At 40.2% G+C, this 110,312-nt stretch overlaps 3 protein-coding genes across 18 annotated transcripts; all 3 read left to right on the top strand.

Moving 5' to 3' along the window:
• Positions 1 to 6,344: 6,344 nt before the first annotated feature.
• LOC110949149 (bile salt-activated lipase-like) lies at positions 6,345 to 10,319 on the top strand. The gene is given in 17 exon segments (XM_051938585.1): positions 6,345 to 6,502; positions 6,754 to 6,901; positions 7,127 to 7,246; positions 7,315 to 7,512; positions 7,611 to 7,741; positions 7,846 to 7,933; positions 7,936 to 7,952; positions 8,039 to 8,153; positions 8,336 to 8,522; positions 9,149 to 9,324; positions 9,327 to 9,356; positions 9,822 to 9,950; positions 9,953 to 9,984; positions 9,986 to 10,026; positions 10,138 to 10,190; positions 10,193 to 10,291; positions 10,294 to 10,319. Coding segments are annotated over 17 exon segments (1,656 nt in total). The 5' UTR covers positions 6,345 to 6,436.
• A 14,839-nt stretch (positions 10,320 to 25,158) lies between these two features.
• On the top strand, positions 25,159 to 46,522 carry zgc:92275 (cholesterol 7-desaturase nvd). The gene is made up of 7 exons (XM_051938730.1): positions 25,159 to 25,695; positions 31,747 to 31,935; positions 33,064 to 33,242; positions 33,496 to 33,621; positions 34,361 to 34,480; positions 36,255 to 36,431; positions 41,612 to 46,522. Exons 1-7 carry the CDS (start codon positions 25,290 to 25,292, stop codon positions 41,771 to 41,773), a joined length of 1,359 nt encoding a protein of 452 aa, XP_051794690.1. The 5' UTR covers positions 25,159 to 25,289; the 3' UTR covers positions 41,774 to 46,522.
• A 15,324-nt stretch (positions 46,523 to 61,846) lies between these two features.
• On the top strand, positions 61,847 to 106,999 carry grin1a (glutamate receptor, ionotropic, N-methyl D-aspartate 1a). 16 transcript variants are annotated; one of them, XM_051938797.1, is made up of 23 exons: positions 61,847 to 62,584; positions 68,500 to 68,634; positions 72,109 to 72,285; positions 78,080 to 78,142; positions 78,978 to 79,075; positions 82,820 to 82,941; positions 83,906 to 84,080; positions 84,511 to 84,655; positions 87,587 to 87,673; positions 88,003 to 88,147; positions 88,441 to 88,571; positions 91,911 to 92,075; positions 93,874 to 93,992; positions 94,359 to 94,471; positions 94,980 to 95,128; positions 95,240 to 95,397; positions 95,980 to 96,141; positions 96,456 to 96,565; positions 96,933 to 97,078; positions 97,334 to 97,384; positions 101,357 to 101,383; positions 102,080 to 102,190; positions 105,266 to 106,999. In XM_051938797.1, exons 1-23 carry the CDS (start codon positions 62,336 to 62,338, stop codon positions 105,332 to 105,334), a joined length of 2,907 nt encoding a protein of 968 aa, XP_051794757.1. In that variant the 5' UTR covers positions 61,847 to 62,335; the 3' UTR covers positions 105,335 to 106,999. The 16 variants fall into 16 exon arrangements, with proteins under 16 accessions (XP_051794757.1, XP_022046718.1, XP_051794762.1 ...); XM_022191026.2 differs by having other exon boundaries at positions 61,848 to 62,584; positions 88,003 to 88,138; positions 88,444 to 88,571; XM_051938802.1 differs by lacking the exon at positions 102,080 to 102,190 and having other exon boundaries at positions 61,848 to 62,584.
• Positions 107,000 to 110,312: the final 3,313 nt, after the last annotated feature.

A 110,312-nucleotide genomic window follows, 5' to 3' on the forward strand; every position in this document is an offset into this window, starting at 1 on the left:
TGCTGGGTGCATTGCCCAAGTTGCTTTGAGAGAGACCGCGAAGCTGTCGGAGTTTGCCCACCTCAAGGAAGAGTGCCGGGTGCTTGAGGAGGACACATATGTGGACGACATACTCACTTCTCATAACAACTTGGAGCAGCTGAAACATATTACCGCTAATGTTGGGAGAATCTTAGAAGCAGGTGGCTTCCACTTGAAACCGTGGGTGTACTCTGGTCAAAGTGGGAGGGACCCAGGGGAGCAAAAGGAAGCTCCTTCCACAATCTTCCTGCTTCCAAATCAACTCACAGAGAAGGATAACAAGGCACTGGGCATGGGCTATACTCCAGTGACTGACGAACTCCACCTGATGCTATCCGTGAACTTCTCGAGGAAGCGGAGGAAAATGAGACTTGGGAACAATCTGTCAAAAGAGGAGGTGAGGTGGCAAGCCCCAAAGGCACTCACGCGGAGAGAGCTTCTTAGTCAAGTTGCCGGGCTTTTTGATCCTCTTGGGCTTGTAACCCCCATTAAACAGAAGGGGGCCATACTTGTAAGACGGGCTTTTCAAGAAGCCAAGGGAGCGGGCAGCCAAGCTGAGAACACTTGGGATACACTGCTCTCAGAATCGCTAAGGGAAGACGCGATCAGCCTCTTGGAGGACTATGTCGAGCTTGGCCAGCTAAGATTTCCCAGAGCATTGACACCACCTGAGCCAGTTTCTAAACCTTGGGGCGTCACGTTCTCTGATGGCAGTGAACACTCCTACGGAGCGGTGTTATATCTGAGGTGGAGCTGCCATGAGAACGTGGTGGTTCGTTTGGTGGAGTCAAAAGCCAAGCTGACTCCTTTGGACCACAAGGGAGATGCGGTCAAGGCTGAAGTTTGTGGAGCTGTGTTTGCTGCCAGGTTGAAAAGGTACTTTGAGAAAAGCTGTCGGATGAGTGTGGAGAGATGGTGCCACCTGGTCGACAGTCAAACGGTCCTGGGGGCAATCCAGCGAGAGAGCTATGGGTACCAGACCTTTTTTGCCAACCGAGTTGGAGAAATACAGAGTAGCACAAATATCCAAGACTGGTGGTGGATACCGGGGCCCCTAAACATAGCTGACATTATCACGAGAGGAGCAAGACCCGAAGAGTTGAGCCAAGAGTCAGAGTGGCAAACAGGGCCCAAGTTTCTCTACCTCCCAGAAAGTGAATGGCCGGTGAAGTCAGCAAAAGACGTTGCAGCAGCTGCAAGAGAGAAAGTAATTAAGCTTCAAAAGAAAGTGTTCGTTGCTGCGCTGACCTGATCCAAAGCTAAAGTCATTGGAGCAAACCCAAGTGACCCTAACCTGAACTGCACAGACCCCCTACAGCGACAGCAGTAAAGGATCTGTTCGATATAAGAAGGTTCAGCGAGTTGAGGAAGCTGCTAAAAACTGTTGCTTTGGTCTGGAGGGCAGCAAAGGCTTTCCTTCGTGCCAAAGCCAAAGGAGTAAAGTGGGAGGCGGTCCAGCTAGCCGGAATCTGTATGGCTAATGAGCTAGAAGATGCCTTCCGAGACCTGTGTCTGGCTGCTCAAGAGGGTGCAACTTTCTCTAATACCACCCTGGACAGGCTTGTTGTGTACAAGAATGGAGCTAGCGGGCTATTGGTCTGTGGGGGAAGGATACAGCACTTCAAAGAAGACCAGAGTGCTGTTCCTCTTTTACCAGTTGAGTCCTGGCTTGGACTTCTCCTGGCACGGCAAAGTCATCAAGTGGGGCATGAGGGAGCAGATGGAACCTTGCTAAGGATGAGGACTAAGGCTTGGGTTGTACGAGGCAGAAGACTTGCCCAAAAAGTTGTCAACCAGTGTATCAGCTGTCGGAAAGCAAAGGCAAGAGTGTGCCAGCAAGTGATGGGCGACTTGCCAATTGAGCGTACAACACCTGCTGCTCCATTTCAATTCACTGCAGTGGACATGTTCGGCCCATATGTGGTGAAGGACGACATCAAGAAGAGAGTCACATCCAAGGTCTGGGGAGTGGTTTTCAGTTGTCTTGCAAGCAGGGCGATCCATGTGGAACTGGTCAGTAGCATGTCATCTGAAAGCTTCCTCATGTGCTATCAGAGGTTTGCCGCTCTAAGAGGACACCCGCAAAAAGTGTGGTCCGACCCCGGCACTAACTTTGTTGGAGCAAAACCAGTTCTGGAGGAACTGTATGACTTTCTTCGCACTCAGAACACGCAGGGGCTGGAAGACTATGCTGTGAGCAAGGGCACGAGTTGGGTTTGGAAAGTCTTACCTGCGGATTCACCACATTGGAATGGCGCCGCAGAAGCTGCCGTAAAGATTGTGAAGAGGGCTCTTCAAACATTGAACACGACACTCAACCTCACCTTCAGCGAGTTCCTCATAGCACTTCAGCTCGCAGCAAACCTGGCAAATGAGCGACCAATCAACGCAAGAGTCCAGAGTCAAGAGGATCGGATCCAGGTTGTGACACCAAATTCTCTCCTGCTGGGTAGGGCATCGCAAGGAGGGGACTTCAGGACCTTCAATTTCGAGAGGTACCCCTTCAAGCAGCTCCAGGAGATACAGGTTCAGGTCGATCACTTCTGGAGGTCTTGGAGCCAACTAGCTGGTCCGAACCTATTCATTAGGAATAAGTGGCACACCTCAGAGAGGAACGTCTCAGTCGGCGACATCGTTTGGCTGTGCGACCAGAACGCCCTCCGCGGTCAGTTTCGGTTGGGGAGGGTTGTCGCAGCAACTCCAGACCGCAAGGGTGTTGTGCGGGATGTGGATGTACTCATTGTGCCTGGATACCATCCGCCCCTGATGCACCAGGCAGCTCCGAGGAATCCAGCGGTGAAGGTCATCGGCACGGTTCTTCACAGGGATGTGAGGCGCCTAATTGTTCTGCTGCCTGTCGAAGAACAAGGACTTTAACTTATGCACTAGCGCGTTGGACTGTGCGACCTTCCATGTGCAAGTACACGAAGCTCGAGTGGGAGGTGTTGCGCCAGTCAGCTGCCTGTGTGCTGAGGTGGAACTTTCGTCCGCTGCTGCGCACGATAGTCGGATCCATTTAAAGGTCGGATTCATTCATTCTCGAAGATGAACTGTTTGACAAGTGAGTAACCGGGAGGGTGAGCGCACAGGAAACTCACTCTACCTAACTTTAAGTAACTGCGTGGTGTGTTCAACCTGTGAAGAGGCAGCTGGTGAGTGACTGTTCTATTTTTAGATCTTGGGTTGCGCTGTGCCGCTGCTTTCGGACGTTGAGCGCTAGCATTTAGCATTCAATTGCATTCTGTTTATGCTCTGTGCGGGCTGTGCGTAGTAGTTGTGTATTGATTCCGTGTCTACATGGTGTGGGGATAAAATGTGCAATGATTTGGGCTGTGCTCTGGTTGGCTACAGAACTCTCTTAGTTAATATTACTGTTGATTGGTAATTAGAAATTTACTCCAGTTTAAAACTTGCTGCTGTATTTATTGAGCAATGTGCAATATATTTATTGGGCATCTGTGCAATTGATGATTTGTTCTGTTCAGTGGCTATGTATTATGAATTGGTTTGGTGAAGGCATTTTTTTCATATGCATTTTAGAGTAATTAGGTAAATGAATTAATACTATTTAAATGAGCAATTGAGTTGATTAGTTTCAATTAATTTGGAATTGAGATCTGCTAAAATCAATTAACCATTTATTTATTTATTCACTTACCTGCTGGTTATTTTATTCACTGTAAATTGTATATTCATACTGGTGTTCAATGTGTGTTTTTTCTAAAGGTTTTTACCTGACTGACTTGTGGCATTCAAACTAAACCAAAATAAACTGAAAAGTTGGAAAAGTTAAAGGATGTTGTCTGAGTAAAATCTGATGCTGACCCAGCCCGGTCTCACGGGGATTCGTGAAACTGTCACGTCAGTTTTTGTTTCGGTTTCGTGCGCACCAACACGATGTCGTCATGTTTTTCGTGCCGCTCACCACGAGCGAAACCCGCTGTGGTAATCACATCTGAAAGTGGTTTATACCGGCTGATTCATGACGATCTAAGCTGTCCATCGGCGTTTGCGGCCGCCACTGCGGCTGCCGCTGCGGCCGCCGGACATTCTTTAAATTCCTATGCAAATTAGGCGGATTCATGACGATCTAAGTTGTCCATCGGCGTTTGTGGCCGCCGCCGCGGCCGCCATTGCGGCCGCCGGACATCCAGCCGGAACAGCGGCCGGATCACATCTGAAAGTGGTTTATACCGGCGGATTCATGACGATTTAAGCTGTCCATCGGCGTTTGCGGCCGCCGCCGCGGCCGCTGCTGTGGCCGGATGTCTGGCGGCCGCAATGGCGGCCGCGGTGGCGGCCGCAAACGCCGATGGACAACTTAGATCGTCATGAATCCGCCTAATTTGCATAGGAATTTAAAGAATGTCCGGCGGCCGCAGTGGCGGCCGCAAACGCCGATGGACAGCTTAGATCGTCATGAATCCGCCGGTATAAACCACTTTCAGATGTGATTACCACAGCGGGTTTCGCTCGTGGTGAGCGGCACGAAAAACATGACGACATCGTGTTGGTGCGCACGAAACCGAAACAAAAACTGACGTGACAGTTTCACGAATCCCCGTGAGACCGTGTTGGCTGACCACAGTGATTGAGCATATACCTTCAAGCGTGGCGCGCAGGAAAAGTTTAAGGGATACGCTTGACAATGTCACCATTTTGGCATGTCCAAATACCAAAAATTGGAACCTTGGCTTATATTTGTCTAACAAAAAAATTAACTGATGTCAGAGGCCAAAAAGGTTCATGAAATGTTGACGACGCTGTATTTTTAGCAAGAAATATGGATACATCAATATATAGAGGAAATTTTAGGTGGTTGAAATCCATCCATTTTTGGGGAGCCAATAACTGACAATTTGGTCTCTGTTGCAGCCAATCATTTGTATCTGTTGGTAGCAATTTTAATGTACAGACCTTTATAGAACATAGCTTTGGATCCCAAAGAACAAACCTCTGAACAAAATGGGAGATGGTGCAACAACATATTTCCTGAGTTGATCTGTCACAGACAGAACACTAGTGTTTATCAAAATACAATGCCTCATTACATAATTCATGTTAGCATATTGTTGTGACATAACTTACGAAATGCCATACGACAGGAAGAAAATCCCAAATCAATTTCAAACAAGACTTTCAGATGTTGTTATCATTGCTACAATGTGTGATTTCAATGTGTTTATTTAACCCAAGACAAATAATTGAGGAAGTTCAGAGAGCATGACTGGCTGGCCGAGCTGCCAGGGCTATGGCTAGCTGCTGAGCTAATCTAGCTAATGAAGTAGCCACTGTGTCCTGCATTCCTCCTGAGTGTTTTTTTCCCCCTCATTTGTCCATACAAGGAACAAGGATTTAGAATATTTTGTGAGCTAAGGTAAAAATAACAAATTTAAAAGTCAGCAAAACCCAGCTGTCTTGAAGTTTTGCCCAACAGGAATCAACAAGAAGTTAGTCAAATTTATGGAGAGAGCGACTTAAACACTTACCGTTTATACCGTTTGTATAAATTCACCACAAAATCATATGATGTGCAGATTGGGGCTGGCAAATTTCCTACTCACCATTTAACCTTCTATGCATGTCTTTGGACTGTAGGAGGAAAGAAAGAGCTCCTGGTGTAAACTCACACACTACAGAAAGAACAGCTGACCAGAAAGTTCGAACATGTGATTTTCTTATGTTGAGAAATAAGTTGTCATGAGTTTTCCACAATAATTAATACTGCCACAAGTTTGCTACTAACCTCAAATTTGCAGCAACACAACCGAAGATTTCTTGCAACTGTGAGCCTTGGTTAGGCAGGATATGTAGTTAAATACATATATAACATATTTCTTAATTAGGTACAGTTTTATCATAAAACACAGATTGAAATTTTCTGAAAATTACAGCTCAATAGCAGAAGAATATTTTTTGACATGCAATAATGTCACTTTAATCCAGTAAAAATAGTACTAATGGTTGGCCACAATGAAGGCCACCAAAGATTAATTTTATAACAGGTGAGTGTGACTTGGAGCACAGTTGGACAGCTGTGTAAACTCGGTAAAGATTGGCCTCCTGACAAAGGCTCAAGTTGGGAAAAAAATACTTTAAAAAAATCACTTTGGAAACCTTACTTTTCACTTACTCCTTTTTTGTGAAGACCAATACATGTCTTTGTAGTCTGATTTCTGACTTTCATTTAAAATAGAAATCAGCCTTCATTTTTCTTTGATCACTGCCTGTGTCAATTCTGTTCAATCAGTGGTTGAGGTCATCCTAGGTAAGCAAAGAGGAAAGAGTCAAAATGGTTAAATATTACACATGATGCAACAATGGGATAAGAGACCCACTTGCTGCACACTGGTTTAGGGGAGGGTTCTCCTTTATAAAAGTTCGGCTAAAAACCTACCTGGTTGTCACTTTAGTCATGATGGCGATTGTGGGGATTTTGGTTGCTGTTGCTGTGTTTCTGGAGTCGGTCTCTGCGACCTCTGTAAGTACCACACACATTATCATGTTTGTAGATATGTGTTTAGTACCTCAAAAATAATATTCAGTTTATTGAAAAAATATTTTATGTTTGTACCTACAATTCAGCTACTGTTTTTAATGAAATCAGAATTTGTCTTGACAGTTTTGCTGTCAGACAATTGAACATTCAAAATTAGATTTCATGAATGTTGCGAGAAAAACATTGCTATCTCATGCCCCTATTTCCTATTTTTCTGTAATTCATTTCTGTAGCTTGGAGTGGTTTACACAGAGGGAGGAATGGTGGAGGGTGAAAATGTTCGTATTAGCTATGGCAATTACATGGATATCTTTAGAGGAGTTCCCTTTGCTGACATCCCTGGAAGGTTCGAGAAACCGAAGCGTCACCCTGGCTGGGATGGTGGGTAGAACCAGTGTCCTTCCAATCTACTTGATTTTGGCCCGTAACTCCCAGCTTCCCTTTCTAAATAAATGTAATGATTGAAAAGTATTTGTCCTCAACCTGTTGACCTATATTTGAACATCAGCTAAAATCCTTAACGATACAATATTCTATTTATTAAAAGCATTGTTTATCTCTGTAAAATAATAATAATAATAAAATAACTTTTCGGTCTCTGGTCAGGTATTTTGAAGGCCAAAGAGTTTGCGCCGAGATGCCTTCAGGTGGACTTTCTCATGATTAACACCATGGGCAATGAGGACTGTCTCTATCTGAATATCTGGGTTCCTCATGGCCGCTCAGGTAAGGACTGATGGTAGCTTGACAAGTGTCTGAAATACAACACTACAGCTGTCTCTTTTATCCTTTAGTGTCCACTGGTCTGCCTGTCATGGTCTGGATCTTTGGAGGAGGCTTCCTGGTCGGAGGTTCAATGGGTGCTAACTTCCTTGATAACTATCTGTACAGCGGGGAGGAGATTGCAGAAAGAGGAGATGTTATTGTTGTGACAGTGGGGTATCGTGTGGGAACTCTGGGCTTCCTGAGCACTGGAGACTCTAGTATACCTGGTAGGTGTCTGGTAGATGTTTACATTACCAACTTCAAAAATATTTGCATGATATGATTAATTCTTTCCATGAACTGATTTATGTTTGATTCTGGTCAGGAAATTATGGTCTGTGGGACCAGCAGGCTGCCATCGCCTGGGTTCACAGAAACATCCGCTCATTTGGAGGAGACCCTGACAACATCACCATCTTTGGAGAGTCTGCAGGTGGAGCTAGTGTCAGCTTCCAGGTGAGAGCCTGTTTTTTTTCTAGGCGTCTAGCTCACTGTGTGATAAGGTGGATAGATTGTCAACGCGAGGATGTATTCAAACATTTATATTTGTCAATCTATAGACTTTAACTCCCCACAACAAAGGACTGATCAAGAGAGCCATCTCCCAGAGTGGTGTCGCCCTTTGTCCTTGGGGTGTCAACAGAAACCCCGCAGGTTCGCTGAGGAGGTACATTGCAGTTTCTCTGACAAGGTAACACTTTTTAAATAATTAACAGGAATAGTAATTAAAGATGATCTGAACACTTTCCCCAGATTGCATTAAAAGTCAACTGCCCTACCGATGACAGAATGGCTGCTTGTTTGAAGATGACTGATCCTGTGCAACTAACATTGGCTGGTTCCATTGACATATCCGGCTCTCCTGATTGTAAGGACTCCTCTGCGCACTACAACTTTACATTCTCATTTTTTACATTGTGTCAAACATTGAGTATGACATTGAATTTCTTTCAGACCACAGTGAAGAAAACTTTAATGATTAGTAAAAGTAAACCTGATATTGTATTACATAAATAACACATTCTGTGATTGATTGTCTGTACTTGTCAGCTCCCATTTTATTCAAACTGCTCCTGTCTCCTGTGATCGATGGCGACTTCTTACCGGATGAGCCTTCCAACTTGTTCCACAATGCAGCCGACATTGACTACATTGCTGGACTCAACGACATGGACGGACATATCTTCACTGGTGTAGATGTTCCATCAATCAACTCTGACTTGGTGGACACGCCAATGTGAGTTCAAGCCGTTTGATTGATGAGAAACAATATTTGCAAAATGTTCTTACTTAAAGCATAGAAAACTTTGATTAGAAATCTATTCAATTGAAATTAGTTTCATTCATGTAGCGCTAACTGAGCATATTTCATCACAATGCACTTCACATAGCAAGGCAAAGACATAACAAAATTTATATGGACAAACACAACAAATGTCCCGTCTCTTCTGGATTCACTTTGACTATACACCTCTCAACAGTGGAGTTGGGAAACTCCTTTTAACCAGGAGGGAAAACCTTTGCCAGAATCAAGCTCAGGGAGGGCGGCCTCTGCCTCAACCAGTTAGGGTGTGAGGATAGTGCCAAGAGAAAACATCACCATACGGAGAACAGCACAACACATAAGAGGGCAATTAACACTTGGCTTATTAGGGAGGCCAGTAACTGCATATCAGAGGATTGTTTGAGCTATTGGTAGTTTTGCCACGGTCGCCTTGGGGCTTTTTCTAGGAATCAGGCATATGGGTTCTGTAAAGCTTCTCGAGACAATTTGACTGTAATTGGTGCTATATAAATAAAATTGAATTGAATTGAAGGTGTTTTATCAAAGCTCAGTGCAAAACTCTCTCTTTTTTTTTGCAGTGACGATGTGAAGAGACTGTTGGCTTCCTACACTAGAGAGAAGGGTGCAGCTGGTTTGAATGAGGCTTACTCCACATACACCTCAACCTGGGGAAGTAAACCCGACAGGGAGACCATCAAGAAAACTGTTGTGGAAATTGGAACAGACTACATTTTCCTTGCTCCTACGCAGGCTGCCCTTACCTTCATGCTGCTAATGCTGGGTGAGAATAAAATCTTATTCTTATGATGTCCCTGTCACTTTATTTACAAGCGCTTTTGTTTTACATGCATAACTTTTCTTTAACTGCATGATGGTCCAATGTAGTAGAACAAACAACTTTTAATGAGGCTATAAACTTGTTTTTCAGATAGTATATGAAATTGTTCAAGATTCATGACCATTTTTCTTTATCTGCAAGGTGAAAGAAATCCAAGTTAATTCTTTTGGGGGGTTATTTAATCTTTCGTGTGGAACATTGGTTACCTGTCTTTAAACATGACATTAACAGCAATGGAGCAGTCAAGACTAATGGTGACACTGATTGACAACAGGGTCCTGCATATGAGAATGTGAATGGGCACTTATTGGGATTTTCTAAGATTTACTTAGGTTTTAGTATTTCAGAGTACACCCAGTCATTGGTGTAGTCTTCATCACAAACCTGTTTTTTCACCATCTCTTTAAAGAACTGACGCACGTACTCCTACGTCATGTCCGAGCCCAACCGTTTGGGCGGCGTCATCATGCCCTATCTAGCTGGATGGGCGGCTGACCACGCTGATGACCTGCAGTACGTGTTCGGAAAGCCTTTTGCCACACCGCTGGGTACTGGCCTAGCCATCGTGACCTCTCTGGGCTACATTGATTGCCTACTGACTAACTTTGCCAAAACTGGGTATAATTCTGCAGACAACAAACATGGCAGTATCACACAAACCTGAATCACTGATATAGAAAACGATAACTGCATAATTTATTTTGACCTGTTCTCTGGTTTTGTTGACAGAGATCCCAACAAAGGAGGCCTGAAAGTCCCTGCTACCTGGCCCCAGTTCACCGCGATGGACACAAGTATCTGGAAATCCGTAATAATATGAATGCAAACTTTGTAAGACAACAGCTGAAGCTGCGTTATGTGAATTTCTGGTCCAATGTCTTTCCAGCCTTCCTACAGTCTACTCAGAATAAAAAGCCTGTGATATTAACTATGCATCTGCATTTCAATATCATGTCAGAATTGCTTATGGCAATAAAATTCATGACAGCAACAAATGTTATTTGTTGTCTTTCTTTTTTAAGCATTTAAATTACTGCTACGGCTTCTATAATGGCACTTGTGGATTGCTGAGTTTTTTCTGACCTAGCTAGCAGACCTACTGGGGCCATAGCTAGCTGGCTAAAGTTGGTTAGCTGCTGAGCTAAATTAGCCAACTAAGCAGCCATTGTTCGTCCTGCTTCATCTTGGGTTTTATTTTCTACTGTTTGTCAAGAATAGAATAGAATAGGGTTTGTTGCCATTTGTACTAGTACATTACAGTACAGGTATATTGGGAATTCTTTGTACGTTTGTCAAAATTAGCTTTGTAAAAAAAATTAAATAAAAAAAAACAGATGAAGAGTTCCAGCAATAGCAGCAGCAAAAGAGAAACTATATGCATTATAAAAATAAAAAGGTACACATTTTAAGGAGCACTCTGTATTTATAAAAATGAACATATAAATATCCCGAGAGGGTTTGCACAAATTATATGGTGTTCCAGAATTAATATTTGCACATGTCAGTTTGTTTAAAGTGACTATAGTCATATTTCACATGAGTAATGCACTGATGTACATGGTGGTGGCGTTTGGTGACCTGCTAAAGGGGAATGATTGGCTTCAGAGATAATAAGTAAAGAAAGTAAAATGAAGTGTTCAACAGATGAAGTGAAAAGAGGGCACCCCTATGGTGATTTTATTTATTTTATTTGGTGCTACCATTACTTTATTTGATTTAATCACTCCTGTGATTTCATTACAGTTTCACTTACCTCGAGCGCTATTTCCAATCCAGCCGATTAGAGGGCCGTGTATCGTGCTGCGTAAAGAGTCGTGTTTTTTGGCACACAGAGAAAGAATAAACCTTTCCTGTGTGAACCTAATGGCCCATAGACATAATAAAGAGTAGGACGCCGTTCGGGGTGCTGCGCAGCGATAAATACGGCCGCCATCTTGGTCCGGTCACCCGCTCCACTCAGCGCTGTTTGACAGCGCATCCATCTTAACTCTGATATTAACTGATTTCACTGATATTAAGATAATAAGCTCGATATTAAGCTCGACTGTAGACAGGTATTTTGCAAACACTGTATAACACACACACACACACTAATATATGTTAGAGAAGCAGATAATTGGCAATAAAGTGAATTATTTTAATAATTTGAAGAGACAATATATGATTACGCCATATATACATATATAAACAAAATACTGACTACTGAACACATTAGTCAGTTTTCTGATATATTAATTATATTGATACTCCATGCATGATTTATATATGTAGTATGATTTTCTCTGATATATAACTTTATCTATTATAGCCTATATATATGTGAATGATGTTGATACTCCATCTATGATTTATATATATTCATTTTCTCTGATATATAACTTCTATCTATTGTTTTATATAGAAATATGTGTTCATTAGTCAGTATTTTGTTTATATATGTATATATAGCGTAATCATATATTGTCTCTTCAAATTATTAAAATAATTGACTTTACTGCCATTATCTGCTTCTCTAACATATACTAGTGTGTGTGTGTTAACAGGTTTGCAAATACCTGTCTACAGTCGAGCTTAATATCAGAATACTCTATTACTATATTATATTATCTATTATTCCCACTATAGATATTAAAATACGTTGAACCATTTGTCCTGTATCATAGCTACATGTGTGACGTTGCAACAAAAAAATATAAAAAAAACCGCGTGAAAATCAGTTTAATATTTAGAGTTAAGATGGATTAAATGCGCTGTCAAACAGCGCCGAGTGGAGCGGCTGACCGGACCAAGATGGCGGCCCCACCGCTCGTCAGCCCCAATAGGCAGTAGCGTCGATGCGGCAGCTACTCTTTAATATACGTCCATGCAACGCCAGCTCAATGTGTGTGCCTCCTCTATTCTTTTTCACAGGTCAGTAAACATGCTTATAATGAGTATACATTGCAGACTTGAAGAGTAGAAAATGTCATGACTAATGGGACTAAAACAGCGTGTAATGTTTGCATCCAAACCAAGTACAGATTTTTTTTGTATGACAGCAAACTAGTTGCAAGGGTGTTTCTCCATTCACTGTACCAGGGTAATGAATGAAAAAATACTCATACATCAGGTGAGATCTTAAACCTCACATTTCAGACATGAGTGTTACTGATGACTTCATCCTGGAGGTGATAACAAAGATTTGTTGAGTGAGGATACAGAGAAGCAAAACAGGTTTGGGTCAGACACTCAAACAAAAAGCGATCAGTGTCAGTGCTGAACAGCAGGATAGGGTCAGGCAGAATGCAGTTCAGATGCAGAAGAAGTCCAAGCTAATCACGCTGCAATACAGAAGCTTGACAGCGCAACTGCGCCACTCCTTGTCCAAGAGTTTAGAGAAAGCTTGTCACAACCAATAGTTAATTCAGCCACAGAGAACATAGATACTCCTTCACCACAACTAAAACAGTCAGCCAAGTCAGAGGTTAAAGGGAAATGCCACCAGTGTGTCTCTCATGGAAACGACAACTGCACACACTGTTTCCGGTGTGGAAAAGACGGACACAAAGCTATTGGCTGCCTGCAGAGAACAATCCCATCAGGAACTGGGTGAGGTCACTGGGGAGGGACCACCAGTGACCAAGACAGAGTGCAGTGTCCCACATCACAGAAAGCCACATTCCAAAGAGAGAACCCTCAAACAAAACAATGTGTTAAAGGGGAAACATGTTGCACAGTTGATTGGTGGTAGGTACATGGTAACTTGTAACTTGGATGGGGTAGTACTCCAGATGCTATTGGACAGTGGGGCACAGGTTAGTATAGTGGAGAAGTCTTGGGTGCAGAAGCCTTGCCAAATAGTAAGAATCCAAACCCCTTGAAAGACTACTTCCAGACCACCCACTCAACGTTATTGTGGCTAATAGGACAGATGTACCATTTGATGGGTGAATAGAGTTCTTGTTGAGATAACAAGTCACAAATATGGTTCAGTGGTCCCTATGTCTCAATGCTCGTCAGTCAAGAAAATGTTAGCAGCCTATTGCTAGATTTCATGCAGAACAGTGACCAAACTGATAACATGAACTTGGTGGACTTACTGTCGGAGACCTTGAAAATCCAGAAGAGCGATGCTGAAAGTCTTGTCTCTTTCATTCACACAATGCCTTCCCAGGAAGATTCTGAAAGCCCAGTGGGGAGAGTTGGAAAGAAGGGACTCACTGTCCACAGCAGCTAAATCTGTGAGGTTAAATGTCGCATTGGAGCTTTCCCTGGAGGAGGACCAATGCTATTGAGCCAGGTGTAGATTGCATATTACAGATGAGTTAGAGCTGCTTCCTGTTCTTGTTGACGTGCCTGCTGGTGCCTCTAAAATAGTGAGAATCCCAGTCTAGAATTTAACAAAGCATGACATCTTTCTACCTCCAAAGACAATCCTTGGACTCATTGAGGAAATTTCTGACAGTAAACCTGCAAATATTCTCTCCACTCCTCAGAATCCAGCAGACCCACACGGTGATTCTCTCCTGTGCTCTACCTATTGAAGCCCGACTGATGAAGGACAAAGTGAGGTGAATGGAACTCAGAGAGCTGCCTCCTCACAACAGAAATGGCATCCAAATGTCAATCTTGACTATCTGTCCGAGCACAAACAGGAAGTGGTAAAACAGATGCTCTATGAAGAATCAGACGTGTTTGCTCGTGAGGAAGGAGACATTGGATGTATTCCTGGCTTACAGTTGAAAATCAACACGACAGACAACACTCCTGTTCAGAAAAGCTACAATTCTATTCCAAGACCACTGTATAAAGAGGTAAAGGAGTATATTCAAAACCTCTTAGACGGGATGGATCTCTAAGTCAGTGTCGGCTTATTCCTCACCAGTTGTGTGTGTGCGCAAAAAAGACCACAGTCTGGGCCTGTGTGTTGACTTTCGTGAGCTCAATCGCAAGACAATTCCTGATCGTCATCCACTGCCATGGATCTCGGATCTACTGGACAGCCTGGCAGACAATTCATGGTTCTCGATCTTGGACCAAGGGAGTGCATACCATCAGGGTTTGTGAGTGGGGAGTCAAGACCTTTGACAGTGTTTAGCATTCCCTGGGGACTCTATGAATGGGTCAGAATGTCCTTTGGGGTGACAAATGCACCAGCCACATTCCAGAGGTCTATGGAGGGAGAACTCGAAGGCATTAGGGATGAGTTTTGTGTGCCATATTTAGATGATGTCTTGTGTTATTCAAAATCTTTTGCAGTACACGTGGACCATCTCAGTCGAGTGCTCCACCGGATGCGACAACATGGCATTAAGCTTCGTCCAGCCAAATGTGAATTCTTTAAGAGGCAAATCCGATACATTGGGCGGATGGTGTCAGGGGAAGGGATACAGATCAACCAAAGGATTTGGAAGTGGTCATTGCCCTGAAGGATAAGAAACCCTGCACCGTCGGATAGGTCCGGACACTGCTAGGATTTCTTAGTTATTAGAGGTCCTTTATTCAAGACTTTTCACAACTGGCAAGACCCTTGTTTGAACTCCTCCAGAGCCCAGCTGGCACAAGCCATGCCACCAAATCCCAGACCCGCAAGGGAAGAGGTCAAGCAAAAAACAGTGACAAGGGTCAACTTCCCTCTTGCAACTTCCCTCTTGCACACTCATAACTTTGACTATTGTGCATCAGAATGGGGTATCCAGGTTTGTGGAGGTGCTGACGAACCCTCCAACCTTGGCTTAACCAAATTTTGATAACCCATTTGTGCTACACACGGATGCTTCGAATGAAGGCCTGAAAGCCGTATTGTTTTTTTCTTGATTTCTTTTAGTGTTTCTTAAAGCCAGAAAGTTGCCATTTTAAATTACTTTAGTTTTGTGGTATGTCTGTGATCTGCTTGTTTTCTATAAAATTAAACAATTGAATGAACATCCTGAAAGACTGGCGATTCCATAATTTTTTGCCAGGGGTTGTAGATCCATATGCCAACAATAGGAGTGAAATTCAGGATCATTTATTTTGAAAACAAACACTAATCATTTTACTATCTGAACAAACACAGCAGTCGCCCAGTTGAGGTGTATTTCTTTATCTTAACTCATGCTGTGGGTTTTTCCTGATCTGAGAAGCTGCCCACCTGTTTCTGCAAGTCAACACCAGAATTGGCTTCATTACCAACTTCACAAGGACCGCCAGGCTCAGTTTTTTTCATTCTGTCTTCAGTGTGTGTATATCAACACTGTTTCCACTGTGTTTGCCAAATTTGGTGATAGGATCTTTGTGACAACAGAAATGAAGGTTCAGCAAGGACTTATTCTTACCTCAAATGTCAATGAAGAAGAACGACTTTCTTATTGCAAGTCTCGTCCAAGGTTTATCTAGTAGTAGTGGAGTATTTCCCTCCTTTTCAAATTGTCTGTCTGAACACTGGTCAATATAATTTGACCTTTGTAACAAGAATTTGTATGAAATGTCTCCTAAATGTCAAAGGGAAAACATAATTCCACCAAGTAATGTCAAATAATAACAATAAATTGTAAACTAAGTCACTGCATAAGTATTCACCCCCTTCAAGCCAGTGTTTAGTAGATGCAACTTTATCAACGATTACAGCATTGGACCTTTGTGGATAGATTTTAATCAACACTGTACATCTGGAAACTGCAGTTTTGCTCCGTTCTTCTTTGCAAGGTGAAGGTTACTGAGGGGTTTTGAGTGTACAGCTCTTTTATTAAGTCCAGCCACAAATTCTCAGTAGAATTTAGGTCTGGGTTCTGACTTGGTCACTCCAAAACGTTCACCTTGCTGCCTTTAAATCATTTCTGTATGTTTTGATTGTAGTCTTTGGGTCACTGTGTTGCAGGAAAACAAGTCTTTTCCAAATAGAAGTCGTGGTTCTCTTGTGGACTGTATCAGGTTGTCCTCCAGGATGTCACTATACTTTGCTACTTTAATTTTACCTTCTACCGTTACCTTTCAGTCCCCGCTGCTGACAAGCATCCCCCATCATGATCTTTCCACCACCATGCTTCTTGCCATGGTGCTGCCACCACCATGCTTCTTCACATCATAATGCTGCCAGCACCATGCTTCACATCATTATACTGCCACCACCATGCTTATAATAATAATAATAATAGTAATAATAATAATAAAAATAACTTTATTTGCATAGCACCGTTTAGAAGAATATTCACAAAGTGCTTTGACAGGTAGAGCATAGTGATAAAAGAGAAATAAAAGAGAATTTTACAGGAAAGCGAGTCTATATGGGTTTTAAGAAGTGATTTAAAAGAATCTACTGATTCGGCGAGCCTTATCTCCTCAGGCAGGTCGTTCCAAAGTCGAGGGGCACTGATGGAGAAAACCCGGTCACCCATGGATTTAAGTCTCCACTTTGGAACAACTAGGAGGGACCCACCCGAGAATCTAAGGCTGCATGAGGGGACATTCGGAGTTAGCATGTCTAAAATATAGCCAGGGGCAAGGCCCTGGCAAGCTTTAAAAGTGATCAGCAAAATCCTAAAATCAATTCTAAAACAGACAGAGAGCATACCATGATGCTGCCACCACCGCGCTTCATATCATAATGCTGCCACCACCGTGCTTCACAGTGTGGATGGTGTGTTTGTGATGATGTGCAGTGTTTTGTCTCCATCATCTAGCGTCCAGTCTGATGGTCAAAAAACTCAATTTTGGACCCAACAGACTAAACAATTTTCTTCTGCATGACTTCAGAATCTTCCTTTTGTCTTCTGACACACTCAAATTGAGATTTGGTAAGAAGTTTTTCAACACTGTCTTTCTTTTTGCCAATTTTCCACAAAGCTTTGACTGTTAAAAAACAGACAATAGTTGTTGTATGCACAGTCTCTTTTACACATGTGGACAAAATTGTTGGTACCCCTCAGTTAAAGAAGGAAAAACCCACAATTCTCACTGAAATCACTTGAAACTCACAAAAGTAACAATAAATAAAAATTTATTGAAAATTAAATAATCAAAAACAGCCATTACTTTTGAATTGTTGATTAACATAATTATTTAAAAAAACAAACTAATGAAACAGGCCTGGACAAAAATGATGGTACCTCTATAAAAGATTGAAAACTATTTGACCAGAGTGACATGATTAACTCAGGTGTGTCATTTAATTGACATCACAGGTGTTTCCAAACTCATAATCAGTCAGTCTGCCTATTTAAAGGGAGACAAGTAGTCACCCTGCTGTTTGGTGAAAAGGTGTGTACCACACTGAACATGGACAACAGAAAGCGAAGGAGAGAATTGTCCCAGGACATCCGAAAAAAAAATGATAGACAAACATCTTAAAGGTAAAGGCTATAAGACCATCTCTAAACAGCTTGAAGTTCCTGTGACAACAGTGGCTCATATTATTCAGAAGTTCAAGACCCACGGGACAGTAGCCAACCTCCCTGGACGTGGCCGCAAGAGGAAAATTGATGACAAATTGAAGAGACGGATCGTTGGAATTGTATCCAAAGAGCCCAGAGCAACCTCCAAAGAAATTAAAGGTGAACTCCAAGGCCAAGGTACATCAGTGTCAGATCGCACCATTCGTCGTTGTTTGAGCCAAAGTGGACTTCATGGGAGACGACCAAGGAGGACACCACTGCTGAAAAAAACTCATAAAAAAGCCAGACTGGAATTTGCAAAAATGCATGTTGACAAGCCACAAAGCTTCTGGGAGAATGTCCTTTGGACAGATGAGACCAAACTGGAGCTTTTTGGTAAGGCACATCAACTCTATGTTCATAGACTCAAAAACCAAGCATACGAAGAAAAGAGCACTGTCCCTACGGTGAAACATGGAGGAAGCTCAGTAATGTTTTGGGGCTGCTTTGCTGCATCTGGCACAGGGTGTCTTGAAAGTGTGCAAGGTACGATGAAATCTGAAGACTATCAAGGCATTCTGGAGAGAAATGTGCTGCCTAGTGTCAGAAAGCTTGGTCTCAGTCGCAGGTCATGGGTCTTCCAACAGGACAACCATCCAAAACACACAGCCAAAAACACCCAAGAATGGCTGAGAGAAAAGCGTTGGACTATTCTAAAGTGGCCTTCTATGAGCCCAGATCTGAATCCCATTGAACATATGTGGAAGGAGCTGAAACATGCCATTTGGAGAAGACACCCATCAAACCTGAGACAACTGGAGCTGTTTGCTCATGAGGAGTGGGCCAAAATACCTGTTGACAGCTGCAGAACGCTCATTGACAAATACAGAAATCGTTTAATTGCAGTGATTGCCTCAAAAGGTTGTGCAACAAAATATTAAGTTATGGGTACCATCATTTTTGTCCAGCCCTATTTCATGAGTTTGTTTTTTTAAATAATTATGTTAATCAACAATTCAAAAGTGATGGCTGATTTTGATTATTTAATTTTCAATAAATTTTTATTTATTGTTACTTTTGTGAGTTTCAAGTGATTTCAGTGAGAATTGTGGGTTTTTCCTTCTTTAACTGAGGGGTACCAACAATTTTGTCCACGTGTGTATCTCAGCTGCTGAAGAGTGTAAGTACTTTAAAGGAGTCATAGGTGTCTTGGTGGCTTCCCTTAATCATCACGCATCTTGTATGGTCATTCCATTTTTGTACTGTCCTGTCAATGTAAATCAAGTGGAATGGTGCAATGGAAAATCATTTCTCCATGTAGACAAAGCAGTCTAAGTGTTCTCTTGTCTTCATGGTGTAGTTCTATCCAAGAATTCACCAGTGACTGGACCATTTGACAACCATTTGAGACACATTCATTGCACTCACATGATCTCCATTCCACTAATTGTGTAACATTTGTAAATTCTTGTCCAAAAAGCCTAATTACTTCGACTCTAATTCAATGTCAAAAAAGCCCCTCTGAAAGTGGGGTGAGCAATTTTTATCGGCTCTCTTTATTGTGGCATTTCATCTTAGGGTGTTTGTTGTATAAAAAAATGTTCACATTACCTGGTTTCTACTGAGGAATGTCTGTGTCGTCATATCTTGGTTGTCAGTATCTCTAAGCTGACTGTTCCACCAGGCTGTTTCCCATCAGAGGTCAAAGGTTTTGCATATCAAGTCGTGGTCAGTTAACCCACAGGTGTAAGTGACATATCATCCTCGAAAGCAGCCGTGTTTGCTTCGTTTATTTATCCTCTTGTATGTAAGCACCTGGAGAAGAACTCGCTGGTTTCCTGAAAGTGATGAAACTGAGAATTTGGTTTGGCATTGCTCCCTGTCTCTGGGAACAGCCTGAGCAGCTTCTGTGAGAAACAGCCAAAACGGGACTCCAAGTATATCTAATTTACAAAGTACTCGTGATGATTTTGGGTTACAGTGTGCATGCATGTGATCATTGTTAAAAGGCTGTTTACCTTCACTTGTGAACCTTGTGAACATTATAACTGCAAATTATCAGATGGAAATTTCTCACATTCACAACACTGTCAAAGGAAAGGACAGGTTGACCTTTCTGCAAGATTGTCTAATCATTCCACAAACACATTGTTCAGTGTATGCACTTCGATGTTTCTGTCATTTAAAAAAAAACCTTTTGATCTTCTGGATTATTTGTTGTTTTTAACAGTTGTCATGTCTGTTTTATGCTTTTAACGTGAAAGTGCCTCAAGCTGTGGTGGTGAAAGATGGTTGCTTGCCAAACCTATAACCTTTGCAGAAACCCAGACCTCATACTGCCTCCAGTGGTGTGTTCAAAAACAGTCAGACTAAACAGAGCTAAACATCTAAATGCATTTTAGAATATTTTTAGGTGATTTTTAATACAGGAAGTGAAATTTTTGTCACACAATTTACAAATAGAAATTAATTCACATACAAATACATATTTTTAATACAAACAATATATCGTTTGGCCTGTTTTTTTCTTTAATTAAGATGAAATTTGATTTGTTTTCGATTTTTTACTAAATATTGTTTGTAATTTAACTCAAGAAAACCTGTTAAACTGTAAAGTAACAGTTAAAGAAACATCATTTACCATATTTCAGTATTTAACATACATCATTTTTCTTTTGGCAGTAAATATCTGTAAAATAATTTTTCCAAATTTTTAAATGTAGCATAAAATAGTAACTTTACAGTCAAATGTTGTAATGGAGAAAAACTCAAAATGTGTCCTCAGTGACTTAAAGCTTGTCCAGAATGACCATGTCCCTGAATACAATACTTTAAATGGTTGGATATCCATAAAAGAATCACGTGTAGCTGAATTAAATGCAGCAGCCAATTGTAATTTTTTGGTCACACAAATTACTATTTGTAAAAATGCCGATTTTTGATTTGATTTATCGTTTTGACCTTTCTCAAATTTCTTGAAACTTGAAATAAATTATTTGTACAAATTCTGATTTTTGATGCAGATGTTATGTATAAAAAATCAGTCAACATACATTTTCCCACAGTTTTTCTTTCTTTTATTTAACCCCTTAGAAGGATTTGTTTTGTTTTGTTTTTTAGCCCCAGGCATACTAAAGGAAAGATTTTATGGTTGATGGTTACTAAATGGGTCAATCCATCTGAATTCACCATTTTTAAATTTCTTTTAAAGTTCATGCCTGACCATCTTGTATTTTTCAGATTTTTCTTTCCGTTTCCTGAGAAAGCATGGCATCTCTTTCCACTTTTATGCGGACGATAGTCAGTTATATGTGCCTCTAAAAAAGAAAAATGCCTTCTCACTCAAACCACTTCTGGCATGTCTTTAGGACATCAAAGAATGGATGGCCTTGAACTTTTTAAATTTTAATGAAAAAAAGACATAAGTAGGGCTGCACAGTGAGTTAGTGGTTAGCACTTTCGCCTTGCAGCAAGAAGATCCCCGGTTCAAATCCAGGCCTGGCCCTGGGATCTTTCTGCATGGAGTTTGCATGTTCTCCCTGTGCATGCGTGGGTTTTCTCTGGGTACTCCGGCTTCCTCCTACAGTCCAAAAACATGCTGAGGTTAACTGGTTACTCTAAATTGTCCGTAGGTGTGATTGTTTGTCTGTATATGTAGCCCTGTGACAGACTGACGACCTGTCCAGGGTGTCCCCTGCCTTTGCCCGAGTCAGCTGGGATAGGCTCCAGCACCCCCCGTGACCCTAGAGAGGATAAAGCGGTGTATAGAGAATGGATGGATGTTCCTTTTCTCTGCCCTCGCCTTGTTGTCGTGTTTTTCTCCTTGTTTGCCACCCTGAAGTTTACCTGCCTTCAGGTTTGTGTGTTTTGTTTTGTGTCTTGTCTGCTTCCCCTTAAGTGCTCCTGTGTGTTACCTGCCTGATTTGCTCCTAAAGCTCCATGTGCTCACCTGGTTGGTGCTTTTTGGATTATTTATTTCGAAATTGCCTGCTTTCTGGGTTGTTGTTTTTTTTGCCCGTATCATACTTGGATCAGCAGCTGCCCTTTGTCTGTTCACCTCTGTTGATGTCCAAATTTATTGCTTATGTTTTTTTGTATCTTTTTGGAGTCAAAACCATCCTGCTGTTGGTAAATATTTGCCCTTGGATTATTACCTGAACATCCCCCAGACTGTTGCAGGAACTTTGCAGGAGTAAGACTGTTGATGTGTATGTGCAATCTGTTACACACCGTGCAAACATAAAACTCTGATGACTTTACACACCTCTACTACTAAATTAATCTAAGTGTTTTTTCCTCTATTTATTTTCACAGAGGAGCCAACAAAGGAGACCTGAAGGTACCTGTGACCTGACTTGAATTCTCCAGCAGAGGGCACCAGAGGACTCCTGGACCGCAGTGCTGAGATGAATGAATCTGTCACGGAGTGGAAAATGATGCTGCCTTCAACTCACCTTTGGATGACGATCCTGCAGCTTCCTGTTTTGTGGTCAGTGACACGTTTTTTGTTTAAATAAGATGCCACAAACTACACGTGGCTTTTTGTGATTCAACCTGACTATCTGTGTGTGTTTGATATCATCAGTCGTGGATGTGTGAAGAAAAAATCAGGAACTTTAAATCCACATCTGGATATTCTCGCAAACATTTATTCATTCATTAAAAACGTCACAACCAGCAGCTTCAGAGGAGGGAGGATGAGAGACGTACTGAAGCTACTTCCAGCTCAATTATAAGAAAATATGAAAACTTTCAATGTGAAAACTTTAGTCCAGTTTGTAGTTTCATACCTGGTTTAAATGATTAAAAGCCAAAAGCGTTCACTGAACTTTAAACAACTTAAAAATGTGTTCATTGGCAGAAATAAACTGTAAAATCAGTGAAAAATGACACAGAATATCTGCAGAATAACATTTTCAGCTGCTTTAAATCCAGTGAAAGTATAATTTTATAGCCACACAGTGTACATGAACAAATTACTGTTAAAAATGGAAAAAAATTGAAAAAAGAAAATGCTTTAATGTGCAATGTGAGCTGTTTTTGTTTAGAAGTGAACATGGAATTTATTTTTTCCATGAATTTCCTTACTAATTTAATGTTCAGCAAAATTCAACTATTGCCAACAAATATTTGTCTAATTTTTGCTCCTTTAGATACAACAAAAAAGGTAAATTTTACAGACTTAAAACAACTCAGTGTCATAAATGATTTGAAAACTGAGTTTCACATTTCTGTATTTAGGATTTTTAAGCGCGTCGTAGATGGAAGACCACAAGAGGGCGTATGATGCCCATGATTCTCTGAGACTTCATTATGCTGGTTGTCATTGTGACCTAAATCTGTGCAATTAGGAGGAAGGAGAAAAGTCCTCAAAGTTTAGATCACATTTGTCCCTCACAGTTGAAACATTAAAGAAAGGAATTCATATTTACTCCAATACGAATTATGAGTTTGGACAACCACTGAGGAAAATGTAAATATTTCCACACATTGCATTACAATGAATGCTGCCACCTGGTGTTCGGTTTTGTTTTATTTTTTTTTCTTTTTAAAAATTACATTTCTATCCTGCATTGATTCATCGTGTTTTTACTGTTTTATGTGGTTTTTACTTTTTAAATTTGTTTGTTTGTTATTGTTTGCTTACTGGAATGCTTGTGAAAACTGCTGCAAAAACAAATTGCCCTTCAACAAATAATACAAATAATAAAGTTGAGTTGAGTTTCAGGAAAGACACAAATTGGTGCATTAAAAAAGTATTTAAGACACAGAATTTTATGGGAGAAAATTCCCCCAAATACCCCAAACCCTCAATGTATCAGGTTCAAATGAATCCTATGCCCCTGCCTAAACTGGGGTGGGGTGGGGGGGTGGGGGGCTCCGAGTCAGCTGGGATAGACTCCAGCTGACTCGGGTGAAGGCAGGGGACACCCTGGACAGGTCGCCAGTCTGTCACAGGGCTACATATACAGACAAACAGTCACACTCACATTCACACCTACGGGCAATTTAGAGCATATTTTTGGACTGTGGGAGGAAGCCGGAGTACCCGGAGAAAACCCACGCATGCACAAGAACATGCAAACTCCATGCAGAAAGATCCCAGGCCCAGCCCGGGATTTTTGGTTTTGCCACTGTATATGGATGAACCTTTTTTTCATTGACATGTAAATAAATTTTGTGTGATTTTTTTTGCTTGTTTTACTGTTAGTAATAAAAAGAAATACAAAACCTGAGAAAATAACATACAGCATTTTTCCTTTGGCAGCAACTATCTGCAAAATGTTTCTCCCTGTTTTTTAAATAAAGCATAAATTAGGATGCATTGACAGTTAAATGTAGTAAAAATCTGAGAGAAATTACTTAAAACTGAGATTAACTCAATAATATATCCTCATCCTGATTTAAAACTCCAAAATGACTCCGAATTGTCCAAAGGTCTCTGAATAAAACTCTTTAAATCGTTGAACATCAATAAAATAGTTACATAACTGAATATTTATAGTTTTGGTTTTTCAAAAATGACTTGAAACTTGAAATGAATTATTTGTACAAATTCAGATTCTTGATGTGGATATTTTGTGAAGTTTTGGCCAATAAAAATCAGTTAAAAAACTTCTTCTCACAGTTTTTTCTCCTTTTCTTTAAACTAATGTGCTGCTGAAAGGCATGACCTAAAACTTCTCCAAAGTTTCTTTTATTTTATGGGTGTAAACATGTAAATTTGTACATTTTCCCAGCACATTTTTGGTATAGCACCTTCTATTATTATTGGTTATGGTTCACTGTATATAACAATATTTATTTGGTCATTCGTTCACTGTTTTTTGATAATGGCTTATTGCTTCTGTTTAAACAGGAAGTCACGTGATGCGGGAGTTTTTTGTTAAAAGCTAGGCCACAGCCATTCATTCATTGAATGGTGTGTTGGAGCAGCAGTACCCAGGCTGTGGCCTGCATACAGTTTTCCTCTTGGCTCATGGATCCATTTTGACCCCGTGTGACCTTTTTGCCTTTTGATCCATGGAGACAATAAACTTTTGAAAGATACTTGATACTCTGTACCTTTCAAGGGGGCAACATATATTTTCTGTGATTTTAAAAAAGTTTTAACTGTAATTTAAAACAAGGGAATCTGTGAAAAAAAAAACAGTAATGCATTTATTGTTAACTAAGTTCAGTTTAAAACAGCTAAAATAATAAAAACAGCATTCACTTTTGTCCAGTGTAGCCCAAAGGAGACGTTTTCGTTTGGATCCCATAGATCCCATAGATATTTAAAGCAATAATCTCCTTCCAGTTGTGTAGCAACAGTTTGGAGAGGATCCACCTCATAAAGACAAAGCCAAGTTCTTGATCTTGAACCAGTTCAGAGTGTCTGAACTCCTTGCCTGCTCCGGGTGTGGCTGTTGTAAAGTTGTTTGCTCTCCAAAGCGCCCTGTGCGTAACTCTGCCCCGTTGTAAACCAACCTGATTCTGCGCAAGCGAGCTGCAAGTGGACATTTACTGCAGTCTGACGGACACCAGAGAGCCGCAGGTCAGACATACATCATGTCCAGTCTGAAGGCGGTTACTGCCATCGGCCTGGGGGTCGGAGCCCTGCTGATCACGCAGCCCAGAGACCCGCTGGAGGCAGGACGCAGCGCGGAGTCGACATGGAGCGAATCGGGTCTGCAGGGAGCTTCAGCCCGGGCTGTCCTCTGCATCCTCGCCGCAGTTGCCCTCCTCGCCTTGCGCTGGCTCTACTGGCTGCTCTTCAGTCCGCTGGAGCTGCTGAGGGCGCCGGAGGATGTTGGATACATCACCGAGGACGGTCGCACCAGAGCGCAGGCGGCCAACGAGGTGCGTCGCAGGAGGAAAGTCGGGGATCTGCCTCCGGTTTACCCAAACGGCTGGTACCGAGTGCTGGACTCGCACATGCTGGAGAGGGGCGAGGTCAAAAATGTCTATATTCTAGGTATGACACACACGGGGCTGGTTGGATTATCACTACTTTAAACAGAGGAAACATCTGCACTATCGCCAAAGTTGGGCCTGTTTGGTGCGTAAATGGTTCAGTCTGGACAAACATGGTGAACTGTTAACCTGCATAAATAAAGCACCCATTTAGATAATTTTGAAAAAGATGTTCTTTATTTGACTGCTAGAGTTTGACAAACTTTTAAAAATCTCGGAAGATGGATAAGGAAGTTGTAACTTGAGTCGGTCAGCTGTGTACATGAGCTGTAGAAAGCATCAGTTAGCACTAAAAACTCATTTATAACCCTTAAACTGGATGTTTCATGAAGACAGGCGAGCTTAGAAGCCATGCTGGAAAAGGAGTATCGGAATTGTTATTTGCAGCAGGTCATAGGAGTCTTTTCATTTCAGAGAAAGTTTTCTTGGGCAGTAACACAATGCTGCTTCTACAGCTACTCTGGACTTTACCAGGTCATTGGGTTGAAATGGTAAAATCCAGTCAGATGAGGTTTGAGCCAAAGCATGGACCTGTAGCTTTGAGTCATTTCTCGATATGAATTATCTAATTTGAGACGTTGAAAAACAGACTTTGAACTGGATGGTGGAGTTGAAGGGTTTTATTGCAGGAAATCTGAGTAGCCAAGAGTGTCTTTACTGAAAGAACCCCATCAAGGATGGATTTAGTGACAAAACAACCCCCAAAATTCACTTTTTACTCATTAATTTGGTCTGTAAAACTTTATTAACTGAAAGAAGGCCTGATTGATTTGGGGTAATAGCAGTTTTTATGACATTATGACATATTATACTGCAGTGTAATTTATTTTATAGTCAAGCTACGTGATTAATTATGTAGAACATTTAAAGCAACAGTGCTTTCCAGCAGAAAGATAAGAGTTTCATTATGAATTAATTGAACATATTTAAATATTGGGACTCTACGATGTTATTTATGGTGTTAAGTTAAATATTTAAGGATTCAACTCTTCTAAAACCCATATAGGACTCCATTTTACCTGATGGTTATGAATTTTAAGGTTAAAGAAGCATTTCAATCGAAGGACACCAGGGATCCAAAAATAGAAAAGTATGGCCTGAAATGAAACTATTATAACCTCATAGCTGCACGATATAATCAGGTTGCATGCCTCTTTTTTTCAGGTACCAGGATCCATTTATACTGCAGTGATATCAGATAAATAATGATCATAAAGACAATAGGGGGAAAAATCTAAAAGACAATTTTGTTGGCTCCTGAAAATAATTCTCACAGTCTGATAAAATAGAAAAGACCAAAGCATATTTCTTAGAAAATCTTTCCATTTATTTTTATCCAAAGCATTACTGTATTTGTATCTCAGAGCAGTTTCTGTCTGCAGTGCCACTGATGGCCTCATGTCCACAAAGCAAACATTTGCAATGCAATAAAAAGCAGCACAAGCACAGAAATGATTGACTCTTCTCAGCTGTAATTCTTGAAAACAGTTTCAGTGAGATCAACCTCCCTAGACTGCCAATACCACTTCCAGTATTTCCATGATTTTTACTTGAAAACGGTGTCAGTACCGCTGCAGGCAGAGGGCAACATCCCTCCTACTACATCTCCACGGTGTGTCCTTTCCAAGGTCTCGTCTGTGGAAGCGTTCACACCTCCTGCAACCTTTGAAGGCTGTCGAACATCACGCAACATGACCTGCAGAGAGAAGGACAAAATGTGCAGGAAATGGCGTCTATCAGTGCAGAGGAACACGAAATGATCGATCATCTCTACCCGTGTGTTCGGCGTTCTCTGTTTTCACGTGAGACGAAGAAATTTCTAACGTTGTTTTACACTTCCCTGCACAGTTCCACCAGACTCTGCTGTGCAAATGCCCTCTTTTCCATCCATTCTACATTGTGAGGCATTTTTTGGAGGGGATTTTTTTTGTCCACATCTCCCTGCTAGTCTCACAGGCAGCGAATTGGTGCTAATGGAGAGTGCTAAGGGCTCCGGGCGACAATAAAATGTATGAATGTGGCTGATTGCACAGGGAGCATCACAGGACACAGTTTATGTCTGGAGGGGATGAAAAAGTCCATTGTGTAGCTTTGCTTTAAATCAAACTAAGCCTAAATCAGCACTGTGTTGGTTTTGCCTTCACTTCCTTGGTCATCCCAGTGTTCCATCTGGTGACAAAGATGGTCAATAATCAACATAAAATCTAATATTCACTTTTGGTTTAAAACTTCTCATTTAATAAGTAGCTTAATTTATTTTAAGTGGGTTGTGGAGGTCAGAAGAAGCCCAATGCCCTTTTTTTTTTTGGCATTAATGCAGCCATGCAATCTGTCACCCATATAGACTGCTGCAGATAATATAAACAATTTCCTGCTGAATTTCCAAAATGTAATCCAATCAGACTCCTGCAAACTGTCTTAACTTGCAAAGATGCATTAACTGGTGCCAATCTTAAATATTACAAGAAAATATTGAATAGCATGAGCAAAATCCTCGAATTATAGTGCTCAAAGCCCGTTGCATTCTCAAAAAGATCTAGACTTGCAGGTTGAATATGTAGATGAACCTGAAATTACAATGAAGTACCACAAAAACACACAATTCTAATGGAAAACATTAAAGATCGTCAAAAAGAAAAGTGAAAATCTGCAAGACAAAGCCATATTCATGCATTTTCTTGACACTGTCCCCAGTTTATATACAGAAAAATGATACAAAATTCTTCTTTTTTGTCCAATCTTATTCTGAGTGGCATCAAAAATAGTCATTCTATGAGTAGCTGTGTCAGCAGAAGCCTGACTGATACTTGAAACTGTTGGTTTAAGACACAGGCTGGCTCGACAAAACGGTAATTCTCAGGTGCACAGGACAATAAATGTCACTTAAAGAAGCACCACGGACTATGATGGTGTTTTTGATTGTACATTTTTAGTTCTTTAGGTTTTATTGGCCTAGTGGTGACCTTTGGCAGCTCATCCGTCTTAGGAGCTCTCTAAGTTAGGACTGTTTCCAAGGTAGGAGCTCATGTTACGAAGGGTTTTTTTGTATTTGAAGAATGTATATACATTTCAAACACAATGGTAAAGTCTTTGTTGGTGCATCAGGGTGCTTGGTAACATTTTGTTTAGGAACAAAGCAGTTTATTCAACCTGCTTGTTTGATTTGAAGGTGTCATGGAGGCTGATGTTGTGGTTACACATACATGGCAGTAATTGTCTTCATTAATGTGTTCGTTGACACTTTTTTGTGTCCATAAAGGGTGATAAATGCACATTATTAGAATTTCTCGATGCTAAAAAGTTCCTCTCTAAAAGGTTAAATGGTTTTCTAACCTTCACCAGTCCATCAATTGTCATGATTTATCACTAACGATCAGTTTTGATGTGGACACACCAGCCAACCTCTGTGATTTAGCGTTTACAGTGAGCTGACAGTAAATCCATCTAGGTTTCTCGATGATCAATAATATGACGGCATCAGCTCAGAAGCTTTCAAATGTCACATGAACATCTCTGCGCTGTTTGATATGCAGCAGTGTATTTCATGCTGATTTATCTCTGGTTTAATCGTGTGTTTCTGGTTTTGAATGCTTTTGTCTTAATGTCGGCTGCGACTGTTTGATCGCTTCACGGAGTTTCTTTTGAAACTGAGTTGAAAAAGGTTTCAAAGGGCGTGTTGGGCTTTCATGTTTCTGTCACGTCGCCTGCAACAAATCACCAAACAGACTGCGTGAAAAGGTTTAATACCTGTGAAAGATGCACAGCAGTGAAAAGAGTAACACGTGGGCTGCTGTCTGTAATCACTCTCTCATTGAAGAGTGTGTTCTCCATCCGTACAGAGGAACATTTCCATCAACCATCACTCCTGTGCTCTAATGCTACATTGTGTTAGCTAATGGTGTTGAAAGGCTCATTGATGATTAGAAAACCCTTGTGCAGTTATGTTAGCACGTGAATGAAAGTGTGAGTTTTCATGGAAAACATGAGATTTTCTAGTTTACCCCAAATTTTTGAATGGTAGATTAGTTGGAATTAATGGTCGTGTTTAAGCTATTTCCTCAGTCAGACGTTTTATCTTTCACAGCTCAAGGTGACACCTTCAGATTGCTAGTTTTGTGCAATCAACAATCCCAAAGACATAATTTACAATTGTGGTAGAGTAAGCCAGCAAATCCTCATACTTGACCAACTCAAACCCAAGTTTTCCCTAATAAATAACTCAAAAATATTTCGTCAGGATTGTGTTTTGTGTTCTAATGAATGAGTCTATCTACTATCTTTTCCCAGAGCTTTCAGTTGGGTGGGTTGTCATAGAGATTCATCTGTTGACAGAAGCTAAACCTGAAAGTGATAACAGTGACTGAGCTCAGGTGTCTCCATGACAGACGGTGAAACACTATCAGTGTTTTGTGCAAAGATCTGTTTCCTTCAGATTCACAGTGATATTGTGGAGCATTTTAAATGATCTTAGTTATAAATCTGTAAATGTTGAACATCTGTCTGTTGGTACCACTGTGGCAGGTTGTTAGAGCTCCTACTGACTTTAAATGTGATGCAGAACAGTGTATGAATGAATGAATGAGGAATTCACCAATGACTGCCATGTTGGCAAACTTTTTTTTTTTTTTCATGGGCTGTTTTTCTTTAGAAAACATGATTACGTATCCATCTGTGAGGGTCACTATAGAGCAGATATATCTCCTTCTTCCTCCCCCTGCAGTCCCTGTCAGGTCAACTTCTCCCTGTAGTGTTGACCCAAATCAGAACTTGGCCTCCACTCAGTTTCTGCATCATGCTATGAATTACTGCAGCGTCGCCCTCCTTACTTCCCTCCAGTCATCCATTTACACCACATATTAAATTCTGCTGGGTGGGTCTTTACCAATGTGCAATGCTGTGTCACCCTTCATTTGGACGAGTCTTATTTTGGATTTCTCAGAAGGTTAGACTACACTGGGAGAACTGGCTCAGCAGGTAGCTTGTGCTAATCTGGGCGCTAAGTGAGTACTGCCAGAATTTAACCAGCCAGATACAGAAAGTACAGTAGGTGTGCATTTCCCAGTCTGAACTCTGTCTGCACCTGCTTCATACGTTGTGGTTTCCTAGAGGAACAACTGCAGGAACTTCAATTAGACCACGAGTGTAGACAGATGAGTAAGTGGTTATTTTAGGCTTGTGCTGCCCATTAATCACAAAAGACAAGCAGCAGGATAAAGGTTATAAAGGCACTGAAATTGATTTTCAAGTCAGTATACGTAAGATTTTAACATTTTGGATGTTGGTGCCCCCACTGGTGCTATTATAAAAAGGTTCTCTAAATAGAAATTGTGATTTAAAACTGCTAGCAAACTGCAAACTCTGCAATTTAGAATATGCATTACTGTATATATATGTGAGCAAGAATTATACAGCACGTCAAATCAAATCTCATAATCTGTCAAAAAAATCAACAACTAAAATCATTTTCACTGTAATTGCCTCATTTCCTACAAACTAATTTTAAACCATCAAACATTTTAAAAGAGGCTAAACTCAGGAAAAAACTTAGGATAATGAAATAATATCAACTTTAAAAAATACCCGCATTAGAAAAAATGAATTTTTGCACAGTAGTAACACTCTTCTGTAGAAATATTTCAGATTTCATTTGTGCTTTTCCATTACCAAGCAAGTTTAGCACAGTACAGTGATAGTTAGCAAGTCCAGACTATGTTTTTGTCAATGTCTGACTTCATAATTCTCTAATTTTCTCATGTATTGTCCAAGACACATGTTCAGAGGAATATGTTTGTAACTATGTTGCATGGGCTGTATGTCTGTTGTTTCTTCCTCATGTTCTGTACAACTAATGTACAGTGGTGATGTGCATCCTGCATTAATATACGCTGATTTTTGTGTAATTGTGTAAAGTGTGAGGTGAATCCAGATTTTAGCTGTTTCTTTAACAACCAAAATTCTTACATTCAAAGCTCTCGTCTGCTGTCTTCAGTACTGGAAGCTCATTTGAGACCAGCTTTTAAAAACCTGTCTCTACTGTAATTGATGTCATTAGGTGAGCAGCTGGCGGTGTTTCGGGGCCAGGATGGGAAAGCCTATGTCCTGGACGCCTACTGCCCTCACCTGGGTGCCAACCTGGCTGTGGGAGGACGGGTGTTTGGAGGCTGCATCGAATGCCCATTTCACGGATGGCAGTTTCAGGGCAGTGATGGCAAATGTGTGAAGGTTCCCTATTCAGATAAAGGTATGAACTGAACGCGATGTCTACAAAAACAATGTCACAGACAAAATCACTTACATTATTGCTGTAGGCAGTTTACAGGCAGTTGACCATTTGAGCCATTTGTGTTTCCATTGCAGTTCATCTGACAACTTCCAATGTTACTCAAAGTGCATCAATACAACAACAAATAGGAGTTACTGGACATATTTCCATTTCTATGAACATCTAGGAAATGGAACAATGAAGGCACACTTTACCTTGTCTAAAAGGGCAGAAAAAATTGCGCTTTCCAAGTTTACCCAATCAACATTTGTCTTCTTCGAGTATGAAACTCAACTCCAGATGTACAAATCCAACTACAGATTGCTGTTACTAGATGGAATTCCATTTCTATGACCATGTAGGAAATAGAACAGTGATGGGTTCATGTTATCCGATACAGCAAATTCCACATTGTTGATGGCAATGTCGTTGAAAGGGCAGAAAAAATGGTGCTGTCCAAGTTTAACCAATGGGCATCAAGCCATGCACTGCAGCTTTTCAGAAGTTCTTAACCTGAAGTTGATTTTTTTAATCTCCTGATAGAGCTTCCACATGGTTGGTTCTTGAACATGCACAAATGTTCAGGTCGCCCCACAACGTCCTGCAAGTTCCTGCAGTGGAAAACAGCCTCATCATCTCAATGCAAATGCTGGGCAAAATAAGCTCTTATTCACATTATTCATTATCTAGTGAATACTACAAATGATTGTACTCTTTGCTGCTTTTTCTTTTAATAATAATAAAATTTTTAAAAAAATAAATAAATAAAAGCCTTGCTTGAGATCCAGAACAGCTGCAGTATTCATTGAACTCCCAGGCGAACATTAATATTTAAAGCAAATTTTATGCAAATTAGTTTAGCACCAAAGAGACAGCTGACAGAGCGTGAGGTTCAGCCTCTGGGGAGCATGAACATGCTTAGTTAGCGACTTTAGCTAATATAATTATTAGTTAAATGGTAGCAAATTTACAGTTCAACAGTCCAGCATTCTTTGTTGGTTCAATGTTAAGAGGCTTGGTGTTGAGAGTACAGTGGACAATAAAATACCACAGTACAACCTGGATAAATAAACTGTGATTCAGATCTAGATTTGATTTGTTCCTCAGTTCCAGAGGTTGCCAAGGTGCGCTCTTGGCCCAGTTGTGAGGTCAACAAGCAGATCCTGATCTGGTTCCACTGCGATGGAGAAGAACCTCAGTGGAACCTCCCAGAACAGCAGGAGATCACAAGAGGGGAGTGGGTGTACCGAGGGAGAACCGAGCACTTCATCAACTCTCACATACAGGTGGGTGCATAATGTGTGTTGTTGTGAACGCAGCATGAAGTCACTACAGGAGATGAAAACCATTTTCTGAGTTGTTTGTGATGAGTTGTTTAGTACAGAGGAAGCTTCCCTCTGAGCATTAGCGCCCTTTAACTGTTTACTTTGAATCCTCAGAATGTCTGCTTTCTGCATATACATGTACTGTAAATACAGCTCATACTTACTTTCCAGTACAGTTACGAAAATGCATACTGGTTTCTCTTTTTCCATGTAGGAGATTCCTGAAAATGCAGCAGACGTGGCTCACCTGGCTCAGCTGCACACTCCAGGCATGATCAGCGGAGCAGATCTGCGATACACCAACAGCAAAACCTGGCAGTTTTTGAAACACGACTGGAAGGTATCATTTAAAGTTTCAGCCAAATCTGTGCTAAGTTTGAACGCTGTGAACAACCATTTTACCAGACAGACAGGCATACACCAATCAGCCACAACACCATGACCACTGACGGGTGAAGTGGATAACATCGATCATTATTGGTTCTATGTGATGTTCAGTTGTAAACCCTTGGATTTTGACATCCATGTTGATGAGACTGAGACACCCAATTAAACATCCCAGAACAAACACACTCTTTCATGCAAATGGAAATCCTTAAAGTCATTGGCCTACCCCTGCAGGAAAATGCACCCCCACCACATCCAAAAACGTCAAACAATCGGGAACATCTGAAGGAACATGACAGTCACCCAAGATGTTGATTTGACCTCCAAACTTGCTAGACCCCATTCTGATAAAACATCAACAGGATGCAGTGGAACAAATTTGATTCCCAGGTTCCCCACAACACAACGCAGAGCACCCAAACCCTATAGGACACCCTGAAAGGTTCCTCTAGTCTAGGCCCAATCGTTCAGAGCATTTTTGACAACGTAAGGGGGACCAATTAGGCAAATGGTGATAAAGTCATGCCTGATGGGTGTATGTCCCCCAGCTAAAAGGAGATCTTCTGGTCCACCCATTTGGCTATGAGCAAAATATCTCAACAAACATTGGATGATTTTGGAGAGATTTAGCTTTAATAACCATGTATGTCCATATTTGAATGCCTGTATGTTTTCTCTGTTGTCTGTTTAAGGCTCAGTGGATACCAGAGTCGGAGCCCAACAAACATTGTTCCCAGATGCTGGTGAAACATGCGCTTACTATCTTTGGATACCACTGCTCTCTGCTGGATGTTGACGTCGTGGCCAGACAGGTACAGAAATGTTCAAACTGACAGGAAAATCAACAAATTAATGTATGAGTTCATTAATTTTAAGAGGTTTCACACAAATTAATGAGTGCCAGAACTGGGTTTCTTCAAATGGCTGGTAAATGTAGATAAAAGGTGAACACCGACAAGATCCTTCAAGGCCTTCTAATGGTGCAACAACAGCAGTTTACAAAGACAGAGCAGAGCCTAAAGGAGTGTGTTGTAATGAAACAGGTAATTAAAAACCCGAAAATTTCCAGTCTATCCAGCCTGGTCGGTCTCCCTGTAGGGAGGAAATGCTGTTTGCTCATGCAACAGCACCTCAGCATTGTGTAATTGAGCAAATACTGCAGCATGTACCATTTCAATCTTGCCTGAAGTTGAATGTGGTGAATAAATGTATCCTGAAGCTGCAGATCTCATCATGCTAACTAGTTGCAGAGGGACAGAAATGTTGCAGGCAGTGATGTGGTTCATAGAATGCAGGCAGGAATCCGTATTAAGTAGCTTTATTGGGCTTAATGATGCATGTGATGCAATTTTCAAAACAACTGGGATTTACAAGCCACATTTAATGATATGAAAAGCAAATCCAATCAATTTAATGGCTGCACTGCAGATATTTGTGATTTTCAGCTCTTTCTAGTCATGAAGAACATTTCAGATGACGACGTTATCAGTTTTTTTTTGACAAATTTAATAATTTTATCCATGACTGTGTATGGAGATTTTCATTACAGACGTCTACAGGTCAGATATCTGTAATGTGAAGTCCTGATATCTTTAGCTGAGTTATGACTATTTTCACATACCTACAGTGTAATTCAGACCAGACTATCTTTAATTCCCCTCAATTCGACAAATCTACATTGTCCTTTTGCGGTGTCTTGAATTAAGTCGGAACTAGACAGAATGACATTGTCGGTATCACAAACTGTAATTTTGCCTTGTCACAATGTAATTGTAGATATCGTGAATTAGAGTTTTGATTCGGCAAAATTATGTGGCAGATATCTGTAGTTATGCCAGATGCTGTGGTGAATAGGGTGGATTTCCAAACATCTTTTTCGCTCTGTAGCCAAAACCACATATGACAAACTATACAGAATGAAGCTGAAATTTACCCAAATCCATAAAGACAGAAGTTCTCGTTCAGCTTTTGCAGAAATTTGCTGAATACCTCTTTCTATTTCTAACAATCCTATCTTGCTAACACTGTTCAGATGCTGTGCTGGGCTGATATCCAATAGGAAGCCTCATATGAGCAGCATCATGGGCAACAATTTGAATCAGTTCTAATATTTGAGATGTCTACGACTACTATTTTGACTAATCCAATCTGAACTACAGATATCTTTAATTGCCATTTTGATTAGTCAGAAGGATATACAGTCATCCCTCGCCATATCGCGGTTCACTTTTTGTGGTCTCACTTTTAAACTGCATTTATCTAATTTTGTATTGTGGATTTTTCTCTATATTGCAGAATTTTGCTGTATATAGGTATTTTTACTATATTTTTTTATTATTTTTGAGGTAAAATAAACATTTTCTCGCCTAAGAAATTAAAAACAACATAAAAAATATTTTAAAATTATTGTTTAAATGTATTAAAAGAGTATTCAGTCACAATAAAAAGTATAGCTTACAGGTGATGGCTTGCATTATTTCTGAATATTTCCATATATGAGGAATGGGTTTGCGATTATAATGTTTCTGTGTATCAGGTGAGTCCAGGTTTGTGTACCTGCAGTTTAACCACGGTTTTCTGTTTCAGGTGGGTCCAGGTGTGGTGTACCTGCAGTTCAAACATGGGTTTCTGGGCCGAGGTGTGATCATGCACTGTGTGACTCCAGTGGAGCCTCTGCTGCAGTGCGTCTCTCACACCATCTTCTATCAGTCCAACATCCCGCCGCTGGTGCCCAAATTCATCCTCAAAGTTGAGAGCATTCAGGTGCAGTGGAACCTTCCATTCTTCAATCACACAGTCTTTATAAATATAAATATTCCGTCTCAAATCTTCAAATTTTTAGCACAATTTCTGCTCAACCATCTCTGAAATGCCTATAGACTAAACTATAGGTATTTATTCATATTTGTGAAATTGGATCAAATACTTTCCGAGGTAGCATTTCTTTAAAAATTGGTCAGTTGACTCATGAGCACCATATTTTTTGCAAGGAATTGAAATTTATATTTAAGAATATCCCAGCAAACAGTTAAGTGAAAAGCCTGAAATTTCAGCTATTTTTCATCAAGTCATTGATTCAGAATCTACAACGCCAGACAAGTATTTTAGACTCTATGATCATAGGTGTGTTGAAATATACTGACAGTCAATAGAAACTTTGAGGTAGAAATGTACCCAGAATTCTACTTGTATGGGGTTGTAATTATTCATTGTGGATTTACTGATGATCTAGTGCCCTGGTAGTTGAGATAATGATGAGTTGTCATTTTGTCATGATTCATTGCACATGGGTTGGTCACTTTGCAAAAGTGAACCAAATACACACCAAGCAATACTCAGTGAGTATCTGCACAATTTGAGAATGGGTTTTGAAGGCCTATATAAAGGCCCAAAAAAGGCCACCATTGTTAGTCCAGTGAACAGCATCATGCCGCGTCTATCACATGAACAACGTCTCCGGGCACTGGGTATGGTGGAGGCCGGTTTGAGCTACAGTGATGTAACCAGGCGTATGGGCTGTTCCCAACCTACAATCAGAAGCCTGGTCCAAAGCATGCGCCGACGGATTGCTGCCTGCATCGAAGCAAATGGAGGCCATATTCGGTATTGACTGTTGTGACTTTGTGTTTGGCAGGTGCCGTTTTCTTTTGTGAAATTCTTTATTTTGAAATCATTCTTGAAACTTTAGATTTTTGTTTCTGTATGCCAACATGCTAAACAAATGATTCATATGAAGAAAATCCAGTTTCGGGCTTCAACAAAATAAAAATTATGTTGAAAAATATGGTCTCAAAGTTTCTATTGACTGTCAGTCTACTATCTTTGAGCTCATGTTAAGAAAAATATTAATAATTCAGAAGGTAACTAGTGATATTAAAAATACCAAACAAAACATATAGAACACTTTATAATATGGCATGTTTCATTACAAAAATGAAGACAAAATGTCATTTTTGTTGAATTTTCTTAACTGATTGATTTGATTATTCAGTTGTTGCATATTGCAAATTCTAAACCAATGACATGAGAAATAACTGAAAATTTCAGGCTTATTGTCATTCAAACTGTCCCAAATTTCATTGTGTGGAAAAGTAACTGCAGAAAGTGGTGCAACTTTTCAAAATATTATCTTAGAATGCACTTGATTTATCAATCTAATATTTCAAAGATACCATTTTCATTATCCATAATTCATGAGAAAAGAGTTTCAAGCAAATCAGAGATGGCTGAGCAGAAGTTCTCATATGATCAGAGATGGAATAACCCAATTGTTTGAGTCTAATCTTATTTTTATTATTAGCAAAATGTCAGATCACTTCATATATGGATTTTCACACTCTTTTAGCTCACAGCTAAGCTGTTGGCATATTCATCATGTGGTTCAGCCTCCATCAACCTGGTTTCCATCAGCAGCAAGCCGCTATATTTTCGGGTCTTTATGAATTGAAACTGTCCCCCCCCCCCCCCGAGTTTGTGTTACGATCCAAGCTCTACAGTCGGCAGGATGAAACAAAATAACCAGATGTTATTTGGCTCAGGTACAGGAATTTATTGCTCAGTAGATAATAAAAGTGATAACAAAGAACACGAGTGGTGGATGTTCCCAAATCAAAGCTCAGAATATAACAAACTGAAGGCTATCCAAGTTTGTAAAACTATCTAAACACAAGCAAAGTAATTAAATTCCCTAGCCAAAACTTAAAACACAGAAGCAACACCCACAAGTAACAGAAACGAATACAAAGTGCACAAAATGAAATAAGCAAGACTTGGTGCCTCTGAACACACAGTTCACAAAAGTCAAAATACCAAACAGCTTCTTCACTAAGATGGCAGACTGCAGGCAGCCAACAACTATGCCGGTGGACACTACACCATCGGCAAAGAGATCATCGATCTGGTTCTGGACAGGATTTGCAAACCGGCTGACCAGTGCACTGGTCTTCAGGGCTTCCTGGTGTTCCACAGCTTTGGTGGAGGCACCGGCTCTGGTTTCACCTCCCTGCTGATGGAGCGTCTGTCTGTCCAAGCTGGAGTTCTCCATCTACCCAGCTCCCAAGGTGTCCACTGCTGTGGTGGAGCCATGCAACTCCACCCTGACCCCCCCACACCACCCTGGAGCACTCCGACTGTGCCTTCATGGTGGATAACAAGGCCATCTATGATATCTGTTGTAGGAACCTTGTAATCGAGCGTCCCATGTACACCAACCTGAACAGACTGATCAATCAGATAGTTTTCTCAATTACTCCTCTCCTCCACTGAGTCTGGGGGCTCCAAACTGAATTAGCAACCACCAACAGAAGCTCGAAATTGTTCATAGCCAGCCCTCAGTGACTACGAACCGACAGACCACACACGATGCACAACTTACAGAGGCACCAGGGCGAACTGGTCACAAACACCATCCACCATGACTGAGAGTCTTGGTTACAGATATACTGGTGTGTGGTGATTGCTGCAGTCTCCTGGGAGGAGCCGTTTTGTTGGTGGACCAATCAGATGTATCAGGAGGCAGGAAGAGGCCTGGAGTGCAGATCTTCTGCTCCAGACTGAGATGAGTGGCAGCTGGGGTTGGAAAGAGACTCCCAAGCCATCCACACCTGGGCTCACACATACACACGTGGACAAAATTGTTGGTACCCCTCAGTTAAAGAAGGAAAAACCCACAATTCTCACTGAAATCACTTGAAACTCACAAAAGTAACAATAAATAAAAATTTATTGAAAATTAAATAATCAAAAACAGCCATTACTTTTGAATTGTTGATTAACATAATTATTTAAAAAAACAAACTAATGAAACAGGCCTGGACAAAAATGATGGTACCTCTATAAAAGATTGAAAACTATTTGACCAGAGTGACATGATTAACTCAGGTGTGTCATTTAATTGACATCACAGGTGTTTCCAAACTCATAATCAGTCAGTCTGCCTATTTAAAGGGAGACAAGTAGTCACCCTGCTGTTTGGTGAAAAGGTGTGTATCACACTGAACATGGACAACAGAAAGCGAAGGAGAGAATTGTCCCAGGACATCCGAAAAAAAAATGATAGACAAACATCTTAAAGGTAAAGGCTATAAGACCATCTCTAAACAGCTTGAAGTTCCTGTGACAACAGTGGCTCATATTATTCAGAAGTTCAAGACCCACGGGACAGTAGCCAACCTCCCTGGACGTGGCCGCAAGAGGAAAATTGATGACAAATTGAAGAGACGGATCGTTGGAATTGTATCCAAAGAGCCCAGAGCAACCTCCAAAGAAATTAAAGGTGAACTCCAAGGTCAAGGTACATCAGTGTCAGATCGCACCATTCGTCGTTGTTTGAGCCAAAGTGGACTTCATGGGAGACGACCAAGGAGGACACCACTGCTGAAAAAAACTCATAAAAAAGCCAGACTGGAATTTGCAAAAATGCATGTTGACAAGCCACAAAGCTTCTGGGAGAATGTCCTTTGGACAGATGAGACCAAACTGGAGCTTTTTGGTAAGGCACATCAACTCTATGTTCATAGACTCAAAAACCAAGCATACGAAGAAAAGAACACTGTCCCTACGGTGAAACATGGAGGAGGCTCAGTAATGTTTTGGGGCTGCTTTGCTGCATCTGGCACAGGGTGTCTTGAAAGTGTGCAAGGTACGATGAAATCTGAAGACTATCAAGGCATTCTGGAGAGAAATGTGCTGCCTAGTGTCAGAAAGCTTGGTCTCAGTCGCAGGTCATGGGTCTTCCAACAGGACAACCATCCAAAACACACAGCCAAAAACACCCAAGAATGGCTGAGAGAAAAGCGTTGGACTATTCTAAAGTGGCCTTCTATGAGCCCAGATCTGAATCCCATTGAATATATGTGGAAGGAGCTGAAACATGCCATTTGGAGAAGACACCCATCAAACCTGAGACAACTGGAGCTGTTTGCTCATGAGGAGTGGGCCAAAATACCTGTTGACAGCTGCAGAACGCTCATTGACAAATACAGAAATCGTTTAATTGCAGTGATTGCCTCAAAAGGTTGTGCAACAAAATATTAAGTTATGGGTACCATCATTTTTGTCCAGCCCTATTTCATTAGTTTGTTTTTTAAAATAATTATGTTAATCAACAATTCAAAAGTGATGGCTGATTTTGATTATTTAATTTTCAATAAATTTTTATGTATTGTTACTTTTGTGAGTTTCAAGTGATTTCAGTGAGAATTGTGGGTTTTTCCTTCTTTAACTGAGGGGTACCAACAATTTTGTCCACGTGTGTATAATCTCCCCATACAAATGCTTAGAACGAATCCACCCAAATAACAAGATGGCACACAGTTACTTGTGGCCGTACCATTATGACTCAGCATTTATCTTATTTGGAGAGATTACTGTGGGCATTTACGTCCCACTCTGACTTTGGTTTAATTCTGGCTTCTCATTGCCATCAGAAGTGACACCACACAGTCACAGAAAAGGTGTAAATAGTCCTCATTAAACGTGATAATTAACTGTGTGGTGAAGAAACGCAGTCGCAGCCGTGAAACTAAAAGAGGTAACGCGTGACCTGAAAATACAAGGAGGAAACTTAGTGCCTAAAGGCTGGAGTTAAACAGTTTGATTGGACAGAAAACTAAGATGTTTTGCCTCTTTAAAGAATATATTCACATTTTAGAGGAGAGTTCGAGAGTTTTTACTGAAATGCCAAGTCTGTGCTGCTGCTGAGGAGTGACATTTAATCAACAACACTTCACACAGAACCTCCTGCTGAGGAATTAGAATAATTCAGTGCAGTGAGGCAGAAACAAAGTCATTATTATTTAATGTTTAGTCTGGCTGAGGAGGAAATCTGTTCAAATCGTGTTCAGCTGAAGTCCGTCTGATTGTAGGAAGAGTGGATGAGGTTTCTTAGCATAAATCAATATAGCTTTTCAGAATTTACACTGGTTTTCCCGTTTTGTGTGCAGTTTGAGCGTGACGTGATGATCTGGAACAACAAGAAGTACATCTCTAAACCTCTTCTCGTGAAGGAGGATTCGGCCATCCAGAAGCACCGACGCTGGTTCAGTCAGTTCTACAGCGAAAACAGTCCTCGGCTGCAGTACCAACGCGACACTTTAGACTTTTGACCTCCCTGAACAGAGGCTGGAGACTTTAAACAGAACATAGGCTGACCTTTAATGTCAGAGGAAGAAGTCCACGATTGATTTTTGTTCCGTCACATGTAGGAAATTAAAGGAGGAAAAGGGAAGCTTAGGTTCTTCATGTAGTGAGACTGTGTTCTTTTGAAACCAAGCATTTTAAGTCATTTAAACTTCTTTTTTGGCCCTGTAAAAGTCAATAACATGACTTCCCAGCCTTGTTTACAGTAGAAAAGTGCCTGAGTGAGTGGATTTAGCCCATAAATGTGAAATTTTGATGAAGAAATGCCTTGTTGTAACACTGATGCCAGCTTAATCTGCACAATTTAGATAATTAAATCATGTCTTGTGATTCAGTGACCTTTTCACCAGGAATGTGAATGTTTTTTTCTGTCTGTAATGTTAGATTGGGGTTAATATGAACTACCTTCCTCTATTTGAAGTATGTGTCACAATACAATGATTAAGAGCCACTTTCATTCCAGCGTTGACATTATCTGTGTTAGAAAATCTTAATCTGGCCTCCAGGTTTAGATCTTTAATGTGTAATCACCTTGGGCTTGGCCTCAGCTGCAGGTGTGTTTGTTTTTTGATTGATATCTCCAGTTATTCAGCTGTCAGCTGATTGTCGTAGATACAGCACAGTGCAATGATAACTTAAAGGGCCACTCCACCACTTTTAAACTTGAGTCTTAGTTTGTCAGTTTCAATGGCATTGGCATGAATTTTAATAAGTTTAAACTGCTGCTAGCTTGTAGAGAAACTGCTGTGCAAAGATTTCAGGCTCTAAAAATCAACCAAGGGTGCTTTAAAAAATAATGGCATTGACAGTTTTTAGTTCATTAACCAACTTCATGTCTTTAGTTGTGCATAAACATGGACAAACCCTCCGTGATTTCACACATAGGTTCCCTAAAGAGCAATTTTGAAGCTCAATGTAGTGGCTTTCAGCCTTAACACAATTTAAATGGGTGAGTTGTATAATCGTTCACCTTCTATATGGTTGTCATGAACACCAAAATTAGCTAAAAAGACCAAAATAGTCTTTTGTACCAGGCTGTAAACACTTTTATTTCTGCCGTAAAGTTGGTCATTTTAACATGAAGGTCAATGGGAGTTGACCTACTTTTGAGGTCAGCCTCGAGTGGCCAGTTGAGGAATTGTTGATGTAATCCTGTGGATGCAGTTTTCCATCTTGGAGGGTGCTGCTAGAGCATTAAAAAAAAGACAATAGCTTTGGAAGAATCAATATTTTGTGTGAACACCATGAACCTTTAAAATAATTCTTGTTGAAACACTTACAGACAGCTTCATATACCTGTCATGTTGGTTATTTAAGCATCTCTGGTCAGTTCTTCTGTGGATTCATGCTGTTTTAGTGTCTTGTCTTTCAATGCTAATGATCTCAGCATCCCCGGGCTCTAAAGGCTCTAAGCGACCTAAATCTGCTCCTGATGTACTGAGTCTTGTTCTGCTTATGGTTAAACGTACTTCTTTATGATGACTCTAGCCATATGATGTATGGGTTGACACACATCATCAAATTTTTACGACAGTTTCGTCAGGACCTTCTCTAATTTGCTTGAATGTTTTATAGCATGAAATATGAATATTTATAAAGATATACATTTTTGCCTGGTATATAAAACACTTTTTTTTTTTTTTACAAACGCGAGAATACTAGAATGTATGTATTTCTTTTTTCAAATTACCCATTGACGCACAGTTTGCACATTTAAGTCTCAGGTTATATTTGGATGATAATGTCTCGGGAACTATTGAAGAGAAAAGCCTGAGATTTTTACAGTTATTTTTTAATCATACCATTGATTCAGAATCTGCAATATCAGTTGCAGTTTATTTCCAGTAGATGGAAATAAAATGAAGCCCATCTTTGAGCACAAATTAACAAAGAAATTGATGATGCAAAAGGTAATTAGTGATCATTTCTGAAGTGTATGTAGCTGAACAAACAAAACACATGGAATTCTTTTTAATATGAAATGCTTGGTCACACAAATTAAAATAAAGTTGCTTTCATTGAATTTTCAAAACTTATTGAGTAGCCATGTCAAATTTTACCACTAAATAAAGGAGATGGCGTGTAGTCAGGTTTTAGACCATTTTAACTCTTTAAATTGACTCTAAGTATAAAAATTTGATTCGGAGTTACGTTATGGATGTGATTAGATTGAACCAAAACTGTTAATGGCTGGAAATTAAACACTGGTGCAGCTTTAATTGACTCTTTCCACCTAAATGTAGTGAAGTGATCTTTTGCTAATGTGAAAATGTTGATTGTGTCCACTGTAGGTACAGTACCTTTCAAAAGTTTGGGGTCTCTTAGAAATGCCCTTATTTCTTTTTTTCAATGAAGATAACATTAAATAGGCCCTTCAGAAAAACGCAGGCTAAAATCCTTGATTATGCGGGCTAAAATCCTTGATTATGCGGGCTAAAATCCTTGTTTATGCAAATAAATATGTGGGGTTTTTATGCCATTTTATGCGGGGAAATTGCGGTAAGTTGCAAAGTATGCGAACAGTTGTGAAATATGCAAAAAGATGCGAAATATGTAAGAACTGGGGGAAAAAGGTGATTCTTCTCCTACATCCTGTTACTAGACTACCACTAAGTTGTTGTTTGAGTCCTTTGTGTTCAGCAAACCTTTTGCTGTGCTTTGTCGTGGAGAAGTGCTGCAACACGGTTGATTTTCTTCGGTGCTCCAGGACGATGTTGCACGGGGTGCAAAAAAGTTTCCCCCACTTTCGTGTAGTAAATCTGGGTACTGTTTTGCCCGATCTCTGACTGAAATATTCGTAGGTAAATGTGATCTTTGAGCATTCGCCATTCTTGTTTTTCGTCTCTGAGCACCGCACAGTGTTGCCAACTCCTCAGTAAGGAAAGTCGCTGTTGGCTGTCCTAAAAGTCGGTAGAAATCGCTAAATGACGTCATCGCCTAATTTGCATATTTCCCAGTTTGCATGTAATTGTAATCAACGTTGTAGGAGAGAGGAATAACGTTGTGGAAGAGACCAAAAAGTGAGTATAAAACACCCAAAATATGTTTTTGTACTAGAGGCTAAATGCTGTGGTTTATTTTAGTATGACAGTGAAGAAACATTTTCATTTATATCCCGCTACATAAGTCTGGATGGGATCTGTAGTGACTTTGCGCATGCGCGATTCATCTGCCGTCTGGCCGCGGAGTGATGTGTCCTCTAATCAGACACTGGGACTGCTGTGGGGTTACTGGACTAACAGCCTGTGCTTTGGGAGGGGGAGAAGCTCACAGCAGCATCTGCTGCTCGTTGAGGACAGTAACTGCAGAATGATCCAAGTTTTCCTGTCAGTCTCCAAAACTGCAGAAAAAGTTGCTAGATTTGTGGCTAGTCGCTTTTGACAAAAAAAGTCGCTAGGATGCTTTGGAAAGTCGCTACATTTAGCGAGAAAGTCGCTAAGTTGGCAACACTGCGCCACGCTCCGCATCAGCTCGTGCTTCTAGTGTGTGTCTGAATGTGCGATGTCAAGCCAGGCGTCACATAAAAACTCACTCACAACTCCATTTATATTGGTTATAGTTTTCTCATTTTATGCGGAAATTGTGAAATCAAGCGGGACCCGCATATTTCTCTTTTTTCGTGGAAATGTGAGATTCTTGCGGGAATTATGCGCAATTATGCGTTTTGCGGGGATTATGCGGCCTTTGGGAAATAATTGACCCCCGCATAATCAGCGGCATTTTGGTGATTAATGCGGGAATTCATGCTATCGCATAATCGCGGTTTTCTGGAGGGTCTAATTAAATTAATGAGAAATCCAGTCTAGACATTGTTAATGTGGTAAATGACTATTCTAGCTGTAAACGTCTGATTTTTACTGGAATATCTCCATAGGGGTACAGAGGAACATTTCCAGCAACCATCACTCCTGTGTTCTAATGCTACATTGTGTTAGCTAATGGTGTTGAAAGGCTCCTTGATGACTAGAAAACCCTTGTGCAGTTATGTTAGCACATGAATAAAAGTGTGAGTTTACAGGGAAAACATGAAATTGCCTGGGTGACCCCAAACTTTGAAACGGTTGTGTATGTGTATGTGTATGACCCAACATGTTGGACTAATGTTTTAACAGAAATAATCAGTTCACATGTTTATGTCAGTCAGATATTATAGTAACAAATGATGAAGTGAAGACACTGAGGCTGAAATAAAAATGGCTAATTTTTGCAGGTGACAATAAATCCACCTTGTGCATTAATTTGTAAGGATTGAGGGATTCATTGGATCACAGTTGCCCTTAATACACTCAGTAATTTGTTATCCTTTTTATTGCTTGATTGGGAGACAGAAATACACAGTTGAAACATTTCTTTTTGTTTATTCTGGCTGCACCTTGTTGACATGTTCCTGATGTAATGGCTGATGACTGCGTGCTGCGAGGCCTTATTAACGCTGCTTGGAGATGTGACAACGTTACAAAGGCGACGACGTCGAGACGTCTGCTGTTGCTCTTTCATTTCTGTTGTTGTCAGGTGTGGTCCTCGCTGCGAGAAGACGCATTTCAAAACAAAACAAAACCAGCAACGTCAAATACTGCGCAGTACTTCTTATGAATACCGTATGAGCCTCGTCTCCTTTGTTCCTTCTCAATATTAAAATGTATTTTTGTAACTGGCTAATTTACAGATGTAATGTTTATTTAAATATGCAGAATAAATAAATCTGTCTCCTCGGCTCCAAAGTGCTCGTTCATGCATTCCTGAACTGGCAAAAGCTTTCCATTGCACTGAATATGTTAACATGTTAAATTGGGCGTAATAGTGAAATGCTCACTGTACTAGTTGGCCAGCGGCGCTTCTCTGAAGCTCACGTTATTGCTTCATACGTCTTATCTGTGAATATGCTTCTCTTATCTCAGTTTGCGGTGGGGGAAAACTGTGTCACCTTTGTTATGCGGAGGCATTACATCAACAATTGGTCCAGGAAGAAAGTGGAATCAGGAAACTTGTGTTCGGACTGTGTTGCTTGTAAAAACAGAAGAATCTTTTTGCTATGAAGGATGGCTGAAGCAACGTTGTTTCAACCTGAGGAGGAAGGTGTTGCTACTGTGGAAGAAAATGTGCCGCCAGCTAGAGTGGAAGCTAATCTCACTGCTACAAACAAAACAAAGGGAGCAGAACAGCGAGGGGATGACAGCCACTTGGTCACACAGCCTCTGCTTCAACACCAGGACAGCCATGACGAGAGTCGCCGAGCAGACGTGCAAACAGCGACAGATGGGGCCGACCGAGTGACATCTGTTCCACAAGAGCTGGAATTGGCTGGCAGGGATCAGGCCGGCTGCAGTGGAAGTGTCAGGAGTTTGTGCAGTGACAGCAGTCGCCACGAATGCCCCATCTGCAACGAGCTGTTCGACTCGCACGGCGATCACCGCCTCACCTTGCTCAACTGCGACCATGCTTTGTGCCACCAATGCACCACCGACATCATGAGCCGGGCCAAAGACGCCAGCCGGCTCCGGTGCCCCTTCTGTCGACAGAACACTCCGTTTCCTCAGTGGGAGATCCGGCGGCTGCAGGAGGAGTCGTACTCCGACAGCGTCTACCAGCCAGCGGAGGCCCTCGTCGTCGGTCCAGGCCCTGAACTTCAGGTCGCTCCAGCTTCGCCGTTGTGCTGCTTGACTCTGGAGAGGCAGCTGGAGGCTCAAACAGACAGAAACATTTGTGGCTGCTGCATGTATCCGTCCTACCTGGTCAGAGGCCTCAGAGTAGTTCGACTGCACTCGCTGTGTTTCTCCTTATCACTCATCCTGCTGCTCTTCCTGGTGCTGCTCATCTACTTTCTCTACATGATTGTTCCTGTGATGACGCTGTCGATACTCTTTAATAATAAGGGCTGAGCACGGTGGTGGAACATACATTCACTCAAGTACCTGCACATTCTTGTACTGAATATTTCCATTTTATGCTGCTTTATACTTCCACTCCCACATTTATTTAGTTAAAATTTGACACAATGGATAATTTAACACTTTTATAAGAACAACGCATAGTTTCTAACTGCTTGCTCCACTGAACACTGATTTTTCTCCATAACTTTTCTCTATAACTTGATTTAATTACAATTAATGTTTAAATGATCCAGTTAAAAGTATGTTTACTTAATTCCTGCACATGTGAGATTTAAAATACTTGTATTTTCAATGAATATTTGCAATTTTATGCTGCTTTTTGCTGCTAATCCCACATTTATTTAGTTACTTTCAATGAGCAAATACGACACAATGGAAATCAGAACAAGCTTTTACAATACAGTACAGCACATAGTTAAAGATTAAACCAGTTTCCGACCTTTTTGGCTTCTTAGCAAAAACACGGTGACGTCAGCTTCCCATTTGTTGTTAACAGCTCCACCAAATACTTATTTTTCTCCGTATCTTCTCTCTAACTCTGATTTAATTTCAATTCATCTTCAAATGATCTGATATTTCAGCAAAAATCAAAGATCAGGGGAGAAACTGATGACAGATTTATATTTCAGAACTTTGTTTTTGCCTTTTTTTTGCCTGATAATGCTCAAATTTATCTGGTGTTCCTGCATTTAAAACTGAGTATAAACAAGCTCCACATGTAGGAGCTGCAACCGTAACACTCACTAATAATAATCTAATGATGCCTTATAGAATAATATACTGTATATAATAATATATCAGAGGAACCAAAGCAGAGAAGAACTTTTATTTTAATACTTTAACTACATTTTGCTGCTAATGCCTATGTTTTCTTTACTGAACTAGCATTTTTCTTCCATGTTTGTCACTTTTAATTGAATATTTTTACCTTTTTGTATAGGTATTTTTCCTGAGTGAAGAATCTGAATATTTCTTCCACTTCTGCATAAGCTTATCATATGAGTGAGCTGTTTATAGCTGCGAATAATTGTTTTCTCATGTCTTCTAATGTCAGATTTGAAATGGTCATCTGCATTTTGGCACATTCAGAGTCCGGGCTTCAGTTGTTTAATTAACCTCGTTTATTATCTTTCAGTTCGGATCACATGGTCAGTCCAAACTCACCTTTGGACTCGTCTAGCAGTCCTTTACTGTAAATATTACCGCTGGAAAAAGTCCAACTTAGAGTGAGCAAAAGGAAAACTGGCTCCTGAATGCTGATTTGGAGGAGCACATGAGGTTTCAAAACTGTAAAAGTTAATTGTACAGACTTTTTAAAACATCTCTCAAATTAAAGGGATCCAATTGTGTTATTAGTCTGTCAACCTCTGGCTCTGGTTTCCTGTAAGGACTGACACAGCTTTGTAGGATTTGGTGCTCCAGATAATGGAGGTTTGACTTTGGATCAAAACTCCTCACATCTTTCTGGGCCTCTTATTGACCTACTTCTCATCAGAGATGCTCTGAGCTGCTCTTGCTGCATATTCTTAGCAACAAAAACCCAGCTTGATCTGCTTTCATAGAGCACATGAAGGAAACTTGGCCCTACAATCTGAGCCTTTATATCCAAAGTCTACACTCAAAGAGGAGAAGACAGCAGTGATGAAAGCTGGAACTAAGACTCCTCTGGACTTATTTCATTCTTTTTTCTTTTTTTGTGTGTTCTGTTAGCGACGTACTTTCACTCTCTTAACTTTGTTACGATATGCTTCTGTGGATAAATTACTTATTTGCTTGGTTTTTGAAGGAGAACAGTGGAGAAAAACATCCCTTTTGCAGCAACCTACTTTACTGTTTTATTTTTCAGCCACAATTTCTAACATTTCTCTAAAAATGATGGACAAATGTTATGTATTTTGTTGACCTCTGCACTTACTGTACACCAAAACATGAACCAAAATATTTCCCACATTGTTCAAACCATTGTCTTAAACCTGCATTCTTTTAATGGCCAGCAGAGGGCGACTTCTGATTGTATAGAAGTCGATGAAGAAATAACTCCACTTCTCACCTGCTCTGTTACCTTATTTAACATTTTCTTAATGGATTTATGGTCTTAATCACTAGTTGAATGTCTTCTCTAATGCTTAATGATGTTTATTTTGTAAATTTTGGTACCAATCAGAGTAAAATAGATGACAAATCAAGTTCTCTGTCATTCATCCCTTATTCTTTATGACTTGGGTAAAAAAGAGCAAGGTGATGATGACTATATATCAAATTCAAGGCTGCAATCATCCTGTGTAAACAGTCTGTAGGATCACTTTGGAGTTTATTCTTGGGGCATAATAGGTATTATTACAACATCAAAATGTCTAAAAACGACTGAACTGATGCTATATTTTGTATTTTGGGTTCACCTGTGTAATAACATCATACCAAATATTTCCTCCAATGTTAAAACCAATACCTTAAACTTGCATTCTTCTTAATAGCCAGCAGGGGGCGACTCCTGGACTTGTAAACAAGATCTAATTGTATAGAAGTCTATGAGGAAATGACTCTACTTCTCACCTGATCTGTTACCTTAATAAATATTTTCCTCATCACTTTATGGTCTTAATCACTAGTTGAATGTCTTCTTTAATGCAGCATGATGTTCATTTTGTACATTTTGGGACCATTCAAAGTAAAACAAACAAAAAATCAGGTTCTCTGTCATTCATCCCTTATTCTTTATGACTTGGTGAAAAACGAGCAAGACGATGACGACTAAATATCAGATTTAAGGCTGCAATCGTCCTGTGTATACAGTCTATAGGATCACTTTGGAGTTTATTCTTAAGGTATAATAGTTTGTACAACTTAAAATATAGGGAAGAGTCTGTTGTGCTGCGCTGCGCTGCCATCTTGGATTTTCAGGTTTTCTTGTAATTGGTGAGTTTCATTCAACTTTATGAATCTGAAATCTCCTAACAAGATGCATTTTGCAGTATTTTATGAATACAATTACGTGATATCATGAAACTGCATTTAAAATGCCACTTCTGACACATTTCACACACCATTTCTACCTTTCTCATGCTTTTCCTGTCAGTTTACAGCATTTAAAAACATGTGAGATGGTTAAGGTGTGCAATGAAAAACTAAATGCAATAAAATACATTCCACAAACACGCTTTTTATGATACCAGGCTGCAGCCTAGTTGTAAACAAGATCTGATTGTATAGTCTGAGGAAATGACCCCACTTCTCACCTGATGTGTTATTTTAATAAACACTTTTCTAATGAATTTATGGTCTCTATCGCTAGTTTCATGTTTTCTTCAATGCTGCACGATGCTTATTTTGTAAATTATGGTTCAATTTACATTGAAATATGCAACAAAAAAGGTTCTCTGTCATCCATCCCTCGTTCTTTACACCTGGCTTCAAAAGTGCAAGCGACGATGGCCGATTACCAAACTCAAGGTTACGTCCATCTTTTATCTACTGTCTACAGACTTGTTTTATAGTATATTTTTATAAGGTACTGTATGTAACATTTCTGCATTGCCATATCTAAAACCAACTCAATTACTATCATATCTTAGATCATTCCTACATCATTTTATTTTAAGTAACAACCCATTTTATTTTATTCACCTGTCAATACTGCCCTTTACCAGCCATGGCAGCGGAAATGATACCTGGAACAGGAAGAAATAAGTAAGTATGTATTGAAGTATTGATGTATGTATTGATGCATGGCTCTGCTCACTATTTTAGCATAATTAATGACAGCACTGAGCTACTCCACAATTGAATTTGCCACATAATGTTAGACAAAGTAGCTTTATGAGTAGACATCTAATGGTAAGTTAGCAATTAACATCACGTTAGCTGTACTTACTTAAAACATTTTATTAAAATAAATGAAATATCTTGATTATACATGCCTAAACCCAACATGAAATAAACCTGAATATGATTTCTGCGTGAATTTAGTTTAGTTAATTAGGATTCCTGTTAGCTACAGCATTGCAGCAACTGTTCTTCATGAGATCCACACAGTCAGATATGAGTCCTGACAGGTCATTTAAGGCCTTATGAGTTAATGAGTAACTTCAGCATGAAACAATGTAGACTAGATTTTAGTTTTTCTGATTTGCTTTTTAAAACAAAATCAGTAATTACGTAGAAAATGTTTGTGTTGGCTAATATTGCTCATCTACTTGATTTAGTATACTTACAAAATACATTTTTTTGATGGTTTCCAAGACTTTAGGCACCCTAAGTCATTGCCTGGCTAGTTGTAAATTCGAACTCCTACAATTCTAGACTTTATTTAGCAGACACTTTTATGCACAGTGACGCACATCTGAGAGTAGATACAACACAAGCAAGGATCTAGTCGGGAGAAAGCAACCTGGGTAAGCGCAAAGGTTACAGCCAAACCCCATATCTCAGATAAATAAAAAATACATCACGCTCATGAATTACCAAACATAAAGACATGTTAACACCTTTTTCTGTTTCAACATAGTTGGGTCTCTAAAAGGATGTCACATAAAAAAGTGAAAGAATCAATCAGTGTCCATGTTGTGTTGTTTTGTATGACTAAACAAGACCGCTGTGGTGTTTTTAAATCTTCAATAACAACACATGCCCTGGTTCTTCCTTCAGATCGAATCCTAATTCTCTCCAGACTGGCTGGACTGTCTCAATTACAGAAGCACAGATTTGGAGCTGGCAGGATTCTCCAATGTGCAGCGAAGCATTGATCCATATTGATCAGTCCTGCAGCCTCCCACTGAGCTCTGCAGCCTGTCAGGACTGAAGCTGGACTCTAAAATCCGGAAGAATCTTTGTGTTTTCCGCGCCATGAATACCTCAACATCAGGACAAGCAAGCACAAGGCAGGCCTCATGTATGTATAATTTATGCAAGGACTTCACACTACAAGAGAAGCACATTAGACAGGCAGGCATCCATCTGCAGATGAATCATTGAGGTGATCCGTTCCCGAGGCCTCATCAGCTCCGTTTGTGTCAAAGCGCTGACAGAGAACGACCTGTTTTGCTTCTTGCTTCAGTCACATAATGTGGTCTCCATGTAACAAGCGTCCAACGGCCACGGACACATCCTCCCTGCAAAACGCTGCTCCGTGCATTAAACTGACCCGCACATATAATTCATGGTCATCTTCTTCACACCACTCAGAGCGAGTGTTGTTCTGGAAAATACTCTCTGAAGCAAAGGACCAACACGAGGCTGAAGACACGCAGCTCCAAGACAAACGCGCTGCTGTCACGCTAAGCGCTAAAGCATGTAGGAGTTCAAGTGTGACATGCTCTGTCTGTTCTCTTCCCACTTTGTTTCATACACGGGTGACTCATCGATTAAAGGCACTTTTGGCCGTTTTAAAATTATAAAGACGTAAAGGGAAAAGAGGTTGAGTCAGGCTTGATATCCTTTAGGCCCTTTTTTTGAGAGCTGCCATCTGATTAACATCATATGCACAGGCTGTATTGTTTTAAGGAAGTTAGCTTGAGCTAGCTCTGTGAAAAGGTTGGTTCTCAGTGTGTTATTGTGCATTCAGCTTGAACTAAGAAGTCAGTCATTTTGAGCTCCGAGTCAAAACCCCTTATCATGAGATTTCAAAGTCAAGTTGGAAAGTTGGACGAAACTCTCCAATCATCAAGAACACTTCAAAATCCAAGACGGCAGTGCAGCACAACAAGCTATTCCGTATTTGATAAGTTGTACAAAGAGTAATGTCTAATTTTTGAATGTGTCGTAACAGTATATGGGCACAAACTGGTATCATAAAAAAGTGTTTGCATTTAGCGTTTCATCTCACATGTTTTTAAATGCAGTAAAATGAAATGAAATGCATGCAAAATGTGCCAGAAGTGGCATTTCATATGCAATTCCATTATACCACATAGCTGTATTCATAAAATACTGTAATATGCAGCATTATGAACTAGTCTGGCTAACAATGTCTAACCAAAAAACAAATGCCTTCCTGTTGGGGACCATCTTGGTTTTTCCAGCTTTTTGAACTTGGGTCAGCGCAGGCCAAGCATCATCCAAGCTCTGACTTTAAGAGGTAAATAGAGCATAATGCTAGCTGTCCACACACTGCTCCTATAAATGTTAAACACACACAGCCTACAGTTAAAAACCTTTGTTAACATCTCAATATGGTGTTTTTGGTCAAGTCAGAGCAATGTTTGAGTGTTTCCACCTTGAAACTGCAGCATAGCACCAACAGCCTCAAAAACACGGATTCGGATGGATTTAGGTTTGTCATATCTAACAAACCTAAGATTTCTGCATCATTCTTTTTCTTTAAAACTGGTTTATGGTTCAAACATCCATCCATCCATTCTCTATACACCGCTTTATCCGCACTAGGGTCGCGGGGGGTGCTGGAGTCTATCCCAGCTGACTCGGGCGAAGACAGGGGACACCCTGGACAGGTCGCCAGTCTGTCGCAGGGCTGGTTCAAACATGTACGCTTCAATTTCCCCACCAGTGCAGTTTGTCATTGTGTATTATAGAGTAGTTTTGCAGTGTTTGAGAGAACAACCTTCAAAATATATAACTTTGATACACAGAGCCGAGTTTTAAGGGGTTTAATCAGTGAACTTACACCGTTAGCACCATTGTTTCTAAAGAACCATTATTTCAATTAGTGTAAGCTGCACCTTTATGGCTTTACGATGTGCAATCTGAACAATTGGCAAGTGTACAGCTTTCACAGTTCCAATTAGTTGAACTTTGATCACTGCATGGTGTGATAATCACCAGTAGAAAGCAGCCAGTACAAATTATATAACACAAGTTCCTAATGAGGCCTCGGGAGGGAAGTCCGATCCTGGAAACAGGTTTCTATCCAAGTAGGCCTCTTGGGTGCCTGTTAAAGTCGATACATAGTCAGTGGTTTTATTAGTTTGATAACTCCTTGATTGGCAATTAGTGCAAACGTTGGTTTACGTGCATTTCTGAATAGCTCTACAGGCCTTTTGAAGTTTCTTAAGAATGGTTAATTTCATTTCATTTCATTTATTTATTTATCAGAACAGTGTACAATGACATTAAGCTCAAGAGCAAAGATGTTTGTACCAGACTGTAGCGTTTCAAGCTAATTTCCATCTGTAGTCCTTAGGGAAAGGGACGGGGGCCAAGGTGCAAATACACATAAAATACCTTTGACTATTTTCAAATAGTCCCATTCATAGAGTTGCAGAATTAATTATTAATTAATTGGCTCCATGATGTAGTGTTTTGTGATTCCTTCCAAGCGAACCCAACAGTAGCCGGTCTAAAAGTGCCACCTGTTTCATTTTCACTGAAATGAAACAGAACTTTTGACTTAGAATTTCAGAATGACAGATTTTCAGCAAATCTGGGCAATTTTCAAGACATTTTGAATCTGTCTGCACAAGTTATAACTTATCTTGGACATTTTTTGAGGCATTTCAGATATGTTTTATACAATTTTGTACAATTATGAGGCATTCTGTGCACATTTTTGATCATCTTGGACTGCCCTCAACTCCCTCTGGACAATCCTCAACATACTCTCAGCAATCTCTTCATCATTTGGAACAGAGAGAGTCATTGTGGACAATTTTCATCTCAAATGTGAAAATTTCATTTTCACTTGGAACAAATTTTTATCATTAAATCAATTTTTTGGGACTAACTTCTAACTTCATAACTCTAATACTCAGCAATGGCTTTTTAGGGGTTTAATGAACGACTGGAGAAGAACTTTAAAGACACACTTAAAGACAAAGATTATCATTTGGAGGTAGTGGAATAGAGTCGCTGTTAGCTTTTGTTTGCCATTCAAAGCGCTTTACAGACACAAGCAACCAAGCCTCCACAAAATGCAGCTCCTATAATTTGGAAACTGCATTTTCAAATCATTAAATTCTGAAATATTGTTAATTTTTGATCTTTGGCATGATGGAAACGGCTGTCAGCTTGAAAAAGAGAAGAAGAAGTGTTGCTTCCGCTAATGGATGTAAAATCATCAGTCTCAGAATTAAGTTTCGTTTAAAGTGTTATAGAGCTCCGGACGTCACGTGACTCCGTTTGTTTACGCCGCCATGTTGGCAGGAAACTCCGCTTCAAAATGAATGGGGCTGGTAGAAAATTTACGCCATCTGAGTTTACTTTTCATTTTAAATCAGACGATATTATAAAATATACAAACAAACTGGACAAACTAAACATATCCGATCCATATCATGCCCCCGGTTCTTATTTAAGAATCTTGAGGCGGTCGGAGCGGACCTTTTACCGGACCTGCGGTACCCTGACATCTACAATTACCTGATAAATTTTCCTTCATCCTACTCCGGTGAATCTCTTAAAGCGTATAAAAGCCTTGAAGGGTATAAATGGACACAGGCTAACTTTGTCACCGGGATTCAGATCTGGAGTCTTCCTGCGAAGGATATCGCTGTCGTCACTGGGAGGGTAAGTGTAACTTTGTCCTATTAAATTCGCATGAGCAGCGAGCAGAAATTACGCCATCAGATATAAAGCTTAGGAAACAGATTCTGTACCTGATACAAAGTGGTCGCTACATCAGTGAAATCCATTGCCTGCGGGTTCCCACCGCTCCGTTTTCTTCTGCTCGCTTCTTGCGCGTTTTATGGCAGTGATCCACCTCTGTCGTCTTTCAGGATCTTTGGGAATCCGATAAAATGCTCTCCCCTTTGCTCGTCCTCGGCTGTTCTGGCATCCCGGGGCGCAACAACTGTCCACCATATCTCTGATGTCGACGCTGAAGAACGTTTAGGAGTTAGCTGGCAGTAGTTTAAACAGCGCGCCTTCCTGCCAGTATGGCGGTGTTTTGATTTCGACTGTTGCATGCCGGGATTGTGTGACGTCATCTCCCAGAGCTCTATTGTTTACTTTCAGTTTTCACACAATTTCTGAATAAGTTTAAGACATTAGACATTAAACGTGAGAGAAATGTCATGATTTGGGTTGAAAAACAAGAATTTCACTACATTTTTGAAGAGTCTCCTTCATTTTCTGGGTTACCATGGGGACAAGTCCATGTAGTATTTGATTGGTTGGCTGAACAGGTGAAGCAGTAAACCACGTACAAATAAACAGAATGGTTTTCTCTCAAAATGTATTTGATAATGCAGTTTAGTTCTACAGGAACATGATTTTGAGTTGCTGTAAGAGCTTGTGCAGTGGTACTACAGCTAAATTCAGCTAGCTAGGTAAGCTAAGTTAACAGCAGAATGGAGGTTAATGTGGAACTTTAACAATATTAAACACTACTATTTAATGGTATGTTCACTTGTTGGGAAAATGTAGATATACGTTGGCATTTTGTGTTATTGTTGCTTATATTATACCTTATATGTTGCATGTGGAGGCTACAGAGCACACCTTTAAACTCTCTTTGTGCATATAGTGCAACATTTAAATACATTTTGCTTAAATGTTTGACCTAAACCATGTATTTTGCATTAAATTATGCAAAGTTAAGTCTGGGCCAATACAAGAACTTGAACAGTGGTACTACAGCTAAACTAAGCTAGCTAGGTAAGCTAAGTTAGCAACAGAATGGAGGTTAATGGGGAATTTTAACAATAATGTATTTGGGAAATGTGTTGGGAAAATGTAGGTATATGTTGACATTTTGTGTTATTTTTTAATATATTACACCTTATATGTTCCATGTGGAGGCTACAGAAAGCACCTTAAATTGTTTTGGTGCATAAATTGTATCATTTCAACACATTTTGCTTAAATATTTGACTGAAACAACACATTTTCCATTAAAATATGCAAAGTAAAATGACAAATGTTTTAGTATATTAACCTTAACAACAAACAGACATGCACACAAACCCACATCCACACACAATCTACCTTCTTGTATCCCTGTGGAAGTGTGTGGGTGGAGTATGACTCTGTATTACTTGTGTGTAGGTGGAAAGTGTGAACTAAAGAGTGTGTCAGTGTGCGTGTGTGTGTGGATTGTATACTCGAGTTTTTAAAAGCCAGCGATGATCTTTGTGTGACTGCAGCCGCCTGAGCTGATTTTTGTGCGTCAGTCTGACTGAGCTGGAGAAGCTTCACAGGTTTCAGTCACTCCAGCAGCAAATAAACCGGCTTATTATATAATAGCTGCAGAGCACGTTGGTCCAGCTTCACTGGTGTGTGAATGAGGGGGCTGGAAGAGAAGCTCAGCTAATAAGCAGCTTCACACCGGCCAGTAAGTTCAACACAAAGCGGCAGTGGCAGTGGAGGGTAAATCATAAAAGGCTCTGGTGGTGTTTTTTCAACCTTTTTTTTAGAGATTTGTCGCTGACAGGGACTTTCTGGCATTTCACAGGCAGTGTTATTTGCTATTCCAGGATTTCTGTTGATTCACTTCCACAGTGGAAATAGATCTGTCCAGGCTGCACTCCACAGAAACAACATCTACCGAAATCCTGGCTTCAGTTTCTCAGGAATTTATACTAATTCTCTGTTTCTCTGAGGTTTTAAATCGTAGATGCTGCAGCAGTTATTCTCACTTTGTTTGCTTGCTGCCTTCAGGGATTTGTTTTTCATCTGCTTCCAGGTTTATTTGTGAAAATCAAGTCTTTTTTTAAATAAAAATCTTGTTAACATGTGCATATGTAGTTTTTAAAAGCTTAAAAACGTGTCAGGAGTGAAATAAGAATCACAATCAGCTCCCATTTTGAACATGTCTGGCATTGTTTACTGCAGACTACACTGTAAAAATTACCTTTAATTTACTGTTGCTGTTGTTGTAGGACGGATCTTCCCTGTTTTGTTACCACTAATAACTACTAAAATCACAGAAAGAATTCATGTTACATTTTAACTATAAATAAATAAATACGCTCAAACTGCAAATATTATCTAGTGTTATTTCTTTTTCAATGTTTACAAACAATAAAAGTACATTGTACTGTATTTAAATGTGAAAAAAATCACACAAATATTTGTTGTTATTAAGAAGAACATTTTTTGTACATAAAAGACTGAAATGAAAGACTGAAAATTTGTCCTGGAAATATCTTTTTAAGACTGTAAAAATCACAGAAAAGGGTATTCATTTACATGTATGCTGTTAAAAACACTAAACAAAAAACAATCAAACAACAACAACAAAAAACAAAACAGGCAAAAAACAAAAAACAGGCCAAACCTTACACAATGCCCAAATCAAAAATCTGCATTTTTACAATTGATGATTCCTTCTTCTGCAATATTTGACCATAAAATCGTGTAAAAATGAAAGATTTTGCAGATATTTTAAGTTATATGGGAGAAACTGTGAATATATTAAAGACTGAAAAATACAAGTCTAAATTGTTTTTAATCTGTTTCCTTATTTTATTAAATTACAGATAGTATCTGGCAAATTGACCAAAAAATATTTTCATTTACACATAGACTGTGAAAAAACAGTGCAAAACTTTACATAATATCCACATCAAAAATCTCTAATTTAACAACTGATGATTCATTCTTTTGCAATATTCCACCATAAAATTGCATCTTACTTTTATTTCAAATTGCCAAAAAATACAAGATTTTACTGATATTTGGGAGAAATTTTGTATACATTAAGGACTAAATATGATTTTACTTTACAGATTTTGCCTGTTTTGTTAAATTACAGATAATGGCGAGTAAAATCACAGAAAACAGCATTAATGTTCTTGTTCACGGTGAAAAAAAATTACAAAAAACATGGCAAAACTACAAATAGTGTCTACAGCAAAACTCTATTGGATGTCAGGTTGATGATATTTCTAAAATAAACAAATGTTATATATATCCTTATTTTACAGATTTATTTTTGACATTATTTGTAAGAACAATTATGCACATTCAGGACTGAAAAATACTACTATAAATAATTTTAAAACTGTAATTTCCCAGATTATTATTTTTTTGTTTTGTTTTAGTTACAGATAAATATTAATTAAAATCCCAGAAAAACAAGTGTTAGTTGAGATGTGTTTAGAACCTGCATGTTCATTTATTTCCTCTAATCTCCACCAGGAGGCGACGAGTAGCAGCTCAGTTGTGGAACCTCCAACTTCATAAATAAAGGTTCAGGTAGGAACTTCCTGGTTTTTGTCTGCAGACAGCTGAGTGAGTGGCTGAAGGTATTTGACATGCATCTTCTGAATTACCTCTGCCTTACCTAATGTAAGTAACCAAATGGTTTTAATTCCATTAAGGTTTGTGGAACTTTAACTTGCTCATACCTCCTACAATTTGAAGGCTGATTTATTTGGGCAGCAATACTAAAAAATATGCATTTTCTTTGTGTAACACCATGGCAATCATCAAGACATATTTTTACAGGAGTAACGTCATCAACCCTCATTCCTTGTCGCTTCCTGGTGGTTTGTGGAACCTTAAATCCACAACACAGGGTCCTTAAACGCTCCACACAGCGACCTAAAACGGCCGATTCAGACACTGATGGTATTAAGCTGGATGATAAACCCACTGATGAAGGGCAGGATCCTTCCACTGAGTATACGGAAGAATCTGAAGGTATGGTAGACCTAATCAAGCTCAACATGGAAGAACCTTTTCTCATCTCACTCTGAACCATTCCTACTTTCCTCTTATTTACCATCAGCAGGTTTTTCTCTCACAGCAAGAGGATTCATTACTCAGAATTCACTCTAGTCTCCCTGCAGGCTTCCAAACTAGACCAGCCCTCAGTAGATGGCAGAACCACGCCCAGATATCTGAACGGACATACACACATACATACTTACCCAGCCAGCCAGATACCGAAGCGAATGCAGTAACCCCGCTGACGTGTAAGTCAGGCGTGGTTAATTAGTCCCAATTCCGTCAACTTTTTCTGGCACACGTGCTGCTAGATTTACATGGCTTTTAACAGTATTTTTCGATGGCAATTTTGCCGATTAAAAACAGTCGTTTTGTTGTAAAAGAACTATTACCTTCTGCTTTAGCCTTTTATTTTATGATTAACAAGCAAATTAAAGCATTTCCTTCTGTGATTTCACGAGTAATCTGTCGTGTAACGAAATCAAAATGGGGAAATCTGTAAAATATCTGTAGACTTGTCAAGAAACCAGAAATAAAACTTCATTTTTACAGTGTTCTTAATGTCATCACACTGTTAGACATTTTCTTTCCTTTAAGTTCTGAATTAAAACTTGTCTGAGTGGAGCTGAAGCTCACAGCCAGCAGCTGATGAATGCTGATTCCTTCATCTTGTGATTAATTTATCAGCTGCTGCTGCTTCACTGTTGTGTGATTTAAAATTCAGCGCTGTTCAAACACTGGCCTCGTTTCAAAACACCTTTTACAAAGGCAGGAATCTCTGATATTAATCCTCATAATGGACGCATCGGGAATACAAAACGTCCTCAGGGAGGGATTTTTAAATAGTATCTGAGTATTAATAACAAAAATAAAACCATAAGCTGCTGTTTGACCAGAGGATTCTCTCAAACTAAACGTCTTTTCGTGCTTTTTGGTGCTTTTTGTTGTACTGATTTCTTTGCTCGCTCCCTGCTGCGATGAATAAACTCACTGTCAGCTCCTTTTTGTGCGCGCACCCGTGTGTGTTGTAAAAAAGCTTGTTTCCAAGGTAACCAGGAGGTTGATTCTGCTCGTTTCTCTGGTTTTTACTATTATTATTATTTTATTTTGCAGAGATGTTCCCAACAGTCAGAGAAGATGAAAGCTGCATCTCTCCTCACTGCGCCTCTCATGATTAAAGACGCTTCATCCTCTGGAGAGGCAGATGGATGGAAGCTGACATCCGGCTGATTAATGTGCAAATCAGACTCCCCCGTCCAGTTTGGAGCAGAATAACTCACACTAGATCAACTCTGACCTGGAAGGCCGGATGAAAACGCCTCCTGCTGCCCCACATCTGCTCATCAAAATCACCAAAAACACCCCAAATGTGGATCAATTCTGCATCTTTGCAGCTCAAAACCACATGTTCCCTCAAATATCCTCCAATTAACGCCCGGTTCTGATTTACACGATGATTCTGACAGTTTATTTTCACAGGATCAGCTTCTTCTCTGCATCAGAAAAAAAAACCGCCAACGCGCAAAACCAGGAGTAAAGCGGGGGGAGGGAGGGGAGCTGATACGACGGGAGCGCGCATTAACCACCACTACCGCGGCGCGCATGCACAGCTGTCAGCACCAAGGACAGCAGCCGCTTCAGCCCCGGAGCGAGCAGCAGCCCGGCGACGCATCGGTGAGGATCAGTCCGAGCAGAGCGCACGGAGCAGCGGCTGGAGAGACAGCGATACCCGGCCCGGAGAGCTGGAAGCCTGCAAGGGTTCTAGAGAGATTGTTTCATCCCGCAGAGAGGAAGCATAAAAAAGAAAAAGGAAAGAAAAGGTGGACAATGCGGGTCGGATCTTGGTTTCCAGCCTGCTCCTAACATGCACATTCCTCCGCATTGCACATAACCACCTATTTTCCGTCCCCTCCCTCCCTCCCCGCTCTCAACCGCCCACCTGGAACCTCGTCTGCAGTCGTGCTTTCCGCTGGCTGAGCCGTGCCGCTGTCCAGAAGCTGGTCGAGCCGAGCCGCCACCGGGGGGAAAAGGGAGCGGGCTGCGCGGTGCTGTTTGGTGGAGGTGCTGGTCCACACGATGCGTCTCCTCCTGCTGGCGGTGCTCCTGTCGTGCTCCTGCGCTCGGGCCGGCTGCGAGCCCAAGATCGTGAACATCGGGGCCGTGCTGAGCCAGAAGAGGTACGAGCAGGTCTTCAAAGATGCCGTGACCCAGGCCAACCAGGTCTACGGCCGGGACAAGTTCAAGCTGACCGCCATCTCCGTAACGCACAAACTCAACGCCATCCAGATGGCTCTGTCCGTGTGCGAGGACCTCATCTCCAGTCAGGTGAGCAGAAACACTCCGTTTACACACAGCTGCACCGAAATGTGAAGATAGATTTAGGCTGGAGGTGTTTTATATGAATCTGGTGTCGAAAGTTGCAGAAAAACACTCTTTTTGGCGCAGTTTAACCACAACTGCACCTAGATGTAAAGACAGTTTGCTGTTGGATTCTGCATGAAGGTGTTTCTGCTTGCAGTTAAACCCCCTACATGTCAGAATCAGATGTGCACCTAAATTTGCATTTTTTATTCAGAAATTGTGATTAAATGGCCCCTAAATTTGCAATATTTGAATGCACATTTAGTGAACTTGAACCAGAATGTAAAGAAAATTTGTGGTTGGACTCTGCATGACGGTAGAGCAATCTGCTTCTTGGAAGTAGCAGGAAAAGCCTCCTACATGTCAGAAATACTGATGCATTTTCTCATAAACTGCACATTTAACTGCAACTAAAACGCACCTAGACGTAAAGACAGTTTACTGTTGGAGTCCACATGAAGGTGTTGCTGTTGCAGAAAAACCTTCCTCCATGTCAGAACCAGATGTGTTTCTCTAAATATGAGCCAAGATTTAGGTGCAGTTGCAGGTAAATTGCGGCTAAATGTGCAATTTATGTAAATAAATCGCATTCTAGGTGCAAATTTACTCACAATTGCACATAAATGTAAAGATAGTTTACCATTGAACTGTGCATGACGGTGTTTCAGAGCAATGTGTTCATTGGAAGTTGCAGAAAAAAACCTCCATTTCAGAAACACTGATGTGTTTTCTCATATTGCGCGTTTTGGTGCAATTTTACCACAACTGCATGTCAGTCTAAAGACAGTTTGCTGCTGGGTTCTGAATGAAGGTGTTGCTGCTTGCAGTAAAACCTCCTACATGTCAGAATCAGATGGGTTTTCTGACACATGAGCCAAGATTTAGGTGCAATTGCAGGTCAACTACACCTAAATGTAGAGTTTTTCATTCATAAATTGTGGTTAAATGGCCCCTAAAATTGCAATTTATGACTGCATATTGCACATTTAGTGAACTTTAACCAGAATCTATATGTAAAGATAGTTTGCCTTTGGACTCCGCATGACAACGTTTTAGAGCAATCTGCTCCTTGGAAGTTGCAGGAATAACCTTCAACATTTCAGGAAAAACAGGTGTGTTTTCTCATAAACTGCACATTTTTGAGCTAGATGTAACGACAGTTTGCTGTTGGCTTCTGCATGGAGGTGTTGTTTCTTGGAGTAAAATCTCCTATATGTCAGAATCAGATGTGTTTTCTTACATGTGAACCAAGATCTAGGTGCAAATGTGGGTAAATTGCATCCAAATGTGCAAGTGCTAAATATAAATTGAACATTTAGGTAATTTTTTCCCCCAAATTTCCACACAAATGTAAAGATAGTTTGCTGATGGAGTCTTCATGAAGGTGGTTTAGAGAAATTTCTGCTCCTTGGAAGTTGCTGCTTGCAGAAAAAAAAACTCCTACGTCTCAGAATCAGATGCGTTTTCTCATAAATTGCACATTTAGATGCAATTTAAACTCCAACTGCACACAAATGTAAAGATAGTTTGCTGTTGGAGTCTGCATGAAGGTGTTTTAGAGGAATCTGCTCCTCCTGCATGTCAGCATGAGATGTGTTTTTATAAATATGAGCCGAGATCTAGGTACAGCTCTGTGCAAATGTGCTATTTATAGTCATTTGCCTGCGATAAAATTGCACTTAAGTTTGAAATTTATGAATATAAATTACACATTTAGATTAACTTTAACCACAACTGCACCTACATTTAAAGATTGTTTGCAGTCGGATTCTAGGTGACGGTGTTTTAGTGGGATTTCTTTTCTTTGGAAGCTGCTGCTTGCAGAAAAAAAAAAAAGCTTGCATGTCAGAATCAGATGTGTTTTGTCATAAATTGCACATTTAGACACAATTTATCTACAACTGTACCTAACTGCAAAGAAAGATTGATTTTTAGAGTCACCATGAAGGTATTTTAGAGGAATTTTTGCTCCTTGGAAGTTGCTTCTTGCCGACAAAAGCCTCTTGCATGTTCAAAACGGATGCATTTTAAGATAAATTGCACACTGAAGCGCGCATTTTGGCACAATTTAACCACATTTGCACCTATCTGTAAAGATAGTTTGCTGTTGGAGTTTTCATGACGGTGTTCTGGATGAATCTGCTCTCTTGAAGTCGCAGAAAAAATGTCCTGCATGTCAGAACCAGATGTGTTTTGTCATAAAATCCACATTTAGATGCAATTTAACCACAACTGCACCCAAACGTAAAGACGGTTTGCTGTTTGGGTTTTTATTAAAGTGTTTAATGGATTAATCCCTGCTCCTTGGACGTTCCTGCTTGCAGGAAAAACTCCTTTGTGTTAAAATCAGATGTTTTCCCATTTCTGACTTCAGCAGCAGACTCTCCTTCCTGGACATAAAAAAAATCCATAACAGACTAACTCCATCCATTTGTTCCATTTGGCACCAACTCTCCACTTTAGCACACATATTCATGCACTTTGTATAGTTCTGATACAATGAACTCCCCCAACAGATCCATCTGTTTTCTCTCAGACATCCAGAAATAGCCCTTTTTGGTTTGGGGCATGTCTCGGATGAGGGGGCAACTGTACATTTCAGGACACACACAGCTGCAGATCAACTGAACTGCGAAGGAGCCAGTCGAGAGTGAAAATGTGCAATATGTCGTTCAGAATTAATGGCTTTTTGCTTTGACTGCGCGTCGCTGCGTGAACGCGTTTCTTTTTTTTTTTTTTTATTTTGCAACAGGAGAGAGAAATGACAGTTTGAATGGAACTGTTTTCAGATGTGGATCAGTGACTCGGCTGCAAAAGTGTGCGACTGGAAACTGTGAAGAGTATTTTGCGTATTTTCTTTAATTAGCAGCAATGGTAAAGGTGCTGTGGGTCTAAAAGAGAAAACATGCTTCATAAGTTATGCATGCACAAAAGCTGCGGCACACTGAACTGCATGTGACGCTCAACATGACTTTTAAAAGGCACCAACATTATGTCACAGCATGGTGAGGCGTGAAGTCCCTCTCGCTCTCAATGCTTTTTCTTCCACACACATAATTGAGCTTTATGCAAAAAAAAATAAAAAACACCCACAGCTTCAGTGCTTTCATGTCCTTGGTCCTCTGCTTAACGTGATGTCTCTAATTGACACAGGCTTGTAGAACTGTTCAGCCTCATTGCATGAGCGTGCATTGGTTCATACCGATAACAATGGCTCAGCTCTTTCGTGCAAACAAACAAACCTCTCTGGTGGATGAATCGCAGCTAAATTAGACAGAAAGTCTGAATCTGAGGGTTTAATCGGATGAGATTAGCTCGTAGGTGACAGTCAGAGAGGAGGAAGTCGGTGGCAGATGGAGGAGTAGATGCCTGGGAGCAGTCCTTGGAAGATAGACCTCATTTTTGACCCAACCATACGGAGCGCTCGTATCCAATAATCCATCCCTGCGCGGCCGTGCCAACTTTATTCCCCCTTCCTGCACATCTCCGAGGCATTTCTCAAGTCTGGCCTCACTGAAGTTCATTTTTTAATCAAACGCTTGCACAGCTTCGGTTTTCTTAATGCAGGAATACGACTAAAAAGCAACAAATCAGTCTTCTGAGCATCATTCAAACAAAAAAGTAATAATTCTTTGCTCTTTTATTCTTTGTTGTAAATGCGTTCCTCCCTGACTGTAATTTACGTATCCAAAATGTTATTTTTAACCTGTTATACAATGTTTTAGGGCAGCAGTTGCACTCACTTAAGGTTGCCTGTGTTGTTCTTAAAGCAGATTTGGTCCATCTCAAACAGAAAAACAGATGTTTGAGCCCAGAGTGAATTATCCACGGGGTAAAGTGGGTAGTTGCCTCAGGGACACATATGTTCAGGGGCATCAGCTGCCCCAGATTAAAATGTGAAGCCATCAGTTTGTGATCTCTTGATTATTGATAGATATAAACTGAAAAAGACCTTAAGCGAATTCCTCTGTTTCTAGCTAATGCTGAGGACTGGTCTGAAATTGAGCTTGAAAACTTGGAGGTTTGAATCAAAACAGGCTATTTTTGCAGAAATTAATTATTGTATAAATTAATGTATTGTATTGTATAGTTTAGCTTGACATCTCTTAGTCTAAGATTAAGTTCATTTATCTATCGTATCTTATTCCAGCATAGCTTTGTTCAGCTTAGTTTAGCATAGCTCATCTCATTTCATCATTTTATTTTAGCTTGACTTAGATTATTTTTTCTTATCTTTACTTGGCTTAGCTTAAATTGCTCTCTTCTTTTATCTTAGTGTATCTACTCTGTCTTATTGTGGCTTATATGAACTAACTATGCGGCTAATAACTAATCTCAGCCCATCTTAATCTATCTTGTCTTATTTTAGCGTATAGTTTCTTTGCCTATCTTAGCTTAATTTATTTGAGCTAACCTTACCTATACTTATATATTATCTAAGCCAATTGTAGAGTAGCTTATCTATTCTTCCCATAGCATTTTCTATTTTACCTTATTTTGGCGTATCTTAGCTTGAATTAGTTCAGCTTGAATTAGTTTTGTTTAAAACTAATTCAAGCTGAACTAATTCATCTCATCTTATATTAGCATAACTTATCTTATTTTTATCTTAGCTTAGCTCAAATGATTCTATTTTATCTTATTTTATTATATCTTAGCATATTTTAGCTTATATTACCTAACTGTCCTACTTAATAACTAATCTTAGTTTACGCTCTGTTTTATATTAGTGTAGATTTGCTTTGCTTATCTTACCTTAACCTACTTTAGCTTGTTTTAGCTTATATCTAAGCTTATCTAACGTCGGTTTATCTTATGCTAGCCTATTTTAGAGTAATTTATCTTACCTTCCTGTAGCTTTTCTTATCTGATTTTATTTTGGCATATCTTCGTTTAGTTCAGCTTAGTTTAGTGTGTCTAAGCTTGGCTTAGCTTAGCTCATCTTATTTTACTTTATATTGGCCTAACTTGCCTGATTTTATCTTATCTTAAATTACTGTATCTTAACTTATTTTTGCTTATTTTAGCTGATATTACTTTCACCAATCTTAATTTATTTTATTCTATCTTATTTTAGCGTAGCTTTGCTTGGATTATCTTATTTCATCTTAGCTTATTTTAACTTGCATATTATCCTATCGAATCTTATCTTAACCTATCTTAGAGTAGCTTATCTTATCTTCCCATAGCTTATCTTACCTAAACTTTTTTTTTTTTTGCATAGCTAATGTTAGCTTAGTTCAGCTTAATTTAGATTAGTTTAGTTTGGCTAAACTTGGCTTCAGTTTAGCTAATCTCAGTTCATTTTATATGAGCTTCGCTTATCTTATTTTAACTTAATTTAACTTAAATGACTCTATCTTAGCTTATTTTAGGAGCTTATTTTATCACATATTACCCTAACTAATCTTAGCTTATCTTAGTTTATCCTGTCTCATCTTATTTTAGCTTAACTTTGCTTTGCTTATCTTATCTTGTTTTAGCTGAACTTATCTTAGGTTCTGTATAAGCTTATCTAACCTTATCTTATTTTAGTGTTGCTTAGCTTGGCTTAGCATAGTTTAGCTTATTTTTAACATTTTATACTGTAAATATCATATTCATCCTGCTGAGGATGCATTGTTAAAGTTTTTTTTTCAGACCCTGTAGAGTCGGACTAACAATGTGTAGATGTTTGTTTACATGTGTGTGATGAATATTTCAGTGTGCTTGTGTTTTGTAGTCATGTTTTTTTCTTATTGCTTGGGAAAAAAATTACACAATAAAGACCCCCTGCTGAATGTCCAAGCTCTTAATCAGCGCAGGAGTTGCGTTTCCGTTTCTTTGGTCCTAATGATTGTGTCGCAATGACAAAGTGCTGTTCTGGTGCGTCTCTGCAGGTCTACGCCATCCTGGTGAGTCACCCTCCACAGTCCAATGACCACCTCACCCCGACGCCGGTCTCCTACACTGCAGGCTTCTACCGCATCCCGGTGGTGGGGCTCACCACCCGCATGTCCATCTACTCCGACAAGGTGAGTGATGGATGGCAGTGATGTAAAGGGAGATGGAGGAAGAGGAGAGTGAACGCAGAGTGAAAGAGTGAGCAGCTCCCCCGGGGCGCCTTCAAAAGCTTCCTAGATTAAACGTCCCATCACTGTCCATTAGCAGAGCTGTGATTAAATGGGCTTCCAGCTGAAATTTGAAAGAACATCATTAATAATTCCTCCGACCTGAGTTATGTTTTTATGAATCACATGCCGCCAAAATGAAACTTTAAAGCAATCGCATAAATAAAATGCCAAGGACTTAAATAGACCTTAAATCGAGTTATCAAAGTGACACAGCCCATAATCTTGCAAATTAAAGGAAATCAGAAGCATTAAGTTCCAGAGATTTAAGGAAGCCTGAGGGGGTCTGTGCATAGATCAAGAGATAATGAAGGCGGTTTTATGCTTTTTCACATGACATTCATCCACTGGCTTTGACATCTGTTTACAGCACAAGAAAGTTTTTCATCTTTAATGTGTGGTGTCAGTTATTCTAAAGTTGCAAGCATGAATGCAGCTATACATTATGAAAATATGCAGATGCCCAAATGTTTTTCTCATTTATCTCCAAAACTGAGCACTAATCTGTTGTAAGAGTAAAACAGCCTGAAGCCCAGTTATTCAGAAGTCATTTGATGGGATTTTGGGTATCGCATCAGATCTTGAAAATAGGTTGTTCTAAAGAAAATAAGGGTTTTGAATTTAGATTAGATCACATAATCCAGCTGTAGTTTTGATTTGAATCAGATCTTTAACATGTGTGGTTCAAAACATTTTGGGGTTGGGATATATGAGATTATGGTTCCAACAAAAGAGTCTGTTCAGGGTGGATTTCAGGACCAAAACGAAACGAACAATAAAACGAGTCTAATACTACTTATCATGCTGCATACGTACTTTTATTTATATTTTGCACTTTGTTTGTTTATCAGTCAGGTGGATAGAGTAGACTTTCAGTGCAGTAAAGTGTACAAAAAAGGGTTTTCTCGACATGAAATAATCCCCCAATCCTCCAACAGCTTTTTAACAGCTTAGCATTTATGTCATTAAAAAGACATACTTTTATTAATAATGCAAACTCTGGCTGTTTAAAAGTAATTGAAAGTTGAATTTTGTTGGGATTGTTTTATTTTCAATAAAACCCTTCCACCGACTCCCATACTGGCTTTCCTAACGTAGATTGTTGCAATTTGTCGTCTTATTTAGACCAATCGTCATCCAGATTTGGTAATTGTTAAAATTTTGAACAGAATCTGGATCAGACCAGATCCTGACTTGATCCTAGACACCAGAACATTGGATCGTTGTCCTCCAGGTTCAACTTTTTGACCAGCTGTGTCCCCAAGAAAAGGGTGTCCACATACCGAAACATGTATTTTGTATATGCTCTAAAAGGCCAAAATCTCCATTTGTGACAAGTTTTCTTCTGATTGGGTTTCTTTTATTAAAAATTAAGTTGTTTTGAAGTCAGTTGAGTTTGAGGCTCCAGGTCACTGAATAGATGTCCACATACTTTTGGCCATGTTGCACATCAGAGAGAAACCACGACACACATATTGTACCCATTTAAATAGGCAAAAAACTCCACTTGTAGCAGGTTTTGTGTTTTTAGTGTGTTTCTTTTATTTTAAATGGAGTTGATAAGGCATCTTCAGAGTGACCTGGAGCCATGGTGGCCAGTTGATTCTTTGGGTTGCTGATCAAAAGGTTTTAGGTTCAATGCCCACTGCTGATATTTCTAAACTGATTGAACTTACTATGATTTAGCCTACATTGTGATATGTAGTCTTATTTAGAGAAATGGTCATTCAGATTTGGAAGTCTTGGAAAACTTGAGAGGAATCTGGACTACCTTAAGGGCACTGTCATCCTGGTCCAAAAGTTTTGAGCAGCTATACCCCAAGGAAAAGGTGTCTACATACTTTTGACAACATTGTACCTGTTTAAAAAGCCCAAAATCTCCATTTGTGGCAGGTTTTGTTCCTTTAATGTGTTTCTTTTCTTTAATATAGAGTTGTTAAGGCATCTTCAGATTGACTCAGAGTAGTGGTGGCTCAACAGTTGAGACGTTGGGACACTGATCGGCGGGTTGGAGGTTCACACTCCATTGATGGCATTTCTAAGCTGATTGAAGCCTACATTGTGATATGTAGTCCTATGGAGAGCAATGGTCATCAAATCTGGTCTTGAATCTTGAAAGGTTTGAGAGAAATCTGGACTAACTTGATCCAGGATAGCAATTGTCGTCCAGGTTTTTGGCCAGCTGTACTCCAAGGAAAGGGTGTCCACATACTATTGGCCATGTTGTACTCAAAGGCCAGAATCTTTACTTGTGACAGATTTGATCTTTTACTGGGTTTCTTTCATTAGAAATTTAATTTTTATCACATCTTCTTAGCTAGTAATCTACATTGTGGCATGTAGTCCAACTTAGAGCAACAATCCTCCTAATTTGGCAGTCTTGAAATGTTGATAGAAATCTAGACTTATTTGATCCTAGATGGGAAAATATGTTGTAGCAAACGTTAATTTTTTTGCATGTTTTGTTCTTTACTAAAAAAGGAAGTTATTATGGCATCAGAGTTTTGGTGGCTCAACAGCTGAGGCTTTGGGCCGCTGGTCAGAAGTTCAGAGGTTGAAACCCCAGTGCTGCCATTTCTAAGCTGAATGTACTTACTGTGATTACTTTGTAATCCTATTTCAAACAAATGTGGACTAACTTGAGGTCATTTTCCAGCAGGTCCAACTTTTTGACCCCAATGAAAATGTGTCCACATACTTTTGGCCATATTGTACCTGTCTAAGAAGACAAAAGATGATTTCCACTTGTGGCAAGTTTTGCCTTCTTCTTGTATTAACAATGAAAGTTACTGCATCTTGTCAGTGATTCAGAGCTGTGGTTGCTCACCAGACTTTGGGTCACTGATCATCAGGTTGGAGGTTCAAATCCCAGTGCTGCCATTTCTATGCTGAACATATTATGGTTTACAGTGTACATAGCTAGTAGTCTACATTTTGATATGTAGTTTTTGTTAAAGCATTGGTCCTCCAGACGTAGAAATCTTGGAAAATTTAAGACAATTGTGACTAACTTAGTCTCACATAGCAAAATATGGAGTCATTGTCCTCCAGGTTTAGCTTTTTAAACAACAATGCAATGCAAGGAAAGGGTGTTCACATACTTTTGTCTTCTTATTGTGTGTCTTCCATTAAAAATGAAGTTGCTGTGGCATCTTCAGACCTGTGGTAGCTCAGTGGTTGAGCTTTTGGGTCATTGATCAAAAGTTTGGAGGCTTAAACCTCAGTACTGCCATTGTTGGGCTCTTGAAGAAGGTCCTTAACCCAACCTGATCCAGAGGCACCTTATTATAACTAGCCCAAACTGGCTTATGCAAAAAGAGATTTCACTGTGCTGTAATGTATTTGTGGTGAATAAAGTCTTTGTCTTCTGCCCCTCAGAGTATCCACCTGTCCTTTTTGCGGACAGTCCCTCCATACTCCCACCAGGCTCACGTCTGGTTCGACCTGATGCGCGAGTTCAACTGGAATCACATCATCCTGATCGTGAGCGACGACCACGAGGGCCGGGCTGCTCAAAAAAGGCTCGAGACCCTCCTGGAGGAGCGAGAAACAAAGGTGAGACGCTCCACCCTCCCAATCACATGAACGACGTGCGAGTGCGTAAACAAAAAAAAAAAAAAAAAAAAAACGACAGCAAAAAGGCTCTTTAAAGCTCAAAGGTCTTCTATGTATGTAACTGTTTTCCTTTCTGTTGTGTGGACACATCTCTTTCTCACCATTGTGTAAGCATTGGCTAACATTCCTAGAGACATCAACAGCGTCTAATGTGGTCTAATCTGACAAAAGTTTGTATGTTTATTTGCTCATCTTCACGTTGCTTTTCGCCATAGTCCAAATTATCCTGTGTCTATCCACATTGGGAGCCAAATAGTGGACTTTAACATGGGGCTTTGCAAACCATCACAGACTGGAGGTTGTTAGCTGAGGCTTCATTATTGTGCTGTTTTAATGCTACGTCAAGATACTGGATGTTTTTTTTGCTTTTCCAGATACCGCTGATGCATCCATTTTAAGGATAGCCCTGAGTTGTGTATGTGGGTCAGTGAAATGCTGATCTTTGAGCCAAAACAGACTTGATTCTGAGAGGATGTTTGCCCTTTAGGAAAAGAGAGAGAGTTAGAAAGAAAGAAAAAAAACAACTGCTGTCTGTTTGAGCCATTTAATCAGATGATATCACCCTGGGATATGTTATTTTCTTTATACTCCGATGCTCGTCGCTCTCTGGGGCTCTGTGCTGTAATTGTGTGACAGGGTGAAATGAGTCCTGATTCAGAGGTTTTAATTAAATCAGGAGCTGAACAGACACTAAGTATGACACACACCCGAGGTAGTTTGCAGACGGAAGCTACGGTTAAAGCAAAAGCTGCTTAAATTGAAGAGGCTGGGATCAGCACCAGTGAGCTTCCACTTCCAGCGTTTTCAACCATCACACTGTATCTATCCGGCCTGAACAGTGACGGTCCAATCATACTCCGACATCCTGCACTTCACGTATAAATTAGTGCATTAAAAGCCTTTGATGAGAGTCCATGAAGTTCCTTTTTATGAATAATCTGAATTTGGATCTGAAAATGGACCCATCTGTGCACTGAGAGAAGTTGCTGCAACTCGCTGTGCTCTAATTATGAATATATTTAGTGATGACTGCAGAGCCAATGTGAGCAGTTTCACTGGAGAGTCTTTCAAAAAAAAAGCATGCTCTGATAATTAGTCTAAAAAGCAGGGAGATATGGCTGCTGAATCAGTATCTTCTTTTAAATCATTTCTTTAAACCCATTTTTATAGGTTTGCACTTATGTGATGCCATCTATTATTTTTTTCATTGATTTTAAAATCTTTTCTATTAATTTTATTCTCAATTACCTTTAATTTGCATTTATGTGATGCCATGAATTTCTATTATTGTTATTATTATTATTATTATAATTGTTATCTAATTGGTTTCTGAAAATGTACTTTATCTTTATTTATTTGCGTCTAAGTAATACCCCCTTTTTCTATTTTTATTATTATTGTTATTTTTATTATGTAATTGATATTTAATTTTAAAAAAATGATTTTATTCTCAGTTGCCCATTAGTTATTTGCATTTATGTGATGTAATCAGTTTCTTTATTTTATTATTTATTTTTATCATCTAATTGATTTTTTAAAAAACTTTTTTTCATTTTATTCTCTTTTATCTCTTAATAGTATTTTCTTATTATTTATTTATTTTATTTGCCAATACTATTGTTATTATAATTTTTTGAGTTGTATTTATGGTTTTACCCTGTATATTCACTTTTATTACACTTGTTAATTTCCTTACCCGGATATGGCATTTTATTATTTTATCTTGTGTTGTTGTTCTACTTTATCTTTATTTATTTTGTTTATACTTTATTTCCTGAGTGTCCTTTTTTTTTTTTTTACTTTTAAGCCATTTTGTGAAATCTTCTTCTTCTTCTTCTTCTTCCTCTTCCTCTTCCTCTTCCTCCAAAGTACAGGCCTGCCAGTATTGTATATTTTCCAACAATATCCGACAAAAAAACTAACATATTTGACTAATAAGTGTTGTCTGTGCAGCCAAATAAATCCTCCACTGCTGTCTATTAGCATTAAATGAGCCACATTGCTAAATTTTGTCTTGATTAAACCAAAAAATCCCTCCACTAAGTTCATTTAGAGTTAATCCTGCAGTAAATACCACCCACTAGTGCACATATTAATCCGTAGCTGAAAATAGTCTCCAACAACTGCACGATCTTGACATTTCCTCAACACTCCCAGCTGAGCCCTTTCTTTTTTTTTCTTTTTTTTTTTTTTAAAAATGAAGCACGATGTAGAGAGAAATGAGCCTCAGGCTGAGGGCCACAAAAATGGTGGAGTCATAAAGTATTGACAGATGGACTAACGTATTCCTGGGTTTGGCCTTTGCGTGGGATTCGCACATGACAATGAGAGAATGTAGAAAAACATATTCTTGTAGTACTATAAGATGCACTGAAAACGTAGAATTTGATCGAGTATCCCTGATGTTTCTGTCTGAGACGACACCTGGGGATTAGTTTATTTGATGCGACAAACAAAAACAGAGGGAATCATCCCCTAGAGAATAATAAAAACTGCTGTTAATCATCAAAACAAGCTCTTTTATTGTAGATTTCTTTGGATGGTGGATGGAAACCGTGCATCCAGCAGCAGCTCTAACAGTTTTCGGTGGTATTATTCGACGTTAGCCTCAAAAACAGAGCTTTCGGTGTTGGCACCGCATAAACTGTAGCTAAATGTACATGTTATTTTTAGCTTCCGAGTCTTTAGGGAGGCCACAGAGCCGCTGGGGGATCACTGTCACCAGCACAGAAGCTCTGGACACAGTGGACTTAGAGAGCAAACGTGACCAACACAATGTGAAATATTAATGTCTGGCTGCGGATACAAAAATAGTGCGCTCAAAAAAACTCTGGAGGGGGGAAAAGACAAAGGCATGTCTCCAATCTGCAGTGATTCCAGAATATTAGGATTTCTAGTTGGTGTAGATGCAAAAGAAAATCAGAATTTAGGCTAAAAATATGATAAAATGTTAATAACTTATCTTACTGTTTGAGTTTACCTACAAAAAAAGGCAAAAATAACCTAAGAAGGGTCATATTTTATATATGCTTTGGTGTTTATCAAGGTCTTTCATCATTTTTTGCCTTTATTTGACAGGACAAGGACAGGGATGGAGGACAGAGCGAGGTGACGGGAGTTGAACTTAACTGTTTTGCCTCTGGGACGTTGGCGTGACGTCAATCTCAACACACGTTCGGCGATCTTTCATCTTTGGAAATATCACAGAATCTGTCTTGTAATAACCTTCAATTAGGGATTTCAGTTCTAACATTAAAACTGATTGGCTTTCTGCTGGTATTCATAATTGTAGAAGCAAAAAAATGTAGAATTAGTCAGATTATCACACCAGAATCTGCCTTTATTACAGAATTTTCTGTTGATTTAAATGGGACAGTTGTTGGACAGTGTTGTGGAAATTCTGGATGAGAAAAAAACGTAAAAGTATGAGGGTCATTCCAGAATCGGAGGACGTTTGGGCTTCAAATTTTTTGAAAAATAGGCCTTCTCTTTTACGATTTTATGCTCCATATTCATCAATAATAGATAATAATCTATCAAAGACTTGATTGGCTCAGCATGCTTTTACATGTTTTATTTGTTGTTTGCTAACCCGACTCTCATCACAGTAACAGGGCTGCTAATCCATGCTAATGTTAGATTTTTCTCAGGATTAGAAGCTAGATATTTAGCTAGCTGTTACTGCTGACCAAGAGGACAAACAATAAAGAAAAAGTGAAAGAGGATTTGTTTGTTCCTGATGGTATGAGGTAGAGTGAGACATTCAATCCAGGCTGACAATGTCATGAAAATGTGAAAAATAGAACACAGGAAATAGCTTTGAGCTGTCCACTCTGTCAGAAAACTGTTTCATGTTAATTCCAGTGTGTCATGCAATTCACTGTTTTCTTCTCCCTGCAAAAAAGGTTCTATGCATAATAATTACTATTTAAAATATTGTTGATTTAAAAAAAAAATCACAATTGCAAGAGACGTCAATGAAAATAATAATACCAAAAAAGGAGATAAAATTTCATTTTAACTGTTTTATTTGAGATTCAATTTGGTCATCAGCAGGGTGGGACAAGAGAAAAATGGCACTCTAAGGGTTAGTCCAAACTTATTTGGTATTTAAAAAGTATTTTCAAACATTTTCTCCTAGTTTTTTTTCAGATTTGGTCTCAGGACAACTGCATGTTTTAGTATTTTGTACATGGATTATTTGAAATTTGATTTGTGGGACGTAAAATGTCCTCCAATTCTGGAATGACCCTTTAGTCGTTGTAATTTATTCAAGAATAAAAGGATTAACAGTGAACAATAAAGAAGAGAAATGCAGAGTGAAAACTTCAGCTGAAGGGCAGAGCTCGTGTTCAGAGGTCGGACCAAGATTCAAACAACAAATTCAAACTTTTAATAGCATCTTTCCTTCACACAGAGCCTCCTCAACCAAGAGTCTCATGGTTTCGGTGTTTTTAGACCTCGGTGGTCAGAACAGACTCACACAGCCTGACAAAACAGTAGAAAATACATTCACAGTTAGGTCTATTATGTGCTCTGATTAACAGTCATGCCCAGACTTGTTTGTCATAGTTACATTACAAATATAATTCATCCAAGTACTGATGAAATTTAACTGCAACACACAGCATTTCTTGAGTGAGTTCGGTGCTGCTGTGCAGGGAGACTCGGAGTCAGAGTGCACTGAGGTGTGCAGCTGTGAATCCAGGCAGCTGCGCAAGAAGAAGCCTGTGAGGCAGAAAGATACTGTATTTATTCTCCTGCAAGATGGCTCCCGGTCTCAGATGGGAATCCCGAGTGGCTTCTTCTCTCACCGAACACAAAACGGGAGTCCGAAATGGTGACACCTGATAGTCTGACTGCAGTTTATTTGTGCTGCATCCCATTTTCATATTAATACAGTATGCAACATAGTCTTTACATTCCTTTAAATCTTAATCAAATTGGAGCTCTGGAGTGCCACAACTAATGAAATGCTGCAGAAAAGAGGAAGCAAAAATGTTCTTGCTGCTTAATTTTTGTTGGTGCAGGATCTTTTTGACTCTGCCTCGCTACCAGTCACAATTTATTAAGTCCAATTTAAATATTTAAATCTTGCCGCTGTGTGTGGAGGCTTTCCTTTCTGTTATGCATAAACTGTGCAAACAATTGCAGCACTTCTAACTGGTCTAGACGTCGATTCTGCAGACTTGCGTAACATGGAAGTGGGGCATGGTGTGTGGTAGATTTTTATTTTTATTTTTATTTTTTTGGAATATCTCGCAGCATGTTTAGGTTCAAGAACCAAGCTAACTGCAGGAATTAGCCGAGCTTCAGAGGATTGCGTTTGGTCAGATTCAGCTAAGTATAGAAGTACCTTTGTCCTCTGTTTGCTGGAACTTGTGAAAAACGCTGAACAGATGGTTGTAGAGATTAGCAGCTTCCTTTGTAAGCGCGCCATTCTGCAAAACATCTAATGAGGGTCTTCGTGGGGGTTTTTGGAGGCTGAAAATGTGATCTTGTTGGACTTGTTTTGGCAACGTGGGTAAATTATTCAATATAATCCAGCAGAATTTGATTTCAGGTTGGGTTTTGTTGTGTTATCTCTGATGTCTTTTGCAAGCCCCACTGTTAAAGATCCCAATTTGAAGCAGAAAAGTGGAGATTTGTTGGAATGCTTTACTGCCCTCCATTTTCAACTGTTTATAATATTTTTCTGTGTCTGCATATTTTCTCTGTGCACATTACTCATCAGAATAAAAAAAGGAACTATGAAAACCTCGACCAACTGTCCTATGACAACAAGCGAGGACCTAAGGTATATTTGCATGGTCAATGCACGCCGCCCACCAACTTTCCAAACGTAGCAACTAGAAACCAGCCCAAACCAGTCACCAGCCGACCCAGAAATGCCCCCCTTCTCTTGGTAGCACGTGTTTTCTTTAATTTTTTACTTTGAGACATTTCCCTATGATTTAAATGACGAATGGTTTTGTTTTGAAAAATCTATAATTTCTCGGTCATTACAGTAAAAAAAAAAAAAAAAAAAGTCAGTGAACAGCGCCCCGCTTTTATCATTTTCATTTTCTCCTTCAATAAAGGAATGCATGTACTCAGAACACACACTCTCTCTTTCACACACACACACAAACACCAACAAAAAAAGAGTTTGCAAGTCCATTCCTTTGTGGAGAACCGGTAGTGTGGGACAAAACCGTTTCCCAGATGCTACTTCCTCCTGTTCTGTAGCACTTTCCTAGTTTTCAGCAGTTTTTTTGTTGGGGGAAAACGTCCCCCTCACCCCCCTCTCACCCTTTTTTAGTTACTGGTTGCATTGACCTTCTTCTTCCCCCCTTACCTAACACATGCACGTCCTTCTTTGGAGCCTTGATAACCCTCAGTTTGCATGCGAAACAAATGCAAAAGTTTTTTTTTTTTCCCTTCAAGCTTTTTCTTTTTTTCGTTTTTTGTTTTTTTTTACTTTTTTAGTTCAGCCGGTTCCCCTCCTGGATCGCTTTTCCTTTTTAATCTTCTGTCTCTCGTTTTCAAACAAAATCGACCAAGCTCGAACCAAAGCAGGTAAAGAGGCAGCATGGTGTCTGAGGTAGAGGGGAAAAGTAGCTGGCTTGACCTTTCTTATGCCCCAATCACAGGCAGAGAAAGTCCTCCAGTTCAGCCAGGAGACTAACTTAACTGCCCTGCTGCTGGAGGCGAAAGAGCTGGAGGCCAGAGTCATCATTCTGTCCGCCAGGTGAGAACTGTACACCGGCGTTTCATCCAGATTGTTCATATTTACCGGACACATGCTGAATAAACTCCCTACAGGTTCCAAATGGATGCACTGAGACATGCAGATGAGATAAAAGTGAGTTTAAAAAAAATGCAAACGGGATCGGTTTTAACCTTTCTACGGGTGTTTATATTTAGCTGTGGACCTTTCAGGCTGGATTTGAAGCCAATTTTTCAAATATTTGTGTATGAAATGTGTGTAAAACGCTGCAGAGGACACATCTAAATTCCCTCTGGATGTAATGGAGCAGCCATGCAACAAAAGGTCAACACAAAACAAGCCAAAGGTCTACGGTTGTCTGCTGCTATTAATTGTCGCTCACTTTCGCTCCTGATGCCGAACATCCACCGACTCCTTCTGCTGTCTGTCAGATGTAGTTTCATCTCGGTTTTAATATTTCAGTATTTAAAAGCATCATAAAGCTTTAATTAAACGTTAGAGAAGTTAATGCAAAATATACATGTGATAGAGCTAAAGCGGATTTTCCTGTAAGTAGCAGTTTGGTGCAAAAGAAAGGCTTTTTAGAAACACAAGACTTTAATCGATACCCGAAGGCGTGACACTTTATGCGACTGATGCAAGCAGATGTCTGATAGAAGGGGTTTTGAAAAGTATACAGCTCAGATACCGACAGTAGAGTAATTTCATTTCATATTTAGAGGTCTGTCAAACCTTAAAACACAATCGTCTTCTTGCATTAAAACTAAATGAGAAACGGAAGGAAGGTTACTTGGGGAGGCATCAATGGAAGTTCACCAGTTCACCAAAAGGGGAGGTAGTTTGGTTGGAAAAACATCTTTAAAATGATTGGTCCTCTGATGTAGGTTTTTCAGGGCCAATTCATTATTAAGCCTAATCAAGGTGATTGATTAGGGATCATTGTAGTAAAAAGTGAAATGTTGCAATGAAAACATAGAGAACTCCAACACAAATTCTCATTGAAATGCCTCCGTTTTAAGTAAAACTATTATCCTATATTCTTAGTAGATTCTAATATTAAGTTAAGCCCCAAACAGAGCTGCAGAAACTTTCGTTATCACCATTTTTACTGGATCAGTTGGCTCAAATATAAACCTCTTCCTGGAGAAACCATGGAAACTAAACTGAGTAACATTACTGTGGTTTATAGGAGTGGAATAATATGACAAGTAATATATATTACCCTACGGATACCAACCCGGCAAACCAAGACCATATACACTACCTTTCAAAAATTTTGGGGTCACTTAGAAATAAATGTCCTTGTTTTTGAAAGAAAATTAGTTGGGTTTTTTTTCCAATGAAGACAACATTAAATGAATCAGAAATCCAGTCTAGACATTGTTAATGTGGTAAATGACTATTCTAGCTGGAAACGGCTGATTTTTAATGGAATATCTCCATAGGGGTACAGAGGAACATTTCCAGCAACCATCACTCCTGTGTTCTAATGCTACATTGTGTTAGCTGATGGTGTTGAAAGGCTCCTTGATGGTTAGAAAGCCTTTGTGCAGTGATATTAGCACATGAATAAAAGTGAGTTTTCATGGAAAATGTGACATTGTCTGGGTGACCCCAAACTTTTGAACGGTCGTGTATGTTGGGTAGATACCCCAAAAATGGTTAAAGACAGATGAATATTTAATCAAAAAAAACTGCTTGTGGTTGATTGAAAAGCCCAACTTTGGTCCATGTAAAGACTTGGAGTCCTCAGTTTGCATAAAAGATGAGTTTGAAACTTATTCAACTCAATTATTCATTTTTTATTACTTCACAAATGCATGTTAGTCTCTCAGCTTAATTTTTAATTGTTTTTGTTTCAGTTAAGATTTTTTGGGTAAAAAAAAGACTCAAATTTTCTATTTCTGTGCTTGTGTTTGGACTGTACCATTAAATCCCAGGGGGGAGTCCACAACCACGGACTCAGGAGCACAGTTGCATTATGCATGTAGCACATCTGACCATGCAATAATTCATGGGGCTCCACTATTTTTGGAGGGTTTGGACACACATCAGCATTTTTCAGACTGAAGTCACGGCCCAGTTTATTGTTGTTGTTGTTGTTCAGATTAAAAGTAGAGAAGCGGCCATTCAAAAGCCCCTCTGAATGCCTCAGCTGCCCCAGAGGGTGTTTGTGTGGGTGATGATACAAATCCTCAAGCTTAGCCGACTTGCTGGTAAACAAATTAAAGAGAGTTTTATTTATGTACTTTATTGATCCTGCGAGGGGAAATTCTCTGTTTGCACTTTCCAGCCTGTTGGGAAGCTGCAGTCAGAGTTCAGAGTTAAAGGCTTTGCTCAAGGGCTCGACAGCAGCAGCTTAAAGATGCGCTTGAACTTCTGACTTTCTATGTATTCACCCAAAACATCAACCACTGAGCCCCCACTACATATACAGCACAACATGAAGCATAGCAGATAAATGATTGCATGTTCATGTGCTATATGATACGCTAAACACATGATGTGGTTGCATCACTGGGACCATGGCTGGATTTAGACTCCCCCTCAGGCAGGAATGGTACAGTCCAACTAAAAATCAATGCACAGAAATGGAAATGAGAACATTTAGTCATTAGAATGTTTTGGATTTCTGGAGTAACAATGGAAGTGTGAACAATTAAATGTCAAATTAAAAGACAGTTATCACTGTGTGAATTTAAAAAAAAATAGATAATGAAAGTTTGATTTAATGATGTGAATTGAACAAAGAACTCCAATAACAGTACATACATTAAATTTTAAATGCATGAATGGAAATTATAATAGACATTTGTGAAATGTAGATAATCATGGCATTTATCAGTAATGAGCTGGAAAGATTTGCGTGACAGTGGTAAGAATGGGTCAACTACTGCATATATTATTATAGAATAGAAAAACTTTTCTGTCATTATACAAATGTACAATATAATTGGAAATGCTTCTCTTTAGTTGCAAGACATCCATAAAAGCGTCTTTAAAGTCTTGCATGGTAAATAATGCATATTGAATGATAAATAATGCAGCAGTGTTGCACCTATAGAGAAATATATTGCACTAGTAGATAAATAAACAGTTCTCATTATTTACAGTGAACATACATTGGGATAATACACACCGTCACAACATCCCAAAGCACCAGTTTAGTGCTCACAAGAATTACGTTGTAAAAAGAAAACATTCTTTTCAACTTGTACATAATTTATTCCTGTATATTTATCTTTGTCATGTATATACCTTTGATTATTTTGGCTTTCATGGGAAACTTGAATACGATATGTACTTATTTTTGTTTCTTACTGAGTAGCAACTCAAAAAATGATGTATAGTTAAAAAAAATTTGCCCAGATTCAGGGGACAAAGGTCTTTTCTTTAACTCATCGCTGATATAATGAGGAGGTTAGAAGCAGAGTAGTCTAACCCACAACTGAGTTTTATGTAGTTTCTGTAATATTTTATGGTCTAAAATTTAGTGGCTAAATGGTCTAAACCACAACCCAAATATAAAGTTCTAGTGGTGCTTCGAATGTTAGACCATTCTTGAAAACACTAAACTTTGAGCCCATACAAACTCTGGCCCATACAAACTTTGAACTACAGAAAATGGCTTAGACCACTCTGCATCCAAACCCAGATTGAACCTAGATTCACCCAGAAACAATTACTATATTTCCTACTACATTCTGCCCACTCTGGTACGAAAAAAAAACAACCTTTTTAACTGTTTTTCCAACCACCTTCCAGTGAGGAAGACGCTGCTGCAGTGTACAAGGCTGCCCGCTTCCTCAACATGACTGGCTCGGGCTACGTGTGGCTGGTGGGCGAACGTGAGATGTCGGGTAAAGCCCTGAGTGAGGCGCCAGACGGTACGTTCATCCAGCGGAGATCAGTGGGAATACAATAGTTAGCCTTGGCTTTGCTGCGAGGCCGAGCACAACACATGCAGGATTAGAGAGATTAACCGTTTACCGGTGGATGCATTATATGATTTAACTGCTTGTTGAGCGTTTAAACGTTTAAGCATCCAGTGTTTAAAGGTTTAAACGGGGTGTGTGTGTGTGTGTGTGCCAGCACTCAGTTTTTATTTTGATCCAAAGCTAAAAGTGCTATTCTTCCGTATTAATACCCTGGTTTCTAATGAAGGGAGAGTTTTGCGTCAGGTAGAATGGTAAGCTACAACAGCCTTTCTTGTCTCTCTTTGTGGATTTTCTGGCACTTTCACAAGATTTTTTTATCACTTTGTGGTCACAAATGTCGACCGTCTCTCCCCCAGGCACTCTTAACACAACCAAACCCCTTCAGAGCATTTGTTGTCCATGTCTTCTATCTTTCACCCTTCACTACAGCTTCTCACGGACCTGGTTGCAATCAGAAAACTTAGCTGAAGTTGGATTGTTGCTTGGTTTAAATTTAGGCCTGACAGTATTTTCGTTAAGCAGAGACACTTTGCCTGTGTTGATTCCTCAAACCTTTATGCTGTTAGGGCTGAAAAAGAAAACAAAAATGTACAAATCCAACTTCAAGGGACTCTTTACACATGCTGCGAAAAGGTCTTCAGTGGCGACATCAGAAAAAAACGATCCATTTATTTCCTGCTGCCTCGTCTCATAAATGACAAGGTATGAGACAGTTTTATTGAAGTTATCTTCGCAGAGATTAATGGGCAACAAAGATGGATCGAACAACTGATGTCTGACCTTTTATTTGGGATGTCTAAACCGGAGGCCCTATAAGTTTTTTCTCCACTGTGTGCATTGCAAAAGGATCCTGAAGGCCAGTAGTCGGCTCTGGTCGGTGATTTTTTTTTCTCTGTTGTCGGCCTGGTCTCAGGTCTGATCGGCCTCCAGCTCATCAACGGGAAGAATGAGTCGGCACATATCAATGATGCAGTGGCTGTGGTGGCTCAGTCCATCCAGGAGCTCTTTGAGAAGGAGAATATCACCGAACCCCCGAGAGGATGCGTGGGCAACACCAACATCTGGAAAACAGGCCCGCTGTTCAAACGGTGAGAAGCAGCTTGTCTCCTCTTTGGGGATAGATTCAGGATCAGCAGCTTCAACATCAAAGCGATAAAAAGTTATATAACCTAACCTGTGTGCTGCAGTTTTCCTCACTTCTGACTAGAAATCTGCTTTTTGGACTTGCAGGTTTATCTGGTTTTCCCAGAATAAACCCTCTCATTGTGACTTCCAAAATGCAGCATCTGAGTTTCGGCTGACCCACTTACTGTGGCCTCTCAGCAGCAGCAGCAGCAGCAGAACAAAAAATAAAAGCACTGTTTCCAAACAGATGCGACAAGAAATATCTCAACTCAGCAGCTACCGCAGCTCTGCCTCGCTGATTAAGTTTTTAACAGTAAAAAAGTCTTGAATCAGTCGTCAACACAACACTCCTGGTATCAGTGCATGAACACGTGTCTTACTTGTTGGCTGCAGGGTGCTGATGTCGTCTAAATACCCAGAAGGCCTCACGGGACGGGTGGAGTTCAACGACGACGGAGACAGAAAATACGCCCACTACAGTATCCTTAACTACCAGAAGACTCGGCTCATTCAAGTCGGCATTTACAACGGAACACAGGTAAACTCAGACTCACTGACCAAGTAGGTTACATCTCTACAAAATCATCGCGGGAGCTTCAGGAGAAATCAACTAGACTTCTCTTGTATGTTCTTGAATTTGTTTCACCTTCATCCAAGAGGGTTCTTTGGTTCAAACTGACTAATGGAGAGTTACAGAATTTATAGTCACTCCAGCTCACATGACCAATGGCCCATTACCAACCAGGACTCACAGTCTTAAGGTGGAAATTGTTGTGAAACCAGGTGGTCCCCTAACAACGTCTTTAATGGGTCATTAGTCATGTGAGCTGGAGTGACTATAAATTCTCTAATTCCCCATTTTCAGTTAGAACTGAACAATCCTTTTGGATGAAGGTGAAATGTCTTCAAGAACCTACAAGAGAAGTCCAGTTGACTTCTGCTGAAGCTCCTACAATCACCGTGACCTGGATGACTTACAATCTACACAGACATATTCCAAGTCATCTACTTCGCTTTCTATCTATAGTACAACATAGTCAATGTAGGGCAACTACACATTCCAGGGTTTACGTAAAAAATACAGCCCAGCCAAAGCTAACTCGATGCTACAGCAGCTGCCACAGCCAATTAGTGTTGCTTTTGATGATGAGATTATAATGAAGTGTAACAAATGGTACATTCGTAACATCTTCTTGCTGAGAGAACTTAACATGAGAGTGAAAAGCATTTTTTTAACAATGAGAACTGAGGTTTTCAGGTGATCTTATTTTACTCTTTAAGTCTTAAAAATACTCAAAAGTTTAGAAATTCTCAGCTACAGTTTTGCTGAGGTAGTATGCTGTATAGAATCATATAATCTTTGGAGGAGGATGACAAATTTGCACACTGTTAATTGTGTTCAACTCTGGATGGCAAACTAAAGATGCATGTACAGATGTGAGCGAAAGTTTACATACTTGTAAAGACCATATATACCATGGCAGCCTAGCATTTCCATTGACTGGTATAGCTCTAACTTTTCTGTTATGGAATCACTGAAACAAGTGTCTTTGTTACAAAAAAGAAACCAACCATGAATTTTGGTTCTTTCATTGATTTATTATGGCTCTTCTGTGTCAAAAATATACATACAGGAACTTAAATGATCAGTTTTTGGTGATTTAGAAAGTTGTGTTAATAAATTTTTTTTGGTGACATGCCTTTCAACTTATCATGAGTTAATGTCTATGAATTTATAAGCTGCCTGAACACAGCTGTCAGTGTCCAGTGTTTTACATCAACATGAATGAGAAACTCTATGAAGAAGGAACTTCTTCCTCATGCTGGCTGAGAGATATGGGGACACTGCAGATGAGTGCGGTGAGGCTTTATTCCTGTGTGGGAAGTCCCTACTGGAGCTTGCCAGGATGGAGAACAGTGTCCTTGGCAATGCCCTAGAGGGAGTCCCCGAAGAATCAGAAGAAGAGGAGCAGCCCAGCAACTCTAATATTGAAAGTGCCAACCTTAAAAGCTCCACTAAAGTGTTGATTACATGGACAGAGAAAAGACCTCTTGGAGAAAAGTTCTGAGGTCAGATGAAACAAAAAATTGAGCTATTTGGCCACAATGAGCAGAAATATGTTTAGAGGAGAGAAGGTGGGGCCCAAGAACACCAAACCTACTGTCAAGCACGGTGGTGGCAGTATCATGCTCTGGTCCTGTTTTGCTGCTAGTGGAACTGGTGATTTACACAAAGTAAATGGAATAATGATGAACAAGCAGGATTACCTCCACATTCTTCAGGAAAACCTAAAAGCCTGAAGGTTGGATCCTGGACACAAATCAAAAGTAGTAAAAAACAATGACTAAATCAGACTAGAATTAAGGTTTTAGACCACTCTAGGTTCTGACTTATATCCATTCAAGAACCTGTAGACTGTGATGAAGAAATAACCTCTGTGTCAAAAAACAAACAAATTTAGTTGAATTGCACTATTTCTTTCAGGATGAGTGGCCAAAGATACAACCAGAGGCTTGTGGATCGCTACTAAAAGCGCCTAATTGAAGTGAAAATGACCAAAGGAACATTTGATCAAATATTATCATTGCTGTATGCATATTTTTGACCCAGCAGATTTTGGCATGTCTCCATATGACCAAAGAACCAAAATGCATTATTGTTTTTTTTTATGACAAAGATGCATGAGTTTCAGTGATTCCATCATTGGTAATTCAGTTCTGTGAGTCACTGGAAATTCAAGACTGCCATGGTAGTCTTGGAGTTGTCAAGTGTATGTAGATGCTGTTCAGGGCTGCATGTTACAATCAAACAGAGTCAAGTTCTTCATAAGCCACTGGCATAAGATATTCTACCGCTTTACAAAGCATAAAAATAAGCTTTCAGGTACATTTCTAGCTCTGTCTGCCAATTATTCCACTACATGATGCTGATAGCACCTTTTGTGAAACAGCAGTTACTGAATGCAAGAAACAACCACAGTTTGAGATAGTTGTGGTTGTGGCATAAATGTATGAATATTCTACAGTGAATCTGATTTAAGTAAGTAAATTCATAATTCTTCTTCAGCAAGTGTCTGCTGAGGTGTTGTTACCTATTTACTGATTTAGACTCCAAGATGCGGCTGCCAGCTTTAGAAGATATTTGCTGTTGTGCTCCAGTCATTTTGTAGACCTCTATCCCATCCTAATCCTTTATAGGTTATGTAAATGGGACAGGCAGAGAATGAGGACTGTGAGGATCAGCACTTTGCCTCCCCGGTGATAGGTGTAATAATAATAAGTTCCTGAAGCCCTCAGGTACGATGCACAAGTCAGAGGTGAAGACGACAAATAAAGGAAGCGCTGAGCTGTGGTTATATAAAGCTGACTCATTAGTGATGCTCACCCACAGCGTCAGAGCCTCATCAGCAGCACGCCTTCTGTCAGCACTCACCTATAATACCGTATATGTGTGTGGCATCCCCCGCAGGTGGTAATGAACAATCAGCGGAAGATCATCTGGCCCGGAGGCGAGACCGAGAAACCACAGGGCTTCCAGATGTCTACTCGATTAAAGGTGGGGCTTTCACTTTGCTGCTGCGATGTGACATTCGTGTCCACACGGATCGAGCACATCCCTGAGCTGATCTGCTCCGGACAGACACTGCACTAACATCTCTTTCTCAAAGGGGATGAACTTAATCTGTGTTCATAAAAGCAGCGCTGATATATCTCCTATGACTTTTATCTCCCCTCATCTGCAACCTTGTCAGTGTTTTTACGTCCACCTGTCTGTCTCTGTGTGTCCATGTGTACCTGTTCTTGGGTATTTTCTTGCACTCGAGGCCTGGAACAAATTCAGCTCTGACCACGTGATAAACAGCCTTCTGTCCTATGTTTTTGTAGATAGTGACGATACACCAGGAGCCATTTGTGTATGTGAAGCCCACTATGCCGGACGGAACGTGCAAGGAGGAAATGACATTAAATGGAGTCTTAATTAAAAAGGTTATCTGCACTGGGCCCAATGAGACCATCCCAGGTAACCTATCAGGGACGTTTATATTGTCACTGTGCTTCTAGTGCACCCGCCAACCACCCACTGGAGATGCATACATATATATGCAGTAGGTATCTATATATGTATGCATGTAGCCATTCAGAATGAGTGAAGTGAGCGTGTGCGGTGAGGCTGAGTGTGCTCGTCTGCAGTGGACCACTGTGTCACGCATTTTGTTCAGTCTACGTGCGCCGCCTTTGGATTACAAAAACAACAACAAAAAGCAACACATTTCCCATATTCTCTGGAGTGTTAGTAACTTGCAAACTTTGCTGGTTTTGTTACAGGACGCCCAATTGTGCCCCAATGTTGTTATGGGTTCTGTATTGATCTGCTGATCAAGCTGGCTATGACCATGAACTTTACCTATGAGGTGCACCTGGTGGCTGATGGAAAGTTTGGGACTCAGGAGCGGGTTAGTTTTACGTTAAAGCCGGGTTTGTGCATGACCCAGTAGATGCATGAACAATTAATGCAATGCAAAACTTTAATGTTTTTAGTTTCTCTTGTCTCACTAACAACACTGATAGCACTAACTGTTCAGAAATGAAGAGATAAGCAGTCACACCCACAGATATGAAATGAACAGTGGGAGGAATTTGCTAATCGTGACTGATCTAGTGCCAGTTTTTGAATGTCTGCACAAGGCAATCAGCAATCACCACGATGCTTTATAGTCAATTTGAAAGTGCCAGTTAGTTCTAATATGAAAGAAATATAATATCACATAAAACCAACTTGAAAATCTACCAGAGAAGAAAATGAGATTATCTCTTCAGGTCAGTAAAAGTAAAGTATTGCCAGACTAAATTAGCACAATAACTCTAAACGTTTTGCTAAGATTTTCCTCATTCAGGAGCTTCTGTCTTTGTCTCTGCAAGTTTCTGGTTGTGCAGCCTTAGGTGAACTTTATTACTCATGTGCCAAAAATAAACTTAAAACGCAATTATTTAAAAGGAAATGGAAAATGTTTATGATGACAGTCAACAACAATGGATAACTGGTCAGATTTTGATTTATTTGCAAATTCTAGTTCTATTTCCTGCTGTTGCTAAGAGCTTATCTCATAATTAGCAATTCACCCACAGTCTCAGAGAATTAGACTCATTTCGTCTGGCCTGTGTTCAGAATAATTAAGATAAAGGCCAAGAGTTCCAGTGAGATTTCATCATGTTTATTTCTGACTTTGCTGGAGCTGTTTCTGTGCAGCACAGTGTTCTGCTGCACATTGCTTCCCCTGGTATTTCTTTTTTAGATGCTTGTTACTTCCTGATTATGATCTGGCATTAGATCTTACTGGTTAAGCTTTTGCAGAACCCTTTCATTTTATACAATAATAAACTGGCCATCCTGGTCCTAGAATATATTTTTTACTGCACCACTGCCTCATCTGCGCTGTGATGCTTGAAAATGTGAAAAGGCATACACTCACATTTAAGATGTCTTGTTTTGGCAGAGTTCATTCATTTTTATTAACCCCCCTGGGAAAAGGCTTGCCTTTGTGCTTATAAAATAGGACACATGCCCCATTAGAGTGAGCTATATATAACCTAACCTTGCATTGCTCAACTGGGACACCTTTATGAATTTGCAGAACCCAGACTGTCCTTTTATGCGCCTCTACCTAATATCTTTGCTTCAAATTCAGGTTGTACTTTCAGAAAAGGCCCCATATACTCAGCATCCTCCTAATAGTTTGCCAATTTACCTATATATATGTTTAAAACAAATTAACCTCTACTTAACAGTTGGCTCACAGCAAATATCAGTTTGTGTAGCTGTATTTTAAACTAACCTTGGTTTAACTAACAATAGTGCTTATAGTGTTTTCTTTGCAAAAGTTGCATATTTACTGTGTGAATTGTAAGTTTTTAAGCTAACAGTTGTGGCCAGCACCACTCAATAGGTCAGATCTAATGTTTAAATGTTTGTAAACTAATTGTAGTTCGCCAAAAGTTGCATATCATCTCTGTAAAATGTTCGGATTCAAGCTAACAGTTGGCCAGTACTGAATATTAGTTCATATCTAACATTTTTAAGCCAACACTAGTTTAGCTAACAATAATCTTACTGTATTTCTTGGCAAAAGTTTTTTATGCGTTACCATCATTTTGAAACAAACCTTTCACCAAATATTAGCTCATGTCTAATGTTTTGGCAAAAATTGTATATTTTCCATCTAAATTGTTAGATTTTAAGCTAACAGTTGACCAGCACCAAATATTAGCTCATAGCTAGCATTATAAAGCTAACACTAGTTTAGCTAATAATAATACTTATTGTATTACTTGGCAAAGGTTGTAGGTTTTCTGCAAAACATTTGGCTAGGACCATTTTTTAATAAAATGCTGCATGCATATCAAGAGATTTACAGTAATGTTCAAAGCTTATCCCAATCCAGTTAGTGCAAGACCTTAAGGGGGAACTTTACCTTCAAATATGATAGATTTGGGTGAACAAGTTTAAAGTTAAAAAAAGATGATTATCATATACCTAAACATGTATTCTTTCTCCTGATGATTTTTTAAATTTGATTGCTTATATAATGAGTCATCATCAATCATAAACTTTAAGTGCCGATTTCTCAAAACTTGATTTTCGGACACACATAAACTGCCCCTTAATTAATCTTCTTACGCTTTTGACCAAAACTTCCCATTTTTGGCATGCTGGTAGTATAAGCTATGTAGAATGCACCTATTAGCCTTTTTTTTTTTTTGATAACTTCATTCTATGCTGAGTTATATACAAAAATCTTTGTAGCAATTGTTTCGTTTCATTACCATGGTAACCACAGTGAAATATGACTAAATGCCTAATAGGTGCACAGGTCCATACTTAAAATACTACGTGGTGCACTGGTAGCATTTTATGTTAAATATTGCATGAGATTTTGCTTGGGGCAAATACAAGATGTAATTTCGGGTTACATAATTCAACAGTATTTAATTTCAATCCAGTTGTTCAAAATGAAAAAAAATTGGTTTCACGGTAAAGTTGGTGTTTAGAGGTCTCTAAAAATGTACAGGTTGCATACCTTATCTTAAAAAGTGTGTGCAATATGAAACTTTCAACATTGGTCATTTTTGGTACTCGGCCAGGTGAAGCTCCCCCTTAAAATGTAGCTCAACAGTGTAGACAGAATTTGAAAATGATGACCCTAGCTGACTATTTTTGGACAGAATTCACATGCGTACACATAGCTATTGATATACCAGTATTTCTAAACCTTCCTTTGATGCTGTATATAGCATTAGTTGCAGTGTTCCCTTTTTCCCCAAGTGTTTTTTGTTATTTGACGTATATTATAGCAGGGGAATCTCTTGAGATTGAAATTTCTTTTGACACTGTTATATCCAAAATGGCAGCATGATTTTGTAATACAGGTTAATACAAAACCACCGTTATCACAAGTAAGGCAAGGTGGCAAGGGAGGAGCACACAATATACTGAAAAACTGCCTGGATGCAATAAAACGGTCGTCTCTAAACCCCAAACACCGTTCTGCAGGCACAGCATGAACACACTCCTCTCCACTTCTGGTGTTCTACAGTGCATGGTATTACAAATTACAGAGAACAGCAAGCTGTCTTTTGATGAGACAGATACGATTTCAGAGATATGAAGCATGCTGAGCACTTGTATCCCTACTTGGTTTAACTCAAATCCTCAAAGCCTGAAAACATTCTGTGGTCTAGACAACAGCAGGGTGATAGCTGATTCTAATGTTAACACCTTCCTTTTGGGACTCCAGGTGAACAACAGCAACAAGAAAGAGTGGAATGGCATGATGGGAGAGCTCCTGGGAGGCCTGGCTGACATGATCGTAGCCCCGCTGACTATAAACAATGAACGGGCCCAGTACATCGAGTTCTCCAAACCGTTTAAATATCAAGGCCTCACTATCTTAGTTAAAAAGGTAAGTAGAATGTTCCATTTGTTTGTCAAGCAACCCCTTAGGGAGTTTCATGTATTGTTCCCTTGTGATATCCTCAAACCTTTAAAGCAATTTTTATCACTTGTGCATGTAGTAGTTGCAGAAATCACAAAGGTGATTATGATAAGTCTGAATTGCTGTGCTTGATGCTGCTTATGTGAGGTCCTGTGAAGCATTTAACAGTGTTAGCAGAAATAGTGGTAGTTGTAGTGCATAGGATTGTTAGAAGATGCCGTGACATAAAGAGCTTATCAGCAAAGAGTATGTGAAGAGTGAGAGCAACAACTTCTACCTGAAGCATCTCTGGATGGCTGTTCGACTGCAGTTCTCTAGTATGTTTGAAAAGCTGCTTGCTCTGGCTTCGGACATAACTAAAATCATCTGCAACACCATCTGGCCAAATCTGGTCAAAACTCTAATTCAGGATTTCTGGAGTTACTTTTTGACTCAATGGAATTCCAGTAATACATATCGACAACACATTTTGACAAGTTCAAACTTAATTTAAGATATCTAAAACGCGCAATATTCAGTGTCTATAAGAAGTGTTAACCACCTGGAAGTTTTCGTTTTTATTGCTTGTCAACAATGAATCTTGGTCAATTTAATTTAGCATTTTTGACAAGAATTTACAAAAAAGGCTATCTCATGTCAAAGTGACCAAACACTGCACATCAACACAAACACACCATCCCCACTGTCAAGCATGGTGGTGGCATCATCATTATGATTATGTTTCTCAGCAACGTAAGTTAAAATTGAAAAGAAATAATAGGGGAAAACTTCCAAGGAAGGCAAATACTTTCTATAAGCAGTGTAATTATCTTGAATTTGGGCAAAATCAAGATATCCTAAAGTTGAATTATGACCAGTCAGAAGATGATAAAATGATAGAAATTATGTCATTTGTCCTCCGAAGATTGTCTGAAATGACAGTTGTAGATAGGATGATGACATTTTGAATATCTGCTCTTTTTGAAAAAGAATAATTGAATTATTATTATCTGCAATACATCTTCAATCCAGCTATTAAATGTTAAAATGGCTTGTCTTGTGTTTTAGGATTCCGTCTCATTTTACATTATGTAGAAAAGAAAGATATCACAGGTCAATGACAGCATGACAAACTCTTCTGTTCTTACTCTTTATCCCTTCAACAGGTAAAGTAATACCTTTGCACTAACAGGGATTCAGAGTAGGGATTAAATCAATACATTTGGTTCATCATTCCTCTGAAAATAGGAGTTAATTTTGTATGCAGAAATAATATATATTGTGACCTTTGTTAAAAGGATCATTGCATGTTTTCAGTCCTCACATTTGCACTCATTTAATGAAAATGATGCATACACAGTACACCACAACTGGCCAGTAACGGATATGTAATCTACAGATCCAGTTATCTTTTAATTTACATTCATTTCTAAAGAAAAATAACTTGCGACTGACACTTTTGTGTCAGTCAGCACTTGACACAAACATCTTTCATTGACAAAAATAAGCCCATCTGTGACAAGTCACACATCTAAAACAAGTTTTAAGAGATTGGTTTGTGCTTCTTAACCCATACTGATATAAAAAGATTTAAAAAAAATTATCACTGGAATATACAGACAAAAAATAAAACTGTCTCTGCATGTAGCAAAACTTTAGTTGAAACATTAAGGGTTTGGAAAAAGACTGGTAGTTTCTTTGGCGTTTGTCAATAATATTCGATATTATGATAATATAAAATTGTGAACGATCATTCGATGACCTCCTGCGATGTGTGTGTTTCCAGGAAATCCCTCGCAGTACACTGGACTCATTTATGCAGCCGTTCCAAAGCACACTGTGGCTGTTGGTGGGTCTTTCGGTGCATGTGGTGGCGGTGATGCTTTACCTACTAGACCGGTTCAGGTACAAAGGGGGACCTGTTTGTGAATGTGTGTGTCCATATGTGTGTCTATTGCATACGTGCATTCACGACTGAATCGGTGTGTGTTACGTGTGCGTGAACATGCAGCGCTGAGCTCTGCAGATCTTCCCTCGGTGTGGACAACAAGGCAGACAGAGGTGAAGATTGGCTCCAGTCATCCCACGGCTCTGTCGTTGTGTCGCAGTCTTTAGCCAGTTTCCTTTTTCAGGAGTTTCTTTGTCTTGCTTCGCTCACTCATGTTCAGTTCCCCTCTCTGCCTGGGGCCGCCAGGGTTTTCCCTCCCTACAAGTACTTGGCGATTTCTCACTTTTATCTTCTGCAACCCTCCTGATTTCTTCCCCCTCTAGCCCGTTTGGAAGATTTAAAGTAAATAGTGAAGAAGAAGAAGAAGACGCCCTCACCTTATCATCTGCTATGTGGTTCTCCTGGGGAGTGTTGCTGAACTCTGGTATTGGAGAAGGTGAGAACAGAAAACCAACCAGTCCATGTTCTGTTGCTGCATTTTAGTCTTTAAACAGTGTTTTTGCTGTAAAATGACAAAAATCAAAAGTGTCTGTGGCCGCAAGTGTTGCCTCACTGTCTTGTTCTTCTTTGAGGATGACAAATTAATGGCTTTCAAATCGCATTTCTGCAGACAGGCTTTGGTGGAGTTTGTCTTTTAACAGTTTATACATGTTGCCTTTGCTTGACTCATTTGTCTTCAGTGTTTACTTTTCATGTTGGTTGTTTCAGTGGGTTGTATATTTAGCAATTTTTTTCATTCTAGGTTTGCATTATATGAGTTTATTTCAGATTTATTCCAACATGCTATACCATGTTGTTGGGAGCAGAAATGATAGCAGAAGTATCAGTGCTGAGGTGTTGCTTAACAGGAAAAACTGTCTTCATTGTCTCGACAAGACTACGGTAATCCTATTGGAAATGGAAAGTTATTGAGCTGAAACTCTAAACTTCAACTGACCACATAGGTGCGCCACGCAGCTTCTCAGCGAGAATCCTTGGTATGGTGTGGGCTGGATTTGCCATGATCATTGTGGCTTCCTATACTGCTAACCTGGCTGCCTTCCTGGTGCTGGACCGGCCTGAGGAGCGCATCACCGGCATTAATGACCCAAGGGTGGGTGAAATGAAGACCGCATTACTACAAAACATCTATATAAATATGTATAGATACATATAAAATGAAAGCACATCAATGTTTGTGCCTTGTCCCTGTTTGTTCGTGCAGCTGCGAAACCCATCGGAGAAGTTTATCTACGCCACGGTGAAGCAGAGCTCCGTGGACATCTACTTCCGGCGGCAGGTGGAGCTTAGCACCATGTACCGCCACATGGAGAAGCACAACTATGAGAGTGCCGCCGAGGCCATCCAGGCCGTGCGTGACAAGTGAGTCTCGGCCAGGCCGGGCCGACCAGAGCACATGGCGGCCGGCTGTTCGACCCATCAGGCACGCAGATGAGGGCCAGTGCAGTTAGTTGTGGGGGAAGGGACATGGACCTCCGGATCAGGTGGAAGTGGCAGGACTTACTGCGACTCTCCCTCTGATTCAGGCCCATCGCCCAGCCGAGATAGCTGTCGAGGGACAGCGGCAGGTGTGGACGTGTCAACAGCACTGACATCAGTGTGAGGTTGAGCTAACATTGAGTCGAAGAGCACCCTTTTTCAGGTTGTACCCAGAGGAACATCTTTGAGATTGGGGGAATCCAATGAGGGACGCGCCCTCACCCATCTGGCATTGGATTTCATTTGGGCCATAAGCAGCGGTAGAGATTTGCTGGTAAACGCTGAATGACACACACGATTTGGTGTGCGAGAGAGAGCGGGGTGGGAGCCGTAAATGTGTATGTAAATCATTGTACTGTTGCACCGTAACCCCCTCCTTCCCCCTTCCTCCTCCCTCCTCCCTCCTCCCTCCCTCCTTCCTCCTCCTCCTCCTCCTCCTCCTCCTCCCTCCCCCCTCCCCCACAGCAAGCTGCATGCTTTCATCTGGGACTCTGCGGTGCTGGAGTTTGAAGCCTCGCAGAAGTGCGACCTGGTGACCACGGGAGAGCTGTTTTTCCGTTCGGGCTTTGGCATAGGCATGCGCAAGGACAGCCCCTGGAAACAGAATGTGTCCCTGGCCATTCTCAGGTCTGTCCCAGCCGAAGCTGCATTACTCGTATGACTTTTTTTTCTTTGTTTCTTATCGATATGATTTCATGGTCACGTATTGACCATTTACAGTCATCCGATACATTGCCTTATGTCGCATCTCTCTCTGTGTCTCCCCTCTCCTGCCCTGTTTGTCTGTTTGTCTTTGTCAGGTTTATGCTTGTACACTTGTCTGTGTGTTTCACTTGTGTTGCTATCTGGGAGTGTTATCTGGGAACGGCTCAAATATCCAGTCTGTAGTGACATTTATTAACTTTGTTACCTCTCTCCCCACCACCCCTGACCCCCTGCAGTTCTCATGAGAACGGCTTCATGGAAGACCTAGATAAAACCTGGGTGAGATACCAGGAGTGTGACTCACGGAGCAATGCCCCAGCCACACTCACCTTTGAAAACATGGCAGGTATGGTCCTTGTGGCGTAGAGAAAGCGTTAAAAGTGATTGGACAAAAACTGCAGTGGTAAGGTACTGTAGACCTTTTTTGTCCAATACCTTTAAAAAAAAAATCGTTGTGTTAGTGTAACCGTGGGTGCTCTGTGGAAATGTGCCGTATAGTATCTTGTGCTGTGACTTTGTGCGGTTGTGGTCTTCTCTTAATATTGTGTGGTTTGCAGCCGCCGTCTGGAGCTGGTTGAGAAAAGGCGAGGCGACCACTGAGCATGACAGGCTGACCACGCATTCATGCTCAGTGGGAGCGGCAGAGTTGTAGACCAGCAACTTACATACTTCCGTCTCTGTTCTTTTTCCGTCCGTCTGTCCACCCCCTACAGGTGTCTTCATGCTGGTGGCTGGAGGCATTGCAGCAGGGATCTTCCTCATCTTCATTGAAATCGCCTATAAGCGCCATAAAGACGCCCGCAGGAAGCAGATGCAGCTGGCCTTTGCGGCCGTCAATGTCTGGAGGAAGAACTTGCAGGTAGGAACGATCCCCTGTGTTCGGGGGTGGAAGGGCCCAAACTGGGGTGCAAGGGAGCCAGCAAAGCCTCCTTCTCATGCAGGTCGATTTTTGTCTTTCAGCCCCTATAGACGCCTTTTATTTTCTGCCAGATCACACGCGAGAAACTGTGATCTCTGATGCCTTCATACATGCAATGTAAGGCATCCTGAGTGGCCACCCTGTAGGTCTTTAACAGAGGCCAACTGTACTCGTATCTCTTGTGTCTACCTGCAGGAGAGTAAGGAAGCTTCTGGAAGTCAAGCGGTGGCTGGAACTCCCTCATTAGTATGTAGCAGAGCCATTTCCACCCCCATGTCACCTCTTGCTGTTAGATAAGATAATTAGCCTGGTGACCCTCCAACATGACGGATATCCAAATTTAAAACTTCACCACCCATGTCCATGGCATGAACTAGTGGTTCTAAGCTGCTGTTGTGGCGCTGTATACTTCATGAGGTCATATGATGCATAAAGAGAGAAACCCAACTAGCAGCATTAGAAAGACAGTCATAACAACAATTACTGTGCAGTTGATGCACGTTGATTGCGCCACCATTGATTTCCATCAGTCTGGCGGCAAAGCTAACAGTAGCCAGGAGCTAAAAATACAACTAGAGCATAAAGAGCAAAATCAATGCCCTGGCACAGTCACACAGCAGTGACCCTCCCGGTGTATCTGCACAACGTGTCCACTTTATCCAACATAATGCAGAAATAAGAGTGTAGAAGATGCATGCCAGAGGCTTCATGTGAACCTTTCTGTCCAAACAGGCTTCAACTTAAAGGTCAGTTCACCCAAATTTTAAAGGAAATGCACATGTTTGCTCCAGTGGTATCTCATTTTTGAAACTTTGCAATGGAGGTGGAAGGAATTTGGCATTTTCGCAGCGAGATACCTCTAAGAATTTGAGTGAACTTACCATGCAAGCTTTAATCACAGGATTAGCTCTTCTGCTCGGCCACTGAAGAACATGATTTGCCCCTGTACCTCAATGCAATCAGTGTGGCTGTGAAGCGTTGGAGCCCGCACCCCCCCCATCCACAAAACTTTGCTTACTCCCTGATTGGATGACTTGGAGGTAAAGGGTCTCCACACTTGATGGCCAGTCACGCTGTGAGTGTGTAATGTGGCCCTGGCAGCCTGCCTGCTGTGTCTCTGTAAAGCCTTGAAGCGAGTGTTTCGGCCCTGCTGAAATGTGACAGCAGGGCTGGAGGAAGGTACAGTATGATGATCACAAGTGCCTGTCGGCAAATCAATGTCCTTCTGAGAGTGTCCACCATCTGACTGTAACTGTCGTGTGTGTCCTCATATGGATGTCCGTGTTCTCTAGGCGCATACAGCAGGCAAATGCATGCAGGGGGGCGTCACTAAGAAAGGAGAGGGACACACTAAGCTGCCCCCAAACCAGTGTAATTTAGATCCATGTCAGCGATGATTACTTTGATCGCTCTGCGCCGCTGAACAAAGACAGCTCATGCATGCTCATCATTGACGTCACCGTGAGCCCCGGGGCTAAAATAACGGACACAAACATGATCTTCACTGCCCCGACTATAACCGATATAATGGCGTCTCATGCAAATCGCGCTCAGGGCGCCGCAAGAAGTCGCACTAATCCAATCTGTTGTGCGCGAACATTACTCGGGATCTTACTCATACTCTTTGGGTTCACTGATTTGATTACTCACGGTGATTTAATTTTCACAAATTCAAAATGACAACTGGGTTCATATGGGACACACAGTCACGGCAGTGAGAAGATCACAGTTTATGTGGCCTCCTCCTTCCTTAGTACAGCAAGCACTGAAACCTGGACTTCCATTGTTGGCATCATTCTGACTGCTTATCTGTGTGTTGAATGTAACTATGTGCTTATATATATAAATATATATAAACGGCCTCAGGTTGGTGTTTTTATGCAAAGTGCTGTGCAAAACTGTGCACTTAAATACTTTAAAACAGATGTAACTAAAGAATGTGCACGTCTGACTAAATCTGTTTGCCCCTCGCTCTTTTATCGACGTTATCTCTACATGCTGTTAACGCTCATAAGCCCTCTGTAACATAAGTCCATTAACTGCAACAGCACATGCCATTTAAATACTGTAAAAGTGCATGTTGTGTAAGAGTTGCATGCATAAGATAAGACAAGTTACAAAGCCACAGAGATGTAGAGGTGCTTTAATTCACATAACTGCATTTGGGTAAGATTAGTGCCCATTTTTAAAGTGATATAAATCTTTATCATCTAAATTTGTAACTTACACTTGACCAACTATTTAATGCAACTGCCTGCACTCGGCATCAAATGACAGCCAGTAATAATAGTGGATAATTTGTTCTTGAGTTGTTCCAGAGTTGGAGGACACCAAATCAGAGCTAACAGAAGAGTGAATATTGAAAATACGTCCTCAAGCATGAATCTAAAAGAATGCTGATGTTGCTTTTGTTGCTCTAAGCTGCTTGGTGACTCATCCAAATGGTGTTAATGTGTGAATTTTGTATTCACAGCTTGTTTTTCCAGCCTTCGAGTGTCCAAAAATATGAGTTATTACTTATTTAAAATCCTAAATCCATGATCCTTCCAAAATGGTTTAAATTTAATGCAGTTGTGCCAATTGAGAGGCGAGATTTTACATCTTAAAAAGTATTGTCTTCATTACAGAAGCGTAAATTTTGACCGAAAGTGTTCATCATTAAGTGTTCAGTTACACTTATTTCTTACAAATGTCTGGAAATTGGTGAGAAATGAAAGAACTGTGCTCTCCAGATCTTAACAGGACTGTGAATCAGATCTTAAAGGTGCACAGACATGAAAGATACTGCAAGAGTATTTCAACTCATGCAGCCAACTATGTGGGTTTTTGCGAAATCTAATGTGTAAATTTACATTATAAAAGATTTACATCACTATTTATTCAGATGAACGCTTCTGATTTCCTTGCATCTCTGGTGGCCAGACGTGTGTCTTTTAACTTCTTCAAACAGATGTTACTCAGAAGTGCACTTTCTGAATGAAACTGAAAACTGGTGTCAGTTTGGGACGAGAACAAAGTGTGAGAACCTTCTGCTGAGTGATAACGGTGGTGTTCAATGATGCCGGACTAACGGTGGGCCGCTGTACACGCCACGCTTCATCCGACGGCCCAGCATGCACCTGCATGGCCGGGACTGAGCACCAGCAGCGCCTCATCAGGGCTCGACTCCTGCAGCCTCAGACGAGTCAGAAAGTAAAGAAGGCTTAAAAGACGGGAGCTGAAGTCACTTGGGCATTGATTTTTCCTGAGAGCAACACACATTTTACTAACATGAGATGTCATCTTCCAACAGGAACAACAACAACCACAGAAAAAAAAATTATTTGCACTAAAAATCGAGCGAAACCGATCACTGCCTCTGCCAGCTCTCGTCTGCGCCTGCTCGAGAACAGTGCTGGTTGTCGGGGTGACGGTGATAAACAAAAACATATCCAAAAAATGTGCCCTGAAAGAGCCTAGTCATGTGACCTGATGAAAAAGGATGTACTGCGGGGCCAGTGCTGGCCAGGACTGATTTGTCATGCTATTTGTTTTGTGTTATTTACTTCTTCTATGTTCTCCTCCCCTCCCACCCCCCTTTTTGATTCCTTCCCTCCATCCATAAAACGTTTTGGCATGATGAAATTCACACCACACTGCCCCGCCCAGCCCACGGGCCTCCCTCTGCTGCTACTACTGCCATCCTCCATCTCTACTTTACTAACCTCCATCTCAGACCTTTCTTTTTTCTTTATTTTCTAGAAGTAGCATCTTTTAGCCTCATCATGAAATAACAACAACTGCAAATCTTCTTTTTTCTTGTTGCACTTTAGTTCCAGTTAGATTATGATTTCGCTGCTCCCTTAGACGACCATTCCTTCTTTTTTTTTTAAATTTCCTCATCCTCCATCCCATTCCCTTGTGTGTGGGGTGAATTTCCATTATACCACTTTAAGGTATAATGACTTAAATGGGCTTCAACTTTACTGACTTTTGTCGCTGTTGTTTTCCCTCTTTGATATGCATTTTTAGTGGCATCCGAAACCGCAGCTTCTCAGACTTTTTTATACCTGCCTGGCTTTGGATGTGGATGTTTGCTTTGCTAGTTTTATTTTTTCTTTTTAAAAATATCTTGCCCTTCTTTTGTTTTGGTTCCCTTGGCTTCTGCTTTAAGGATTAAAGTAATAACGATCAGGTGGATGGAAATTTATTTTATTTTTCTTTTCTCCCCCTATGCAGCCCTCTTCCTCTCTAGAGACTCAGGATGTAAGAATACCTTAATATGAGTTCTCTTTTTGTTTATTTCTTGCACACAAACACCCAGTTTATTGTGCTGAGAGTAGCTGTGGGGCACTCTGATGGTATGAGGGAGGGATTGCACCAATTCGGCTTGACACCTTTTTGTAAAGGTAGCTTCTTTTTCTTTCACTTTTTTTTTCTTTGACAGAAATGTAGCTCGGAGATGCTTTGTAAAGTCACATTTTTAGTCCAACTGTGTGTTCAGACGGAGAAGTCGCAACTGTAAAGTGTGTGTTCAGGCGATAGCGAGCGAACAGGTGGGGTGTTTTAGTCGTAGGTATCACGCCCACTGACATCTTTACTAGTCATCACTCATTCCAGTGCATTTTCTAGGGGCCGAGTGAATGTGTCAGCACGTTTCTAGAGGATTATGTGCCATCTCGTGCCGTCCAAGTGCGACAGTGCTGCAGAAAAAGCTGTAGACGAATGCCCTCATATATCAGACTGAACAGACTTATTTCCACGCTCACATCTAACAGGCTTTATCCCTTTCTTTCTCCCTCTTTTTTACATTTTCCAAATGTTGTAGTCGTTTTCACAAGGACCCTCAGAATATTTAGAGAATTAAAAAAAAGAAAACCAAGTAAGGTGGGGTGGTGAGCTGGGACGGTTATGACCCCAGCCAGAGGACGTGAATAATGTTTCTACATATATTTATTTTAGGATAGGAAAAGTGGTAGAGCAGAGCCCGACCCCAAAAAGAAAGCCTCTTTTAGGTCCATCAGTACCACCCTGGCCTCCAGCATCAAGAGACGTAGGTCCTCCAAAGACACGGTAAGGAGACGAAGAAGCAACATCTTCCCTTTGTTTGATCTTCAGTCTCTTTCCTCCTCTTCCTCCTCCTCTTCTGTCTCTGCTTCTTCATCCTTTTTTTTCCTCTTTCGCTGTCCTCTCTGCCGACATCCACCCACATATCCGAACCACGACAGACTCCCATGTTTCACTCATTTCGCTCCTCCGGCCACGTGTCTGTCCGATCACCATCGATCAGCCATCACCATCTAGACTTTAATAGTTTCCTCTGCAGCCCTGGAGGGCGTCAGTGCAGGATCTCAGGTCAGGTCAGCTGGGCTCTGAGTTTGGGAAGAAAGGGAGCGTTGCAGGGTTTTATTTATTTATTTTTTTTTTTTGGAGGACAATGGGTGGGGTTCGACCAAAGCAAGCAGTCTGCCAGTGGTGTTTTGTCTTGGGCTGCTCTTCCTCCCTGCCTCTGGTTTGGACGTGGATTCTGGCAATTGTACTTGGTGTTGTTGTGGTGTGTGTGCTGTACCTGAGCGGGTGTCTGTTGTGTATATTCATGTTCACGTCCTGTCAGGTTTTTTTTGACTGCCTGAAACCTTCGTATATCCATCGTTTCTTTGCATCGATCCTGCACCTCTTCCGTTCCAGCCGCTGTTGGTTTTTTGCTTATGGTTTGAGAAAGCATGCGCTGGTGTTCTGTCCTTTTTTTTCTTTTCTCCAAAAACCCATTTTCAAGGTTGACGGCGAGTCGTCCTGAGAAGAAAAAACTAATGTGTCAACATGTCTTATTTCAGGATCATGGATTTCTCTTAATCGATTTCCTTTTTCGCTTTGTCATATTTTCTTTGTCATAATTCTTGTTTAATTTCCAGTGTCCTTTGTGGTCTGAACTGTGCATGCCTCTTTCAGGGTATATTTTCAGGTGATGAAGAAAGTCTTCTTTTGTTGTGTTTTTAATTATTTGTTTCTCTCGGGCTACAAACTCTGTGAAGCCTTAGACTCTCACTGTGTAGCAAGCGTAATCAAAAGCCATTCTCTTCTCTTTTCTGAGCCGATTTCATGCAGTTTTAATCAATCCTTGCTTGACTCTTTTGTTTGTAGCACAATGAGAGTGTCAGGTTTTCTGCATTCCTTCACAGTTGAGTTGAAAAGCTCGTTGCGCTTGGGAGATTGTTCTACACAAGCTGGCAGCGCTCTGACAAAACCAGTGACCCGCAGTCATTTTGTGCCCAGCTGCTCCGCCAGACATGGTCGCTGACCAAATCTGGCCCTTACAAAGGAAGTAACAGTGGAAAAAAAAACAGCAATAATCTCTGGAGATAGCACAGAAAACCCTTCAGCGAGAGGATTTTGCACTAACATTGTGTTTTGACTGTGTTTCTCAGGGGAGATGTAGCCTTTGGCAGCTAAACGGGTCACAAAATGGAAAAAAAAAAAAAAGGAAATCCTGTGTTTTTATTTGATTCCTTGTCTTTCTCTCTTTCTCTTGTTTTAACTTGTCTTTTTTATTTTATTTTTTATTTTAATATCGACCTTTCCTCCTCTCCCCGGGCGGTTTCTCAATAGAATTGGTTTGAAGAGAAGACGAGGGTTCGGATGCTGGTTTGGGAGCCCTAAATGCAAAAATGAAAGCCTCAAAGCGGAAACAGGATTTAGCAAACAAAACAAGATGCTGTAATTGAAAAGACCTGCCATCTTCAGTCTTTGACCATTATTTTGATTTTATATAAATGTTCTTCTTTTATATTAATGGATATCAATGGACTTGAGTGTCAGTGTCCCTCACCCACATGCCACACTGCTCCTCTCTCCCTCTGCAAAGCATGCTGATAACTTCAACTGTCCTAGATGTAGTAGACGTAGACGTAGGAACTCCTCTCTGTAGCTGAAGGAAAACCACCGTAGCTGTGTTGAATAAGTAGCTTCTTATAGCCGTCACCTGTGGTTGTGATGTCAGTGAAAGTGTCTCTCTTTTGCTGGTCCACTTGACCCCGGTAGGGTGCGCTGTTAGCAGGCCCTCAAGGTACAAGACATGAGGAGACCCAAATGGGGGCTGTAAGCTATGTGATGATGCAACTTGCGGGTCAAGGGGATGAGGAACATCCACTCTGATTCCTGAAAATCAAAAAAAAAAAACCTCTAAATAAAGAAATCTGGATTCAGTCTGGATGTTTCCCCATCTGTCAGCATGTTAGTTGCATCATAAAAAGCTTCCGACGCTCATATGCTTGAATGTATCGGCTTAAACCGAGAGGACTTGAAAATGAGGCGGGTAAATTGCTCTGATGTGCTTTTCCTGCACGCAGTGAGGATTTTGATTGGCAGGATTATAAAAGACTACACCAAACTCAGATGTAATTGACTGATTTTCTTACATTTTTGCTCATCAGCACAAACAGCTGCCTGATTTTTTTTTTAAAAATGGCTTCCTGCCTTCAAACACTCAAGCAAAAAAAAAATCACTGTTGCCATAGAAACTGAGCACATGCATGGAATTGGGATCTCGTTTTTTCCCCCCTCTCAGTAACACAGAAGCCTATAATTCAACGCACTCTGCTTTTTAAAAGAAAAAAACAACAACAACCTAGAAGCACAGAGAAGCTCGGACCGGATGTAAGAGTCCGACGACGCAACGGCACTTTGAAACCAGCCCCTCCCAAAAAAAAAAAAAGAAAAAAATCATCTTCTCTTCTTCGGAGCTGCTAAAATTAGAGAAGCTGCCTGTCTGCATGCGAGCAAAACGAGCGCGGGGAGATAAATGAGCTGTCCGTCCTGTCCGAGGCAGAGAGTTATCACCCCGTCATGCTGCTGTGGGCTGAGAAACATTCAAATCTGCTGTTGTGGAGACTCTCAGGGTCTCTTACGTTCGCTCCCGACTAGCCCACCTCAGGCCAAACCAAAACTTCAACATTTCAAATTGGCGTCGGCCTGCGGCGGGTTAGAGCGCCCTGATGCTTCTGCAGAAACATCTGTTCTTCGATTAAAGTGAATGTTTAGATCGTTTTACTAACATTGCAACACAAAAGAAGAAGAAAACCAGCACTATTTGCCCAGCAGTGACACCCTGTTATGTATCTTCCCCCCTATTTCTTTGCTTCGCCCCTGCAGCAGTACCCACCCACTGACATCACGGGCCAACTTAACTTGTCCGACCCGTCTGTCAGCACCGTGGTGTAAAAACAATGGAGGGCGACGCCGACGTTCGCTCCCCAAGGAGAGAGGAAACGAGACGAGGGAGGAGGAGGACGAAGGATTCCTCGTTCCCTTCGCCGCCAGAAGCCGAAGCTTTTCATTCGACCGCCTGCCGACGGAGCTTTTGAGGAAGAAGTGGCTGAAAAAGAAAACAAAAACACTGAACTTGCACCTTTTTATAAAGACAGGATTACCTGCTCTTAGATGTTCGTAGGGTCCCTGAGCATGCACAGAAGAACCCGTCCGACTCGCATATACGACCTTTTCCTTCTGTATATTCTTAGCTAAGACTTATTTAACCTTGTTTTCATCCTTTTACTCACAGAAGTTTACTTCATGTTTGATGTTTTCCAGCTTTTAGATTTAGTTTACGGTTTTTCGGTGCATATCACTTCCGATTAGGGCCTAGAAGCCACAGCTGTAACTAGTATTTCTTTACTGCATATACTGCAATACAAGATGTACTGTAAGTTTCAATGGAGATGGAGTATTTTTAATAGGTGTGTTTTTATCTACACTTTAAGGGTTTTTAGAGATTTAATTCAATGGGGAAGCACTAATAAGAGCTCATCCGTCAGTGAAGACAATGAAAGCATGTGTCAATAAGAGCTTTACGTATCTAAACGATGGTAATTATTGGTATTTTTAAAGGATGCATCCGATTCTGTTCAACTTGTATCTTCCCCCAACTTTTAATTTTGCACTAATCAGAGAAATGCACGTGTTTCTATTCCTAGTGACTTGGCTTTATTACTATTTATAGAGAGATAAGCAAGTGATAGACATTACGCATCTATTTGCAGTTTAATTGCTGTTTTTCTTTTTAACGTTGAGCCATGTTTTATTGGGACGCCCTCTTTCCTCCTCTCTCCTGCCGCAGCAGTCTTTCTCATTTCCAGTCTCAGCTAAAAAGGGGTTGCATCAAAGGGCCAGGTTTTTCACCCAACCAGCACTCGGTGTTTTTTGTGCAAAACCTCCTCCGCTGTGGCCGGAGAGCTTTTGCACGAAGGAACTGGGAGTGGATTTAAAATCTTAGCTTGGCTTGCGGGCTTCAGTGCAAGTCTTGGTTAGATGCAAAAACAGGCCGTTTCCCGTTTTCTGGAGGTGAGAAACCAACTGCTGTCAAGGTCGACCATCATGTCCTTCCTGGTGTTTCTGGCACTGCGTAGCACTTTATGCTGAGAGGGCCTCCCAAACTACTAATTCACCAAGAAATCACAACACAAATCCCTTTTTGTTGTTTTTATTTATTAGAGAAACAATCAATGATGCCACTGTTTGTTTTCGGACCAATAAGCTGCTTCTGATCACGTCTTCATTCAGGCCTGTGCATGCTTCTGTTTTAATCAGTTCGTTCCTGGATGCGTGTCGTCGTACAGCTACTAACGTTGAAAGAAATGTAAATAGTCTGGTTCTGTGTTCGGTGAGGATGACGAGGCTGCAGCTGAGAATGTCTTCTACTATGATTACAAACACACACTACAGTTGTGACACACAGGCATGCATCGCACAACACACACACACACACACACACTAAACCCCTCAAGGGAGGATTCACGTGTTTTTCTTACCTTTTCCAGTGAAGATCTTGCATCCAACCATCTTGTTTATACAACTGTAAATAAAATATACTGACATTGCCAAGTCGAACCTACCCTTTGCTTTAATTTGTTTCTGGATTTGCAACTTAAAACTGCGTACATCATCAATGAATCCATTTTTGTTGTTGTTTTTAATTTAGAAATTGTATAATTTTAACATAGGAGATGTGTAATTATCAAAGAAAGAGGAAAGGAAACATACAAAAAAGAAAATAATCCATTACTTTATGCATCAAAGAAGAGTAAGACAGTAAAGCAAATTATAAGACCTTTTTTTAATCCATCAATCTTCTTAAACAAGAGAATACATGGATATTCTTTTAAAAAAGACTATTTTTTAAAATTACAGTACAATAACATTTGTGTATTGCTGCTCTAAAGCAATATTTTAAATTGTTGAAAGAGAAAATGCACAAAACAGACAAATAAAAAGGCCAAAATGAAGAGTGCTGAGCTAACCCTGATATTTAAATAATGTGATATTGATTTTAAGTCAATAATATCTGAAATAATCCAGCACCAGTAGCTATCTAGTTTATGCTTTTCACCTATGTATAACAGTAGATTGAGCTTAGTTAATTCGTCAAACGTTAAACATTAATTTGGTTTCATTTATTACTTTGGCCATGACTATCATGTTGTGAAAATCATACTTCTATTAACCGCCATAATTTACACTACATTTAAAGTAATTACAACCTCCACTGACTAAATTTTCAGATTAAAACTGATGCAAAAGTACATAAGCGCGTAAACACAGCCAGTATTTAAACTCTGCTTAACTACAAGCAGACAATAGTGCAACTGACTGATTTTAAATATGATAAACTGGAGACTAGAAAGAGCTGAAACGAGACTAAACACTGAACTTACATTTTATTTACTGGACAATACATTACATGGACAGAAACACAACTGAAATTGATAATTGTATTGCTGTCAGTTTGTTGAATAGATGTGAAGAACACTATTTAGTTATTTTAATATAGAACCACAATAAAAAATACTCTGATAACATATCTTGGATGTATCACTGAGTTTGCATGTTCTCCCTGTGCATACGTGGGTTTTCTCTTAGTTCTCCAGCTTCCTCCTGTAGTCCAATAACACACTGAGGTTAATTGGTAACTCTAAATTGTCCATAGGTGTGAATGTGAGTGTGATTGTTGTCTGTATGTGTAGCCCTGTGATAGACTGTTACCTGTCCAGGGTGTCCCTTGTCTTCGCCCTAAGTCAGCTGGAATGAACTCCATCCTCCTCTGACCCTAATGAGGATTGCATGGTGTACAGAGAATGGATGGACGGATGTCTTTTTGTGAGATTGTTTCAAACTATACTGAATATTCCATGCAGTCATAAATAATGACTTAAAGACTAGAAGAAACAACTAAAGGCATTAAAAGGTAGAACAGACAGAACTCAATATTGTGTCATTTGCAATGACCTATAGTTAATTTCCCGCCGCTGATTTAACCCTTCAAAACTGAACTCTGTATGTAGAAATGACACATTAAACTCTGATTAGTCTGCTAACTATAAAACACCATATAGACATGTTAACAATGAAAGGAAAAAATGGTGTAATTTGATCGACTCTTCAGTCCAGATCCAAACATCTCTGCTGCAGAGATTCCCATAAGAATCTACACAGATATTCCTGATCCCAAGAGGAACAGTCTCCCGTTAGCTGCTAATTAGCAACTGCTAGCATGTAAACACACTTAACTCTGATAGCAATCCTGGAAACACGACTTGCTGAACATGGTAACACCATTACTGTGTGCGTGTTTGACTCCAACAGCCTCCCTGTGGTGTTATTCTTCACAAACGCAGCAGCAACATGTTCTCTGTCACACTCACTGTATTCTCTAATTAAATCAGGTCTGTGGTCGTTAATTAAACCTCGGTTGTCATTGTTAATTAATGACAAAGGTTAAGAGGCCGGATAGGTGAGACATTTGTTCCGGTCCGTCGACCTTCAGTCCTGATCGCAGCAGATGTCTGTCAGAGAGATGAATGTGAACCTGAGCGCCGATCAGTCCTCTGGAAGACAAATAGATCCAGTATATGGGGTTTAGGAGTATTTATTTGCAGAAATTTAATAGAAAAATATGCTTTCATTAGGGTGTCATCACATATAACTGGAGATTATTGAGTTTTCAATAGCTTAGAATGACTCCTTTATATCGACATATTGAGTTTCCACAATTACCACCACTGTACAATTCAGACCAGACACCAAAACCTGAGAAATCTTTACGTTTTTACAATGATTTAGCAGCAATAGAAGGTTTTCCTATATGTTTGGAAAGCAAGGTCTAGTTGCAGTTTATAACTTCACCACTGGAGGGCTCTAAATCCTGCACACCGGTCCTTTAAGTCCTGATCTGAACCCTAAGCTTTGAGGACACATTGTGCTTTAAAGCTTCACATACAGAAAGTCATGTTGTCTATTTTCAATATGCAAAGCTGGTTTTCATGAATTTTACATAGTTTTCTACCAAACACCATGTTAACAATGTCATGTCACAGTGTCGTGTTAATAAATATATCAAGTAACAGCAGAATAATGATTGTTTCCCCTTCAAAATGTCGTAAATAAACTGACAAATATATAAAAAAATTACAGTGACAGCTTAGCAGCGGTTAGCAGCTAAATGGAATTTAACCAACATGCATGTATTATTATTTATTTCAGTGTTTTTCCTTATGTGAGATGTCAAATCGTTGTGAAAGAGACTTATTTGACTGTTTTTGGACTTGTTTCTTTGGCTTCTAAGGCAGTTATTTAAATCTCACATCACCAAAACACAAAACGTAGGTGCTGTTTCAAAGAAGAGAGTTTGGTATGTCACAAACAATGTCAGTATATATTAACATATATGCATAGGAATAAAACATTTTAAACTGAAAAAGCACTCAGAGTGCAGTACTCCACCAAGGCTGATCATTCCCCCATATAGCATTATCAGAAATTCAGCATTTTTTTTTTGTAGAAATGCAGCATTTGTTTTTGCATGCATTTGTTTATTATATGTATGGATACAGAATTGCGTGACCTAAATATGTAGCAGGTGGCAGGAATTGATGAGACTCGGAAACACCCCCACAGTTTAATCAATTGTTCCTTGTATCTTTTCCGATGGATAAGTCCCAATAAGTCCTCAGCAGTAGATTTGTTGTAGGATCACAATCATGTGATCACCAACAGGCAGCTGACGTAGTGTTCACTTGTTGTCATGGTTACAGTGACGCTGTGCTGCTATCTCGCAATGATACACAAATCTTTAACAAATCCATGGATCCAGACTATAAGCCACATCACTGCCAAAATCACTTCATCCTTGTGTCATTTCTGACCT

This window comes from Acanthochromis polyacanthus, chromosome 18, assembly GCF_021347895.1.
Source record: "Acanthochromis polyacanthus isolate Apoly-LR-REF ecotype Palm Island chromosome 18, KAUST_Apoly_ChrSc, whole genome shotgun sequence".
In the NCBI taxonomy this organism is placed as follows: Eukaryota; Metazoa; Chordata; class Actinopteri; family Pomacentridae; genus Acanthochromis; species Acanthochromis polyacanthus.

Bases quoted from the DNA above. Each gene is read 5' to 3' on its own strand.
- zgc:92275 (XM_051938730.1), top strand. From the start codon at position 25,290: ATGTCCAGTCTGAAGGCGGTTACTGCCATCGGCCTGGGGGTCGGAGCC. The intron at 33,622-34,360 runs GTATCATTTAAA...TGTCTGTTTAAG, and splicing joins TTTTGAAACACGACTGGAAG to GCTCAGTGGATACCAGAGTC. The intron at 36,432-41,611 runs GTGCAGTGGAAC...TTTTGTGTGCAG, and splicing joins TCAAAGTTGAGAGCATTCAG to TTTGAGCGTGACGTGATGAT.
- grin1a (XM_051938797.1), top strand. From the start codon at position 62,336: ATGCGTCTCCTCCTGCTGGCGGTGCTCCTGTCGTGCTCCTGCGCTCGG. The intron at 79,076-82,819 runs GTGAGAACTGTA...ACCACCTTCCAG, and splicing joins GTCATCATTCTGTCCGCCAG to TGAGGAAGACGCTGCTGCAG. The intron at 95,129-95,239 runs GTGGGTGAAATG...TTGTTCGTGCAG, and splicing joins CCGGCATTAATGACCCAAGG to CTGCGAAACCCATCGGAGAA.